We start from the raw sequence: 144,179 nt of genomic DNA, 5'->3' as shown, positions 1-144,179 counted from the left end.
CCACTTATGTATTTTCCTTTTGATGGTAAATTTATAAAAACAAGGTAAGAACTCCCCATACTCCAGAGTATTATCTCAGTTTGTTGAGGTTCTGCTTCCCGGCATATGTCGACAGTTTGGCTCAAATAAACTCACAAAAATTCTTTACAGGTTTCAATGGTTTTTACGTTAATAGTCTCTATCATATCGATGTTTCTCTCTCTCTCTCCCCACTCTCCCTCCCTTCCACTCTCTAAAAATCAATGGAAAAGATATCCTCTGGTGAGGATTAAAAAACAAACAAACAACTTTTAGACTTACCACAAAGTTGCAAAAATAATAGAGTTCCCATATATCTTTTACCCAGCTTCCTCTAATGTTAACATTTTACATACTATAGCATAATGATCAAATCCTGGGAATTAACACTGATACAATACTATAATATACTCTAAGCCCATATTCCAATATCATCCATTTTCTTTTCTTTGGTCCAGGATCCAATTCAGGATCCCACATTTTATTTAGCTGTCTTCTTCTCCTCCTCCTCCCCTAGCCCTTCCTCCTTCTCCTTCTTCTCTTCCCCTCCTCCTCTTCCTCCTCTTCCTCCTTCTCCACCCCTCCTCCTTCTCCTTCTACTTTGCTATTACTTTTTTCTTTTAATATGCCATGAGATATCTTGCTTGTATATTTTCCAAGTGCTTTTCCAGCCACATCTCCCAATCTTTCCAAAAGGTTTCATCAGTCTTTCCAATTCAATAAAAGATGCTGGATTACAGTTCTGCCCAATTTCTTTTTTTAAAAAAACAATATAATCCTAATGACTTTAATGGTCATACATTCTTATCTAATAAAGAAAAACATTTACAAATATCAGAAATCCACTTTGGATGGAAACATTCGCATTAATTTTGCACTGACTCAGCATTTTGTGGGTTTGAACTCACGACTTGACACATTTCTGCTGAGGGAAGGGAGGGAGGGAGGGAGGGTACATGCTGCATTTCTCCAGAGCCCCACAGTGCTCATTTCACAAAGGGATACGTCAAAACCAAGCATGCAATGCGAATTTAAAACTTTTACTGCAGTATCACAAGGAGGTAAATAGTAATTAGACACCTATCAATTTTTCCCCAAAACAATCCCCCCCAAAGAGTAAACAGGCAAATAACTCTGCCTATACTTATACAGCTTCTCAAATCACGTTAGAAGGGTCTCACATTCAATGACCAAGAGATTTAAAAATAGCAGTAATTACTTTCATTTTAAGAAAAGTTTCCCCTCTCCTCCTCCCGCAGAACAAGTATTCAACATGAAAGAGTGGGCTTTCTAAAGGGCATTAATTTTATACTGATTTGAAGCAGCAACAATAACCATCAGTGATTTGGCATTTCTGTTTATAGATGTTCCAATTTTTTTTTTTTCTTCAGTTGCATAAAGCCATTATCCAGGGTTGCTTTGAAATAGAGACTGAACAGCTGGTCGATGTTTCTCTCTCATCGATGTTTCTAACTCTCTATCCCTCTCCCTTCCTCTCTGTGAAAAATCAATAAAAAATATATTAAAAAAAAGAAAAAAGAAAAAAAGAAATAGAGACTGAAGATTCTAGGTAGCAAAGATTCTTCTTGAGACCAATGTTAAGTCAAAAAATATCAAATGTCTGGATCTAGTACACTAAAGAGAGCGAAACCTAGGAAGTCACCTACTGTTCTATACAAGAGATAAAGACCTGCAAAAGCTGATTTGTGGTTGTATAATATTTTACACGCTGTGAGGATGTGCAGCATATGCCAATCGAAGGCGGCATGCACTGTATTTCTCCCTGCCTTATATCCTAGATCCCTCCCTCCCCACCCCCAACAATCTACTACCTTATACCAAGTATTGTGGACATGAGCCTCTCATCCCAGACAATCCAGTGAACAAATTTAGTGTAACATGTTAGGTGGGCTTGATTGTTTTCTCAATTTAAGCCATGGGTTGTCAAAGAATTCACAGGGAAGAGTAACTGAGCAAAACATTTATTCACTTTCCAGGGGAGAAAAGGTGCCTCGAGGGCTAATGATCCTATCTCTGTGAGGGACTGAGGTTTTTTTGTTTTGTTTTAAATATTTTTAAAATTAATTTCAGAAAGGAAGGGAGAAGGAGAAATAGAAACATCAATGATGAGAGAGAATCATTGATTGGCTGCCTCCTGCACGCCCCCTATTGGGGATCATGGGTCCATGCTCAACCACTGAGCCATACCGGGGCCACGTTGGATTTATTTTTATTTGACATTGACATCTTATAGCATAAACAAGTAGATGGAATGGAAGGGGTTTTATGATAGTGGTATTATTCAATTATTTGAACTCTTTCTGAGGTACCTGCCAAAAATTACATAGTTATTAATCATCAAATGCTGGTTTTTAATGCAATTTTGACTGTCAACTTCTTTGAATCCTCCTTCAATTTTGTTGAAAGCAAAGAATTTAGAAACATCTAGCTTGCAAAGGATGTGTTTGTTACTCCATCATTTGAGGCATTCAGTTCCTTGATAGCTGTTTCCAAGTGTGTCCCTCCCCTGCCCAGGAGCCTTCCTGTCCCTCTAGCAATGCCCCATAGCACGTTCTGTCAGTGGGAGGAGAGTTGACTTAAAGGGGAGCTGGAAAGGTAAGACCTGTAAAGCATCTGAGAACCAGCATCATGCCTAGACTACAGCCAAGTTCTCCGGCAGATCTAGTTTAAGAAAAAGTCTATACAGCCCTGGCTGGTGTGGCTCAGTTGGTTGGGGTCGTCCCATGCATGGAAAGGCTGCCGGTTCAATTCCTGGTCAGGGCCCATGCCCAAGTTGTGGGCTCTATCCCTGGTAGGGGGCGTGCAGGAGGCAGCCTATCGATTTTTTGCTGTTACATCAATGTTTCTCCTTCTCCTTTCCTCTTTCTCTAAAAATCAATAAACATTTTTTTTAAGTCTACTGATATCCACACACAAAAGAGAGAGAGAGAGAGAGAGAGAGAGAGAGAGAGAGAGAGAGAGAGAGAGAGAGAAGAAAAAGCACACACAGAAGTTGAGGATCTGGAAGTTCATTTTCTTCAAACTAGTTGTCTCCTTTCTCTATCTTCACCAAAGCAGCCATTTTGCTCTTGCCTCCTGCTAGTGTTTACATAGCCCCCTGCTTCAGATGGACCAACAATATGAATCACGAAAAGGTGGGCAGACTTCACGCTCAGCTCAGGAATGGAGACAGGAGTACACCTTACCTTACAGAAAGAAGGTGAGGCATACCCGAGTCATAGCAAATGACAAAAAAGAAAAAAAGAACACACAGGGAAAAAAAACACTCCCTCAGTTTTCTTTTTTAAAAATAGCTATCATATTACTGGAGTGGAAAAAATAAGCCTAATTAAAAGTGAAGGAGGGCCAGCTGGTGTGGCTCAGCGTTTGAGGGTCGACCTATGAACCAGGAGGTCACGGTGGCTTCCCAGTTAAGGCGCATGCCTGGGTTTCAGGCTCAATCCCCAGTAGGGTGTGTGCAGGAGGCAGCTGATCATTGATGTTTCTATCCCTCTCTTCCTCTCTGAATCCAATAAAAATATATTAAAATAATAAGAAAAAATAAAATTCTTTAAAAAGTGAAGGGGGAAATCCCAGGACCTAGGCTTTCCTCTCAACCACCTTTCTAATTATTCATCCTTTGGCAAAAGCCAAAGGAGTCTCAGAAATGCTCCCTGGAATATGAAGGCAGCAGGGCACTGAGTATTACATGTTCTAGGATGTTAGGGAAACAGTCTTTCCCACAGCAAGTGTTGAATAGCAAAGAAGCAAAACTAGAAGATACTGACGAGGAAGATAATCAGGGTCTTGTGGAAATAAGCAAAGACTACCCACAGGAGAACAAGTAAAGGCGATGCTATTTCTTATGAACTCACCGTAGCAGGTCAGTCACCATCACGTGTGTTTGGGAAGAGTGGGAAAGCTTTAATAGTGGGAAAAAGGGAAGGGTTTTGGGTGTGCTCTGATTGGAGGATGTTGGTGTGGGGAAGCTTTAGTTTAGGTGGACTAACTGATAGGGGAGGGGCACATAATAGAAATAGAATCACAGCTGCTTTGTAACTATTGACATAGAAAAGAGATTTTTCTTACAGACCCTGGGAAACTGGAGGAGGTGTTGCAAAAAGAACAGGGCCTAAAGATAAGGCAGCCTTGAAGCCCAGATGAGCCTGTCACTCAAAAGAAACAAAATCTATCTTCTGGCTGGCCTGGCTCAGTGGTAGAGCACTGACCCATGAACCAAGATATCCCAGGTTTGATTCCTGGTCAGACACATTGCCCAGGTTTCGGGCTTGATTTCCTCCCGCACCACCCCCGCCCCCGCCCGCCATGTGGGACTTGATCCCCAGTGGGCGGGGGGGGGGGGGGGGGGGGGCATGCGATCGATGTGTCCCTCTCATCCATGTTTTTATCTCTTTATCCCTCTTCCCTCCCCTCCCTCTAAAATCAATAAGCGTATAGAAGATAATTTTACATTTTAAGCCCAGATCAAGGATAGAACCTATTTGAAGGCAGACAACATTCCAGGGCTAATCTTTGCAGCAACAATGATAGAAGGCAGACCCTGGGAACTCACTAGTTTTTAGGATTTTTTCCCATCCTCTAACCCTATATAAGCGCTGGCTTAAGATGAAATGTCAGAATGGTCTTTTCAGGGTACTAAACCTGTTGGTCTCTCAGATCACTGACCATCCTATATAATAAAGAGGTAATATGCAAATTGGCCATCATTCCAACACACAAGATGGCCACCCCCATGTGGACACAAGATGGCCATCACAAGATGGCCAGCAGGGGAGAGCAGTTGGGAGGGACCAGGCCTGCAAGGAAGGGCAGTTGGGGGGACCAGGCCTGCAAGGGAGGGCAGTTGGGGGCGATTGGGCCTGCGGGGGAGAGCAGTTGTGGGGGGGACCAGGTCTGCAAGGGAGGGCAGTTGGGGGGGACAAGGCTGGCAGAGGAGGGCAGTTGGGGGTGATCAGGCTGGCAGAGGAGGGCAGTTGGGGGTGACCAGGCTGGCAAGGGAGGGCAGTTAGAGGCAATCAGGCCGGCAGGGGAGCAGTTAGGTGTCAATCAGGCTGGCAGGGGAGTGGTTAGGGGGTGATCAGCCTGGTAGGCAGAAGCGGTTAGGGGCAATCAGGCAGGCAGGCAGGCAGGTGGTTGGGAGCCAGCAGTCCTGGATTGTGAGAGGGATGTCCCAGATTGGAGAGGGTGCAGGCTGGGCTAAGGGACGCACACCCCCGTGCACGAATTTTGTGCACCGGGCCTCTAGTCTGAATAATAAAAAGCACCACAAAGATTCAACCTCTTCTCTAGTTATTTGACTCTGATAGCGATGGGTAGTAGGACCCTTTCGTGTCTGGTTTATAGCTAGAAGGGGAATATCCTATGTGGCTGGTGAGGGGTACATATTTGTCCTTTTCTACTTGGTCTTAAGTTGGAGGTATGGGCAAAAATAAGGAAAGCTATCAGATATTAATCAAGTCCTAGACATTTGGAGCCAATTGTTACAGGGTTATTTGGCTTCCTGGAATGTTTGCTAGAGATAGCAATCTGACTTCCTACAAATATAACTCCTATAAACATGACATCCCGGCTGGTTGCTGCAGAATGTGGGTCAGAGTTCTATTTTTATGTGTAGTCTGGTTATTTTCAGCTTGTATACTTAATCTCTCAGTCTAGATACTCTAGCCATTTTTGATGTGACATCAAAGGATGACAGTAAAATTTTTTTCTGGTTCTTGAAGCTCACATGGAGTTGATGTAACAATCCAGCCCTCTGGTTCCAAAGTTGTAGAGAACAGAGAACATCGTCTACAAATACTTATGTAATAGGAATATTTTCCATATTAACAATGCTGTTTATTTATCATTTTCCCATCAATTAACTTTAAATTTTGTATTTACTCCCAGGATCTCTGTTTAAATAAAAAGTATAGATATGGCTTGAGGGATTATTTTGTTATTATTGTTTTTATTTGTCAGGAGCCAAGAGTCAATCACAAATTAATTCTAACATTATTTTAGTAAGCTAATGAAACAGAACCTCATGGAAACTTAGTCCTCACCATTGGCTTACTTCCTCATGCCTGAGGACAAAGCATTCTTCGCATAGCTGCCCTTCAACCGCCCCATCCTTTATCTTTAGTCAACACCCTTTACGACCTTAGCCAAATTATCTAAGTCCACATGATCCGCTCAGCCCCTATCCCTCCTAGACATCTCCCCTTCTAGAACTTCCTCATACCCCCTCCCCTGCCTGCAGCCCCCGCTGGCAAGCACTGATAGGTCCACAGTTCACTCCCCGCGCCCCACCTCCCACTCCCTGACTTGGATATAAGGCACCGCTGTAAGAATAAAAATTTGAGGCTTGATCAGAAACCCATTTGTCTTGCCTCCATTCTCCGCGTCCCTTGTTTGTCTCATTCTCTTAGGTCCGTCTCTGGTGTCTGCGTTGTTGCCCCGCGGGTCGGGGCATTTATTTGGGGAGGGATTTTTTTATTTTTGCTTTTTTTTGTTTGTTAATTTGGTAAATGTGAGTTTGTGCAAGTGGTATGTGTGTATATGCAGTGAAGAATAAATTAGAAAATATTCCCCTTGATTGTTCTCTTTTTTCCCTCCCAGATACTAAATTTACATTTGTTGTGTTTTTGAAGCATAGTAATCCCTCCTTTAGAAAACTGCTGTTTGAAACTGCTGTTTGAACTACTCTGTTATTCTTAGACAGTCTCTTATTCTGTAGGTCAACTCTGTTATTTTTAGACTGTAAAATAACTGTTTTTTGCTTGAATAGAAAAGCTAAACTTAATTGTCTGACCTTGCAAGCTAGCCATCTGATACACTGATATTGATGCCAGGTGCCTGTATAGATATGATACTCAAGGTTACAGGTGTCTATATAAATATGATATATACTCAAGGTTACAGGTGTTTGTTAGATATGATATGTACTCAAGGTTACAAATTGTCTGTAAAAATAACTTACACAAGGACCTAAAAAAGATATAAAAAGAGCCGAAACTGGTTTGGCTCAGTGGATAGAGTGTCGGCCTGCGGACTCAAGGGTCCCAGGTTCGATTCTGGTCAAGGGCATGTACCTTGGTTGCGGGCACATCCCCAGTAGGGGGTGTGCAAGAGGCAGCTGATTGATGTTTCTCTCTCATCAATGTTTCTGACTCTCTATCCCTCTCTCTTCCTCTCTGTAAAAAAATCAATAAAATATATTTTAAAGAAAAAGCTATAACAAGAGAATGCTTCCTCCTTTGGGTGTTCAGAATTTGACAGAGGTAATCTGCTCTGAACCTGCGCACAATAAAGATGACTCCTGACTAATTGGCTCATTAAAGCGTCTTATCCAGCTCGCTGATTTGCAATACAACATCTTTGCCTAACTATGCAGAGAATTATTGAAAAGTAAGTGTCTTGTGTTTTAAATATGAAGACATTCAAGAGTTGGGGTTTTTTTGCAACTTAATTTTATGTTTTTTCCCCCCAAATTCTTTATTGTTGAAAGTTTTACATATGTCTCCTTTTCCCCCATTGACCTCTCCCCACCTCCCCCACCCCCCATCCCCCGCCCAGCACATGCCCCGCCCCCCATGTGTCCATTAGTCATGCTCATATATATATATATAGATACAAGTCCTTTGGTTGATCTCTTACCCACTCTCCCCTGCCTTCCCTCTGAGGTTCAAAAGTTGGTTTTAATTTGCTATATTAACTTTTGTATTTGAAAAAACATTTTTCTTTAAGGTGTCATGCTACCAGCTTTAGTCCAGTTGTCTTTTATTTAGTTACCCAATCAGACATGGAAGAATTTCTTTCACTCTTTTTCTTCCTAGTTTTCTTTTCTTGAAAATAATTTTACCATTTTATATTTATTTATTTTAAATCCTCACCTGAGGATATTTTTCCATTGATTTTTAGAGAGAGTGGAAGGGAGAGGGAGAGACAGAGAGAAACATTGATGTGAGAGAGACACATTGATTGGTTGCCTCCCACATGCACCCCAACCAGTGATGGGAACATGCAACCAAGGTACGTGCCCTTGATCAGAATGTGCCCTTGATTGGAATCAAACCTGGGACCCTTCAGTCCGCAGGCCTATGCTCTATCCACTGAGCCAAATGAGGTAGGGCTCTTCCTACTTTTCAACCTATTCACTTCCCTCTTCCAATTGTTGTCAAACAGCTTGGTTACCCTTTGGTAATATGCTTCCTGTTCTCCCATCCAGGGAAGAGGTTAGCATAAAGAGCCAGTTAGCAAATATTTTGGGTTTAGAAGGCCATAAAGTCTCTGTTGCAACCACTCAGCTTTGCCCTTGTAGCATGAAAAAGCCATGGATAATATATGAATGAATGAGTGTGACAGCATCCCAATAAAACTTTATTTATGGACATTGAGATTGTCTTATAATTTCATGTGTCACAAACTATTAGTCCCTTTTTAATTTTCCAACTATTAAAAAATATAAAAACCATTATTAGCTATGGGTTGTACAAAAATAGGTTGTACAGATTTGGTTCACAGGCTATAGTTTGCTAATCACTGATACAGACTAAGAAAGAAATCGGGTAAGAAGAGTGCTGAGACCCCTATGTGCACGGATTGTTCACTCTTCCTGGGTGATTACTGAGACTATCTTCATTAATATAGCCTAACTCTTGGGTTGGAAAACCATAATATTTGCCTCAGGAAATTTTTTTCCAGAAAGGTAAGTTGAGAAATCAATAGATAACTTCTCTATTCATTTGAGGAAATTTTTTGCAAAGCAACGCTATCTAGGTAAACAATTTGGCCATCCAGGCCAAGAACTCTTCTATTAGGACAATAGATCACCTACCTTGACAGAAACTTACTTCTCAAGTAACCGTTTGTTTATCATGACTCACGTCCAGATCCTCATCTCACTGTGTCCACAAATCCTACGTCACAAAGTTTGCCCAATCCCAGTCAATTTCCTTTCTTGACAGATCCATCTAAGCCACTTAAACTCAGACTCCAATGCCCTATATCTCTCTCCATCTGACTTCAGTCTTCTGAAACATTACCAAAAAGTGGTATTCTTCCTTGCTGCAGTAAAATATAAATTAAAAAGATGATAAAGAAAGCTTTGCCAGATTAACAGGTGTCTCTAGATGTCTTTCGGAAGAGTTGACGGTTGACCCAAAAAACAACAGTTCTAGCCTCAGTTTCTGGTTTTGTATTTCCTTTACTGTTTTTTGGATTTCAAGATGGGCTAGCTTACATGCACTTTCTAAGTAAGTATATGTCAACCTTATCCTGTGTCTTAACTGTTCTTACTAGCATATACAAAGTTGTCTCTTTTTCAGCAAGGTAATCATTTTTAGTATCCTTTCTAAAAAGCAGCCTTTATAAAAATATGATTAACATATCATGTAGTTTACCTATTTACATTGTACAATTCAATAGTTTTTGGAATATTATATTATTCATTTTTTACAATGTAGTTAAAATATCCTATATCAGTGATGGTGAACCTATGACACGCGTGTCAGCACTGACACGCGTAGCCATTTCTGATGACACGCGGCCACTGAGGCGGCCGCATGCCGAGGATGAAACATTTGCTGCTCCTGAGGATGAAACATTTGCAAAATAATGTTTTTTCCTCAAAGTGACACACTACCCGAGTTATGCTCAGTTTTTTGGCGAAGTTTGACACACCAAGCTCAAAAGGTTGCCCATCACTATCCTATATAATAAAAAGGTAATATACAAATTGATTGGCACTCCAACACACAAGATGGCTGCCCCCATGTGGTCAAATATGGCTGCCCTCATGTGGACACAAGATGGCTGCCACAAGATGGTTGGCAGGGGAGGGCAGTTGGGAGGGACCAGGTCTGAAAGCGAGGGCAGTTGGGGGTGACTGGGCTGGCAGAGGAGGGCAGTTGGGGGCGACCAGGCCTGCAGGGGAGTGCAGTTGGGGGGGACCAGGCCTGCAGGGGAGGGCAGTTGGGGGGGACCAAGCCTGCAGGGGAGGGCAGTTGGGGGGAACCAGGCCTGCAAGGGATGGCAGTTGGGGGTGACCAGGCCAGCAGGGGAGGGCAGTTAGGGGCAATCAGGCCAGCAGGGGAGCAGTTAGGTGTCGATTAGGCTGGCAGGGGAGTGGTTAGGGGGTGATCAGGCTGGCAGGCAGAAGCACTTAGGGGCAATCAGGCAGGCAGGCAGGTGAGCGGTTGGGAGCCAGCAGGCCTAGATTGTGAGAGGGATGTCCCAGATTGGAGAGGGTGCAGGCTGGGCTGAGGGACACACCCTTTCCACCCGTGCACGAATTTCGTGCACCGGGCCTCTAGTATATAATATAAGCCCTAGCAGGTTTGGTTCAGTGGATAGACTGTCGGCCTGTGGACTGATGTGTCCTGGATTCAATTCTGGTCAAGGGCACATGCCCCGGTTGCGGGTTCGATCCCCAGTAGGGGGTGTACAAGAGGCAGCCAATCAATGATTCTCATCATTGATGTTTCTCTCTCTCCCTCTCCCTTCCTCACTGAAATCAATAATAAATATATATATATATATATATATATATATATATATATATATGTGTGTGTGTGTGTGTGTGTGTGTGTGTGTGTGTGTGTGTATATATATATATATGTAATAAAAGTGCCATTTTAACCATTTTTAAGTATACACTTCAGTGGCATTAATGGAAAATAATGGTATACCACCATTACCACTATCTACTTCCATAACTTCTTTATTACCTCAAACAGAAACTCTTTTTTTAAATATGATTTTTATTGATTTTTCAGAGAGTGGGGAAGGAAGAGAGAAAGAAAGAAAAAAAAAATCCATGTGAGAGAGAAACATCGATTGGTTGTCTCCCACATGCACCTGAGGGGATGGAATCCGAAACCTGGGTATGTGTCCTGACTGGAAATAAAATCTGTGACCTTTTGGTGCAAGGGAAGACATTCAACCAACTGAGCCACACACACCCGCCAGTACTCAAATAGAAACTCTTTCGTTTCTATGAATTTGTCCACTCTAGATATTTTATGTAAGTGGAATTATATAATATTTATCTTTTTGTGCCTGGCTTATTTCAATTAACATAATGTTTTCAGGGTTCATCCATGTTGTAGCATGTGTCAGAACTTCATTTCTTTTATGGCTGAATTTTATATATATACACACACCACATTTTGTTTCTCCATTTATCTGTTTTTCCACTTAGACTGTTTCCACATTTTGTCTCATGTGAATAATACTGCAATGAGTATTGGCTTGCAAATATCTGGTTTCAGTTCCTTTGGGTTTATGCTTATTTAAAAAAAAATTTTTTTTTAAATTTATTTCAGACCGGAAGGGAGAGGGAGAGAGAGATAGAAACATCAATGATGAGAGAAAATTATTGATTGGCTGCCTCCTGCAACCCAGCACGTGGTATTGACCATAATCAAACCCAGGACCCTTCAGTCCACAGGCTGACACTCTACCCACTAAGCCAAACCAGCCAGGGCTGGGTTTATGCTTATTAATGAAATTGTTGAGTCACAGGATAATTATATGTTTAGCTTTTTGAGGAACTGCCAAAATATTTTTTGTTTTGGCTGTACTATTTTATATGCCCATTAGCAATGTATAGCAATTTCTCCACATTTACACCAACACTTATTTTCCATTAGAAAACATTATAGCCCTCCTAGTAAGTGTGAAGTGATGAATGTAATTTTTAAAAATATGTCTTTTAAAATTGATTTTTAGAGAGAGAGGAAGGGAGAGAGAAACCAAGGTGTAAGGGCCGTGCTTGGGGTTGGAGGTGGAAGTAATAAGATCCAAGGGACAAGCCGTGTAGAGAGGCAGGGGAAGGGGAAAAAAATCTATGATTCTCAAGTGGTTGGAAATCAGCCATGTGCCAGGCATCTCTAAGTGCTGGGTAGTCAATAGTTTTTATAATATGCACTGTAGGTAGAGCTGGATACGTTTCATAGTGTGGATCATGTTGGATCTCCTCCTCTTCATATTCTACAATATGGTATCCAGGATAACATGGAATCTTTTTTTCCTCTGGGTGCTCATACAACTTCTAGGTTCACTATTGGGGTATCCTAAACCTGTTGTCACATTTCTAGTGAGTGGCTCCAAGTTGGTGAACTCTTTTTATTAAGATGTTTTCACTAAAGGGGTCGTTTATGCTTCCCAGTTCATCTGTGAGTTAACAAGATGATTTTAACATGCTTGGGGGTAGTTTTTAAGGACAGCACTTATAGTGAGAGGTGAATGGTGTGTCTCTTTCTCTAACACACTGATGGCTTTGTGCTTTGCAGTTAGCTTATCTAAAATACCTTGTAGAGACTAAGAAGAACCTATGATTTCAAGAAAAAGAGGCTTTCAGATTGGAATCACATTTTCTCCTCACAGAAATAGATTTTTAATAATTTTCACTTGAGAAAAGAACCAGGGCCTGCTAGTTAGGAATTTACTTGTTAAAAGAAAGTTAAATGCTTTACATCATTTGGGTCATAAAGGGTACTCTTTAACCAGTGATGCAGGGAATAAAAAGATAGGTGTTAGGTAGGACCCCAAATTAATTAATTAACATAAATATATATATTTGAATATATTTTTATTTTTATTTTTATTTTTTAAAGGTAAAACTATGGCAACAGTAGAAAGATCAGTGGTTTCCAGAGGTAGGCGGGGTTTGGGGGCAGGGGATGGAAGAGTAGGACAGGAAAGGAGACATGAGTAGGTGGAGTCCAGAGGATTTTAAAATATATTTTATTGATTTTTTTACAGAGAGGAAGAGAGAGGGACAGAGAGCTAGAAACATCGATGAGAGAGAAACATCGACCAGCTGCCTCTTGCACACCCCCTACCGGGGATGTGCCCGCAACCAATGTACATGCCCTTGACCGGAATCGAACCTGGGACCTTTCAGTCCGCAGACCGACGCTCTATCCACTGAGCCAAACCGGTTTTGGCTGAATATATTTTTATTGATTTCAGAGAGGAAGGGAGAGCGAGAAAGAGACAGAAACATCAACAATGAGAGAGAATCACTGATCAGCTGCCTCCTGCATGCCCCCAGTGGGGATCGAGCCCATAACCCAGGCATGTGCCCTGACTGGGAATCAAACTGTTACCTCTTGGTTCATCAGTCAACGCTCAAGCTGTGAGTTACACCAGCCGACCTTCAATATTTTCAAATGAATTTTAGAGAGAAAAAGAGAGAGACACACACACAATGTGAAAGAAAAACATTGACTGGTTGCCTGCGGCACACACCCTGACCAAATCTAACCTGAAACCTGGTATGTGCCCGACTAGGAACTGAAACTGCCACCTTTTGGTGCAAGAACAACGCTCCAACCAACTGAGCCACACCAGCCAGGGCTGAATTTTAACATTTTTAAACACTTACTTCAACATTGGTTTAGCTAAAAAGTATATTATGTCTGTGAATTGTAAAAACCACTGTGAAATTTAAAAAATATTATAGGCATTTTCACTTACATTTATAAAGCAGTAAGACCAACTTCTAAAGCTCTCCAAGCTTTCTGTATGCCAGAGATAATTTGAACTTTTCTCTTTAAACATCTGGAACATAAGAAAAGAGAATGTTTATTCCAAAACACTGGCTCAGTAAAACACTTCTTCCTATGCACGATTACCTTCCTTGGTCTCATTGGTAGACAGCCACATTTGTGAACAAATATAAACCCTTACGTTTTGCGCAGTATTACAAACCTTTATCTGACTACAAATGTATTGTTGAACTTGCATGTTGCTAAAATACTTTCAAGCTCACTTCAAAGAACTTCCCACATAAAGTGTTAAACTGTATTTATTGGGATTTTTTCTTAGTTGCAAATGACAGAAATCCAAGTCAAACTAGTTTAATTACAAGGGCAATGTATTGGTTTAGTACAAGCATGTCAAACTCAAAGGCTAACACAGGCCAAATAAACAAGGTTTAAGTTTATGTGGGCCGCAAAAAAACAAGAGCTTCAATTTTCATAGAAACTTAGGTTTATTTCTATAGAGACATGCTGAATACAAAGGGCTGAAATAAATGAGTAATTGTTAACATAAAATAATAGAACATTTTAATAAAAATTAATATTTTTTCTTGAACATTAACTTACCAGACACTGAATAACTACACAAATTAATAAGTGTAACGCAAATTAACCTATTTTTCTTGTTCTCCGAAAGCTAAATATTTCCTGTTGCACACACCAAACAAGTCAGTCAAAGACTAATGACAGGGCAATCGGCTGCTAAAATATTCGCTGCTAGTGTGCGTGGAGAGAAATGGTGCGCCTGCGCATAAGGTGCGTTAAGGGAAATGAATGCAACACAGTTATAGTAACCAGTCATTAGCGAATGTTGTAGTTCATTATTAATAACTAGGAGCCCGTTGCATGAAGTTTCGTGCAATCGACTTTTCCTTCACCTGGCTGCCGGCACCAGTTATCCACCAGCAGCAGTTTTCCTCTGGCCACCCGCCGATCAGAGCGCCTCCTGCCAGCACAATCGGCCACCCCGAGAGGAACTCCGATGGGGAGGCGCTCCGATCGGGCGGGTAGCCAGAGGAAAACTGCTGCTGGCGGAAAACTGGTGCCAGCAGCCACGCAATCGGCCACCCAGAGTTCCGCCACCAGCGTCTTCCGCAGCGCCCGCCTAAGCAGCGCTGACCGTTTAAGCTGGCGGGAGGAGCAGGGGGCGGGGACTCGTGAGTCCCCGCCCCCTGCTCCTCCCGCCAGCCAATCGGCCACCCTGAGTCCCGCCCCCCGCGCCTCCAGCCGGCCCAATCGTGGGCATAGCGGAGTGATGGTAATTTGCATATTACCATTTTATTAGGTATGATAATGTATAACAGGATATTGTAAAACTTAAGTTATGACATTTTTATTAAAACGTTTCTTACATACTGTTATATTAGCTGGGCTATAAAAACATTCGGGCCACGGGTTTGACTTGCTTGGTTTAGTACACTGGAAATTCCATTGGTAGATCTAGTTTCAGATACTTCGTAATCCAAGAACTCAACGAGTATTACTATTTGTAATTGCTCTTGCAAACATCCTTTCTATTTCTTTCTCTTTCCATGCCTCTGTTCTGCTTTTCTCTGTCAATAAGCAATGTTCTCTCTCACTACTGATGGGCTTCTTCATGGGGACAGATCTCCTATCATCTCAAATCATCCCAACTGTAGGAGACCAACGTCCATGCTAGCTCTGGTAGATATGTCGGATAGATATGTCTGCTATACAAAAATATTTGTTGATGTTTCTATATAATGTTGACTAGAAATTTTGTTTTGTTCAAGAATTATCCTTAGAAAAGTAACTATGAGGAAACAACAGTCAGAAACTAGATTCTCTTCACAGGGAGTTGTGGTAATGCCATTTCTTAAATGAAATCACAAATGTTGATTGAGTACCTGCTATGTTCTCTGAGGACATGTTTGTGAAAAAGTTACTTTAGAGAAAGAGAAAGGGAGAGGGAGAGAGAAAGAAACATTAATTGGTTGGCTCTTGTATGCACCCCTACCAGGTATCAAACCCGCAACCTGGGTATGTGCCCTGACCAGAATGGAACCCACTACCTTTTGATGCATGGAATGACACTCCAACCAACTGAGCCACACAAGCCAGGGCGAGAAATTATATTGTTTTTAAATCATAAGTTGATATTTCGTCAGTTCAAATTCACCATTATACTTTTCTCTTATTTTATTTTGGTATCTTACTTCTCTTACACTTTACTTTTATTTTTGTTCTAAAGGAAACAGATATTATTGCCCAGCAATTAAAAGTATTCAAACATGTATTTTCTACATAATTTATTGAGTTGATCAATATTAATTTTCATCATTTGCTTCAATTCATGTCGTCCAGATTGAGTCTTTGTTTACCTTCCAAAACAATGGATGCCACACCCCTGAGGCAATGGAGAATTTATAAACACTACAGCTAAGAACTTAAACATTCATCTGCAGCTACCTACGTGCTAGTGAAGCATAGTAATGATCCCTCCTTTGGGAATATTGCTGTTTGAAACTGCTGTTTTGAAGTTCTCTGCTATTTCTTGCTAGTCCCTTGTTCCATAACTCAACTCTGTTATTTTTAGATGGTCTCTTATTCTGTAAAAATAACTTTGCTTTTTAGCTTAAATAATAGAAAAGATAAACTTAACTGTCTGACCTTGCAAGCTAGCCATCTAAAGGGGCTTATGCACTGATACTGATAATATTCTCATGCCAGGTGTTTGTTAGATATGATATGTACTCAAGGTTACAAGTTGCCTGTATAGATATAACAGGTGTTTGTTATATATGATATATACTCAAGGTTACAAGCTGTCTGCAAAAATTACTTGCACAAAGACCTAGAAGGATATAAAAAGGGAATACTCCTTCCTTTGTTTGTTCAGAATTTGACAGAGATATTCTGCTCTGAACCTGCGAGAAATAAAGGTGATTCCTAACTAATTGTCTCATTAAGGCATCTCATATCTAGCTCGCTGATTTACGATAAAACACTAGAAAAGCCTGGCATCTGGTCCATAGGCGCTGCCAGGTTGCATGATCCGCATAGATCAGGAACCAGGTGGGGAATAAAGCTCTTAAACTTTACTCATAATGTATTCTCTTATATGCTTTATCCTATTGTGTGTGTGTGTGTGTGTGTGTGTGTGTGTGTGTGCATGTATAATCTTTAAAAGTCAATGTCATGAAGAACAAGTAAACAAAGATGGTGGGGTGGATGTTCTAGATTAAGTGACTAAAAAAGACCAGACAACACATGAACCTTGATTGGATTATGGTTAAGAGAGAAACAAAACAAAATAAAACAAAACAGCAATAAAAGGCTTTGAGGACACTTGAGGAAATTTGAAAATGGACTAGATCAGCAATTTTCAGCCAGTATGCCACAAGAATTTTTTTTTTTTTTTGAGATGCAAACACTTTATTAAGGGTCCCAAGATGAAACTCTCTCTCCTTCAGGAGACTGGGAAGTTGCTGTGCTGCATAGCCATGCAACACACGAGAGTAGCTGGTTTCATTCTGTAGCCTGACTTCTCGGTTCTTCAGGTAGTACACTAAGGGTCTCTTCACTGGGGGGAGTCTTTTCCTTTTGTGAAGGGAGTGATCCCAGCCAAACTGCGGGCCCTGAGCATCACTCCCAGTTCTCAGCGAGGCCGGCGCTTTCCGCTTCCTGCTAACTGCTTTCCGGGCCATAGTGGGCAGCGCCGCTGCGGCCCCGCAGCCACATGGGGCGGGGGAAGCGAGGGGTAGCCAGACGGCGGGTCATATACTGGGCCACCGGGGCCGTGCACTTAGTGTGCCCGGCCCGGAAAATGGCCCGGACCCAGGGCGTCAATAGAAAAAGGGGAGTCAGGCAGAAGGGAAGGAAAGAAGGAGAACAGAGGCTGGGAAAGGGAAAAGCACAAGAATTTTTAAAACATGCAATACTTGACTATTTAATTAGGGGCACTGCTCTCTTTTCCCTCAGACTGTCAAAAGAAGAAGAAGGAGAAGGAGAAGGAGGAGGAGGAGGAAGAGGAGGAGGAGGAGGAGGAGGAGGAGGAGGAGGAGGAGGAAGAGGAGGAGGAGGAGGAGGAGGAGGAGGAGGAGGAGGAGGAGGAGGAGAAAAAAAGGAAGGAAGGAAGGAAGGAAGGAAGGAAGGAAGGAAGGAAGGAAGGAAGGAAGGGAGGAAGAAAAATAGCCAACTTGCCCTAACTGGTTTGACTCAGTGGATAGAGCGTAAGCCTATGGACTGAAGGGTCCCAGGTTTGATTCCTGTCAAGGGCACATCCCCAGTAGGGGGTGTTCAGGAGGCAGCTGATCGATGTTTCTCTCTCATCGATGTTTCTAACTCTCTATACCTCTCCCTTCCTCTCTGTAAAAAAATCAATAAAAACATATTTTTTAAAAAAGAAAGAAAAACAGCCAACATGACAACCATTTAGTGTGAATGCCTTGTCTTGAATTATAAATATACTAGAGGCCCGGTGCATGAAATTCATGCACGGGGGGGAGGGGGGGTGGGGGGGGAGGGTCCCCTCAGCCCAGCCTGCACCCTCTCCAAACCAAGACCTCTTGGAGGATGTCTGATTGCCTGCTTGTTCAGTCGTTCGGTCATCCCTCACTAATATCCCTGCAGGCCTGGTCATTAGCAGCCATCTTGTGAGGGCATGACAGTCAATTCGCATATTACCTCTTTATTATATAGATGTATAATATAATAGAGTTGCATCTTATTGGCCACGTTGTATAATAAGATGTGTCTGATTGGTTAATTCTTGGTACCAAAAATCCTTAAATACAAGTGGAGGCTCCTAATTTTTAATTTTTTTTGATTCACAATTTTTATTTCTTGCAATTAACTTTTGTGTCTTCAAAGTCTATTTGTCTTTTAAAAAATTAATACTTCTTACTCATCATACAATCCACCCCTCGACCCCATGTAAAGCAAACCCAGGGAAGGAGAAATTTAGGGGGCAGTTGAAATAGGTACTCTAGGTTCGTGACAAAGGCTTCTCAGCCCACCATCTTATACAGATACAACAAAATGACAGCACCTAAAGTTCACCTGAATGAATCATCCCAAATTCCAACCCTAGGCGAGTGATGCAAATGAATGCCATGGAAGTAACAAAAGCTTAGTCATTGGCTTCCATTTCCTTTCCATGGTAGTTAACAGACTCTTCAAACTGTCTTACCTGGGAAAGTCAAACGTAAGCAACACGAGAGCAATGTTTTGACCCAGCCAAGAGTAATTTAAAATTAAACCAGAAATAATTTACCTGGGCCACAGAAATGAATTTATATTTTTCCTTAAGTCCCTAGTGTTAGGTCTGACCAAATAATTGAATCAACACCCCCTCCCCCTGGGAAGTTACCTTTAGACCACATAACTTTACAACCAACACTTCCTTTTGCTTAGACCACATTCCACTAGCTAAGACCATTATCTTTCCCCTCAGGACCTGCCCAGAGAATTATCTGCTCAGAAAATGCCTGCCTAGAGGCCTTTAAAATCTCTGACTCCCCATCTCTGGGTGCTGGCGCCATTTTGGAGCTCAGCCCATCTGGTTTTCCAGATGACCTAATAAATGTATAATTCTTTATCCCTTTTGGCCTTGTGCGTTCCTCCTTCAGCAACCCTAACACCCAGTACCTGCAGTAGCAAGTTCTAATAATGGGCTTCTAAAGGCACGCAGTTTTTCACACATCTACTTCAAAGAATTTCTTCCACTCAAACAGCACAATCAAGGATAAAATACTTTTGAGGCACAGGAAGAGCACAGGAACAAGTAAGTATATGCTGAGACTTTGTGTACAACCAAGATGGTACGCTTCATAGACTGTATAGAAGCAGTGAAAGCTGTTAAAGTGCGGCTTACAAAGGATAGTCTAATTATTACACACACAACTCAACTGCACTGCTAAATGTGCTTGTCTTTATTGTCTTTTTCCTTGCCCAGACCTATCTAGACAAAAAAACGACAGGACTGAAATTGACAACCCATTATGAAAATGATAAAGCTTTTTAATAATGGGTAGTTAAATTATTTAAAGTATACAATCAAACAGCTAGGGGTAAAGGGTCTCCAATAAGACTTCCTGGGGTAAGGGAGAGAGAAGACAGCAAGGGCGGGAAACTTGGGAATTTGGAAGACAAAGGGGACACATGACATCAAAGTGCAGGCTGAATAACATTTCTGAAAATATTGATAAGAGCAACAATAGCACCTGCACAGTGGGACTATGAGGAAGGAGAGAGACTGCCTGTAGGAAAACCAGAAGCAAATCTTCACATTAAAATGAGAAAAGTGCAGAACTTAACTATGTGTACGATGATAGTGTGCCCACTGTAGATATCAGACAGTTAAAAGCTGGTAAAAGGTAATGATTCTAAAAGAAAACAAAAACAGGATTGACCTTTTTTTCTACCTAGCCCAGACCGCATTCACTCTGTGCACTATAAAGAGTGAGGCGTTTTATCATGATCAAATGCTGCATCAAAATAGATGATTTTCCACTATAAAAGACATCTATGTTTTTATGGACAAGCTTCAGAAAGATGTCATTTTGGTTTTCAACACATACAGTTGAAACAGGAATTTTAGGGGGACCATAGGACAGGTTTAGGAAATTTTAGAAATGAAGGAGACCATGGGGGAAGCACAGGGCTGCAGAGCAGCAGAAAGTATATTTCCATAGAATAGGGAGGCTGAAAAGCTGCAACAGGTACATTTCCATAGAATGAGGGAGCTGGGAACAGCAAAAGGTCTATATTTACAAAATAAAGAGAAGGAAGCCCTTCATCCAGAAGGAGAAGAAGAAAGCCCAAAGGGAATAGGAAAACAATAAGGAAGGAGAGGGGGAGAACCTCACGTGTCCCATGGGAGGTTCAACCTTTGACCTCAGGAGTTACTATAGTAACCAGTCTAAGGGAATAGTGACCAATCAGAGGACATACTAAGGCAATAGGATCTGCAGCCTTTATAAACCATAGGGGAAAGGACCTCAGTGGGACTCTTTCCCCCTCCCCACGTGGGAGTCTGTACTTGTTCTTCAATAAATCTCCACCTTTGCTATACCACTTTCTGTCCGTGGATTCATTCTTTGATTCCGGCGGACAAAGAATCCAGTTTCCAGTCCAAAAATTCCGTTTCACAGTTATCAAAATTTGAAATAAAAATGCTGCCATGAAAGGGAACATATGTAATAATTTCAACAATAAAGATTAATAATAATAATAATAAAATGATGACACAAAAGTAAAAAAAAAAAAAAAAATGCTGCCATGGCTCAGACCGTGGCCTGCTAATCTGCAGGCACAACTCTTCTGGCTCACGGAGAGCCAGAGGCACGGGGAGCTTTTCCCTTCTGGCCCCTCAATCCAAACTCATAGGGCCTGTGTGGCACCTGATTTTTTAAAGTCACTTTGGGTCAAAAAGGGTAGGTTATTATTATTAAATTTTTTTGGTAAATCAATAAAAATTATACCTATTTTTTTGTCATGTTTTTGTCACTTAACCTTTTTTGGGGGCCTATTTTTTGTTAATATATCGGCAAAATATATTTTTGTGTTTGCCACAGAATTTTAGTAATTAGTTTGTGTGTCATGAGATTAAAAAGTCTGAAATTTGCTGGACTAGATATTAGGAGGTATAGAATTATAATTCATTTATTGGGTGGGATAACAGATTGTGTTTATGAGTAGACTCTTCTAAAAGATACCTGTAATTGCTGAGATTTTTAGAGGTGAAGTGTCATGGTATCTGAGACTTACTTTCTAATGGTTAGACTTTTTAAAAAAGCATACACACACACACACACACAAATACATTAAATGGAATAATTTACTTTTTAAGGGGAAATGGCTGGTTCCAAGTGTGGGGCAGGGAGACGTCAAATAAAAACAAAGCTAGACTTAGGGAGAGACTTAATTAGAAATAATGACTCTTGCAATAGGGAGACACTCTGATCTCAAGAATCTGCAAGCATTTAAATTTCAAACAGAAAAAAGGTTTATCTTAAAGGAAGGGAAACAGATGAGCAGAATCTGATAAAGGGGAAGCTGGATAAACAAAAGAAAGGATCAGTGGGAACATGACAGGAAAAGGGTCTGGTTCTTGTCAACCAATTCCCAGGAAAAGCTGATAAGAGGGCATGTTTCACTTTCTTGTATATGTGACTGCTGAGGTTTGGGGCCAAGCAGAGTTCAGGGGGCAGTAGGAAAAAAAGAAACCTGACTAAAGTTTGATCAAGACAAACCAAAGGGGAGAAAAATGGGTAATTGGGAACACTTGGTCAGAAAATATAAGGTGAGCTTAGAATGTCTTGATATGATCTCAAAATAGATTCCCTAGTTGTTGTTTTAAAAATATATATTTTTTTTATTGATTTCAGAGAAGGGAGAGGGAGATAGAAACATCAATGATAAGAGAGAATCATCAATCGGCCGCCTCCTGCACGCCCCCCAGCGGGGATCAAGCCTGCTACCTGGGCATGTGCCCTGAATGGGAATCAAACCGTGACCTCTTGGTTCACAGATCAACACTCAACCACTGAGCCATGCCAGCCGGTGTAGATTCCCTAGTTTTAAATGATGACTCCATCACTTGCAAAGTTTGTGAAAATGACACAAGCCCTGGCCAATTTTTTCTCAGTGGTTAGAGCGTCAGCCTGCGACCATGGGGTCCCAGGTTTGATTGCAGGTCAAGGGCGCGTACCTCAGTTGCAAGTTTCCCAGACCTGGTGGGGGTACATATGGAAGGCAATCAGTTGATGTGTCTTTCTCACATCAATGTTTCGCTCTCTCTCCCCATTTCCACTCTCTCTAGAAATTGAAAGATCAGACAGAGGCCAAAAACCAGGACTACAGGCTTTATTAGAGGAGAAGGACCTGCCGGGCTGTCTCGCGAGGGGAGAGCAGCAACCGGAGCAGAGGTGAACACACCTTTTGAGGGGAGGAACAGGAAGGGATGGGGCTTAGGGTACTCGGCGGGCGCTGATTGGTGGTTCAATGTATAGTCCATATAAGGTGCGTGGTTGGGTACTCAGGTATGTCCAGGCCGCAGGTGCAGGTTACGTCATAGTCTGCCCACCAGTTGGGGGAAGGGAGGATCTATCAGAAATCAATGGAAAAAATATCCTCCAGTAAGGATTAAAAAAAAAAAAAAAAACACACAACAAAAATTACACACAGGAACATTAAAACAAATATGACAACATTAATAGTGATTAAATCCAGGTCAAGGTCATATAGATATCCATTGTATTCTTTTAATTTTCCTGTGTGTTTAAAAGGTTTTTTGAAAAGTTGAGGATTAATAAAAAATGTATTAATAAAAAAGAAAATTGGGGGAAAATACACCTAAAAAAGCATATTTTGCAAGAAATTTCAAGTGCTTAGAAATAAATCTAACAAAAGGTGTACAAATTCTTTTTGGAAAAAATTATAAAAGCTTATTCAGATACATTAAAGAAAAACTAAAGAAGTAGAAACACCATTTTTTTTTTGGATAAGAGCCAATATCTCTAAAGTCTCCCAAGATTAACTTATGACTTAACCAACTGATTCTAAAATTATTATTGAAGAACAAAGGGTAAGTCACAATCCATTACTGTTTTTAAAAGTGTAGTATTAGCTATAGATTTTTAAATAATGGATCATGGAACATAAATGAAAGCTGAGAAAAAAGTCCCTTGCATATATAGAAACATGACTTATGATAGAATGGCACTACAGATCGGTAGATGGCTTTTGAGTCATTGTTGCTGAAACAAAAGAGTTCTAGGTAAATTAAAGCCCCAAATATGAAACACAAAATTATAAAACACTTGGAAGACAAAATATTTTAAGATTTCAAAGTAGGCAAATGCTATTTAAAAATGCATAAAAAAAACACTTGGCAAAAGTTTGACAAATTGAACAACTTCAAAATGAAGAACATCTATTTATCAAGAGACACCATAGAGTAAGTAAAAATAAAATCTGCAAATCATTAACTGAAAGGAGTAATATCCAGGACATATAAAGATTTACTGCAAAAATAAATAAATACATAAATAAGGTAGAGCATTTAAGAATCTGCCCCCCAGCATATGTCAATTTTACTCAAACTCACAAAAATTCTTTAAATAAATAAATAAATAAATAAATAAATAAATAAATAATGGGCAAAAGGTTTTAAAATAGGAACCATAGTAAATATACGAAAAAATGTTTAGTGTCATTGCAAATGAAAGAATAAAAATAAAAGACATGAGATAGCATTTCTTAGACACTGAATTTGCAAAAAAAAAAAAATAATAAAATTTGTTTTTCTTTTATTTTTTTATTTATTTTTTAAAATATATTTTATTGATTTTTTACAGAGAGGAAGGGAGAGAGATAGAGAGTCAGAAACATCGATGTGAGAGAAACATCAATCAGCTGCCTCCTGCACAGATGTGCCCGCAACCAAGGCACATGCCCCTGACCAGAATCGAACCTGGGACCCCTCAGTCCGCAGGCCGACGCTCTATCCACTGAGCCAAACCGGTTTCGGCTGTTTTTCTTTTAAAAAAATATCTAGTCCTAGCCAGTTTGACTCAATGGATAGAGTGTTGGCCCTTGAACTAAAGAGTCCTGGGTTTGATTCTGATCAAGGGCATAGACCTTGGTTGTGGGCTCCTCACCAGCCCAGGCCCTGGTCGGGTTCTTGATGTTTCTCTCACATCAGTGTTTCTCTCTGTCTTTCCCTCTCTCTGCCACTGTCTAAAATTCAATGGATGTTGCCCTAACCGGTTTGGCTCAGTGGATAGAGAATCGGCCTTCGGACTGAAGGGTCCCAGGTTTGATTCTGGTCAAGGGCATGTACCTTGGTTGTGGGCACATCCCCAGTAGGGAGTGTGCAGGAGGCAGCTGATTGATGTTTCTCTCTCATCGATGTTTCTAACTCTCTACACCTCTCTCTTCCTCTCTGTAAAAAATCAATAAAATATATTTTAAAAAAAATTCAATGGATGTTGTTTTTGACTGGCCTGTGTACCTCGTTTGGAGCTATCAGCAATCCACCACTTGTGGCTCCCTCTGCTGGGGCTGGGTGCCTTTGGAAAGAACCAAGATATGAACCAAGATCTGCTTTTCCTAGCCTCGGGCCCCAAATTTGACTAGGAAAATACTCAAAGCCTCTAGAGACCTGCCTCTACCTGCATTCTGATTGTATTCAGTCTTGATTAGCTTCAGGCTATCGACTACAGGGTGGGGCAAGAGGTTTTCCAACAGGGTGGGGCAATTGCTTCTGCCTGCAGGCTGATTGTTATTCTCAGTCTCTTAATGGGCCTCAGAAACTTCAGAGGGAGGGGTGAGGGGTTTTATAATAGGGTGGGGCAACTGCCTCCTCCCCAGGCAAAAACCACCTGGATAGCAAAGTTCTGTTTGAGAAAGATGATTTCCACAGCCCAAGGAATGACTTAACACAGGAAACCAGGGTGGCTGCCTTCCAAGGTCTTACCCCAGAGCCCTCAATTCTGGCTTCTGCTTACACAGCTCCAGACCATTCTGGCCTCCCTCTGCCAGAGCCGAGGGTGAGTGGCTGCACACAAAATTTTGGGTGTTGGCCCTTAAGAGGGTGTCTGCATTTCTAGTCTTCTCTCCCTGGCAGACAGCCATCCTGCTGTTTTTCACAGCCAAATGTTCTCTGGGCACCTTTCTGAGTTCTATGGGACCCTGGCCAGCCCTTTCGCACCTCTGCCCTTCCTACCAGTCTATGCAGTCTCCACTTTCCATCCTTGGTTATCAGGGTTCTCTCCAGCTAGTCTTCAGTTGATTATTCAGGATATTTTTTCTCTGTTTTAGTTGTAATTCCAGTTTGGTCCTGGGAGCCTGTCAGTTAAGCATCCACTTACAGCCACTTACTCAGCTGCCAATTTGGAATCTCAAGCCTGTTTTCACAAAAAGTTTTCAATCTGATAATAGCAAGTGTTGGTGAGGATGTGGAATAATGAGAACAAATTGCTTTAAAGGAACCAATATCTGAGTCTCAGCTTCCATTGTACTCTCATGAAACTGACCTGCCTGGGAATATGTCTATGATCGGTTAATATTCTGTCCACTCTTCTCCCAATATACAAAACAAGCCATACCTCTCACCCATCCCAAAATGTGTATGGTGTGTGAACTGTGGGGGTAGAGAGCTGTAAAAATGTTCTCTGAAACAAAACATAAAGAAACTATTGAGCCTTATTTTATTCAGATACCCAAATGAGCAACTTATACCTTGACTAATGAGATATTTATCTATTACTGCATAGAAAATTACCCCCCAAATTAGAAGCTTAACACAATAAACACATGCTACCCATGGTCCTCACTCATGGTGCAATGGGGCTTCATCACTAGATTGAACCATCAAGACATGTGCAGAGAATCTTGGCTTCAGAAGAGGCAAAAGCAGAAGTTTCCAGAAGGGATTTTGTTCCTCTGGTCACATAATCAAGTCATGTGATCTAATTGGTTAGGCTAGTCGAAAACCATCAGCAAAGAAACTAACTTTGGGGTTAACCAGGGGAGATTCAGATTTTAAACAGCACGTCATTTCCTTCCACTGCCCTTATATGGGCCAAGAGTCAAAAGCCTCCCCAAAGTTACATGTTAACCTATTGTCCCAATAAATGTCCTTTCCTTTAAGATCCCTTGGCACAAATTCAGCAAACTGAGAGGTTTTACACACATTAGGAAAACATCTAAACACATATGACCCAGCCTTACTTGGAGATCACTTGCTCATATAATAAGCACTTACGGGTGCTCTTACTGCTTATTATATAGTATTTGTTGAGAGAAAGAGGAAGAAGAAAAGGGAAGCAACATAAAAAGCAATCTTGTGAGCCCATTTCCCTTTCTGCTTCTACTATTTTCCTCTACTAAGCATTTTTACTTCCTCAACTACATTGTAGTTCCACTCTTAGCTGTTTGAACTTCCCTTTCCTAAAAGGGTCAGCGTAACCTTGATATCTGACCCAAAGTTAGCTTTCTAATATCTTTAGTCTCTGTTTCCCCCTTATGGAACTGATTGTATGCTCATTTTTCTTATTCCTGAATGCCTCAATACTGGGCTCCTACTGGGTCATCTCTCAGTTCATCCCAAGACAGAAGTTAACCTTCTTGCTCTAGGAGATGAATAGACTTGATATGTCATCCTGAATTAAAAATAAACACCTCATTATTAGCATGTAAGTTCAACTTACCACTCTTTTCCCTAAGCATATAGGTTAAAATTGCTTTGTAACCTTTGTTGTTCATGTGGTACTTTTCATGACTGGTTCCGTTCACTTCCTTATTATTTTCTTTACAGTCTTAGTTTTCTCAATAAATTTGTTCTCAATGCTTTGGGCATACTGAATTTTAGTGTATAAATCTTGTTTATAAATAAGATTTTTGAATGATAACTGTCTTTAAGATACCATCTGTGAAGTAAGTCAATCAGCAGATCTAGTTTTAAGATCTCACATCTCCAAGGCCATCTGAAACCATGACAGACCCTTGGCCAACCCACAGGAATGTGGTCCTGAGAATATTCTTTTTAAAAAATATATATATATTTTATTGATTTTTTTTTTACCAGAGGGGCTCAGATGAGATTTTATAAAACTGGACATGTATTTGTCCATAGATAGTCATTGAAGCCAAGGTTGTGGATAATTATGCCTAAGAAGGAAGCATGAAGGAAGAAAGCCAGCGTAAGCCTGAGTTGTGAGGAACATGGATCTAAAGACTCCCTGAAGGGGATAACCTGATGAAGGAGACTAAGAAGAAATGAGTATAGATGTAGACAGAAAACCAGGAGAGCATAATGTCACAGGATGCTGCTGAGAGATAAAGAAAATGAGGATAGAAAAGCAGCCACTGGCCAAGATGAAACTGTAATAAATCTATGGATTTTGGGTGATAGAAAAGAAACAAACAAATCAGGCACTGGATTTAAAGACCAGGAGGTCGTTGATAACTTTGGTAAGGATCAGGTTGAGGGAGAGGACAATGCCAGATTGCAGTGGTAGAGGAATGAATATGAGGTGACAGAGCGCGTAGATGACTGAGAAATCTATACTAATAAAAGGGTAATATGCTAATTAGACCTGGTCGACCATACATCTTCAGGTCATCCAGTCCAGCAGGGGAGGGCAGTTAGGGGCAATTAGGCCGGCAGGGGAGGGTGGTTAGGGGTGATCAGGCCAGCAGGCAGAGAGGTTAGGGGGGATCAGGCAGGCAGGTGAGCGGTTAGGAGCCAGCAGTCCCAGATTGCGAGAGGGATGTCTGACATCCCCCGAGGGGTCCCGGATTGGAGAGGGTGTAGGCTGGGCTGAGGACCCCCCCATGCATGAATTTCGTGCACCGGTCCTCTATATAGATATAAAAGGAGGAGCTATAGGCCACAGAGTAATCTCTCAAGAAACAGTTTTTGTTAGTGCTTTTTTTACAGTCATTTAATAAATTTTATGTTACTTGGGAATCTTCACTTAAGTATCAAATTTACTTGGTCAGTCCACATTTTTTTCCACATTAATTTTTTAAAAATATATTTTTATTGATTTCAGAGAGAGAGAGAGGTAGAGAGAGATAGAAACATCAATGATGAGAGAGAATCATTGATTAGCTGCCTCCTGCAGGCCCCCTACTGGGGATCGAGCCCGCAACCCAGGCATGTGCCCTTGACTGGAATCAAACCCAGGACCTTTCAGTCCCCAGGCTGACACTCTATCCACTGAGCAAAACCAGCTAGGTCTCACATAACTTTTTGATATTAATTTTATTTTAAAAAATATGCAATACATCCAAATGATTCCAAATTTCCATCCTGTCCCTCAACCCCCAGTTTTTTCCCCCAGAGGAACCTAAATTGTGAGTTAAGTTACCACATTTATTTATTTATTTTTAAATATATTTTTATTGATTTCAGAGAGGACAGGAGAGGGAGAGAGAGATAGAATCATCAATGATGAGAGAGAATCATTGATCAGCTGCCTCCTGCACACTCCCCACTGGGGATGGAGTCCAAAAACCAGGCATGTGCCCTGACCAGAAATTGAACCCTTGGTTCATAGGTCAATGCTCAACCACTGAGCCACACCAGGCAGCCTTTCCCTTCTCTTCCTTTCTCTCTCTCTAATCAATAAAAAAAGGAAAAATCTCTTAAAAAAAAAAAATAGCCCAGCTGGTGGTGCTAAACAGAAGAACCACAGGCCTATAATGGCACCACTCATGCTGAAAGCTCAGGATACCAAACCTAGATTTAATACTTGATCTAATTGCAGTTTCAACCTCTCCCAGAAACACAATCTCAGCCAATCAGTCTGGAATTTCCTGATAACACTAGTGAGGTAGTCTATCTGATAAGACCCTCAGCTTTCAGGGAAGGTATCTTTGCCTGAAATAACCCACTCTTAACTTCTTAGTCCAGGAATCGAACGGTGACCTCCTGATTCATAGGTTGACCCTAACCCACTCACTTAACTTCTTCCACCCTCTTCCCGCTTATAAAAACCTTCCACGTGTACAACTCTAGTTGTTGGATGGGATGCTGATGATTCATTAATTGCTTAATTAAAGCCAATTTGATCTTGAAGTTTACTCAGTTGAACTTTTTCTTAACAATGGTAAGTATTCAACTATATATATTATTGTGCTTTGTTTAACCAGAATGATATTGATGGACATTTGGTTTGTTAACAGTCCTTTGCTATTGAGAGAAGTTAGCTTGAAACGCAGGCAGATAGGGCAGGGGTCCAGCGGGAACAAAGGCAGGTGGAACACAGACAGGGTCAGGCAGGGCAGTTTGAGCAGCCTAATCACAGAAACCAACCATGCTGAAAAAAAGAAAATGTTTTTGGATACAGAGCGGGAGGCATGGGAAACCAAGGCAGGGCCTGCAGTTACAAGGTGTATGAACACAAAGAAACAGAGGAAGTTCAGGTCTGTGGCTGGGCAAGAACAACGAGGGAATCAATCAGGTGGTGACACAGATAGATATGGAGCAGGCCTGTAGCACATATATACTCCTAGGACAGTGGTCGGCAAACTCATTAGTCAACAGAGCCAAATATCAACAGTACAACGATTGAAATTTCTTTTGAGAGCCAAATTTTTTAAACTTAAACTTCTTCTAAAGCCACTTCTTCAAAATAGACTCGCCCAGGCCGTGGTATTTTGAGGAAGAGCCACACTCAAGGGGCTAAAGAGCCGCATGTGGCTTGCGAGCCGCAGTTTGCCGACCACGGGGGCATGAGCATGCCAAAATGGTAGGGATCCCCAGGGGTCTAGGTGAGGGCGCCAACATGTTCTGTAGGATAAGCTCCTGGAAGTAAAGTTGCCGTATGGGCCTAACATTGCTTGCTGCCAATCAAACAATATCCACCCCAACCCCTGCCCAATCCTTCTTCCTAATAGAGCCCTGAGTTGATGTGAAGTAACTTGTTTCCTTGTTGCTTTGCTGGCAGCCCATTCTTTGGGCCCCCTCCCCGCTGGGGAGTCTGAATCTGCTTGGAATAAACTTTCCACACTTTAGCTTAAATCTTCTGGTTCGAAGAGCTCATTCTTCGGTGTTGTGAGACACGACCCCGGGAAAGACCCCTCGGCTCACTGTTCCGGTCATCACTATTACACATCCCGAAGCAATGAATAACCCTGTGCCATCTCACAACTGTGTGTCTTAGGTCTGTCTCCCCAGAAGCAGATTCTGGTGGAGAGTCTTGTGCACGTGATTTATTAGGAGAACACTCTTGGGAGAAGCCTAGGGGAGTGAGGGAAGCAGGGAAGGAAAGGGAAGAAGTAAAGCAAGAGCGTAGTTTCAGATGAAGTCTGGATTCAGTCTGCTCCCGCAGGGATCTCTGAAGCATAAACAGCACGCAGAATCCATCTGCCCTTAGGCTGGGGACCTGAACATTGGTTACACGGCCCCAACCTACACCCATCCCTGGATAGTCACTGGCTATGGACTAATCTCTGGTGGGAAGGAAGGGAAGGGAGAGGTGGGTGTGGGGGATCAGCACATAATTCCAGGCACTTCTGGTTCAGGTGGCTCTAATCACCCAAGAGCCATCCTCTGGGGTCAGAGGTGAGAGCCATTCCCAGCAGCACCCACAACTGCTGGGGGCATGAGCACGCCAAAATGGTAGGGATCCCCAGGGGTCTAGGTGAGGGCGCCAACATGTTCTGTAGGATAAGCTCCTGGAAGTAAAGTTGCCGTATGGGCCTAACATTGCTTGCTGCCAATCAAACAATATCCACCCCAACCCCTGCCCAATCCTTCTTCCTAATAGAGCCCTGAGTTGATGTGAAGTAACTTGTTTCCTTAATTAAAAAAAATACTTTCCCATCCTCCCTGGCATCTGGCTGGTCATGTGACACATTTAGTGTAATAAGACAAAGCTAAAAGTTTCTGAGGATAGTGCCCCTTCCTGAATAAAAAGACAACATTTACTTTGCCCTCTTCCCCCTTCACTTCACATCCTTCTTTCTGCCAGGAGTATATGGGAACAGGGGTGTGTAGGTGCAGCCGCAGTCACCTTGTGGCCATGAGACAGGAAGCAGGAAAATGGAGTCCTGTGCACTGGAATGGGGAAAGTCAACACAGGTCATGAATTAAAATAGTGTCTTTGTGTACCCAGGCCTCAGTGTGGTAGTATTAGTAATAGTTCTTTTACAAGCTGACATTCATGTATATGGTAATTGACAAATGATGAATGTACTTTCACAAAATTGATCCTATTTCATTTTTTCAGTTCCTCCACCTGCATGTGATAAGCATTGTTACTCTTGTGGGGGGGGGGGGGGGGATCTCCCACAATATCAAGAGCACATAATTCATTAGCGGCTATTTTGAGTTAGTTTGCTTTCCTTCTAGCAACTAGCTAAGAGTCGCTATCCTAAATGTGTCTTTTAAATGTGAAGATATGGGACAAAAGTAATGTTCCATGGAGTATTTGGGGAAGAGGCCCATACTCCAAAATTAAAGTGACAGGGGACAGTGCCACAGAGCACCACAGGTCAAAGAGATGATGCAGTACATGGAAGGGAACAGTACAGCCAGGATGTCCACACGTCACCAAAGACAAATTTCACCCATTCTGAAAGTGTGCACCGTGGTCTGTGCGAAAACCAGTGCTCCCTGTAGTTCTGTGTTCCTGCAGAGCCCCAGCCTCCTGCGGCCTGGGCATTGATCGGCTGGGAAAATGAGGAAGTTTCCTTGTAGGCCCCCCAGGAACACCTGCTCCGATGGAGCCATTTACTAGCCCTTACGGGGCAATAAAACTTCTCTATCCTACCTGGAATCATTGCCTGACATTCCAGGACAGGGGGCTGCTCTCCTCCTCCCCAGGCAGAGCCCAGAGGGTTGAGAGGACTAGCTCCCTTTGTGTTTACAGGTCAAAAGAGGAGAAAGGCCTGGTTCTAATCCAAAGAGGATGTTTTTATCTTCTAGAGACTACTGAGATCATTTAGATTAAAAAAAATACCAGTGATTTAGCTTCCAAAAGGGAAGACTCCAAGCTTCCTTGCCTTCTGCTCCTAAGGAAGACTAGGGTACTTTACGGGCAAAGACTTTTCTTCCTCCTTCCGGGGAAAGAGGAGTGGTTATCCCTCCCTATATAAACTTCAGGTCCACATTTTAGGGTCCCTCTCCTACAGTGCGATCCCCCTTGCCTGTAGGCTTGCCCCCCTGATGGGCAAAGCAGCAATGTAACTGCCTGGTGTCTCCGCTGTGAGTAATGAAAGCTTTGGCCACTCATGCAGACCTGATGTTTTTGCAGCCTACCTACCAACCTACCTACCTACCTACCTACCAACCTACCTACCTATCTCCGTGCAAGTAGGGTAACATTTCAGACTCACCATAGTTTCTGACTCGACATAATCTTCCTTTAAGAAATTAGCAAATTACTCTTTTTATGATTCAACCAACCTTGAGTTTCTAATATTTATACAATATCATGTATGTATTTTCCTGCCTAAAAAGATGGAATCTAAACATGAGGAAACATTGAGAAAAATCCAAATTGACGGAAATTCTAGAGACGCAGAGAGAGGAAACATTGACGTGAGAGAGACACATCAATTGGTTGCCTCCTGCACTCCCCTGACCAAGGCCTGGGATGGAGTCTGCAACCAAGAGGGGTACGCTGTGGAGTGAGATAGGAAGGCTGAGAGACAAAGGCAACTTCCTGACTGCAGATCAAACCCTACAGCTGCTGTTGGGTGTCTGCAGAGGCCTTGAAGCCAGTCATGCCCAGGGTTATGCCCACAGGGACCTGAGGCCCACCAATACCCTGCTTGGAGATGGGGGGCAGCCGTTGTTAATGGGCTTGTGGAGGGCTCCTGCCAGGCTCGGGCCCTGCTGCCCCTAGGCTGAGTGCTGTGTGCCGTGATGTTTGGGGAAGGCCTTGTGGCATGGTGTTCCAGGAGGGTGACAGCGTGGCCCTGGCTGTACAGAACCAACTCCGCATCCCGCAAACCCCGGGCGCTCTTCAGCATGGCGGCAGCTGCTGGCCTCGGTGATGACTGACTGTGCACCCATGGCAGCACCCTCATATCCCTTTCCTCCTCAGTCAGTTGGAGGCACTGCACACCCCAGCTCCAGGCCAGCACACTGCCCAAATCTGAACAAACCAGTGGCCACGCTGAGGTGGCCTCTGTGCCTTGGAAAAAGGCCTTTATCCCTCACTGGAACCTCCGTCCTTTCTCTCCAGGCCTGCTCTCTCATAGCTGGGTGCAGGGGTGGGGCGACTCAGCTCAGTCTTCTCTCTCTGCTCTGTTCTCTTACCCCCAGAACAACCGGACAGGGAGCCTGAGTTGGGGTGGGTGGGGGATGTGAAAAGGGAAATAGAATCTGGTAAAGGATCTGAGCAAGACTGCCAAGTTTACATCATGGTCTGCTTCTAAATCTGCGGGCAGGAGAATCCTATATAATAAAAGGCTAATATGCAAATTGCCCCTCCACCAGGAGTTTGACCAGAGGGCGGGGCCAGCCGGCCAACAGCCCATGGCCCCTCCCCCTTCCCCATCCCCAAATGGCCCCCCTTACCCTGATTGGGGTGGGCCAGCTGGACCCCACCGGTGCATGAATTCATGCACCAGGCCTCTAGAGTATAAATAGAAGAATAAAGTGAAAGCAGCTTGGAAAAAGATTTCAAGCCTAGCCCTGGCCAGGTGGCTCAGTTGGTTGGAGCATCATCCCAACCCAAAAGGTTGTGGGTTCAATTTCCGGTCAGGGCACATACCTAGGTTGCAGTTTGATCCCAGGTTGGGACATGTACAGATCTCCCAATCGATGTTTCTCACATCAATGTTTCTCTCTGTCTCTCTCTCCTTTTCTCTCTCTCTCTCTTAAAATCAATAAAAGCCTATCCTCTGGTAAAAATTTAAAAAAAAGCTTTAAAGCCTATCTGAGCTTTTGCCAAGAACATAAAGATTCAAGGTAAGAAGGAATGATAATAGTATCAACAATAAAATAATATATTTAGAGTACTTTAAAGTTTCAAAAATGGCTTCCACATAACTTGTATGCATGCATATAAGCATAACCAATGGACACAGACACTAGTGGGGGAGGGGTGAAGGGGTGAGAATTGGGGGTGGCCAGGGAGAGGTCAATGGGGGAAAAAGGAGACATATATAATACTATATGTAATACTTTAAGCAATAAAGAATTTTATTTTATTTATTTTTTAAAAAATATATTTTATTGATTTTTTACAGAGAGGAAGGGAGAGGGAGAGTTAGAAACATCGATGAGAGAGAAACATCGATCAGCTGCCTCCTGCACACCCCCCACTGGGGATGTGCCCGCAACCAAGGTACATGCCCTTGACCGGAATCAAACCTGGGACCCTTGAGTCCACAGGCCAGCGCTCTATCCACTGAGCCAAACAGGTTAGGGCCAATAAAGAATTTTAAAAAATGGCTTCCACATACATTTTATGTGAGTCTCAATCAACCTTTAAGAAAACACCAGTATGTAATAATGGCAGAATTTTTTTTAGCTCTATTTTGTGAAGGAGACATTGAGACTCAGAGAATGTCTCTTGCTCAGTATAACAGAGCTACTAAATAGTAAAACAAGAATTCAAATCAAAGTCTTCCACTTCCAAGTACTCCAATATCTCCTACAGATTTTGAATGGGAAACCATGAAAGCCAGGCCTTGCCCACAGGGTTAGCCCTGTCTCTGTGCTGACAGAGGGGCCTGTTTATCTTGCCACCTTTGCCTAGACCCATGACCTGGTCAAGCTCCAGCTTGTCACCGTGGTCCAGCCGCCCCAACCTCATGAAACCCAAAATACAACAAATGAGAATAGAAAGTCATTAAAAACTCTTTGGTTAAAAAACAACAACAACAAAAAAACTTTCTTTAAGGCATATTTTGACATTTTTAACTTTGTACAAGGGTTTGCACATATGTTCTCCTAAAATGAATATAAGAGTAAAGGTCTGAGATAAATAATGGAAATGACCGAAAAGCTTACAAGTTATTACTACAATAAGAGGCATCCACCAGCAGAATACTTTATTATGCATGAGTCTCATGCCTATCATACATGGTTAAAAGGGGGTACCACTCTCTTGGACAACCTGAAGCAGAACTTCAGTTCTACCTGGTTATAACCTCAAAATTAGTTTTCCATTCATACTTCTTTTATATGATCCCATTTGGCAGTTACATCCACTGGCAGGAAGAAGTTCTCCTAGTTCTGTGATCAGGGTGTTCATTTGTCTTCACCGAGACTCTACTGTTCGTCATGCAAGCATGATTTTTGCTTTGAACACAATTTTGATTTATACATTCTCCAATTGCTCTTCATGCATGCATGGGTTTTTTAAATGCATCATTATTTTCCCTCTGCCTGGATAATTACCTTCTCACTGTTTGAGTATTTGTTCATTCTTTTATGCTAACACCCACACTGCTTTGTCCAGAAAAGCCTTATTGCCGGACAACTGGGATATATTAGCAAATAGCTCATCTATCATTCTGCTAATCACTTTAAAAGGTATGTTTAAAGAACAAGAACTAGTAAAAATGGCCAGACAAAATAGCTTCTCAGAAGAAGCAGAGTCCATCCTCCTGCCCAAAGCTAATCCTTACCGTATTATTTATCTATTTCTGCCGATAGGCTCAGCCTCAATCGATGCATAGGGCTTTGCTTCTTTATCTCGTACAAAGATATTAACCCCACTGCAAAGGTATTAATTACTTCAGCCTAATACACAATCTGCACATAATTTTCATTTTTTATTTTATTGATTTTTTATAGAGAGGAAGGGAGAGAGAGAGAGAGTCAGAAACATCGATGAGAGAGAAACATGGATCAGCTGCCTCCTGCACGCCCCCCACGGGGGGACGTGCCTGCAACCAACGCACGTGCCCCTGACGGGAATTGAACCCGGGACCCCCCAGTCTGCAGGCCGACGCTCTATCCACAGAGCCAAACCGGTTTCGGCCATTTTTATTTTTTTTAAGTATATATTTTTATTGATTTCAGAGAAGGAAGGAGAGGTAGAGAGAGATGGAAACATCAATAACGAGAGAGAATCATTGATCAGCTGCCTCCTGCATGCCCCCTACTAAGGACTGAGCTTGCAACCCGGGCATGTGCCCTTGACCAGAATCAAACCCGGGACCCTTCAGTCCACAGGCCGATGCTCTATCCGCTGAGCCAAACCAGCTAGGGCTGCACATCATTTTAAAAAATTGGCATCATAGTCTGGCCAGTGTGGCTCAGTGATTGAGTGTCAACCTATGAACCAGGAGGTCACGGTTAGATTCCCGGTCAGGGCACATGCATGGGTTTTGGGCTCGATTCCCCAGTGTGCAGGAGGCAGTTGATCTATTTCCCTCTCATCGATGTTTCTATCTCTCTCCCTTCTTCCTCTCTTTCTAAAAATCAATAAAAACATTTTTAAAAAATCAGCATTATAGCTTTGAAGATATCTTATGTCCATGGTTTTAATAAAATTAGCACATTGGGAATCAAGAAAGTAGAAATTTAGATTTTTTTACTACTCAACCTATTGATAGGGTTCAGAATATGCAACCCCAAATATGGAGCCTTGGCATATCAAATATTTTAAGCAAAGGAATGTGAAAAAACAGCAGAAGCAAGGTCATTCTGACCCTGTCGTTCTTGAAACCGGTCATAGAACCCTCACGTCAGAGGTGCCCTTTCTATACCCAGAGGCAGGCAGCATCTTTATCTCCAAAGACAAGGGGCACCAAGAGAAATCCAAACAAACAGCTCTTGCTGAGTGTCCCCGGATTACAATGACCTCGTATTCCTCAGCCTATCGTTTCTCTAATACTATCCACTCTTCACCAAACTTATCATCAAATACTCAGGTTTAACTGTTTCTTTGGGTCTCATGTCATGTAAAACTTATCCTCTCTAATAAAATGGTAATATGCAAATTAACCATCACTCTGCTACATAAGCCACGCCCACCAGCCAAGCCACGCCCACCAGCCAATCAGGGCGACTATGCAAATTAACCCCCATCCAAGATGGCTACAGCCACAGAGAGCAAGGTTACCCAGGTAACAGAGCAAGCCAAGCTTTCCCATAGCCGTTGCAGACCTAAGCCTCCACTCAAGCTACAAAGTTTCAATTATAGAAGGTAAACAAATTCAAACAAATGGCGGCAGAATGGAGCTTGAGAGAGCAGGCCAGGGTTGCCGGCGGCAACAGGGGAAGCAAAGCTTTCCACACACCCTGGCGGGGCTCACCCGCTTAAGGCTACAAAGTTTCAATTGTAGAAGGTGAATTAACTGCCACAAAAATGGCTGCCGCCCCGGAGGGAGCAGCAGGCTTGGCTCCGCTCCAGGCTACAAAGTTTCAATTGTAGAAGGAAAATAAATTCCAGATACCAGGCCTCTGCTTGGGTTGCCAGGGGGCGTGGCCGGCCTGCAAACCACCACAGACCCCTCGCTCAGGCCGCCCCACGCCCCAAGGGAACCCCCACCCTGATCCGGGACACCCTTCAGGGCAAACCAGCTGGCCCCCACCCGTGCACCAGGCCTCTATCCTATCTAATAAAAGTAATGTGCAGATTGATCATCACTGCAACACACAATATAGCTGCCCCCATGTGGTCAAAGATCCTGCCCCCATGTGGACACAAGATGGCCACTACAAGATGGCCAGCAGGGGAGGGCAGTTGGGAGGCACCCGGCCTGCAAGGGAGGGCAGTTGAGAGGGACCAGGCTTGCAAGGGAGGGCAGTTGGAGGTGATCAACCCTGCAGGAGAGGGCAGTTAGGGGTGACCAGGCTGGCAGAGGAGGGAAGTTGGGGGCAATCGGGCTGGCAGGGGAGCAGTTAAGCATCAACCAGGCTGGCAGCGGAGTGGTTAGGGGGTGATCAGGCTGGCAGGCAGAAGCGGTTAGGGGCAATCAGGAAGGCAGGCAGGCAAGCAGTTGGGAGCCAGCAGTCCTGGGTTGTGAAAGGGATGTCCGACTGCCCGTTTAGGCCCGATCCCACCAGGATTGGGCCTAAACGGGCAGTCAGACATCCCTGCAGGAGTCCCAGATTGGAGAGGGTGCAGGCTGGGCTGAGGGACAACCCCCCGCCGTGCACGAATTTCGTGCACCGGGCTTCTAGTCTATACTAATAAAAGGGTAATACGCTAATTAGACCGGGCAACCTTCCAGGAGACCTTCTGGACAAAGCCATGGTGGCAGGGCCGAGGCGAGGCAGTTAGGGGTGATCAGGCCAGGAGGGGAGGGCAGTTGGGGGTGATCAGGCTGGTGTGGGGGGGGAAGTTGGGGGCGAGCAGGCCGGCAGGAGGGTACTGGGGGTGAGCAGGCCTGTGTGGGAGCAGTTGGGGGCAAGCAGGCCAGCAGACAGAGTGGGTAGGGGTGATCAAGCAGGCAGGCAGGTGAGCGGTTAGGAGCCAGCAGTCCCGGATTGGGAGAAGGATGTCCGAGAGGTCCCAGATTGGAGAGGATGCAGGCTGGACTGAGGGACATGCCCCTCCCCCGGGCATGAATTTCGTGCACTAGTATGAAATAAATCTGTATGCTTTTCTCCTGCTAATTTGTCTCTGTGAGTTTCATTTTCAGACCCAGTCAGGGACCTTAAGAGGGCTGAGGGAACTTTTTCTTTTCCTACACTGCATAATTACTTGAGACTTAGCAGTTTAAATAATAAACACTTATTATCTCATGTCACTTCAGGTGGTGCGGAATCTGGGAGCAGCTTAGCTGAGTGTGTCTGGCTCAGAGTAGCTCATGCACTTACAGCCAAAATGCCAACAGGGCTGCCGTCATCTGAAGGCTCCCTGAGCTGGGGGATCTACTTCCAGGCTCACTCACCTGGTTGTCAGCAAGAAGCCTCAGTTTCCCACCACTCGTGCCTCTCCACAGGGCTGCTTACGAAATGGCGGTTGGCTTCCCCCAGAGTGAATGATAGGGTGGGGGGTGAGGAGGATGGTGGGTTGGGGAATGGGGGAGGAGGAAGCCAGCAAACCACCAAGATAAAAGCCATGGTGTCTTTGATATCCTCATCTCAAAAGCAACCACTTCTGCCACATTCAACCAGACACACAGACCATCCCAGGGACAACCTGGGAGGGGATGACATAAGTGTGTGTGTTATAGAAGTCCAGAGAAAAACCAAGTAATGCTTAGAGAAATGGAGTTACACAGCTTTATTGTGCCTGCGGACTCAAAATGTGGATGGGACTTCCGGACCTTTCGGAGGCTTTGCAAAAAGCCCCATGTGTGGGGATGCGGGTCATGAGACCATACCTAAGGGCCTGGTCTGGTGCCAGCACTGACAGCCCTGTCCGGGGTGTGTGTATTGTTTTATGATTTATGGCCTCTGTAACATGTGAGCAAACAGGCAACAAATCTTGCTAGCCCAGACTGCAGGAAAAGGGGCAATAGGTTATATTTTCCCATCTGCATTACATTGTTCCGCTTGAAGAAAGTTCCCTTAGAGGGAACCAGATATTATTCTGGTCAAGGGCACATACCTGGGTTTGGGCTTGATCCCTAGTAGGGGGGCATGCAGGAGGCAGCCAATCAATAGTTCTCTCTCATCATTGATGTTTCTATCTTTCTCTCCCTCTCCCTTCCTCTCTGAAATCAATAAAAATATATTTAAAAGAGAAAAAAAAAAAAAAAGAGTGTCAAAGCCCCACCAATTTCTCAATTGATAGATGTGTTGGCTCAATTTGAGGGGATCATTTACTTCTGAGAACTTCTAATTGGGAGAGGAAACTTTAAAAAAAAAAAAGTATTCTAAAAAACACACACACACACACCAAAAACCTTATCTCCAAAGAGTTTTATCCCTTCTCCCACTTCCATCAAGCAGCCTTTTGCTCCTACGCTTTGATTGCTTCCTCTTTACTAGCTCTTTCCTAACTTGGTTTAACTCAGACGCTTCACTTTTATACCTTCTTGGGGAAAAAGAAAAAAGACAACTCCTCCTACACTATAGGCTCAGCCCGAGTTACCACTCTATCTCCAGGGCCACTCTCCTGAAGAAGGTCACACACGCCTCCACTCCCACCCTTCTCCTTTCTTTGTCCCACAACAGTTTGACCTGCACCCCAACGTCGCCAATGTAATTGTGATCCCCAGGTCACTGTGACATTGGCAAGAGCTTTGTGGTTGAAAATTCCAATGTGTTTTCAGCCCTCAATCTCTATAGCACTCCAAGTACCTCTTTTCCCCTGGCCGGGGTGATACCATTCATCCCTGCCTTTTGTCTTAACCCCTTCATGACTGTTTCTCAGCCTCCATTGCCGAAATTCTTCCTTTACCTCTCTATAAATATTGGTATTCTTTACAATTCAACCCTCACCTGTCTTTTGTTATTCTAAACACGTCCACTTTGTAATTTCTTCTATATTAGTGGCGTTAGCTACCATCTGTATGCTGCTAACTGATAAATCCAAATTCCCAAATTAGTCCTCTTTCTTGACTTCCACATTATAACCAACTCCTTGCTTAAGAATGTGAAAGCACCCCAGCTGGTTTTGTTCAGTGGATAGGGCATCAGCCTGCAGACTGAATGGTCCCTGGTTTGATTCCGATCAAGGGCATATGCCTGGGTAGCGGGCTTGATCCCCAGTAGGGGGGGCATGCAGGAGGCAGCCAATCAATGATTCTCTCTCAGCATTGATGTTTCTATCTTTCTCTCCCTCTCCCTTCCTCTCTGAAATCAATAAAAATATATTTAAAAGAGGAAAAAAAAAAAAAGAGTGTCAAAGCCCCACCAGTTTCTCCCATCCAAGTACTAACCAGGCCCGACCCTGCTTAGCTTCCGAGATCAGACGAGATCGGGCGCGTTCAGGGTGGTATGGCCGTAGACCCCACCAGTTTCTCAATTGATAGATATGTTGGCTCAATTTGAGGGTATCATTTACTTCTGAGAACTAATTGGGAGAGGAAATTAAAAAAAAAAAAGTATTCTAAAAAAAAACCCCACATCTTATCTCCAAAGAGTTTTATCCATTTGGTACAACCCTTAGTGCAAAGGCATGATGGAATATGGACACAGCAAAAGTTTCCCTCCCTCCCCAGAGGAAGCCACCAATATGTCCACCAAATCATTATTTATCACTAGGGGCCCAGTGCACAAATTCGTTCATGAACCTTGAAAGGAACTGTGGTCCGTGAGACTGCAGTAGGCAAAGGGGTGAGTCTCAGCCCATTCTCTGCACCCCTGTCCAGCCCCTCCCACCATGACCCCTGGTCACCTGTTTGCCGGCAGCCCCGCTCCCACCACCACCACTCCCACATGCTGATGGTGCAAGCCCCGCCCTTACCCGCTGAAGGTGCGAAGCAATTGTGGCCAGTGCCCGAAGCGGGTGTGAGCAGCAGCTGCTGCCCTGATCGCCCCTCAGGAGCAGGGGGAGGTGGAGAAGCCCTCAGAGGTGATGGTGCTGAGTGATCGGGACCAGCACCAGGCACCAGAAGCGGGTGCGAGCAAGGGCCGGTGCTGGTAGCAGGTGCAAGCACCGGGCGGGACCGCAGTGTGTGGGAGCAAAGCATTTTCAGAGGCTGGCCCCGATGACAGCAACCAGTTGCCCCGCCTTGGTCTGGCACCCCCGCTCACCTGCTCCACCATCCCGCAGTGGCCAACACCCGCCATGGTCTGCGCATGCCCCCTGGTGGTCAGCGCACGTCATGGCGACCGATTGTTCGGTTGTTCTGGTTGTTCTGCTGTTCGGTCTATTTGCAAATTAGCCTTTTATTATATAGGATTTTTGTTTAACATAAAGAAGAGCAGGAGGCTCCCCCTAAAATTGGTTTATGCAGAGAATGATAATGCAGCTGCTTCATTATCAACTCCTAACTGCCACCTTCAGACACTATGTGATGGCTGCCCGAAGACTTGCCACATTCTGTCCTTCTAGACAAAAATGTTCTACTAAGAGCAATGTCTCCCTGAAACATTCAGGTTTCAGACCCAAACCTCTCCTGATCCACTGTCCTGAAACCAAGGTCTAGGAGTCACGCCCCACAGTACGCTGTTAGCATAGACACTGGTGCACATCCTGCAGCTGCTACTACCACGGCTATTCCTGCTGCCCCATGTTTCTACCCTGCAAATGTGCTGTGAGCAAGAGTTCGTCATGTTCAGAAGCATCGTAATGCCCCATCACAGGCCCCCAGGCAGCAGTCTGCTGTTTCTATACATAGAAGATCAGAAAGTTTTAACATTTCCATGTTGGTATGTGCCCTTCCTCAAGAGCAAAACCAGAGGTCTGGTCAACCTCACCAGAGTGTACTTTTTCCATTGATTGTTTTTTTAGAGAGAGTGGAAGGGGAGAGAGAGAGAGAGGGTGAGAGAGAGAGAGAGAAATATCAATGGGAGAGAGACACATCGATTGGCTGCCTCCTGCATATGCCCTGACTGGGGTGGGGGATCGAACCTGCAACCCAGGTACATGCCCCTGGCTGGGAATCAAACTGAGACCCTTTGGTGAACAAGCTGACACCCTAACCACTGAGCACACTGGCCAGGGCCATGAATGTTATTTTTGCCAGTGACATCTCTGGTACTGAGAGTGTGCATTCAGAACTTCTCCACCTGCTGCCTCTCCAGAGCCTCCATTCTAGGACTGATGAAATCTCCTTCATACTTCAGCTCATCTAGTCAGAGACTGCCCAGAGACTAGTCAGCAGTGTTACTGCTGTTCTCAGGTTTAAAACTGGCCAGGGACTACAAGAAGAAACTCATGCTTCATCCATGGGAGGTGGGGGTGGGGGTAATAGTACAAATAAAACAGAAGAGTAAAAATGGGAGAGAGCTGAGAATACTGGAACTAATGCTGGATGATAGGGGCCTCCTAACTAGGGAAGAGAGTGAGGCCAGGAGAACCAGGTGGTAAGATCTGAGGTGAGGACATTCCGGAGAATCTTCTGAGATGATGCCAGAAATTCCATGATGCAAACCAAGGGAGGGACATGTCCTGGGAAGCTGAGGTATGTCATGAAGGGTCACCAAAGAACCAGTAAAGTTCCAGTTGTGTTTTAGCTTCTGAAAGAGTCAAAAGCGCACTAATTATTTGGTTTATTGAGAACTTAAGCTGGAGGGAGACAGTTCATGGCCATAGCCATCTTCAAAATAAAAGCTGCTCCAGAGATTGTATGGGGTTGTGTTGAACAAAGGAAAAAAGAAAACTATATTGATTATGGCATTCACAATCTAAGCAGAGAATGGCTGAAGAATATCTTATGAACAAACTTATAGTTCTACCCATCCCCGTCCCCAAAAGAACTGTTTTATGACTCCAGGTAATCTGCTCAAACAACAGTGTTAACCAAAGCCTAGAGGCAAAAGGCTTTAGGTGCCTAAGACAGTTTCACTGCTAGAAAAAATTGAAAACAGGTGTCTTTATTTGCTTTGTATTAATAGGAAGAAAACGCAGCAGAGGAAATCTGCCACTTAATGAGAAGAGCGGAGCATAGTTACAATGAACCTTCCCGGAGAGGGAAGGAGGGCGGGGAGTGAGGTGGGGGGGAAGAAATAGGCGTGCCTATAAAAGGACAATGTGAAGGATCCTTGTGGGGATGGAAATAGTCTGCATTTGACTGCACCAATGCCAATATTCTGGTTGCAATGTTGTGCTAAAGTTTTGCAAGATGTTACCACTGCGGAAACTAGGTTCAGGCTATATGGGATTTCTGTATTATTTCTTGTAACTACAAGTGACTCTACAATTATCTCAACATAAAAAAGTTTCATTGAGTCCAGGCGTGGATCAGCATTGAGTGTCGACCCAGGAACCAAGAGGTCACCAGTTTGATTCCCAACAGGGCAGATATCCAGGTTGCAGGCTCAATTCCCACTAGGGGGCGTGCAAGAGGCAGCCGATGGATGATTCACTCTCATCATTGATGCTTCTATCTCTTTCTCCCTTTCCCTTCCTCTCTGAAATCAATTTTAAAAATATTTTTAAAAGTTTTATTGAAAGGAAAACACACACACACACACACACACACACACACACACAGAGAGAGAGAGAGAGAGAGAGAGAGAGAGAGAGAGAGAGAGAGAGAGAACTTTCTTAAGTTATAGAGAAGAACAGTTACATCCACCCCCCAATAGTTCGGCTAGTAGTGTTCTTCAACCCTAGCTGCAGAAAAAGCATTTGATAAGGTACAACATCCACTTATCCATTTACAATGAAAACACTCAAAACATGGGATAGAAGGAAAGTACTTTAACATAATACAGGCCATCTGTTACAAACCCTCAGCTGATATCATACTCAATGGTGAAAAACAGAAAGCTTTTTCTCTAAAATTAGGAACAAGACAAGGCTGCTCACTCTTACCACTCTTATTCAACATAGTTCTGGAACTCCTAGCCAGAGCAGTCAGGCAAGAGAAAAAAATAAAAAGGAATTCGAATTAGGAATGAAATAGATGACATGATTCTGTATATAGAAAATCCTAAAGACTCCATCCAAAACTATTAGAAACAATAACAAATATAGTGAAGTTGCAGGATACAAAGTCAATGCATAAAAATTCACTGCTTTCTTGTATACTAACAATGAAATTTCAGAAAAAGAAATGAAAAAAATTTCTTTTGCAATTGCAACCAAAAAAATAAAGTACCTAGGAATAAACTTAAAGGATGTAAGGACCTATACACTGAAAACTACCAAGTATTATTAAAAGACATTGAAAAGACAAAATGAAATGGAGAGATAGTCCGTGTTCATGGATTGGAAGAATCAAATTAGTTAAAATGGCCATATTCCCAAAGCAATATACATATTTAATGCAATCCACATAAAAATTTCAATGTCATTTTATTTTATTTTATTGATTTCAGAGAGGAAGGAAGAGGGATAGAGAGATGGAAACATCCATGATGAGAGAGAATCATGGATTGGCTACCTCCTGCAAGTCCCCCACTGGGGATCAAGCCCACAACCCGGGCATGTGCCCTTGACCGGAATTGAACCTGGGACCTTTCAGTTCGCAGGCTGACCCTCTATCCATTGAGCCAAACCGGCTAGGGCTCAATGTCATTTTTTAAAGAAGTAGAATAAAAAATCACCAGATTTGTATGGAACCACAAAAGATGCCAAATAGCCAAAGCAATCCTAGGGAGGGGACAAAGCTGGAGGGATCACACTTACCTGACTTCACATTATACGTCAGAGTGATCGAAACAGCATGATATTGACAGAAAAACAGGCACACAGACCAAAGGAACAGAATTGAGAGCCCAGAAATAAAATCGCATGAATAGGGGCAAATGATTTTTGACAAAGGAGTCAAAAACATATAATGGAGAAAAGAGAGCCTCTTCGCTAAATAGTGCTGGGAAAATTGGAAAGCCACGTGCAAAAGAATGAAACTGGATTACAGTTTGTTCTCATGTACAAAAATTAATTCCAAATGGATCAAAGACCTAAATATAAGATCTGAAGCAATAAATTATATAGAAGAAAACATAGGTACTAAACTTATGGACCCTCCTTATAGAGAATGTTTTTATGAATTTGACTCTAAAGCCAAGGAAAGTTAAGGCAAAAATAATTGAATGGGACTATATCAAACTAAAAAGCTTCTGCACAGCAAAAGAAACTTGACAACAAAACAAAAAGACAACCAACCAAATGTGAGATGATATTTGCAAACAAAAGCTCTGACAAAGGGTTAATAACCAAATCATATAACAAACTCATACAACTCCACACCAAACAAACAATAATCCAATTTAAAAATGGGAAGAGCCCTGACCGGTTTGGCTCAGTGGATAGAGCGTCAGCCTGTGGACTGAAAGGTCCCAGGTTCAATTCTGGTCAGGGGCATGTACCTTGGTTGTGGGCACATCCCCAGTGGGAGGTATGCAGGAGGCAGCTGATCAGTGTTTCTCTCTCGTCAATGTTTCTAACTCTCTATCCCTCTCCCTTCCTCTCTGTAAAAAATCAATAAAATATATTTTAAAAAAAACACACAATAAAAATGGGGAAGAAGACTTTCCCCAAGGAGACATACAAATGGCCAACAGATACACTGAGTGGCCAGATTATTATGATCTCTGAATGCATAATAATCTGGCCACTCAGTGTATATCCTATATAATAAAAGTCTAATATGCAAATTGTCCCCTCAACCAGGAGTTCGAGTAGCAGGCAGGCAGGCCAACCACCCATGTCCCCTCCCCCTGGCCAGGCTAGTCGGACCCCACCCATGCATGAATTCATGCACTGGGCCTCTAATATATATATATATATATACTGAGTGGCCAGATTATTATGTGTTCAGAGATCATAATAATCTGGCCACTCAGTGTATATGAAATGATGCTCAACTTCACTAGCTATTAGAAAAATGCAAATCAAAACTACAATGAACCCTAGCCAATTTTGCTCAGTGGATAGAGTGTTGGCCCATGAACTGAAGGGTCCCAGGTTCAATTCCAGTCAAGGGTACATACCTTTGTTGTGGGGCTCAATCCCCAGCCCCTGTCAGGGTGTGTGCAGGAGGCAGCCAATTGATATTTCTCTCTTTCTATTTCTCCCCCTTCCTTCTACTGTCTCTTAAAAATCCTCGGGTGAGGATTAACCAAAATAATCCTATATAATAAAACCCTAATATGAAAATTGACCAAACAGCAGAACAACTGGTTGCTATGATGAGCACTGACCACCAGGGGGATGACATTCAATGCAAGAGCTGTCCCCTGGTGGTCAGTGCACTCCCACAGGGGGAGCGCCGCTCAGCCAGAAGCTGGGCTCATGGCTGGTGAGGTGGGTGGTAAGGAGTGAGGGGTCCTGGACTATGAGAGCCCCAGACTGCAAAAGGGATGTCTGCATCCCCCGAGGGGTCCCAGACTGCGAAGGGGTGCAGGCCAGGCTGAGGGACTCCCCCACCCCGAGTGAATGAATTTTGTGCACTGGGCCTCTAGCAATAATAATAATAATAATAATAATAATCCTACCTAATAATAGACAAATATGCAAATTGATCATACCTTCGCTACACCCAAGCCATGCCCACCAACCAATCAGGACAAGTATGCAAACTACCCAGCCAAGATGGCGGCTAATTTGCATATCAAGACAGTGTAGAAAGAAGCCAAGAGCTGCAGAAGGGAGCAAAGCTGCGGAGAAGCAAGCAAGCCGGGGAGAGGAGAAGGGAGGAGTGGAGGCGGGGCCGGGGGAGAAGGAAGGAGAGCAGGTGGGGCAGGGTAGAGTGCAGCAGGAAACCCTATTGCAGGATTTTTCCTGCAACGGGAACGCTAGTAATAATAATAATAAAACTACGATGAGATACCACCTCACACGTGGTAGAATGGCTATCATCAAGAAAACAAGTAATAAAGTATTGGAGAGGCTGTGGAGAAAAGGAACCCTCATTCACTGCTGGTGGGAATGTAAACGAGTACAGCCCCTATGGAAAACAGTATGGAAGTTACTAAAAAATTTAAGAATATAGTTACCACATGATTCAGCAACCCCTCTTCTGGATACATACCTGAAAAATTTGAAAAGATTTCTTTGCAAAGACATATGCACCCTTATGTTCATTGCAGTATTATTCATGGTGGCCAAGACATTGAAACAACCAAAATATTCCTCAATAGGTGATTGGATAAAGAAGATGTGGTACACATATACAACTCAGCCATAAGAACAGATGAAATACTGACATTTGCAACAACACGGATGGAGGTTGAGAATATCAGGCTAAGTGAAACAAGTCAGACAGAAAAAGTCAAGAACCGTATGATTTCACTCATGAGGGATATAAAACTGAAAGCAACAGATGAACAAACCAGAAAAACAAGCAAAGACTCAGAGATAGACAATAGTATGGTGGTTACCAGAGGGAAGAAAGGTGGAGTCTAGTAAAGGGTAAAGGGGCATCTAATATCTGGTAATGGAAGAAGATTTGATTTTGGGTGGTAAACAAACAATGCAATATACAGATGATGTATCATAGAATTGTACACTTGAAACCTACACTGAGTGGCCAGATTATTATGATCTCTGAACACATAATAATCTGGCCACTCAGTGTATAGCCTATATAATAAAAGGCTAATATGCAAATTGTCCCCTCGACCAGGAATTCAACCAGCAGGCAGGCCAGCCAACCGCTCATGTCCCCTCCCCCTGGCCAGGCTGGCCGGACCCCACCCATGCACAAATTCATGCACTGGGCCTCTAATATAAATATACTGAGTGGCCAGATTATTATGATCTGCATTCAGAGATCATAATAATCTGGCCACTCAGTGTATATAATCCTATTAACAACTAGAGGCCCACTGCACAAAATTCGTGCACTTGGGGGGGGGTCCTTCAGCCCGGCTTGTGCCCTCTCGCAGTCCAGGAGCCCTCAGGAAATGTCCGATTGACAGCTTAGGCCCACTCCCCCTAGGGACTGTCTGCCCCCTGGTGGTCAGTGCATGTCATAGCAAGTGGTTGAGGGGCCTTAGCATATCATTAGCATATTACGCTTTGATTGGTTGAATGGCCGCTGACCAGACACTTAGCATATTAGGCTTTTATTATATAGGATGTCACCCAAATACATTTAATTTTTTAAAAAGGAAAGAAAAAAATAACATAAAACAAACTTTACTCTCTGGTTCAACTAATTCTCTGTCATTTCTTTGTCAGACATGTTCTGATTTTTAATTTTTTTCTGTACGAACTTTAGAAAATCCTTAGAATTGGGGCGGTTCTAAGGATTAGAAAGAATTTTATGATTTTAAGTCAGCCTATCATAGGTTAAATTTTGTCTTTCCATTTGTTCAAATTCTTTTGTTTCCCTTAGTAGTGAGTAAAGTTTTATTTATTTAGATTTTTACATTTCTTGCTAGATTATTGCCAGAAAATTTTCTTTCTTATTTCTATTGTAAATAGAATTTTTCAAGTCCTTGATGTTTGTATGTATGAAAGGAATGATTTCTCAATATTAACTTCATAACAATCTACCTGATTCTCTTGAGATCTATAAAATTTTGTGTTTTTCTCCTATATTTTCCAAGTACATAATAACATCTGCAAATAAATTATAAATTTATTATTCCCACAAATAATTTTTTCTTATTTTGAAAAGTTTATTAAATATAATGTTACATAGTAGGCTGAAAGCTTAGCAATAATTTTTGAGCTATAATTAAAATGTGATAAAATATGCTACACAATTTTAAAGTGTGTAAATTAGTGATTTTTAGTATAGTCACAAGATTATACAACCATCACCACTAACTCCAGAATATTTTTGTTACCCCAAAATAAAATCTCATAGCCATTAATGGTTATTTTCTATTCTTCTCTCCCCTTAACCTCTGGCAACCACCAGTCTACTTTCTATCTCTATGGATTTGCCTAGTCTGCATACTTCATATAAATGAGATCATACAATACATGACCTCTTGTGCATAGCTTCTTTCACTTAGCATAATGTTTTTGAGGTTCGTCCATGTTGTAGCATGTAGTGGAACTTCATTCCTTTCTATGGCAAAACAATACTCTGTTTTTATGTATTTACCATATTTTTTATCCATTCATCAGTTGGTGGACGTTTGGCTTGTTTCCATTTTGGGGCTATTTTGGACAATGCTGTTATGAACACTTGTGTACAAGATTATATGCGGTTATATATTTTTATTTGTCTAAGATATATACCTAGGAGAAGAATTGCTTGGTCAGCTTGGTCATATAATAACTGTAGGCTTAACTTTTTAAGAAATTGTCCAATTGTTTTCCACAGCCACTGAACCATTTTTTATTCCCGTCAGCAATGTATGAGGAATCCTATTTTTCCACATTCTTGCCAACACTTGTTATTGTCTTTTTAACCCTTTGCACTCACTTGCTTTTTTCTCGATTCCTTTATTCTACTCAGGATTTAATTTTTTAAATACCCCAGATTTTACAAAGTGCGGCAGTAGAATAAAAAACTAAAGTTTCTTTTCATACAAACTTATTTATTTGGATTTTTTTATATTTTTAATTATTGATACATTCAAAGAGTAATTTTAATCTCGACATCCGAGTGCAAAAGGTTAAAAGAGTATAATAGTTGTCCTGACCTGTTGGTTGAGTGTTGTCCCATGCACCAAAAGGTCGCTGGTTTGATTCCTGGTCAGGATACATGCCTGGGTTTTAGGCTGAAAGCTTAGCAATAATTTTTGAGCTATAATTAAAATGTGATAAAATATGCTACACAATTTTAAAGTGTGTAAATTAGTGATTTTTAGTATAGTCACAAGATTATACAACCATCACCACTAACTCCAGAATATTTTTGTTACCCCAAAATAAAATCTCATAGCCATTAATGGTTATTTACTATTCTTCTCTCCCCTTAACCTCTGGCAACCACCAGTCTACTTTCTATCTCTATGGATTTGCCTAGTCTGCATACTTCATATAAATGAGATCATACAATACATGACCTCTTGTGCATAGCTTCTTTCACTTAGCATAATGTTTTTGAGGTTCGTCCATGTTGTAGCATGTAGTGGAACTTCATTCCTTTCTATGGCAAAACAATACTCTGTTTTTATGTATTTAACATATTTTTTATCCATTCATCAGTTGGTGGACGTTTGGCTTGTTTCCATTTTGGGGCTATTTTGGACAATGCTGTTATGAACACTTGTGTACAAGATTATATGCGGTTATATATTTTTATTTGTCTAAGATATATACCTAGGAGACTAGGCAAATCCATAGAGATAGAAAGTAGACTGGTGGTTGCCAGAGGTTAAGGGGAGAGAAGAATAGAAAATAACCATTAATGGCTATGAGATTTTATTTTGGGGTAACAAAAATATTCTGGAGTTAGTGGTGATGGTTGTATAATCTTGTGACTATACTAAAAATCACTAATTTACACACTTTAAAATTATGTAGCATATTTTATCACATTTTAATTATAGCTCAAAAATTATGGCTGCATCCTGCATGCTCCTACTAAGGGAGCATGCAGGATGCAGCCAATCAATGTTTCTCATATAGATGTTTCTCTCTGACATTGATGTTTCTCTCTCTCTCTCTCTTTCTCTCTCTTCTCTTTCTAAAAATCACTAAAAAAAACCACACAATTATTATAGTCAACATTGTGGATATAAAGTGGTATCTTATTGTAGTTTTGATTTGCATTTCCCTAGTGATTAGTGGTGTTAGGCATCTTTCATGAACTCACTAGTCATTTATACACCTTCTGTGGAGAAATGTATATTCAAATTCTTTGTCCATTTTTTTTCAATTGGGTTGTATTTTATTGTTAAGCTGTTAGAATTCTTTATATATTCTAGATACAAATCCCTTATCAGATATATGACTTGCAAATGCTTTATCCCTTTTGCAACAAGTTGTTTGACTTACTGGTGGGTGTCCTTCAAAACACAAAAGTATTTAATTATAATGAAGTCTAATTTATCTATTGTTTTGTTGCTTGTATTTTTGGTGTTATATATAGAAACCATTACCTAATCCAAGGTCACAAAAAGTTACATCTATGTTTTCTTACAAGAGTTTTGTAATCTTAGTTCTTAGATTTAGGTCTAAACCCTTTAAAAAATGTTTTTATTTATTTTAGAGAAGGAGGGAGAGAGAGGGGAAAGGGGAAGAGGGAAACATCATTGTGAGAGAGATACATTGATTGGCTGCCTCCCATACGCACCCCAACCAGGGATTGAACCTGCAACCTGGGTATGTGCCCTGACCGGGAATCGAACCCACAACCTTTTGGTCTATGGAACGATGCTTCAACCAACTGAGCCACCTAGTCAAGACCACAGATAATCTTTTGATTAGTTTTATTTAATTTATTTCAATGGTGTTTTGGTTTTTACAGTATGAATCATCTACTACTTTTTTCAAATTTATTTTTAAGTATTTTATTATTTTTTATGCTATTGTAAATTAATTTCTTAATTTTATCTTTTGATTGTTATTGCTAGTATATAGAAATACAACTATTTTTATATACTGATCCTATATCTCTGCAACATTGCTGAACTCATATATTAGCCCAAATAGATTTTTGTGTGAAATCTTTAGGATTTTCTATATATAAGATTATGTCATCTACAAATAAAAATAGTTTTATTTCTTCCTTTCTAATCCTGATTTTTAAATTTTATTTTCTTGCCTAATTTCCCTGGCTAGAACCTCCAGTACAATGTTGAATACAGTGACAAAAGCAGGCATCCTTGTTTCCACTATTTTTTAACTTCTACTTTTTCCCCAAATTCTGAAAATATTTTCATTAGCTAGAAAAATTTTAGTGGTAATAGAAGGTAATAGTAACCTTCTTTTAGTTGGAATGCTTTTAATATTTTCCTATTGAACATAAGTTGGCCTGGAGGTTAAATAGATTTGTGTAATACATTCTTATTCTCTTATGAACATTTTTTTAATTCAAAAGTAGATGTTAAAAGTTTTCATCAACTTTTTTCAAAGTCCATAGAGTTGATCTTCTTTAGATCTATTCATAAAACAGATGTCCTAATATTTAATCCTTCTTATATACTGTATATGCAATAAACTCCATTTTGTCATGTTATTTTTAAAGATATTGCAGGATTCTTTTTCCTAGTATTTTATTTAGTATTGTTCTGTCAATATTTATAAGTGAGATTAGAGCCTTTGTCAGATTTATTGTCAACATCATTCTTGCTTCAGATAAAGAATTTGGAAGGTTTCTTTCTTTAAGTACTAAAATAGCTTAAATAGTTTGAAATTATCTGTTCTTTAAAGCTGCACATAAGCAGCTATGGAAAGTACCTGTTGCAAAAAAAAGGAAGTACCTGATGCTTTTTTTTGTGGGACAGTTCTCTGTACGTTCTTTTATGGTAAGTGATTTGTTTATACTTTCTGTTTCCTTTGAGATCAGTTTTAGTAAGTTATAGTTCTTTAAAAGTCCATTTTAAATGGAAAGCCACATGCAAACAAATGAAACTGGATTACAGTTTATCCCCATGTACAAAAATTAATTCAAAATAGATCAAAGACCAAACATAAGACCCAAAACTGTAAGTTACATAGAAAAAAATATAGGTACCAAACTTATGGACCTGGAGGGTGGGGATAGAGAACATTTTAAGGACTTGACCTCAAAGGCAAGGGAGGTAAAGGCAAAAATAAATGAATGGGACTATATCAAACTGAAGAGCTTCTGCATAGCAAAAGAAATGAACAACAAAACAAACAGGCAGCCAACCAGATGGGAGATGATATTTGCAAACAGTATCTTAGACAAAGGCAGCTTAATTTCCAAAATATATAAAGAACTTGTAAAACTTAACACCAAACAAACAATCCAATCAAAGAGTGGGCAGAAGACTTGAAAATACATCTCTCCCAAGAAGACATACAAACAGCCAATAGATATATGAAAAGATGTTCAACCTCACTGGCAATTAGAGAAATGCAAATTAAAACTACAATGAGATACCACCTTATACCTGTTAGAGTGGCCATTATCAACAAGACAAGCAATTAATAAGTGTTGGAGAGGTTGTAGAAAATAGGGAACCCTCATTCACTTGCTGGTGGGAATGTAGACTGGTATAACCACTATGGAAAGCAGTCTAGCTATTCTTCAAAAAAATTAATAGAGCAACCATATGACCCAACAACCCCACTCCTGGGTATAAACCCAAAAAACTCAAAATCATTTATATGCAAAGATATATGCACCCCTATGTTCATTGCAGCATTATTCATGATGGCCAAGACATGGAAACAGCCAAAGTGCCCTGCAATAGAGGACTGGATAAAGAAGATGTGGTACATATACACAATGGAATACTACTCAGCCATAAAAAGGATGAAATACCGTCATTTACAACAACATGGATCCATCTTGAGAACATTATGCTAGGTGAAATAAGTCAGACAGAAAAAGCTAAGAACCATACGATTTCTTTCATATGTAGGATATAAAACTGAAACTTATGACCACAAGCAGCAGTGTGGTGGTTGCCAGGTTGGGGGAAAAGGGAATTCTAATATGAGGTGACAGGAGGAGATTTGACTTTGGGTGGTGGACACAAGGTGATGTATACAGATTTTGTAACTTAGAGATCCACACATAAAACCTATATGTTGTTGTTGACCAATGTCACCCCAATAAAATTTAATTAAAGAAAAAATTCATTTTCTTTAGAATTTGCAAATGATTACATGAAGTGTATTTTTGCTTTTTTTCTTAATTAACTTAGCTAAACATTTATCTATTTACTAGAGGCCCAGTGCACAACATTCGTGCACTGGGGAGGGGTGTTCCTCAGCCTGGCCTGCACCCTCTTGCAGTCTGGGACCCCTCTGGGGATGTCCACCTGCCGGCTTAGGGAGCAGGCCTAAGCCGGCAGACAGACATCCCCCAAGGGGTCCTTATCACTGCCGCAGAGATGGGAGAGAGTCCCTCTAGCTGAGTGGTGCTCCCCCTGTAGAAGCGCACTGACCACCAGGGGGCAACTCCTGCATTGAGCGTCTGCCCCTGTGGTCAGTGTGCGTCATAGCATCCGGTTGTTCCACCGTTCGGTCGATGTGCATATTAGGGTTTTATTATATAGGATTTCCTAAGCAACCAGCTCTTGGATTATTTATTTCTACCATTTTTTGTTTTCTAATTAAGTAGTTTCTATTTTTATCTCTTTTTTGTATTAAATGTATTTTTATTGATTTCAGAGAGGAAGGGAGAGAGAGATAGAAACATAAATGATGAGAATCATTGATCAGCTACCACCTGCATGCCACCTACTGGGGATCAAGCACGCAACCTGGGCATGTGCTCTGACTGGGAATCGAACCATGACGCTCAACCACTGAGTCACACCAGCCAAGCCACCTTTATCTTTTTAACCTCTTGTCTCTGCTTTCTTATTTAGTTTGCTGATTTTTGTTTAACTTCCTTTAGGTGCTTACTTCATTTGTTTTCACTCCTTCTTATTAGTTAGTATTGTGGAAGTTTTCCAGATGGTTTGTGATTTATTCACCTCTGGATAAGACTTTCTTTGAAATATTTGTGGAGCCAGTTTCTAGACTATGTTTGTGTCACTATGACCTGGAATATAAGTAATTTATATCTGATTAAAAACCAAAATAATTTAAACAAGCACTGAAACCAGTGACAAGGCTGGTCAAACTTAGTGCATGACATAACTTTGATGTGGCAAAGGACAGATAGGCGCTGAACGTTTATACAGACTTTTTTGTACGGTAACTTGTTTGTTCCATCTCAGACCTAAACTGCACTCCATGTGCCTAACACCAGCTAAAATAGCCTGCCTTGACCTTACTGTTGTTGCAATATTTGACACAGTTCATTAAATTCAAGACGCCCCCCAGCAATTTTAGTATACCCTTCCTCTTTGTATAGCACCTGTCCCATGGTCTCTGCGTGTTAAAGTTATGCTTGCTCATTCCTTCTCAGAGATGTTTTCAGCTTAGGTCTTGAGTGTCTCCTTATTGCAATAGTCTCCCTTAATAAAGTCTTGCCTTGTTACTATCCAGACTTGCATTTTGCTTGACACCATGAGTTTGAAAGACACTTTGATTCCTAAAATGCCATTGATTTTAGATGATCATTTTGCTGCTAGCAATTTTTGCTTATTAAATATTATATTTATAAATGTAGCTATTTTTGGAATTTCCTAGTACAGTGGTCGGCAAACTGTGGCTCGCGAGCCACATGCGGCTCTTTGGCCCCTTGAGTGTGGCTCTTCCACAAAATACCATGGCCTGGGCGAGTCTATTTTGAAGAAGTGGCGTTAGCAGAAGTTTAAGTTTAAAAAGTTTGGCTCTCAAAAGAAATTTCAATCGTTGTACTGTTGATATTTGGCTCTGTTGACTAATGAGTTTGCCAACCACTGTCCTAATACAATCCCTAGCAATTCTGAATAAATCCAGGTCAATAAACCTGCTAACTAAAGGAAAAATGCTAACTTTACACTACTGTCTTCAAATCTTAAATCTCACTACATTCATGCACTTTTACTGTGTTTGGCCCTGACATAGTATTTAAATATAACATTTCCTCTCAACACTGCTTTAGCAGTGTCACATGGGATATGTAATGTTTTTATTATCATCCTTTTCTAAATAGTCTACAATTCTATTTGGATTTTTCTCTTGAGTAAGAGCTGTTTAACCCAAAGTATTTTATTTCCAAGTGGGTAGGGTCTTTTATTTCCCGTTTATACTTTTATTTTATTACATTGCTACTAGAGAAAGTTGTCTGGACTATTTATTTTATATTTTTTGAATGTATTGAGGCTTCCTTTTTTTTTTTTTTGAGGTTTCCTTTTTAATTGGGAATATAAAAAGGAGGTATATCTGTTTTCAGAATCACAGAGTTTGATATGCATCAATTAGCTCCATCTTATTATGTTAAGTCCACTATATTGTTCTTCATTTTTCTTTTTTTTTGGGGGGGGGTATACTTAGTCATGGACTAAGGGTGAATTAAACTACCCTGCCACTAATGTGTTTCTGTCTATTTCTTTTCTATATATGTATTTATTTTTATTTATTTCAGAGAGGAAAGGAGAAGGAGAGAAACATCAATGATGAGAGAGAATCATTGATCAGCTGTCCCCTGCACGCCCCCTACTGGGGATCAAGCCTGCAACCTGGGCATGTGCCCTGACCAGGAATCAAACAGTGACCTCCTGGTTTATAGGTTGACGCTCAACCACTGAGCCACTCTGGCTGGGGATTGAGCCTGCAACCCAAGGTACTTGCTTCTGACCAGAATCGAACCATGTATCCTTCAGTCCTTGGGCCAATGCTTTATCCTGAGTCCAACCAGCTAGGGCAGATCTTCTCATTTTAGTTTCCATATATTTTAACCTTTTTTTTTCTTCATATTTTCCATTTCCTTGTTTCTCTTTACTGCTGGATCAGTTCTTCAGATAGATCTTCTGGTTCTCACTTGAATTATCTAAGCTACTTAATCCCTTCACTGGGGTTTTCTGGGTTTCTGGGTTTTTTTTTGTGTGTGTTTTGTGTGTTGTTTTTTTTTTGCCAACAACAATTATATATTTTACTAGAGGCCCGGTGCACGAAATCCCAGATCAGGGCCGATCTGTAGGGTGACTGGCGGGGAGATCGGGGGTCCCCCCACTGGCACCTGCCTTGGCTGGCCTGGCGCTGCCCGCTCACCAGCCCCGCCCCCTGCCACCGCCAGTTGCCTCCCTCTGAGGGGCAACCAGTGGGGCGATTGGCCGCCCCTTCCCCCCCCCCCCCACTGGCACCTGCTTTGGCTGGCCTGGGGGGCAGGGGGCAGCTCCTGCATTGAACATTTGCTCCCTGGTGGTCAGTGCACATCATAGCGACCAGTCGTTCAGTTTGCATATTAGGCTTTTATTATATAGGATTTCTGATTTCCTTGGAATTGTTTCCATAATGCTTCTGTTCATTCATTTCCAAAGTGTTTCTAGTTGAACATTCACTTCATGCTTTATTTAAACACTAGAGGCCCGGTGTACTACATTCATGCACTGTAGGGGGAGGAGTGTCCTTCAGCCCAGCCTGTGCCCTCTTGCAGTTGGACATCCCCCTCGGGGTCCCTAGCACTGCCATGGAGGCGGGAGAAGCTCCCGCCTCTGCTGCTGAGCTCGCCAGCTGTGAGTCCAGCTTCTGGCTGAGCGGCGCTCCCCCTGTGGGAGTGCACTGACCACCAGGGGGCAACTCCTGCATTGAGTGTCTGCCCCCTGGTGGTCAGTGCACGTCATAGTGACCGGCCGTTCTGCCATTCGGTCGATTTGCATATTAGGGTTTTATTATATAGGATTTCACACATAGCTATTTTAAGTTACATGTATGTAATTATAATTCCAATACTTGAAATTGTTGGGGAATCTAAAGCTGTTGTTTCTTGTTTCTGCTGACTCTCACTCATGGTTATCTTCTTGTGTGTTTGGTAATCCTTATGAGTTCATTGCTTAACCATAATCTGTGGGAATCCTCTGAACCAAATTTGGAGAGCTTTCCTCCATATAAGGTCTGTTTCTATTTTTACCATAACCAAGACCATTTCCTCCTTGGTATTTTTAGCTTAGGGTATCCCATGTTCAGCTTGGCCACACAGCTGCTGTGCCAAGTTTTGCTACCCACAACAGTTGTGTTGCTATAGGAACACTTTCTCAGGCCAACACTGTATTTCCTGGCTTCCTGCCCATCTCAGTAGCTTCCTGTTAACTCTGGCTTTCTACTGTTTTCCAAGCCAGCAGAAATTTGGCTTATGACCAAAACTTTGTGTGTGAGTTTGACCTTGACTTCTCCCCAGCCAATGGAGATAGGACATTACAGGGATGTTCACAATGCAAACTCTCTGTGCTCCCTGACTGTCACAGGTGCAGACTGTTTTCTGCAAATACAACTTGTCCCTGTTGCTGCACTCTCTCTGCTTCTTGGAACTTTATGTAGTTCAAGGAAGCTCCCACAACCAGCCTGTGAATCTCATTCCTATCTTTGAAACAAAAGATTTAGGCTCGCCACAGATTAAGTTATACTTAACCTTGAAGGTATATGTTATGCTATTTAGCCCTATCCCTAACCCAAATTCAATCTAATGAGATATTCCTAAAATATGCACTCTTAACATCCTCCCCTATTCAACCCTTAGGCTTCTTTTGTAATTCAGAGATTTGTCTCATAGCTTTTTCTTCTCATTCTGCTTGTTACTTTTGGATGGTTACCCTTCCCGCCCCCCTCAAAAAAAAAAAAAAAGGGAAAAATGCTAACTTTACACTACTGTCTTTAAATCTTAAATCTCACTACATTCATGCACTTTTACTCTGTTTGGCCCTGGCTGATGTGGCTCAGTTGGTTGAGCATCTTCCCATGCATTGAAAGGTTGCTGGTTCAATTCCCAGTCAGGGCACATGAGTAGGTTGTGGGCTCAATCCTCAGTAGGGGATGTGCAGAAGGCAGTCAATCGATGTTTCAATCTCACATCGATATTTCTCTCTCTCTCTCTAAAAAAATATCTATTAAAATATTTTAAAAAAACAAAAACAAAAACAAAAACGGTGTTTGGCAGTTTGTCTCCCCTAACATTCAACTACCCGGTGCAACTCATCTTGGTTTAAAATATTTTCATAACACTCTAATTTTATGTGTGGTTTCCACTATGTGGTCTTATATCTCCAATGTTTAAAAAAATGTTATCAAGGACTTTGAAAGTGTTTTACTAAAGCAAAAGCATAATGATGAAATGGTAATATAAATATTAAAGTTCAGAATGTCAAATGTAAAAAATGAACAGGACTTCTATTTTTAGGTAAGTGAAGAGGCAAATGTGTTAATTTCATAGAAACAAGTGAAAAAGAAAAATATGAATAGAAGTAAATAGAATAGAATCTGAATAGAATTCTGAAAATTAGCATCCAGCTATTTTTTCTCATGGTATTATTTTCTAAGAAACTCTGTCAAGTTTTGGCATGAAGTCAAATATGTTTTCAACTCAACCTCTAACAAAACACTGTGACCTCTGGCAACTCAATTTCATTTTTCATTACAAAAATAAACAACATGGTACAAAATTAAGTAATTCTCTTTGCTTAAGTCAGAAAGAGGCCAAAACTTTAGATATTTTATTCAAAGTTGCACTCCTTATATGCTAAAACAGGTAGTTCTCACAATTGTCAAAAAGTTTGCAACATTCAGCTGCAAAGTTATTGAAAATATGCTCAGAGAGAAAGTAAAACGAGCTATTGGCAAAATTCCATTGTCAGCTTATTTGTCATTGTGTAATGTCAATGGAATTCAGTGTGAAAGAGGAATTCTTGTCCTATGCTAGCAAATAGTCTGTTTAGAGTTGGATGAAGCCACTAATCACTAATGTGCAGAACATGAATCAGTTCTTGGCATATATGTGGTATATGAAAGAGAAGTACTAGAGGAGTTTTTTCTGCTCATTCTCTATAATAAAAGGCTAATATGCAAATTGACCCAACAGTGGAATGACTGGTCGCTATGATGCGCACTGACCACCAGGGTCAGATGCTCAACACAGGAGCTGCCCCCTTGTGGTCAGTGTGCTCCCACAGGGGGAGTGCTGCTCAGCCAGAAGCCGGGACCATGGCTGGCAAGCACAGCAGCAGTAGCAGGAGCCTCTCCCGCCTCCGAGTCAGCGCTAAGGATGTCCAACTGACAGCTTAGGACATCCCCTGAGAGGACACAGGCCGGGCTGAGGGACCCCTTGAGTGGATGAATTTCACGCACCGGACCTCTAGTTACTAACGTATAATGCTACCGGAAAAAATATAGCTTTTAGATATTTACTGTTCTTTATTTTGTGAGCTATAACATAGACTGAAAAGGATATGCTGGATTCAATTCTGATGGTACCTCAGCTAACTACATGTAACAATAAAAGGTGCACATTAAAGCCAATTCATGCATTGCTTCATAAAAAAAGAATGAGTGGTCACCCGGCCAGTATGGCTCAGTGGTTGAGCTTGGACCCATGAACCAAGATGTCACCAGTTCGATTCCCAGTCAGGGCACATACACAGATTGCTGGCTCAATCCCCAGTAGGGGGTGCATAGGAGGCAGCCAATTGATGTTATTGTTAAAGCTTATATCCAATGGAAAATTACCAGTTTAAGTAGTAGACCAGATATCACATGTAAGAAGAATTATGTAAGTCACCAAAGAAGCCCTTCAGATGAAACAAGATTCCACCTACTAAGGACTGCAGGTTTGTTGGAGGCCGTACATGCTGAGTGACTTGAAACCTAGGAAAACTGTGCCTTCCTGGGAGAGAAATACCAACACAGACTATCACACCTGAAAATATAGGGTTTTTCTCTGACTTTTATTAGAAGTTCTGAAATCGAGTCCCATACCCTTTGTTAATAGATGAACTATGACTAAGGTCTGCTATGAGAATTCTCTACTGAATCTGACCCAATGACCCAATGACTTCAACAATTCTTGTGATTCATACCAAGTTTGTCTAGTCTCAAGGCATTTGCATTTACTGTTCTTTTTTTTTTTAACAGCTTTGGGATATCATTCATCTATTAAAAAATCTACCCATTAAAGTTTATAATTTATTAGATTTTTAGTATATTCAAAGAGTTGTGAAACCATCACAATTTCATTTCATTTATTTATTGATTTATTAAAATAATTTTTTATTGTTGACAGTATTACATATGTCTCCTTTTCCCCCCATTGACTTCCTCCAGCTCACCCCCACCTCCCACCCCAGGCCCTCACCACCCCATTATAGGTGGCCATGGATCATGCATATATACATACAAAGTTCTTGGTTGATTACTTCCCACCCACCCATCCTCCCCCGCCTTCCCTCTGAGATTCTGCACTCTGTTCCATGCTTCCACGTTTCTGGATCTGCTCCATTCATCAGTTTATTTTGTTACTTAGATTCCACATATGAGTGAGATCATGTGATAATTGACTTATCTCACTTCACATGATACTCTCCAGGTTCCTCCATGCTGTCTTAAAGGATAAGAGATTCTTCTTTTTTTATTGCTGCATAGTATTCTATGGTATAAATGTGCCACAGCTTTTTTATCCACTCATCTACTGATGGACACTTGGGCTGATTCCAGATCTTAGCTATTGTAAATTGTGCTGCTATGAACATAGAGATGCACACATTCTTTCTGATTGGTGTTTCAGGTTTCCTAGGATACATTCCTAGAAGTGGGATCACTGGGTCAAATGGCAATTCCATATTCAATTTTTTTAGGAAACTCCATACTGTTTTCCATAATGGCTGCACCAGTCTACATTCCCACCAGCAGTGTATTAGGGTTCCCTTTTCTCCACATCCTCACCAGCACTTGTCATTTGTTTATTTGTTGATAGTCACTCTGACAGGTGTGAGATGATACCTCATTGTCGTTTTAATTTGCATCTCTCTGATGATTAGTCACTGAGCATTTTTTCATATGTCTTGTGGACTCTTTGGAAAAGTGTCTATTTAGGTCCTTCACCCATTTTTTAATTGAATTGTTTGTCTTCCTTCTGTTAAGTTGCATGAGTTCCTTATATATCTTGGACATTAATTCTTTATCAGATGTATCATTGGCAAATATGTTCTCCCATACAGTGGGTTCCCTTTTCATTTTGTTGATGGTTTCTTTTGCTGTGAAGAAGCTTTTTATTTTAATTTAGTCCCACTTGGTTTTTTTTTAATCTTTTCTCCTTAGTTTCCTTTGCCCAAGGAAAACTATGTAACCATAGACGTATTGCTATGAGAGATGTCTGAGATTTTGTTGCCTATGTTTTTTTTCCTAGGATTTTTATGGTTTCACGACTTACATCTAAGTCCTTTATCCATTTTGAATTTTTTCTTGTGTATGGTGCAACTTGGTGGTCTAGTTTCATTTTTTTACATATATCTGTCCAATTTTACCAACAGCATTTATTGAAGAGACTGTCTTGACTTCATTGTATGCTCTTGCCTCCTTTGTCAAATATTAATTAAACGTAATGGCTTGGGACAATTTCTGGGTTCTCTGTTCTGTTCCATTGATCTATATGCCTGTTCTTGTGCCAGTACCCAGCTGTTTTGATTACGGTGGCTTTGTAGTATAACTTGAAATCTGGTATTGTGATTCCTCCAACTTTGTTCTTTTTTTCTCAAAATTGCTGCAGCTACTTGGTGCCTTTTTTTGGTTCCATATACATTTTTGGAGTATTTGTTCTAGATCTGTGAAATATACTGTTGGTATTTTAATAGGGATTGCATTGAATCTGTAGATTGCCATGGTGATATGGACATTTTAATGATGTTGATTCTACCAATCCATGAACATGGTATATTCTTCCACTTGTTTATATCTTCTATCTCTTTTTTCAACATCCTGAAGTTTTCCAAGTACAGGTTTTTTGCCTCCTTGGTTAAGTTTATTCCTAAGTATTTTAATTTTTTGTTGCAGTGGTACATGGGATTGCTTGTTTAGTTTCTCTTCCTGATAATTCATTATTGATGTATAAAAAAGCCATCAATTTTTGGGTGTTGATTTTATATCCTATTACATTGCCAAATTCATTTATTAAATCTAGTAGTTTTTTTGGTGGAGTCTTTAGGGTTTTCTATGTACAATATCATGTCATCTGTGAATAATGAATTTTACTTTCTCCTTTCCAATTTGGATGCCTTTTATTTCTTCTTGTCTGATCGCTGTGGCTAGAACTTTCAGTACTATGTTGAATAAGAGTGGTGAAAGCTGACATCCTGTCTTGTTCCTGTTCTTAGGGGAAATGCTTTTAGTTTTTGCCCATTGAGTATGATGTCCACTGTAGGTTTGTTATATATGGTCTTTACCATGTTGAGATATGCTCCCTGTATTCCCACTTTGCTGAGAGTTTTTACCAAAAATGGGTGTTGGATTTTGTCAAATGCTTTTTCTGCATCTATTGATATGATCATGTGATTTTTGTCTTTCAATTTGTTTATTTGATGTATCACGTTTATTGATTTGCAAATATTGTACCACCCTTGCATCCCTGGAATAAATCCCACTTGGTCATTCACCACAATTAGTTTTAAAACATTTTCATCACTCCCAAAAGAAACCCTGTTCCCATAAGCAATGCATTTGCTCTTCTTTATACCTGGAATGTGAATCTCCAGATTTTCTAAGACTGGCAATTACTTCTTGAAAAGACAAGTAAAACATGATCATTTCTAGGGTTGTCATTTTATTACCCCTTTTAATTATTCCATGACTCTCTGTGGATAGCAGTGTTTGTTGCTTATAGTCATTCCCTCTTGCCTCCTCTTCTAACAGAATCCTGATTTTGTTCAGGCATCCAGTAGTCAAGAGTGATAGGGAGGGTCAGGCCCATCCCCAATCCCATGGCATAAATCACAATTGATCTAAACAAAGATAATGTCTCATTTTCTCTGGCAGTGATTGGTTTAGTCATGGCATGTGCTATAATACTAAGGGAACTTACTGCTGGGGGGTTCTTCTAGACCAGTGGTCAGCAAACTCATTAGTCAACAGAGCCAAATATCAACAGTACAACGATTGAAATTTCTTTTGAGAGCCAAATTTTTTAAACTTAAACTTCTTCTAACGCCACTTCTTCAAAATAGAATCGCCCAGGCCATGGTATTTTGTGGGAGAGCCACACTCAAGGGGCCAAAGAGCCGCATGTGGCTCGCGAGCCACAGTTTGCCGACCATTGTGAATCTAGACAAAGATTTTTATGCACTTAAAAAGAAAGACATGAAAAAAAAAAAAAAAAACAGGTACATTTTCCCTGCTTCTAGTTACCTTAGTGCAAGGATGTATTGCCAGCAGTTGCCAACCTTTGGGACCTCACGGACCACCAGTGGTCCACGGACCACCGGTTGGTGACTGCTGGCTTAGACCCTTAAAGCTAGCTCACAAGCATTTGAGGAAAACTCAAGAGAATCACAGAGATGCTGGGCTGGAGTCATAATGTCACTGAGCCACTGAGTAACCAACCCAGAGGCGATCCTACTCTGACTTTTCATGTGAGATAAAAACCTTAACATTAAAGCTATTTTAAATTGGGGTGTCAGCCAAATCTATCGTACGTAATAATCTACTACATCGTCCTCTTTTATTTTCTTCTTAGTACTTAACATTCTCTGTAATACCTTGTTTGTTTATTGCTTGTCTCCATCAAGTGGAACATAAGCTCCTTGTGATTAAGGACCTTCTCTGGTTTGCGACTGTACCTGAAGCACCTCAGACAGTACCTGGTATCTTGTCAATAGCCAATAATTTTTAGTTGAAAATGAATGAATGAACAATGCCTTGCTTTCTCTCTTTTCCTTCACTTCCAATCCTTTAGTAAGTCTATTGGTTGAACCTTCAAAATATATCTACTCTAAGCATCTGTGGGGCTATCATCAGAGCATGTCCAGGTTGGAAGTGTTGTCTCACCTTCCTGTTCACCTGGTAAACTTCTCACTTCTCTTCCTGTTTTCATTGATTCCATTTTTATGTAGGTGCATGCAGGGCACTGGACTGTCCTCATGAATCCACAGTCTAGTGGAGGAGGTGAGAGAGGGATACTGATACAAATCATTACTGTGCAAGAAATTGGAATGCACAGGTGGGTATAATGGTTTGGGTAGATGGAGACCCGCAGTCTTTGCTCCAATTATGCAGCAGACGAGGCAAGAAACAAGTGTAACCAGACAATCAATGGGTCCATGCTGCCTGTCACTACTTGAGTCAATTAAGCAGATACAGGATTGAATCATATAAGGTGTTTATTCCAATACTGCCAGCAGTATGGGAGAGCAGCAGGTCATCCACAAAAATCTGCTCTGCCCCCCACCATAAGCCAGCTGCTTATATTGGATAGAAGACTAAGATTACATGGGGAAGTAGGCAAAAGGGTATGCCAAATGGGCAGCTGACAGGTCTGGAGATTTCCAAAGGCTTGTGGGTATGCAAAGGCTGGGGTTATTCAAAGGGCTGGCAATTCTGGTTTTTGCAACAAGGTTGTTAATCTTTCCCTGCTAATAGGCAGCTCCAGATGGGGAGGATGGGTTGCATTTCCAGGTGAGCTCTCAGGTCCCTTGTGCTTTCTTTAATCAGAACAAAACATTCATGGTTAACAGAGCATGATGAATATTTCTTACAGCTGGTCCCCAATATTCTATTTCTGCCCCTATCAGAAGGAGCCACTCCTCTATGATCTGTGCAGGGGTGGAGGTAGGGGTTAGAATCAGGGTGGGTATTGTAGGAGAGGCCAAGCAAACCCTTGCATCTGTTCTTCCCTTCAAGTGATGCTAAAAACAAAAATAGTTCCTCAGTCTAGAATGAGTACACATTGTCATACCTCTTCTCTCACGTATTTAGGTGGGAGGGACCAGCCAGCCCCAGCTGGCAGATAGAGAAATTGAGACTCAGCAAGGAGAAGCCATTTCCCCAGGCCACAAGCAGACCAAATACCTTTTTGCTCAGGAGCAGCTCACATTACAGCTTGCTGAGCACCAAGCCATCCTCCCTAGAACAGATGCTCAATAAGTAGGCATTGCTCACCCACCTTCCTTTCTGGGTTCCTCTGAGAGGCCCTTCTGTTAGAGATGGGGAAACTGAAAAATGACTTTCAAGGGATAACAGAGCAGACAGGTTGACCTGCCCCAGGACCTCTGATTCCAATCATAATAATGGACAATATTTGTGGAGCATTTCCTGTGCCGTGCCAAGGGTTCAGCGAGCCTGAGGGAGGGCTGGTGAAGGATGAAGAAAAAGACAGACAAGAGAATAAGCTGGGTCTAGGTGGATCTTCTGTGCCTGGCTGAGGCCACAGAACAGATCCAGACTGCAAAGCTGATGCTTTATTTATAGTCAGGGGTAAACAAGGTAATTTACAATGTTCTTGTAAGTTTCACTTGTTTTGGCAGCACTTGCTGCCCCTCCCACAGCCCATTAGCTACCCAGGAAAGATCTAGGGAGCAGTCACAAGATGAAGCTTAATTATGCTTAGAGGGCTGTGCCCTCCAAGCTGGGACTTGTTTGCGACTTTGCCAGCAGGTCAGTCCGAGGCTTAATCCTATAACCGCTCCCTACAATTTCCTATGTGCTAAATCCTGTTCCAAACCCTTTACACATAGTATCTTTTTCCATCTTCCAGCAATCCTATAAGTTTATATGCTACAAACCCACAATCCCTTGTCTGTATTTGGAAGCCCCAAAAGCTCTGAAAAAACCAATAGACTTTTCCTGTATTTTCTGCCCAAACTCTTTTGGCAGCAAAATTTGTCCTATATAGATGTGAAGCTATTTAAGTTATTTATAATTTTTAGAGTCTTTTATTTATAAATTTAAAAAATCAGAACATAGAGGCACGACTATCCATACCTTTATTAGTTTTCTATTGCCGTGTAACAGTATTACTACAAACTTAAACCATCATACATTTACTACCTCTAAGTTTCTGTTGGTCAGGAGCCCAAGCTGGGTTCCTCCCCTTAAGGTCTCACAAGCCTTCAACCAAGGTGTCAGCTGGGGCTGCTGTCCCATCTGGGTTCAAATGGGGAAGATCCACTTCTAAGCTCACTCATGCTATTGGCAGAATTCAGTTTCCTGTGGTTAGAACTGAGGGCCTCCCATTGCTTTTTGGTGTGTGTGTGTGTGATTTTTTTCCTGCCTATCAGCCAGAGGCTGCCTTTGGCTCTTAGAAGCTGCCCACATTTCTTGTTGTGTGGGGTCCCCTACTATGGCCATTTGCTTCCTCAATACCAGTAAGGGGGAAGGGGTAGAGAGACAGAGACTCCAAGAAGATGGGTACTACACGCTTATGTAACATAAGCACATAATCATGCCCATGTAATCACATACATCCTATTATCTTGGCTATATTCTTTCAGTTAGAGCAACTCACAGGTCCTTCTCACACCTGAAGGGACAAGACCACATAAAGAAGTGAACACCAGGGCCACCTTATGAGTCCATCTACCATAATATCTTCCAATGCAGGAATATTAATGTTTGATTATGTCCTAGACCAGTGATGGCGAACCTATGACACGCGTGTCAGCACTGACACGCGTAGCCATTTCTGATGACACGCGGCCGCATGCCGAGGATGAAACATGTGCTGCTCCTGAGGATGAAACATTTGTGACTAGAGTCTTGGAGTTAGTTTTTTCCTCAAAGTGACACACTACCCGAGTTATGCTCAGTTTTTTGGCGAAGTTTGACACACCAAGTTCAAAAGGTTGCCCATCACTGTCCTAGACTTTCATGGAGTTGTCTCATAATACCTGGCATTTGCACCATGATAGCTTTCAAAAATCCTGAAATTTTTAAATTCTGAGACATATCTGTCCTTGTGTTTGTTTGTTTATTTGTTTGTCTTTTTGTTAATCCTCACCAAAGGATATTTTTTCCATTGATATTTTTTTTTTTTTTTTTTTTTTAGAGAGAGTGAAAGGGAGGGGGAGAGATAGAGAGAGGGAAACATCGATGTGAGAGAGACTCATTGATTGGTTGCCTCCCTCACATGCTCTGACCAGGCTGGGGATTGAGCCTGCAACCGAGGTACTTGCCCTTGACTGGAATCGAACCCATGACCGTTTCGTCCGAGAGCCAACACTAACCACTGAACAACCTTTTAGGTCTGTCCTCATGGGTTTGGGATAAGGTACTGAGATAGGTTAGTAAGAAACTAGGAAATTTCCAGGCAAGTGGAATGAGGAATCAGACAAATGGTTAAACAAATGGCCGGAACAGCTGAGCAATTAACAGCCGGCTAATAAATCACAAGACTCTATCCTCCCTAACTGAAATGCCTAATTGCAGATGGTTTAAATCACCAGAGTCAGGGAGGTAGATAACGAAAACTTGTTAGATCCGGACCAATCCAAGATAAAGGCAAAACTGACCAGAGAACAACCCCAAAGCACATTATACCATCATTATAATGACAATGGACACCACAACAGAAGGGCCCCCACGCCAGGGGGATGACCGCCATAACACTTTGGAATGGGCCATTTTAGGAACAAGATCCTCTCCCGACTAGAAGGTGGGGTGAGAATTTGGTACCACAAAACTCAGCAACAATCTCCCCCCTCCCCCTTCACCACTTTGGAAACACTTAAAATCCCAAGAATCACTGACCACGTGTGCAACTCACTGGTGACTTGGCCCACGTTCACTCAGATGGAAACTTTTGCTTCTTTCACAGCAGCGCCTGCACCCTGGTGTCCTTTTCTCTACCCGAATAAAACATGCTTTTTCTCCGACTAATCCTCGAAATTTTTCCTGGAAAAGTCAAGAAACTGGAGGTCACCTGACACGAAAAAGGTCCTGGACCAGACTGTGCCCAGGCAGGGCCGGTAACAGTACTATATTACTATCCTCATTTTACAAGTGAAGAAATTGACTTACCAAGCAGTGATTCAGTCTACGGAAAACTCACCTCCACGTGTTTCTCCTCTACTCTCAACACTTCACTACTACACCATTTCACTCTGATACCAGTTGTCTGGGTCTTCCACACATCAAGCAATTCATTGATACCGGCTGGGTGTCCTACAATTTAAATTCTGACACTATCTACGTGGAGATATAGTGTCAGATCCACCTGGAGATAGTAGGTCAGTCTCACAAGTCCCCTCCCCACCCTGTCTCCACTTCAGATGCCAATCACAAGTCCAGGTTGGTACCTGTCTTCTGACCATCTGTCTATAAATTGGTGGTTCCCATGACACCCCCCCCCCCACCTTGAGTTAAATGAATTTGTTAGTGTGGCTCACAGGACTCAGAAAAACATTTTACTTATTAAATTACCAGTTTAGTATAAAAGAATATAATCCAGGAGCAGCCAGATGGAAGAAGTGCATAGGGCAAGTTTTGTGGGAAGTCTGTCTGGAAACACCATTCTCCCCAAATCTCTACGTGTTCACCAATCTAGAAGTCCACCAAGCCCTGTTCTTTGAGATTTTATGGAGGCTTCACTACATAGGCCGGATTGATGAAATCACTGGCCATTGGTGATAGACCTACATCCATCTCCTCTCCTCTACCCTCTCCTCCCCAGAGGGGAGGGGTGAGACTGAAAGTTCCAACTCTCTAATTATGTGCTTGGATTCTCCAGCAACTAGCCCCCATTCTTAGGAGTTTTCCAAAAGTCACCTCATTAACATAAACTCAGGTGTAGCTGAAAGGGGTTTGTTATGAATAAATAACAAGACAGTCCTTTAACCTTTATGCTCTGGAGCTATTTCAGGAACCAAGGACAAAAGACCAAATACAGTAACAAAAGACATTCCCATTGCTCTTAGGAAATTCTAAAGGTTTTAGGAGCTCTATGCCAGAAACAAGATGAAGACCAAATACATATGTATCACAAATAATACCATACTCACCTTAGGCAAAAATAAGGGGTTGACTTTCAGGTCAGAGCCCAAGCTCTTGGCCACATGCAGGCTCCATGGTTCTGAGGTTTAACAGTCTGTCATGCAGAGATTCCAAGTGCTATTGTAACCGGACAACCAAGGGGTCCAGGCTGCCTGTCACTACTTGAGCCAATTAAGCAGAGACAGGGTTGGATCATATCTGAGCATTTATTCCAATAATGCCAGCAGCATGGGAGAGCAACAGGTCATCCACAAAAATCTGCTCTGTACCCCACCATAAAACAGCTGCTTATATTGGTTAAAGGACAAAGATTACGTGGGGAAGTAGGAATCACAGGTATGGGAAAGTGGGCACGGGATAATCTTTACAGGTTACAAGTCATGCAGGCTGGGGTGGGGGGATGTCAAAGAGGGCATGCGCCCTGGGCCCAGATTACAGGTAATAGGGGCTGGGGTTGTTAAGAGCAGGTGCCTCCTGGATTAGATTGTTTCGGCCACTGAGGTTGAGGTTGTAAATCTTTCTATAATGATAGGCAGTTCTCGGGAAAGGAGGATGGACTGCATTCCGATGTTAGCGCCAATGTCCCAGGGCTTACAGCTCTCAACCAGGTTAGAATGTGCTTTCTCGAATCAGAACAGAAACATCATGGTTAACAGAGCATGGTTAATATTTCTTCTTTTTTTTTTTAAATATATTTTATTGATTTTTTACAGAGAGGAAGGGAGAAGGATAGAGAGTTAGAAACATCGATGAGAGAGAAACATCGATCAGCTGCCTCCTGCACACCCCCCACTGGGGATGTGCCCGCAACCAAGGTACATGCCCTTGACCGGAATCGAACCTGGGACCTTTCAGTCCGCAGGCCGACGCTCTATCCACTGAGCCAGACCGGCTTCGGCTGGTTAATATTTCTTATTGTTAGAATTAGTTTCTAATATTCTATTTTTGCTCCTAACACTATCACTGCCATGACAGCAGCCCAGGACTGAAGGCTGCAGAGCCCCAGACAAGGAGGTCCCGTAGATGCACCTGCTGCTTGCCACCAGCAGAGAGTCTTTTCCCGGAGGGCACCTTCCACCTGCTCAGGAGAGGGGCCGAGGATGCTAGGTGGGGGCTAAAGAGAGGTGTAGCTTTTGAGGGAAGCCACCACCAGGCTCAGCTCTGTTCAGTACACGCTGTGCATCACTCCTCACAGTCCCTCCATTCTTAACACTGCAGCCTGTGGACGAAAAGGGCCACATATTAAACCTGACAAGCTCAGGGAAGGCCTGCAAGGTGGCCTTACAAACTCAGAGACCCAAAGGAACCAGACAGATGCTTTAAAATTAAAACTTTAACTAAAAGCAGTTCATGGCAGGTAGTGAGTCCTAAGGCAGTATTTTTCCCTAACAAAAGTCAATCTTTACCGTAATTGAGCCTGTCTATTTTCTTTTTGCATCTATGATAACCTACCTTTGGAATGTCAAAGTAATTTCCTTTTTCTGGACCACTCAAAGCGCTGTCACCGCTCTGCAGAGACCACAAATCCCCTCATTGTTATTGTTATCATGTTAATTGTTGACTGTTAACTATACTGTATTCACCTGTGTAAAAGACATTTTACTTTTTATCCAATCCCAGAGGCTCCCCCCCGCCCCCCCGCCCCCGTCCCCTTTACCTCTCTAACCTACTTTTCATGTAACCCACTTACGGTTTCTCTCCCCCTTTAAAAAAAATTCTCAGAGAACATGTTTCTATTGACTTTTTAGAGAGAGAGAGGGAGGATATGAAAGAGAGAGAGAAACATCAATGTGAGAAAGAAACATCAGTTGGTTGCCTTCTGTACTCGTCGACTGGGGATCAAACCCACAATTTAGGTATGTGCCCTGACCAAGAATCAAACCAGCAACCTTTTGGTGTACGGGATGATGCTACAATGAACTGAGCCACTGGGCCAGGGCTACGTCTTCTCTCTCTCTCTCTCTCTCTTTTTTTTTTTTTTTTATTAATTTCAGAAAGGAGAAGGGAGAGGGAGAGAGGGATGAAAACATCAGTGATGAGAGAGAATCATTGACTGGCTGCCTCCTGCACACTCACTACCATGACTTCTTGGTTCATGGGTTGATGCTCAACCACTGAGCTACACCATCCTGGCTACGTCTTCTCTTTTGATTGTAATGCATAAAATAAGATTCAAAACAGCCATTCTCTGGAGCATTTCCTCAATCCGTTGAGTTTTTGCTTCCTGGCAATTGTTGTCAGTTTGGCTCAAATAAACTCACAAAAATTATCTACAGGTTTTAATGTTTCTTATATTGACAAGCCCAAGTGGTAACAACCTCCTTCTTTAAACTTTCAATGTTCTCCATTTCATTTTGAATAACATTCAAATTCAGTCCTTTGACAATTAAGGTTTTACCTGATCTGGCTTTTCTGATCCTATCTCCCACTACTCCAGCCTTCATTCAGCCATATGGACTTCCTTCGGTCTTTCAAACTTTACCAAGCACATTTAAAATAATATATTTCTGTTGATTTCAGAGAGGAATGGAGAGGGAGAGATAAATAGAAATATCTATATGAGAGTCATTGATCAGCTGCCTCCTGTAGGCTCCACACTGGGGATCGAGCCCACAAGTGGGGCATGTGCCCCATGACCAGGAATCGAACTGTGACCTCCTGGGTCATAGGACAGTGCTCAGTCACTGAGCCACACCCGCTGGGCTACCAAGCACATTTTTTGCTTCAGAATCTTTCTCTTCCTTCTGTCCCCAGGTCTCTGCATATCTGTTAAATGCTTCATATGTATTAAATTAATTAAGGAGGCCTTGCCCTAGCTGGCGTGGCTCAGTGGATAGAGGTTCAGCCTGTGGACTGAAGGGTCCCAGGTTTGATTCCGGGCAAGGGCACATGCCTGGGTTTCAGGCTTGATCCCCAGTAGGGGACGTGCAGGAGGCAGCCAATCAATGATTCTCTCTCATCATTGATGTTTCTATCTCTCTTTCCCTCTCCCTTCCTCTCTGAAATCAATAACGGTATATTAAAAAAGAAAAGAAAAGAAAAGAGAGAGAAAAAAGGAAGGAGGCCTTTAGACTGAGGTGGCTCTACTGTGTGGCTGCCTACAGAAGCAAACCAAAACCTAAGCCTGTAGGGCAAGCACCCACAAACCACCAATGAAGCTTCAAGGTATAGCCAATCAAATAATGTCCTTTCTTTGCTTCCACAGGTTCCCTATACTTCTCCTCTCCTCCCCCAACGTCCTGTCTGCAGAGTGCTCCTACTTCTGGTTTGGCGCTAGTGAGAAGGCTAAAAAGGGCTAATTCCAATTTAACCCTGATATTTGGGGGATAGTGATCTGAATCCATGCCAGCAAGCTCAGTGTACGTTCTTGATAACCTATAATTAAGTCACTGCCTCCTTCCCAGATACTGGTCTTGCAGAACCTGTTACTGTGAACAGCGCACTGCCCCGGAGGGAGGGTTGTTAACGCTGGCGACAGGCCAGACCATCAGATGTGGCCTGGAGACCCCCAACACCTGGGGGCCTTCTTGCAAGGCCCGAGAAAAGGACCGGAGGCATAATCCATGTTTGTGGGACAAAGACCACAGGGAGATGTAAAGGAAAGCCCCCAGGCATGTTTCTTCACTCAGATTTGGAAGGCTGTTCCCTGAGTCCACCGGTGTATTAAACAGTGCCCCTCCTTTTCTTTAAAGCGTCACTTGGTTTTTCTTTGGTCTTCGGCAGCACTAGATCCCACACAAGCAAAAGTATGGGTACACCTCGGAGATGTTGCAGGTTCAATTCCAGACTACTGCAGTAAAGCAAGTACCACAATAAAACGAGTTGTTATTGAAAGGTTCGGGGTTGGGCCGGGATCACAAAGAACGGACTCAAGGCTCAGTGTAATCAAAGTAATATTTACTCCAGGCACCTGGGTGCAGGCAGTCTGACTTGAGAAAGAGGCAGCGATGAATTGGGGAGGGAGCAGGCTTTTTATGCGCTCAGAGAGAGCTGCAGACGGGGCTTCAGCTTCACCCAGGTATCAGGACCGTGACCCCCATCGTAGTTTTATTTATTTATTTTTAAATATATTGATTTTTTACAGAGAGGAAGGGAGAGGGAGAGAGAGAGTCAGAAACATCGATGAGAGAGAAACATCGATCAGCTGCCTCCTGCACACCCCCTACTGGGATGTGCCCACAACCAAGGTACATGCCCTTGACCTGAATCGAACCTGGGACCTTTCAGTCCACAGGCCGACTCTCCAACCACTGAGCCAAATAGGTTAGGCCATCGTAGTTTTATGACCTTGCCCTTTGTCCTTCTGCTGGCGCCAGACGTCTTTTCCCGGGGGAGGGGGCTGTGCAGGGGTGATGGTCTTCAGGAGTTTCTGTAAAATAACCATTCAAGGGGAGCATGTTTGTGCAAGCTTAGGCTAAGACAGTGGTCGGCAGACTCATTAGTCAACAGAGCCAAATATCAACAGTACAACGATTGAAATTTCTTTTGAGAGCCAAATTTTTTAAACTTAAACTTCTTCTAACGCCACTTCTTCAAAATAGACTTGCCCAGGCCGTGGTATTTTGTGGAAGAGCCACACTCAAGGGGCCAAAGAGCCGCATGTGGCTCGAGAGCCTCAGTTTGCCGATCACGGGGCTGAGAGAACAAGCTTTCCCTTTGACATTTGTTAGATTTTGTAAGGCTCAAGCCTAAACCTTAACACCTGTAAAACACAATAAAGCAAAGCACAATAAAACAATCACACCTGTAACCCCGACCGCCTCTCTTCCCAATCCTGTCTTATTTATAGTCTTCCTCTTTACATAGCTTTGTTTGTATATTTGTTTTCTATCTCTCATGCTAAATGTAAACCCCAAGAGAATATGTTATTATTTGGCCTCAGGGTATTATTATTACTAATTTTCAAAATGTTTGTGATTTAACTACTTTATCTAAAAATCAGCGGTCTGTTTATGAATTGGAAATTTGCCCCTCTTGTCCTTTTCTATTCTGGGCTCTAACTGCATACAGGGGGACCCTTGACCTCTAACTTCTGGTTTGGGTTGAAACTCTGAGAGGCACCCGTAGGAGAGCAAAAGGAGGAGGGAGAAGGGGTGAGCATATTTGCTCCCCAGCTCCCTCCTGACGGGGTTGCCACAGACTATCTATGTCCTTTTACCGACCCAAAAGCCATAGCTCCTTTAAGTGGCCACTCTCTCCAGGGTTTGGTAACGACTCTCTCCCTACCCTTTTAGGCCCAGGAGAAGTAAGGGCTTCCTGCTATTGCTAGTCCCAGGTTATTGAACCACCCCTAACCCTCCTTTCCCTTCATTCTACCCACTCCTTCGTAAACAGCCTCTTTTTTTTAATATCTCCTTGTTTATCCTGTTTGAACTTGCCCAGTTTTCTCCTGCTTGGATCCTGAGTCAGACATTGTATGCCTCAAACTCCTGGAAATTTGAAAGGCGATGGTCTATGGTGAGGGGAACCAAAGTTTTGCCACCACGAGGCTGCCTTTTGGGGATATTGATTTTAAGCTGGTTATTCAGAAACACATTCAGAAAGAACCTTTGACCCTCCCACTTCTTGCCTAAGAAATTCAGAAAGACCTACTCCAGGCAGGGAAATCTTGGGAGGTTCTCCTTAGCTTGAATAGCCTAATTTGGATGAAGTACAGTACATAGGAGGGCTTCAGGCAGGGACTTGTTAGCTAGTTAGTTACCCCATGTGTTCCATTGTTTCTGGGTTGCCTAGCAAGAATTTGCCCTCCATGTGTGTTCTGTTCTTCCTCAGCTACTTGTAATGGCCCATTTTCACTTTTAAAATCCAATACCTTGTTCCTGCCCTCCCCCCCCCCCAACTTTCTCCTTTGTCCAAAAATGTCATTTATACCTTATATTGCCTCAGTGTCTTTAAAATGTTCATGTTTACGTGAATTCCCTATGCACATGTATTAACATTTCATTTTCTCCTGCTCATCTGTCTCTGTTAATTTGATTAGCCCAGCTAGAAGAATTTAGAAAATGGGAGGAAAAGTATTAATTTCTTTTAGCCCTCACAATAGCCTAGAACTAAATTAAACCAAAGGTTTAGCCAATGGAAAATTTTAACAATGCACAAAATTCCATTGTAAATGGACCACAGCTGTTTTACTACTCGGCTGTAAAAAAGAAAGAAATTTTATCCCTTGCAACAGCATGGACGGACCTGGAGAGCATTATGCTAAGTGAAATAAGCCAGTCAGAGAAAGACAAGTACCATATGATTTCACTCATATGAGGCATCTAATGAACAAAATGAACTAATAAGCAAAATAGAGACAGACTCATAGAGAACAGGCTGATAGTTGTGGGGGTGGGGCTGGGGAGAGGTGGAGGGATTGAGCACAAAAGAAAAAAAGAGAAAGAACTCATGGACACGGACAACAACATGGTGATTGCCTGGGGAAGGGGTTGCAGGGAGGTGGGGAAGGCTATAGTGGGGATACATTTTGATGGATGGCAAACTTGACTTTGGTTGGTGAACACACAATACAATTTACAGATAACATATTGTAGAATTTTGCACCTGAAACCTGTATAATTTTGTTAACCAGTGTCACCAATATAAATTTAATAAAAAGAAAAAAAAAACTTAGGGTAAGGTAAGTGGGGCTGGCATCAGTTTTAGAACAAGGAATTGGGAGGAGACATTGTCAGTTGGAGACAGGGAGAAATGGGCAGGGCTTGAAAAAATAAGAATAAATAAATTAAGTTAAAAAAATGCATAAGAATTCATGAGCATGGGCACTGTTGTTTCCAATTTAGAGTAAAACATAATACGAGATACAAAAACATTACATAAAAAGAGCATGTGTTATTTTCATGTTGGCGTGCGTTAAGGGCACTCGTACTTGGAAATAACCTGTACATAGTAGGTTATTGAGTAGAGGCTCATCTGGCTTACCTTTATGCTGTTTATCTTCAGCCCTCTTTAGAGTAATAACCTAAAGTTCAGGTTTGGTTTTTTAAAAATATATTTTTATTGATTTCAGAGAGGAAGGGAAAAGAAGAGACAAGTAGAAACATCAATGATGAAAGAGAATTATTTGCCAGCTGCATCCTGCATGCCCCCTACTGGGGATCAAGCCCACAACCCGGGCATGTGCCCTTGACCGGGATCGAACCTGGCACCCTTCAGTCCGAAGGCCAACGCTCTATCCACTGAGCCAAACCGACTAGGGTGAGACTTTCACTCTTAATAACCTTGCATTCCAAGATAAACCATGAATAACAGGAACTTCCTAAAAGCCTGACTAACAGGAAATTCTAAAAGCTTTGCTCCCAAGATAAGCCACAAAAAATAATAACATCCTGTTTTCCTTACCAAAAGACAGGAACATCTTGTTCTTACCCAATCTGAACTGTCAACTGCCATATCTGGGCTATAAATATCTGTCATATCATGTGATCTACAAATTCTTCTTATTCTATTTGATGAGCCACTACTTCTGATAATCTGGTTCCCTTTCACTTAGTAAAAACGTCTCCCTGCCGAAACCGGTTTGGCTCAGTGGATAGAACGTCGGCCTGCGGACTGAAGGGTCCCGGGTTCGATTCCGGTCAAGGGCATGTGCCTTGGTTGCGGGCGCATCCCCGGTGGGGGGTGTGTAGGAGGCAGCTGAACAATGTTTCTAGCTCTCTATCCCTCTCCCTTCCTCTCTGTAAAAAATCAATAAAATATATATATAAATGTCTCCAGGTATGCATATTATCACTGAATTTTATTTTGACGGAGAGTTCCTGAGCAGTCAGTAGCTGGACCTGACTTTCTTTGTGAAGTCCTGAGCTAGATGCACCAAGAGCCATCTTCATGGGTAGGCCATTTGTGTAGTTGCACAGGGCCCTGCCTTGTTCGTTTGTTTGTTTTTTATATGTTTTTATTGAATTTTAGAGAGGGAAGAAGAGAGAAGGATAGAGACAGAAACATCAATGAGAAACATCATCAACTGGCTGCCTCCTGCACACCCCCTACTGGGAATCCAGCCAAATGGGCACTTAACAGGTAAGCAGAGGGCTGGGGTCTTCAAAGGGCTTAGTGATATGCAAAAGGACTGGGGTCTTCAAAGGGCTGCCATTCTGGTTTCTGCAACAAGATTGTTCATCTTTTCATGATAATACAGTAGGTCCTCGAGTTACATCGGAGATCCGTTTCTAAGGCGCAACGTAACGCGATTTTCGCCATAAGTCGGAACCCACCTACGTCACTCACATGGAGCACACACACAGCAGTAATGAAGTGAAACAGTAAAAAAAAACAAAATTAAAAGAAAGATAGCAATTCCTGACCTTTACTTGTGGTAAATAAATAATAAAAAACATAAAGCACATATGTGCATACATCGAAATGACAGAACTTTTTAAAAAATAAATAAATGGAGATGGCGACGTAACCACAAAACAACGTACGTCAATGTAACCCGAGGACTGTCCGTAGGCAGCTCCAAATGGGGAGGATGGGCTGTATTTCCGGGTGAGCTCCCAGGTCCCCTGTGCTTTCTTTCATCAGAACACAATAATCACGGTTAACAGAGCATGATGAATATTTCTTACAATTAGCTGCTCCCCAATATTCTATTTCTGCCCCTATCATATTGTCTTTGGCTGCATTTGAGATAAAAGTTGAGTAGTTGTGACTAAGCCAGTATGACCTGCAAACTCTAAAATATTTACTATCTGTCCCTTTATAGAAAAAGTTTGCCAACCCCTGCTCTACACTTACCTCTCAGCATTCTCCATGTAGCCATCCCCAACTATCTGAAGTCCCTAACAGATCACCCTTTTCTCTTTGACCTGCTCAGCCCACCCCTCCATGGTTAGTCATAGAACTAACTCCATCTTAGCATTTAACTGTTACTCTGATTGTCCTTTTACTTGTCTGGTGCAAGTGTTCACTGCTGAATCCTCAGCCATCAGCACAACCCCTGCCCTCCTTCCGTGCTTCATAAACATGTTTTGATGAATGAGCAGCATCCTGAAGAGATGACAAGACTGGGTTCCAACTTTCAAGAGCTTATAAAGGGAGGAGCGTAATATAAACAATAAATTAACCTACAAGGAAGAATGAAAAGGCACTAAAAAGTAGCATGTACTCTGCAGCATATCCAAGGAGAGATCATTCCACCGGGGGGAAGGTGTTCCTTCTTTATGAGAAAAGAGTGAAGAAACAAAATGGAATCACCATGGTCAAGTTGCTAAATTTTAAAACCAAGTAGGCTGAGGTATGACAAAGCAATTCTGTTCTTGCTTTAACTAGCTTGGGAACTTAAAATTTTGTACTCTTCAGTTGTGCCTGGAGATAAATATATATATTGTTAATGACAGAATATCCAATCTAAGAAAAAGTTTATTTGAAGCAAATACGACAATTGCCGGGAAGCAAAATCTCAACAGATTGAGAAAACGCTCCAGAGAATAGCACTTTTGCAGCTTATTTTATACATTAGACTCAAAGGAAAAGCCATAAGGAAGGTTACAGGAAATTCATCTGTAGTACACTAGGGAGGCAGGAGAAAGCAAAGCGGGGGAAGTCTCTGAGATTGGATAAGAAGCAAAATGTACAGACACATACTTCTTTTACATTGGTTGGGTACAGGATGGTTAATAATGAACATGCACAGCTCATAGAGATGGTGAAATGGAATTTTTGGACTGGAACCCGGATTCTTTGTCCTTTGGAGTCGAAGAATGAATCCACGGACAGAGGGTAGTATAGAAAAGGTGGAGATTTATTGAAGAACAAGTACAGACTCCCATGTGGGGAGAGGGAAAAAGCCCCACAGAATGGACTCCCACGTGGGGAGGGGAAAGGGTCCCACTGACTTCCTGTTTCCATGGTTTATAAAGGCTACAGTTCCTTTGTCCTGACATCCCCTCTGATTGGTCATATTCCCTTTCCAATTGGTTACTATAGAGACTCCTGAGGCCCTCCTCCCTCATAGTCCTTCCATTCCTTCTGGGCTTTCTTCCTTCTTTATTTTGTAAATATAGACCTCACTTGGCTACTTCCAGTTCCCTTGTCTTATGGAAATGTAACTGCGCCTGGCTTCCTTGTTTTATGGAAATGTACCTTCTCCCGATCTGTAGCCCTATATTTTTTCCATGGACCCCAATTCCAAAAATTCCCTAAGCCTGCCTATACTCCCCTAAAATTCCTGTGTCAATGGTAGGCAGGGGAATCAGATAACCATGAGGGGTTCTGTGGTCTCAGGCTCTGGTGCCCGGGGTGGTGCCTACAAAGGGGTCTGGAAAAACAAACTACTCTGACATTTCAAAGGTATGTTATCTTAGATGCACAAAGACAACAGACAGTTCCAAAGGTAAAGACTGACCTTTGTCAAGGAAGCTACAGGCCTACGCTGTGACTACCCACCATGACCCGCTTTTCGTAAGGAATGTTTAAGTTCAGACCACCCTGTGCCGCTGGCTACCTTCAGTCTCTGGGTTTGTGAGGCCCGCAGGCCTCCCCTGAGCTTGTCTACGTTCAAACCCTCTGAAGAACAGGAAAGAATGTTTAGTCTCAGATCACCTGACATCTGGCTGATTACCATCCTGAACTAAATCCAAATGCTGAGAATGCAGCACTGATTTTTCTCAGGAATGTGACTTTTTATTATAAAAACTCTCAGCTTAAGATTGAAATAACTTGGCACAGTGACTGGTGGTTACTAGACTTAGTGTGGTGATCACATCATAAGGTACATAAACGTCCAATCACTATCGTATGCCAACTATACTTTAAATAGTAATAATAATAATAATAAAAGACACCTCTTAGCTTCTCTTCTTCACAACACTATGGGTAGTGCCTAGTTTTGCTTCTGACCGGAATATCCTAAGATCCTTTAATCATTACTTGTCATTTATTTCCAATCAAAGCCTCAGGACTGTGCTGGGTGTGTTCTGGGCTGCAAACATTGCACAGCTCCTCCGCTGCCTGGAGGCAGGATGCCTTGGGACGGAGGGAGGTGGAGCAGGTCACCGAACAATGGGTCGGTTGGAGTTTGGAGGGAGGTGGTGGTTCACGCTCCGGCCGAGCGTGCCCAGGCGTTGCACCTGTGCCCTGAGTTCCTTGGAAACGGCTAAATAGCTTTTGTAGCCTTTGGGTTGTCATTGTAACTGTCGTAACTCCCTCTTGTGGTTTCCAAGTATAAATTTGCTGTAACACCTGTGGTCTGCACTGCAGTTCGGCCTTTACCGCGGTGAAGCGCTGCAACTGTAGTCGCTGGCCAGCTTAATGAAGACTCATAAATTTTGCTCTCTGTCTCTGGTGGTCGTCTCTTGCGGGTCGCCCCATAACAGGTGGACATTTAGAATCCTTTATATTAATATAAAACCTCTACCTCCGTGATGAAATTCTTACGGAGCTTTTTTGGTGGTTGTTAGCATGTAATGCTCTCATCTGTAAAATAAGTCTCAATAATTCCAACTTCACAGGATTCATAACCATGGTTAATTATTGGAGGCACAGAGCGCAGTGCGCACATCACAGAAAGTGCTCAGTAAACCGCAGTTATCCCCGATCCTCTAAAATGCTCCGTTTAACGGTAATGGAGCCCGTCTCCAAAGAGCTCCCCAGACTCTGCACCGCTCAATGTACGTCGCAGCATCCCATGCATCGCAGTAGTCAGCGCAGCAACCGCTCAGCGACGCGCGGCTAGAGGTGCACCGCGCTGGGCTGCGCGTGGGACTGCAACTCCCGGGGAAACCGCCAGGAGCTGGAGCCTGCGAGGTGGAAGAACTACAACTCCCATGGTACTTCACGCGAGCTTAGGGCTAGTCTATATTTTATCGCCCCAGCCCCTGCCGCAAAACTCTCAAAGACTCCGCCCCAAGGGTTCTCCTCGCCTAGCCCGTCCCGAGTGTGGTCCCGTCCCAGGCTGCGGAAGACGCCGTGTGACGTCACGAGGTCCTACGTTTGTGTGGGGAGCAGGAGTTGAAGGACGGTCTCTGGCTGGATTCGGGTGGCCCTGGGACCGCGGAAGAGGCTCTCGAGGGACCGCCGCGATGCTCCACCCGGAGCCGGTCAGTCAGCTCCTGGATCTGTGAGTCCACTCGGTCCCCGCCTCTCCCTCGCCCCGGCCCAGCACCTCCCCCGCCCGGCCCGGTTCTGCGCTGCTCTCCCTCCCTCCCGCCCCCTTCCCACCACCGGACCCACTGGTGTCGAGGCCCCGCTGGTGTTTCTCCACTGGGTTCCTGATTTGTCGCCTCCTCGTCGGTGGCAGTTGTGCCCAGCGGGCCGCTGCCCGGGACGTCCCCCGATGGGCGTCCGAGTTCTCCGTCAGTCTTGACCGCTCGGCGCCCGGGTTCCCGGCAGGGGCCTGTTTGGGTCGGGGCTGGGAGCACTGGTGGAACCAAACACTGGCCGGGGCTGCCCGTCCCCAGCTGCGTGGCCGGGGGCGAGTGACAGGCTCTCTCTGCGCCGAGGTCTTCATCTGCAGAATTCTGTAACAGTGCCTGTCTCACGGGATTGTAGTGAGCAATAAATGGAACGCGTGCAAAGGCCTTCGGAGGACGCCGAGTGTCCAGAGACATCTCAGAGAGCTTTACTTGATAGGAGTATTTTATTTCGGAGGCCTGTGGTTAGGGAACCGGACACGAAGGAGGCCTGGTGCCCGTCGCTACCAGAGTCAACTAGGTAGAGACGAGGTTGAATCTTGGTGGTGCTTTTTATTACTCAGGTGGCCAGCGATCTGAGAGAGTGACAGGTGCAATGTGACAGGTGCAATACCCCTAAACGACCGCTCTGACGGTTCATTTCAAGCCAGCGCTTATATACGGATAGAGGGTGGGGGTGTGGGGGGCGGGTTGGGGGGGGAGAGATTAAAACTAGTGAGTCCCCAGGGTGTGCTTCCTATCATTGTCGCTGCAAAGATTAGCCCCGGAACGCTGTCTGCCTTCAGATAGGTTCTATCCTCGATCTGCGCTTAAAATGTATCTTCTTTTCCGTGAGGAGCTCATCTGGGCTTCAAGGCTGCCTTATCTTTAGGCCCTGTTCTCCTTCTTGTAACAGGTCTAGTTTCCCAGGGTCTGTAAGAAAAATGTCTTTTCTGTGTGAATAGCTGTAAAACAGATGTCTTTTTCTGTGTGAATAGCTGTTCTATTTCTATTAAATGCACCTCCCCTATCCGTTAGGGTGGCTTATAAAGTGAGAGTGATTGGTTAAAAGTGATTATCTTATGCGATTTTAGGAAGACCATTTAAGTTGATTATCAAAGGCATTTATTAGAAATAGAGGCCCCCATGCACGAAATTTTTGCAAGAGTAGGCTTTTCTTCTCCAGCTGCCGGTACCAGCTTCCCTCCAGGACCTGGGCTTCCCTCTGGCCCCAGCTTTGTCAGGAAGGACATCTGGAATGATGTCCGGTCTAATGAGCATATTACCCTTTTATTATTATAAGTAGATAATCTATTGAATTTCACTTGGTTCATGAAATAAACTAGAGTAAGTTTTGCTTGTGTGGACTAACTGGTTTGCTCTGCTTGAGGGATTTTCAAAAAAATCTATTTTATTTTATTTTAAAAAAATCCCTCCTTTTGGTCATTCAGCAAGCTAAGAGTGTCAACCAGTATAGTGTTACTCTTGCTACCACTGTTGATGTAGGCATTGGGATGGATGGTCATACAATTATTGTGTTCCCTACAGTTGCTAAGTCATCTGGACATGGCTGGTGGGATCATTGAATTCTTCAAGTTGTCTAATCCTGATAGATAACATTGGCTGGAATCGAACCTGGGACCCTTCAGTCCACAGGCCGATGCTCTATCCACTGAGCCAAACCAGCCAGGGCTGAGCTTGAATCTTTAGATGGTGGAATAAGGGTGGCAGTTTTAATCTGATGGATTTTCCTGGCTTGCAGTTTGAATGTCCTTGATGATATCATTAGGTGTTCTGGTGACCTTTCTGAGTGGCCCACAGAGAAGTAGGTATGAATATTGTCTTCATGATCTGTTGTGGTCTCAGCTCTGCCATTATCGTGTGAAAGCAGCTATAGACAAAACATACATGACTGGACATGGCTGTGTTCCAAGAGAACTTTATTTACAAACGCAGGCAACAGGCCAGATTTGGCTGATGGCCATAGTTTTCCTACCCCTGGTCTAAGGTAAGGGTAACAGCTTTCATTCACACATTGCCCTGATCAGCCCATACTGCAGCCTCTCTGCCAAAGTTCTGATTCAGCTGGACAGCTACTGACACCCACTGAACACCACAGCTTTCAGCTGAGCGGAACCATCCCAGAACTAGGCCCAGACACTTAGGGAAACTTCTGTGAGCCAAGGGTCCCATTGAGCTAATGGCTTTGCTTCAGGTGGTCTGAGTGGCACATAAAGTATTGCCCAAAGCTGTCACTTTTCCACAAAGAAACAAAGATCCCTCTAGAGCCAGGCCAAATGTGATTTTTTTTTTAAATTATAGTTGACATACATCATATTTGTCTCAGGTGTACAACACAGTGACTCGACACCTGTGTAACTTACAAAGTGACCACCGTGATAAATCTAGTAACCATCTGTCACTGTACAAAGTTATTACTATAGCATTGACTGTGTTCTCTATCCCTGTACATTATATCACTGTGACTTATCTATACTAATAAAAGGATAATATGCTAATTAGACCAGGAGACCTTCCAGACTTCCTTCTGGACAAAGCCGTGGTGGCAGAGCCAAGGAAGAGGTGGTTACGGGTGACCAGGCCAGGAGGGGGGTAGGGAGAGCAGTTGGCGGTGATCAGGTCGATGCGGGGGGAGTTGGGGGCAAGCAGGCCGGTGGGGGGGGCCAGTTGGGGGTGAGCAGGCTGGCAGGGAGGTCTGTTGGGGGCGAGCAGGCTGGCAGGCAGAGTGGTTAGGGGAGATCAGGCAGGTAGGCAGGTGAGCTGTTAGGAGCCAGCGGTCCCAGATTGTGAGAGGGATGTCCAACTGCCAGTTTAGGCCTGATCTCTGAGGGGATCCCGAGGCGTCTCAGATTGGAGAAGGTGCAGGCCTTCTCTCTCCGCCCCCCCCCCTGCCCCGCCCCAATGCATGAATTTCATGCACTGGGCCACTAGTTTATTTTATAACTAGAAGTTTGTACCTCTCAATCCCTTTCACCGTTTTTTTCCTTCTCTTCTGGTAACTATCAGTTCTCTATATCTCTGAGTCTGTTTCTGTTTTATTTTATTTATTCACTTTTTGTTTTATAAATTCCACTTATAAGTGAAATAATATAGTTTCTGTACTTCTCTGTCTGACTTATTTCACTTAGCATAATACCCTCTAGGTCCATCCATGTTGTTGCATCGCTGAGTAATATCTTTATCCATTTATCTGTCAATGGACACCTAGGTTACTTTCAGATCTTAGCTATTGTAAATAATGCTGCAATGAACATAGGGGGCATATATCTTTTCAAAATAATGTTACTGTTTCTTTGTATAAATACCCTGAAGTGAAATTGCTGGGTTATATAGTAGTTTTATTTTTCATTTTTTAAGGACCCTCCATACTGCTTTCCATAGTGGCTGTACCAGTTTATCAATTTGAATATACCATTTCCATATGGTCAGCAAGGCCTTTGGGTCCTTCTCTTAGAACTTATAACTTTAACTTATAAGTGTCCAAGTTGATCCATTCCAAAATAAGAATATCAGACCATACAGTCAGTCACAAGGTCTCATGCTCAGGCATTCAGTTTCAACACGAGCTTATGAGCAGATTAATAGCTGCTTTAAAAAAAAAAAAGAGTATGTGGTGGTAGCTGCTCAGGCAGGTAGTAATGTTGTACAGGTATGCCTCACTATTGTGTTTCATAATTTTTACACATCAAAAGTTTGTGATAACCCTGGGTCAAGCAAGTCTATTGGTGCCATTTTTCCAATAGCATTTCCTCACTTGGTATTTCTGTGTCACATTTGGTTCATTCTCCCAATATTACAAACTTTATTATTATTATTATTATTATTATTATTATTATTATTATTATGGTGATCTGTGATCAGTGATATTTGATGTTACTATTGTAATTGTTTTGGGGCCCTGCAAACCACATCCATATAAGAAGGCAAATTTAATTGATAAATGTGTGTGGTCTGACTGCTCCACTGACTGGCTATTTCCCCGTTTCTTTCCCTTTCCTCGGGCCTTCCTGTTTCTTGATATCCAACAGTATTGACATTAGGCCAGTTAATAACCCTACAATGGCCTCTAAGTATTGAAGTAAAAGGAAGAGTCACAGGTTTCTTTAAGTGAAAAACTAGAAATGATTAAACTTAGTGAGAAAAGCATGTCAAAAGCCAGGATAGGTTAAAAGATAGGTCTTTGCTCCAAACAACCAAGTTATGAATCCAAAGGAAAAGTTCTTGAATAAAATGTAAAGTGCTACTCCAGTGAATATATGAATGATAAGAGATGAAACAGCCTTATTGATGATATGAAGAAAGTTTTAGTGGTCTGGATAGAAGATCAAACTAGCCACCACATTCACCTATGCCAAAGCCATTAATCCAGAGCAAGGCTCTAACTCTCTTCAATTCTATGAAGGCTGAGAGGTGAGAAATCTGCAGAAGAAAAGTTTGAAGCTAGCAGAGGTTGGTTCAGGAGGTTTCAGGAAAGAAACCAAATTCATAACAGAAAAATGCGAGGTAAAGCAGCAAGTGCTTATGTAGAAGCTACAACAAGTTATCCAGAAGATCTAGCTAAGATAATTAATGAAGGTGGCTACACTAAACAACAGGTTTTCAATGTAGACAAAACATCCTTCTATTGGAAGAAGGTGCCACCTAGAACTTTCATAGCTGCAGAGTAGAAGGCAATGCCTGGCTTCAAAACTTCAAAGGCTAGGCTGACTCTCTTACTAGGGGCTAATGCAACTGGTGATTCCAAGTTGAAGCCAGTGCTCATTTACCATTCCAAAAATCCTAGGGTCCTTAAGGATTATGCTCAGTTTACTCTGCCTGTGCTCTATAACTAGAACAAGAAAGCCTGGATGACAGCATATCTGTTTACACTAGTGTTTACTGAATATTTTAAGCCCTCTATTGAGACCTATTGCTCAGAAAAAAATATTCCTTTTAATATATTGCTGCTCACTGACAATGTACCTGGTCACCCAAAAGCTCTGATGGAGATGTACATCAGATTAATATTTTAAACCCTGCTAACACAACATCCATTCTGCAGCCCATGGGTCAGTAGTAATTCTGACTCTCAAGTCTTATTATTTAAGGAATGCATTTTGTAAGGCTATAGCTGCCATGGATAGTGATGGTAGATTAGAGTGATGAATCTGGGCAAATTAAATTGAAAACCTTCTGGAAATGATTCACCATTCTAGATGTCATTCATGATTCATGGGAAGAAGTAAAAATAACAACATTAACAGGCATTTGGAATAAGTTGATGGATGACTTCAAGGGGTTCAAGACTTCAGTGGAGGAAGTCACTGCAGATGGGGTGGAAATAGCAAGAGAACTAGAATTTTAAGTGGAGCCTGAATACGTGACTGAATTGCTGCAATCTCATTAAAAAACTTCAGCAGATGAGGAGTTACTTCTTTTATGGATGAGCAAAGGAAGTGGTTTCTTGAGATGGAATTGAGTTCTGGTGAAGATTTTTTTGACAACAAAGGACTCAGAATATTACATAAACTTAGTTAAAGCAGCAGCAGGGTTTGAAAGGATTGACTCCAATTTGTTTTTCCACTCCAATTTTAAAAAGTTTTACAGTGGATAAAATGCTATTAAATGGCCCTGGCCGGTGTGGCTCAGTTGGTTGGGTGTTGCCCCATGCACCAAGACGTTGCTGGTTCAATTCTTGGTAAATTCTTTTTTTTTTTTTTTTTTTTTTAATACTCACCCAAGGAAATTTTTCCATTGATTTTTAGAGAGAATGGAAGGGAATGGGGAGAGACAGAGAGGAGCATCGATGTGAGAGAGACACATTGATTGGTTGCCTCCTGCATAGGCCCAACCAGGACTGGGGCTTGAGTCAGCAACCGAGGTATGTGCCCTTGACCAGAATCAAACCTAGGACCCATTAGTTCATGGGCCGATGCTCTATCCACTGAGCCAAACCGGCTAAGGCATAAAACTATACTTGATGCTTTAAAGAATTTCTTAAGATATTGAATAAAATAAGGTATAGAAAAGTGAGTATAGAATGCTGACATTTTAGGAAACTATGATCCTCCTCTCACCCTTTAAGTGTATGTGTGAGTATGTGCATGTCTGTACAAGCACAGAGAAAAATATGAAAGAATGTACACTAATTTAGCATGAAGAATTAAACTAGTGAAAGAGGGAAGGGTAAGAGGGAAAGACAGAGGCTACCCAAAGAGGAAAAGAAAAAAATAGATTGCACTAAAAAAAAATTCAAGTGAATGACCACATTTATTCATGAATGTAACATTATGTATATGTGGGGGTATTTGTAGGCAGAAATTAAGTAAGATTTATATTTATTTGTTTAAAGTATGGGTTCCTCATATAGTTGGAATTTCACATGGGTCTTGGTGGTTGCCTGCTCTGATAACTCTAAGCATATACAATTCTGGCACTATGTTTGTTTTCTATATAATTTGTACTATTTGTGGAATCTCTGTGGTTATAGTTTCTCTAATGATTTCATTATCTGCATAATTTTTAAGAAAAATAGTGAAAACAAGCTTGATGGATTAACAGATAAAACTTTTCAATTAGTAGGCCCTAGTTTAATGCTTACTTAGAAATATGGGACTGAAATCTTGTGTCTTAGGAATTAGAGAGACTGACTTAGAAAAAACACTATTTTTGGCCATTTTGAACACATTTTAGTAAATGAGGTGTGCAAGAGAAAAAGTTAAAAATCACAGCAGTTAAAAATCACTTTTCTAAGATGAAGAAAAACTTGTCCATCACTGAGCACAGACTAAGCTTTGGAATCTTATGAAGCTTAAGCTGTAAATATTAGTATAAGATATACATTCTCTTCAACAGTGTTGTAATAGCTATGTATGGTGCCAAGGGAATACTGGAAATATTGGGGGGAACACTTTGTAAAGTATATAATTATCTAACCACTTTGCTATACATTTGAAATCAATACAAAATAATGTTAAATGTAAACTGTAATTGAAAAATAAAATTTTTAAATGTACTCTCTTTATGAAAGGACTAAGTGCTAATAAACAGCATTAAATAAATATTAAGACTCAGTACTGGTACAGTATAATTTACTATATCACATTTGTATTTCAGATGCCTTTGGTGCTTCACGAAGAATATTTCCAGATATATCACAGACATTAAGCCTTTGCCTCCCAACATAAAAGATAGATTGATTAGAATGATGAGCCTGCAGGGACAGATAACAGATTCAAATATAAGTGAGGTAAGAGTATATACAACTATAAAGCAAGCATATTATATTTTACTGTTTGGATATGGTTTCAGATTTCTGGAGCAATGGTATATAGTAGAATTAATAATACTTTTAAGGTATAATAAAGCATCAGGGTTCTTTTTTTCCTCCAGAAAACCAGAATGTTCATGTGTAATAGTTCTAAAAAATCTCTCCTACCATTTTCAGTTACTTCCCTTGTCTTCATAGTACCAGCACCTTGATCTCCATGTTTTTTAAACTTTTTGATCAATTATACCATAATGAAGCTGGAAAGAGTAAAACATTAAATGCAGGGTAAATAAATAAGTGGTAAAAAAAAAAAAAAGATCCACACTAAGAAATATGTTACATCGTGACTCTAGTACACAAACCACACTTACCTGTGACAGTACAGCAGGCCCTCCAATAACATCATTTTGTTATAATCTTGATGAGATGCCATAGGAACTTAACTCTTGTTTATATCAGTTAGCCTATAAAATTGATTTCAGTGTATGTCATTTGGCTTAAAGTCACAGGACCTATCAATACTGTGTGCATTATACTTGGATATTCTCTATCTTATTCTGTTATCTCTTATCTCCTTTAAAAATGTTGACCACAGCCTACTAAATTGATTTTATCCATTCATGGATAACAACCAGCAGTTAAAGGTCACTCTTCTAAACTCTTCTCATTTCTCTTCTGGATACCTCACTCCTACTCATTTATACTTACTCCTCTCTCTACAACTAAGCTAACATCGGCTATTCTTTAAGGTAGTAAATATAGTAAGGGTCTACAACCTGAATTACAATTCTAGCATTGCCACTCTTTCTGACATTGAGTCTCAGGTGTGTGTGTGGCGGGGCAGGGGGGTGTCTTTTTAAGAGAACTTCACTTTGCCCAGCCGGCATGGCTCAGTGGTTGAGCATCAGCCTATGAACCAGGTTGTGGGCTTGATCCCCGGTGTGGGGCCTGCAGGAGGCAGCCAATCAATGATTCTCTCTCATCATTGATGTTTCTATCTCTCTCTCCCTCGCTCTTCCTCTCCGAAATCAATAAAAATATATTTAAACAAAAAAGAGAACTTTATTATTATTTTAATTAGGGAAGAAAAGAGAAAAAGGAAAAGAAAGAAGGCAGATAAGAATCAAAACAGGAAAGATACTGGGGGAAAAAAAAGTTCCCCTCCCCTACTTTCCTTCCCCAGGACAGTTTTCCGAAGTCCCTTATGTGTTTGTGTATGTGTGTGTGTGTGCGTGCGCGGGGGCGGGGGGGGGGGGCGGTTAGGAGGTGGGGGGCAGTAAGTGAGAATTTCTGGGGTTGTAACCATCATCACTGTGTACAGAGACTAGAACTACAGTAGTCCCCCCTATCTGTGGGGGATACATTCCAAGATTCCCAATGGATGCCTGAAACTGTGGATAGTACTGAACCTTATATATACCATGTTTTGCCATATATGTATATACCTTTTCACATAAAGGGAGCACTTTATGGCTTCGGTTTGGCATATCTGATTGGCCAGCTACACTATTCTTGGGTTTGGGGCCATTATTAAGTAAAATAAGGGTTACTTGAACACAAGCACTGCAACACCATGGCAGTCATTTTGATCACTGAGGTAGCTACCAAGTAACTAACGGGCAGGTAGTGTATATGCCCAAGTGTGGATACGCTCGACAAAGGGATGATTCACATCCCAGGCAGGATGGAGTAGGACAGTGCAGGGTTTCATCATGCTACTTAGGACGGCGCACAACTTAAAACTTACGAATTCTTTATTTCTGGAATTTTCCACTTAATATTTTTGGACCATGGAAGACCACGGGTACCTGCAACTATGGCAAGTGAAACCGCAGATAATGGGGCACTACTGTACAAATTGATATCTTTACCACACATTCTCCCCCCAGCCTGTGATCAAAAGGAAGCAAACTCTGATGTTAGCACTCCAGCATACGACTGGGACTTCACATTGTAACTGTGCTTCAGTGTGTCTTAGTATTTCTTCTGCATCAACCTGATGTACTTTTAATGCTTTATTTTCTTTGTGTTAGCTTGCATTTGAACAAAGACATTTCCGTGTTGTAGTCTACTTGACTCTATGGAGGTAGAATAACATCAAGTTCTTACCATTGATGGTTTTGTGGGATATATAATTTATGTGTGGCTCTCAGATGCAACTTTATGACTCTGCAGAAAACTGGTGAGATTCCTCTCTTCCCCACCATCCCCATTTTGTTCTATTCCTTTCATCTATATTTCACTGACATATTTTTATGGCAATCTTTAATATTTAGTTAAACTTAATTTCACCTGAATAAAAATGGGCTAATGGGATGAATGAGAGAGAAAAAACAAAAGTATGATTTTCCTTGGTGCTCTCCACTATTCCCCATCCTTGCAAGAGTCCTGCTCATGAAACTAGATCTAACTTTTGTTGCAAAGTTGCACACATCTTTGGATAGCTCTTTTTGAAATAGTTTCTGAATCTTTTTATAGTCCCTGGAGGGAGAAGGTCTTTGTTAACATGGCACTGTGAAAGAAAAACAGCAAAATGGGGTTAATATTGTCAAGAGAGCAATCTAAAATGGAGCCAGAGGCTTCCGGGAAGCTGAACTAACACAACCCCTCCATATGAAGTTGAACTTTTGAAGTGGGCTAAACCACAAATGGCTACATCCTGCTACAGTTTCTGGAACTGGCTCTGTATCACTGAACTCCCTATTAAGAAATAAAATTTTCATTTAAGGAAAGACATCAGCAATCAATTATGCATAGCACAGTATAAGTTCGCTTGCCAATACCAGTCACAGCTCTTTCAAAACAATTTGTGTAATCCCTTTGAAGTCCCCCTTTTTCAGTGTTTATAAACTCTCTCTCTTTCCCCCTTGGAACACAATTGGGGTTCTACCCAAATCTGTGTGTCCAGAATTGCAATTTCTAAAGGCTCCAAGTAAAGTTTGTTTGCTTTGCAGTTCTTGGTCAAAATTAATTGACATTACATGTTGTCAAAAACTGGGATTCAGAGTGACTTACCTCTCCTTCCAGTGCCTGCATGGATTTGAGTAAGGTACCAAAAAGAGCCCACTGCACCCTGTCGTCTTCCCAGTGGTCCCGGATCATTGTGGCAAGTCCTCCTGGATCAGAATCTCCCACCTTGGTTGAGGTTCAGGCTCTATTTGGGCCTCCTCTCTTACGGGCTCCCCCCCCCCCCCCCCGACCCCATGGGACATAAAGTGCCTATCTAGTAAGGGCTTATTTTTTGAAAAAAATGGGAAGTTCATGTGCTGAATTACCCACCTTCTGGAACTTGTGCTGAAGCTGTGTATGAAATTACAGGCCCTCCGCATCTTGCAAAGTTCTGTCTTGCTGGACCATCATTACCTGGGATAATTTACAGTTAAACTGGCCAAGTTGGGGCACTTTTTAAATCCCTAATTTAGTCTATCTGCACGGTAAATTGGGAAAGGCTCCAAAACTACGCACCCTTATAGGACAGCAATTTTCAACAAGTGCGCCACAAGAATTTTTAAAACATGCAGTACCTGACTAATCAGGGGCTGTTACCACTTTTGCCTTAGATTATCAAATAAAAAGATGACAACAGTCAATACAACAATAGCTGTTGGGTATGAATGAATCAAAATTATACCTATTATTTTAGTCAGATTGGCAAAAAATATATATTTTGGTGTGCTGCAGAATTTTAGTAATTAGTTTAAATGTGCTATGAGATGAAAAAGGTTGAAAATTGCTATTATAGGAAGTATATTGTAATTGGCATTTTGAGACCTCCAAACATACAAGTGATTCAAAAATTGCTTCTCTTCAAAACACAAATTCTAAATCAACAATGCAAATTCTGAGTTATCTCAGAGGTTTACTAAACTTAGAGAAACTTCTAAATGTTCTTCTGATGTCTCATCTACACTGTGTTCCTTTGCTGCCTGCCTTTCCTTTCCCTCTTTATCCTTCACTCGCTGATCTCCCTTTTCATAATGATGAAACTGAGTCTCCATTAGATGCGCCCCCTGCTCCTACCACCCCATTTAAAGTTAAGCCATTGGATGGGTTGGCCCAGGATGACAGACCCTTATTTCTTATATCCCATGGACTAAAGCTGAGCTCCATACCATTATTAAAATTTTTTCTTATCCCAAAGAAAACCCCATTGGGTTTGTTAGAGAATTTCTGCTTACTATCCAAACATATGAGCCAGGGTTCTGTGACCTATGCCAGCTTATCCACATGCTAGTAGGAGAAGGACATGCTAGAGAATGGATAAACAAGGTGGATGAAAAGACTCTATGAACAACTTCTCCCATCTAGGATAAGAGGCCATGCATGAAGTCTCAAAGCTGGCTAAACAACTTCATGAAAAGATACCGATGCTTTTCCTCGAGTTGCTGATTGAAAGAAAAATTTTAAATATGTTAAAAAACACGATGAAATTGTTTTTTATTGCTATGATAAATTTGAAAAAGTTTTACGCAATGCTCCAGCATAGATGAAGCCAATGAAGATACCTCAGTGCTTTTATATTCATCTTTTGTTTGTTTTTTAATTTTTATTTTGGAGAGGGAGAGAGAAACATCGATAGAAACATCGATGATGAGAGAGAATCATTAATCTGCTGCCTCCTGCACACCCCACACGGGACCGAGCCCGCAACCTGGGCATGTGCCCTGACCAGGAATCGAACCCGTGACCTCCGGGTTCATAGGTTGATGCTCAACCACTGAGCCATGCCGACCAGGCAAAAGTGGTTTTTAATTATTGCAAAAAGCCTAGTTATTGGAAAAAAGATTGTTTGGAGCTCAAAAGGCCTATAGCCCATAGAATTTGTGAATCCCCCTCAGGGATTCAATCAAAGTTTTCTTAGCAGTAGTGCTGCTCTAATGATCAAAAAAGGGTTTTCCCCATGCTCTTAACTGATTCCTTAGGAAAAATTGACCTATTGGGAATGAAGAAACTAGGGCCGTGATGGATATGGGAGCGACCTTATCAGTTTTTAACCCTACTAGCCTCCATTTCTCTTTCTTGGAGTACCGAAACCATGCAAATGGTGGAAGTTTCCAGTCGATCTATGACTGTCTCCCAATTCCCTCCAATTCTTTTTCAAGTTGGACCTTTTCAAGGAACTCATCAGTTTCCTTTAGTTTCTTCTGCCCCTATTCATCTCCTAGGACAAGATTTTCTTGAAGCTCATAAAGCCCATATTTTCTTCTTTCAAAAGGGGGAAATATTCTTACATCTTAAGCTTCTAACTAATGACTTTCAAGAGGACTTGTCTATGGACTCATCCATAACTATGCCAGTTTTTTCAGTCACCTTAATTGACCCAAACCCTCTTTTAGATTCCATTCCAAATGAACTTTGATCAAGAAATGCCACTGACATCAGTTGCATTGGTCAATTTCAAAATGGACTAACAGGATAATAAAAACTCAAAATGACACCCTGGCCGGGGCACTCAGTTGATTAGGGCATTGTCCCAATATGCCAAGGTTGGGGTTTGATCTCCAGTCAGGACACATACAAGAATCAACCAATGAGCCCTAGCTGGTTTGGCTCAGTGGATACAGTGTCCGCCTGCGGACTGAAGGGTCCCAGGTTCGGTTTCACTCAAGGGCACATGCCTAGGTTGTGGGCTCCATCCCCAGTGTGGGATGTGCAGGTGTCAGCTGATCAGTGATTCTCTCTCATCATGGATATTTCTCTCTCTCCCTTCCTCTCTGAAATCAGTAAAAATATATTTTAAAAAACACACAAAAGAATCACTGTTTAAAAAAAAGTATCAACCAATGAATAAAGGGAATAATAAATTGGTATTTCTCTCTAAAAGATCAATAAAATAAAATTTAAAAACCTCAAAATGGCAAAACTTATAGAGACTTTTAATATTCCTTGGCATAGCGCTCTCCCTTGATATTGCTCAACCTAAGGTCTACTCCCTTCGGCAAACATAGACTGTCTCATTTTGAAATTATTATTGGCAGACCCATCAAATTAGGTCAATGAATGTATGCACCAGCCAAAAGGAGACCTGCTCTACTGTAGGAACTTATAGGGGCTCTTAAGAATAACAACTCATAGAGCAAAATGTTCATAGTGTGCTCCCAGGAGAAGATCTACAACATCATTATCTCCAACTCAGGGATTATGTCTGTTGGAAATGCCATCTCCATAAAGATGCCCTTCACACCCAATGGAAAGTAGCATATGAGGTTAGTAATGCAGCACAATTTTTACTAATTCTTGTGATGCTGAACTTAAGAGTATTGACTCATGGATTCATGTTTCTCATTTAAAAAGGACATCCACACCTTAGTGGTCCTCTCAGCCTATTGGAGATCTTAAGCTGAAAATTCTTAAATAATCCAAAACCACAACTAGAATTTTCATTCTAGATTGAAACAGATGTAGATAGCTCTCCTAAGACCCTGGACCAGGCCTTGAAAGCTTACAAAATCTAACTGGATATATGTATTATTTAACCTTCCTGTAGCCAAATCTATCTGTAAGGTCTTCCCTACCTATAAGGGAATACCCATACATACAATCTGGACTTATAACTTATCTAACTATTTTGAAAATATAAATGGTTCAGGCAGAATACTGGGTTTGTCCCTTTAAAAATGTATAACTTCAGTCTTTTGCATGATTCAGATGACCATGAGTTCACACCTTGATGAGGCTTAAGTGAATACAATGTTACTTCTTACAATGTCTCTCTAATATGGGGAAATTCAGGAAATAACACCACTCAAACCTGGAAATCATATATTCTCTCACTCTTGGGGTCAAGATAAAAAAAATCTGGTATTTGGTGGAAAATAACTAGGAACAACCAAATCCATGAGAATCTTTCAATTCTGACACAAATATGTAGAAAACTCAGTTGCTCTTTTAATTATTCTTATGTATTATGACTTTAATGTCTTCTGCATTAATGACTATTATGATTATCCAACATACAAAGGATATGCAGTCCCTGTCTCAGAAATAGAACTTAATTCTCCCCTCAGATCTGGGTTGAAGGGCCTACTTACATGCTCTCACTTGAGGGCACTGGATGTTTCTTATGTGTGACCCAATATATGTCACCTTGCCAATCCAATGGTGAAGTGGATATGATATTGTTATGTTAGTACCTGATGCTGTCACCAGGAAGATGCTCTCTTCATTTTTCTGCCATTATCCCCAGTCTAGGCTCTTTTGTCTATAAACTTTGACCAAAACAAACCAAATAGAACTGGGATTTGGGGTCTTCTCTCCCCCTGAAACCCCATAATAGATAAGTGAGGCTTTGGGCATTCCTGTGCTAGAGCTTTTTCCCCTTAGTTTGGAGTAGCTGAGTTAGAAGCCTATCAGAAACTTTTATATTTTTGTAGCACAATGTAGAACACTACTGTTATTGCCCTTGAAAAACAACAAGAAATGATTGACAGTCTGGCAGAGGTAGTACTACAAAACCAGGGCCCTATATGTCTTAGCCACCACACAAGGTGGTACTTGTGGGCTATTTGGAGAAGGTGAAGTGATACAACAGCTTGAGGTTCTGAAAAAATATGTAAAATCCTCAAATAGGCAGAACATTACCCTATAAACTGAGATTAGACAGACTTATCTAGCTGGCCTGCAGGAATAGGAGCCTGGATTTGTTCTATATTTCAGGCCTTGACCATATTAGTTTTTGTGATTATACTGTTCACTACCTTAATTAGGTGTCTTTTTGGGTGCCTTGAACAATGACTAACAGCCACTACCAGAATAATAGTAGCCCAATGCCCAGAGATGTTACAACGAATAAACACTGACCAAGACCACCTCTACAAAGAACTTTTAATCTGAAGAATATGTGACTTAGCTCAGTTTCCAGTTTAGCCTCCTTGTTGCTCAAATGTGGCCATAAACTCTCCTATTGTACACTCAGGAAACTACTTTTTCTGCTACATGGGACATGACATACCGGGAATGAGCCTTCCTGGTAGACGGGATCCATGTTGCTTTTTCAGTGATGGACCAGGGATGCTTCCTAATGATTGATCATTGATACTTTATAAGGAAAAATCTCGATCTAAAGGGGGAACTGTGAAAGAAAAACAGCAAAATGGAGTTGATATTGTCAAGAGAGCCATCTAAAGGTCTCCAGGAAGCTGGCTAACACCCCCCACACACACGTGAAAAGGAACTTTTGAACTGGGCTGAACCACAAATGGAACTGGCTCTGCATCACTGAACTCTCTATTAAGAAATAAAATTTTCACCTAGCAATAGACAAGGCAACAATCATGTATATGGTAGATGGCATAGTGTAGGTCTGCTTAACAGCACCAATCACAACTCTATTAAAACAACTGTGTCAGCCCTTTGGCAGTGACACTCTTTCTGTCTTCATAAACTCTCTCTTTTCCCCTCAGAACACAGTTGAATTTCTACCCTAATTTGTAGTACCAGAATTGCAATTCCTAAGGACCCCAAATAAAACTTTTTTGCTTTGCAGTTCTTGGTCAAATCACTAAAGTTAGAAACCAAGAAGAAAAAGATCTATGTATTTGATTACATCAAAATATGATCTTCTTTATTACAAAAAGGAAAAAAAAAGCAAAGTCACATAACTAGGAAAAATATGTGCAATATGTATGAAATTCTATTATTTTTTTTAACATAAAGAATTCCCACAAACCAATAAGAAAAATCAAAACAAATACTAAAATAGAAGAATCATAAAATACTCAAAGGAAAGAAATATAAATCACTAATAGCAAGTAAAAGGATATTTAAACTCATTAGAAATAAAAGTCACAGTTTGTCTTTCAGTTTGGCAGAAACTTAAAATAGTAATACCCAGTGTTGGCAATAGTGTGGGGAACTGTCACTTTTATCTTCTGCTGATGAGAGTGGAAATGATAAAAGCCTTTTAGGAGGACAGTTTAGCACTATCAAAAGTCCTAAAATTTTGCTTACCATTGACGCAACAATTTTACTTCTGGTAAATCTGAGATATAATTAATATATAATGTCGTGTAAATTTAAAGTGTGAAACACGTGCTGATTTGATACACTTATTTATTGCAAAATGAGTTCCACAATAGGGTTAGTTAGTATCTCCATCACCTCACATAATTAACATTTGCCTCTGGTATTAATCTCAAGGAAGTAATAATTAGGAAAGCATACGAGTATGCTCATCATAACCTAAAAAGTCAATAGTTATATACAGCACTAGAGGCCCAGTGCACGAAATTCGTGCACAGGAAGGGGGGGGGGTCCCCTCAGCTCGGCCTACGCTCTCTCCAATCTGGGACCCCTCAGGACCTCTGGCTCCTAACCGCTCACCTGCCTGCCGGCCTGATCCCCCTAATTGCTCTCCCCTGCTGGTCCCTGCCTGCCTGATGGCCTCTAACCTCCTCTGCCTTGGCCCCACCAACATGGCTTTGTCCGGAAGGACATCCGCAAGGTCATCCGGAAGATGTTCAGTCTAATTAGCATATTACCCTTTTATTAGTATAGATGCCACACTTTGTCCTAAAAATGCAGGTTGTTCCCAGGTTTTCCTATCATGGAAGGGGAGCCCGCAGTAGCATCCTGGGTTCTGACCAGGGCTTATGCACTTGTGCTTTATCTCAGCAGATGCAATTCCTAGAAGAAGACTCTTGAATGTACCTTGAACATTTCTGTCGAATTTGCCAAATCATCCTCCAAAAATGTTGAACCACTTTAAACTCCCACCAGCAACCATGCGTGTGCCCTCCGTCCCACTTTGATGCCAATATCATTGATTTCTCCCTAGAAGCTTCCCTCCCATCAGCCGGGACTGCTTGGTACTTGAACCAACCTCATTGTTCAGCTGGGGACCTGAGTTCCCGAGATAGAATTATGGAGGAGGAAAAATAGTTTTCCTCTACCTTTCTGAGTTCTTGGTGGGGGCCCTTGTAATGAACGACAGATCACCAAGAGAAAAACAAAAGTTCATTAACATGTGTACCTCGTGTATATGTGGGAGATCCCAGGGAAAAATAAGTAACTCCTCAAGGTGGCTTAGAATGCAGATTTAAATACCTTCTTCCTAGGGAAAGGGGACGGGAGATGTAGGCCTCTTAGAGGAGAGTAAATGATTTTTTGGAAAGATGAAGGGGCGGGGGGAATAGTTTGTAACAAAGTTTGGGTGTGATGTCAACTTCTACTCTCCTGTCCTGTGACAGGAGTCAGTCTTCCCTTCCTGATGACACTTCTGTCAAGGGGACCTATGACATTTAAGCTCCTTTAGGGGGGTCTGATTTTAGGCAGATCAGGAGACTTCAGTGAAATCCTCTGCATGCATTTACTGTTTTTCAAGCATCTGCAGCTCAAGATCATCAATATAACAACACAGCATATGCTGGGGTGGCATGTTCTCTGACCTTCATTATAAATCCAACAAAAGCTTGTTTCCTCTCTTAGATGATTTGCCAAGGTAGCGTTATTCCCTGGAGATGGTATTCTGACCAGACCTTCCTGTGAGTGGTCATAACATACCCTGTAGAAAGGTGTGGGCCACATCACTAAATAAACCAGGGTCAGTTTTCTCATCTTGTGGAAAGGGAGATAAAGTTATGATAGTTTATCTCCCTTTCCACAGGTTTCTTGCAGGTTTGTGTCTCTGATCTGGCCCCCAGCAGCCCCAGCACCGCCGTGGCAGGGCTTGGGGCTGCTGGGTGCTGGAACTCCCTGTGTGTTTTTGTCTCAGATCCAGCCCCCAGCAGCCCCAGCACTGCAGTGGCGGGCCTTGGGGCTGCTGGGTGCTGGGCCTGCGGGTTTGTGTCTCCGATCCGGCCCCCAGCAGCCCCAGCATCACCTGGCCGCTATGGGCATCACCATCTTTGTTGGGTTAATTTGCATACTCTTGATTGGCTGGTAGCCTAGCGGAGTGACGGTCAATTTGCATGTTTCTCCTTTATTAGTGTAGATATATAAACAAAGTAATTTTATTGCTTCCTAAATCAGCCTAAATGTTCAACTTAGCATTTTGCCATATAAGATGCATTTAATGAGCTATGGAATAGTATGCAACCATAATTATTTTTGTAAAAAGTGCTCATAAGTATATATGATCTGATCTCATTTTTCCTCAAAGCCTTTTTTTTTTACTCAAAAAACATGAAAACTACTCTTATGTTTTTCTTCGGGTATTGGTCCAGTGGGTAACTTTAGTGGTAGTGGTTAGAAACATGGTCTTTGGAGTTAGGAAGAACTGGTTTCCAAACCTAGCTCTGCTCCTTTTGTGGTTGTGGAGTTTGTGTTGCTGTTTAAGCTCTGGATGCCTCAATTCCCTCGTTAATAAAAGGGCAGTGACCAGTCTCTCAAGGGTGTATGTATATGTGCGTGTGTGAGAGAGAGAACAAGAGACGGAATATTAAGTGACAATGTATACAGCACACTTAGTACCCTTCCTGGTAAGAGTCCAATAAATAGAAATACTTATTCTTATCATTTGTATAATTTTTCTAAATTGTCTGAATGTTTCACAATAATAACACATTACTTTTATATTCAGAAAAGTAAAGCCATTTCTATTTTGGAAAAAAGTAAAGAAAAATATTTCTGGAGAGAGAGCTCAGAATGCTTTGAAATGAATCTGCTATTTGTTGCCCTCACGTGAATATTCAGTAATACTGGGTATGTTTGTACTAGGTCCCAAAAATAAGAATGAAGGAGGTAAATGTTCCAGACAAGCAGTATTAGTACTCTATAAGTATTTGGTATATGAGAGACGCATAGCTAGAATGTCTAATAACAGGCCGGAACTACTGGAAGAGAATAAGCATCTCCACCAAGCGGATTCTGCTTCTCAGGTCTAGTGGGACTTTGTACCCACCCCTGTATTCTCAGCAGTACTTTTTGTTCCTATGAAGACATTAGAAGCACTAGAAGGTGCGCCTCCAGTGGGAACTAGGCTTGTTGTTGTTGTTTTTTCCTGCTTTATGTATCTATCTTCACACAGACATGGTCTATATTCCTTGCTGTATTTTCCATCCTCCAGTTGTCTGTTATGACCCAAAACACTGAATATGGAATAGACGTTTATATTTGTAGGAAAAATTTGTTTTTCAAAATCATGTATTTGTTCCAGATTTTACATCCTGAAGTCCAGACTCTAGATCTACAGAGCTGTGATATTTCAGATATTGCTCTGCTGCACCTGGGTAACTGCAGAAAACTGAAGAAATTAAATTTAAATTCCTCAAAAGAAAACAGAGTTTCTATAACTACAGAAGGTATGTTTATTAACATTGAATGAATTGGCAGATTAATATTCACCATCTGGTATAATTTAGGAACAAAAAAAGGGGGAAATATGTCAAAAGAAAGTATGAATATGTCAAAGAAATAGAAACTATGTTTACCAACAAAAATATTCAAACTAAGATAAAGAATCCAAATTAGAATTCTTGCTTATAAGCAGTGCTGAAAGATAAGAAACACACTGGGCAAATCACTATTAAAATAAACATGGGTGGATACCTCTATATTTTAAATATTTTGCCTGATACAGTGGAAGAAGAAATGACCAGTTCATACTTTGTTAAGGCTTTTTGGATGCAATATTACAACAGAAAATTAAGTTATCATCAGTTTAAACTTACCAGGCAACTCTCCTATTAGTCTGTACAATGCATAGCTTTTAACTATAGCCAGACAACTGCATTTTTCAGTGTCATTATTACATGAATTAGTGGATTTTTTAGAGAGATGAATTAGTGGATTTTTATAATTTTTTTCAAAATAGGATTTTTTACCTTTTCCTTTCCTATAAGAAAAAGGGACTTGGGTAAGTTTCTGGAAAATTTTGTGGGTTGATTATTTTGTTGACTATATTTTGCAATCATCTCAGTTAGCAAGTTAGGATTATCAAAATATTGCAAAGAAGCGTAAGTTTTTAAATGTTTATACAAATTATGACTCATTAAAAAGAACTTTTATTCTGTACAATGATGAATAAAAGAAAAGTTCTTTCTTAAGATATGAAAACAATAAAAATGACCTATACATACATTTACCATCTTCTATTTTGTGTATTTAGCCCATAAAGTTATCTTTTCACAGTGGAATGAAGGGCCCAGGATCCTGAAGTACTCTTTTATTTATGTGGCACATTATCATGTACCAGTCTCCAGTGGGCATTTGCATCAGTTTAATTAGTAAGATTGGTCCATGCTAACAGAGAAGGAGCGTGGTGGTAGAAAAGGGCAGAGTCAAAGAGGGGAGAGGGAATGCATAGACAGGTATGATTCTTAAGGATAAGCATGGAAACATTACTTAAGACATTGGGCAATTTAACTTTGATTTTTCTTCAGAGGCCACAAGAAAATTGACTTTATTACTTTAAAACTTTTGTTTTAACAAAAAGGAGAATCATGTACTATTTAATTACTTAATATGGTTCTGAATGGCTTGGATATATCCTAAAAGCTGACCATTAATGGCAGATATTCTGAAGAATATACTACAGGCTGTGTAGAGAATTCCTGAAACAGTCCAAAGACTTTTAAATAATGGCAGCGTCACTGATAAATAAGTATATCCTCACAGATGAACTATTTTGAAAGGGCTGTCATACAAGTAAATATATCAGTACTAGTGATCAGTTAAATGAAAATCAGTCATATTTCTCATCTATATACATTTATAGCTCATTGATACATAATTGTGTTTTCCTCAGGAATAAAAGCTGTGGCTTCATCTTGTGCATACCTGCATGAAGCTTCTTTGAAAAGATGCTGCAGTCTCACTGATGAAGGAGTCCTTGCTCTTGCGCGCAATTGCCGGCTGCTAAAGGTCATTGACTTAGGTGGCTGCTTAGGTATTACTGATGTGTCCTTACATGCACTAGGAGAAAACTGCTTTTTTCTGCAGTCTGTCGATTTTTCAGCTACGCAGGTAAATGAAATATACACTTGAAATATAGAGGTTGCATGTGTTTTCCCATTGTATTTTCAGTGACTCATTAGAAGAACATAATAACTTTTATTGAAATTGTTGACTACTTCATGCTTTGGTGGTTAAATAATTGCAGTATAATTTGGCACATTCTGCTCAGTTATTTTAAGTAAGGGTGGAGGGTATATGTAGCTAAAACACATATTTGCTGAATGGGAGGCAATAAAGTTATATCTAAAAGATTAACAATTTTTAGAAAATTTTACTTTGTCCCATTTATGTGCTGTGTTGCTTTTTCCCTTTGCTTAGGTATCTGACAATGGTGTGGTTGCGCTTGTTAGTGGACCTTGTGCCAAGAAATTAGAGGTAACGTGAAAATATCTATAAAGATGATGCTAATAAACTTCTTATATCCTCAGAAATTATTTTTTAAACCTAGCAGACAACCATTATCAATTAGGTATTTCCATAAATTTTTGGGGTCTCCAACTCTTTCTTCCCCGAGTAAAGAAAAATTGGTAAAGTAGGAGATAAAGTGTATTTTAAAATAAAACCCTATTGCCCTGGCCAGTGTGGTTCATTTGGTTAGGCGTTGTCCCGTGCACCAAAAGGTTGCTGGTTCGATTCCCAGTCAGGGAGCATGCCCAGGTTGTGGGTTGAATCTCTAGTAGGGGACATGCAGGAGGCAGCCGCCAATGCATATTACGCTCTCACATTGATGTTTCTATCTCCCTCCCTCTCCCTTCCTCTCTAAAAAATCTTAAAAAAAAACAACAACAAACACCCATTTTACTTCTAATGAAACATCTTATTTTCCAGAAGTTTTAGCTTCTAATATATTTAAGGATAGTCTTATTTTAGATGAAGACTGAAAATTTATCAATATAAACTAATAGTCTTTAGAATTTTCATACCAGGACTACTTATTCTCTTGCCTTCATATTTTTCTGGATCTTTGAAGGGATCCATAAAGGACACCACTATGGCATAAAATTATTTTTAGCTGAAGATTTTTGAGAACCAACCAATGCAAAAAAAAGAAAAAAGAAAAGCTTTGAACTACCACCCTCCTCCCATCTGCCTGAAAGCAGAGCTTCTAAAAGGATTCACTTACCATCAAACCCCCTTCAAGGAAGGCTTCCCATACTGCTGAGGTCGCTCCTATCACTGGAGAAGTCAGATGAGAAATTGCATAAACAAAAATTGTCACAAGACTATCATACTTCTTGTTTTTCTCGAAGTGTCCTTTCTCCCCCCACCCCTGCCCTTCCCTTATTAAGATGGTATATAAACTCTAAATTCTAGCCTTTTCTTTCTTTTTTTTTTTTTAGCCACTTTGTCTGTAAATATGAGCATGCATCTGAATAAACTTTGTCTTTTTTCTCTCTTGCTAATCTGTGTTTTGTCAGTTTAATTTTCAGGCCTCCAAAAATAGAATGTGTAACAGGAACAAAGAAAAGGTTTCCCCTCCCCAGTAACCACATTGTACAGCCATTTAAAAAGATCTTGGATTAGTGTTCAGTCTTTGGATTCAATAACCTGTTTCTAAATATATTTAGAAGCCTTTTGTCCTAGGATTTGGGGTTCTTCTTTCCCAGTTTATAGTTTTTTTAAGTTTTTATTTTTAATTTTTATTGATTTTAGAGAGGAAGGGAGAGGAAGATAGAAACATCAATGATGAGAGAGAATCATGGATCAGATGCCTCCTGCAAGCTCCCTACTGGGGATTAAGCCTGCAACCCAGGCAAGTGCCCTGTCCAGGAATCGAACTGTGACCTCCTGGTTCATAGGTCAATGCTCAACCACTGAAGCACACTGGCTGGGTGCCTTCAGCTCCTTAAAAAAATTCTGTTATATCTAAATTTCCTCCCTCATTTATTCCTGCTTTCTTCCTTCAGAGGTAACCAGTATTCTGAAGATCCCTGTGTATCTTTCCTTGTATATTTGGGTACTTTATCTTTCTCTCTCTGTAATATTGTTTTAAAATTTTACATGGTAGTTTCATAATGTATGTGCTCTTTTTTTAAAAAAAAATATTTTATTGATTTTTCACAGAGAGGAAGAGAGAGGGATAGAGAGTTAGAAACATCGATGATAGAGAAACATCGATCAGCTGCCTCTTGCACAACCCCTACTGGGGATGTGCCCGCAACCAAGGTACATGCCCTTGACCGGAATCGAACCTGGGACCCTTGAGTCCGCAGGCCGACGCTCTATCCACTGAGCCAAACCAGTTTTGGCTGTATGTGCTCTTTTAACAGTTTGCTTTTGTATTCAAATTTATTTTTAAAGTTTTCATGTTTTATTGAGTTATAAGTTACATGCAATAAAATTCACCCATTTTAAGTATACAGTTTGATGAATTTTGGTAATTGTTATACATCCCTGTAACCATAATTAAGATTATAATATTTTTGCCCTAGCTGGTTTGGCTCAGTGGATAGAGCGTCATCCTGTGGACTGAAGGGTCCCAGGTTTGATTCTGGTCAGGGGCATGCTCAGGTTGTGGGCCCAATCAGCAGTAGGGGGCATGCAGGAGGCAGCTGATGAATGATTCTCTCTCAGCATTGATGTTTCTGTCTCTCTCTCCTTCTCCCTTCCTCTCTGAAAGCAATCCTATATAATAAAAGCCTAATATGCTAAGTGTCCAGTCAACCAGTCAGCTGTTCAACCAAAGTGTAATATGCTAATGATATGCTAAGGCCGCTCAAATGCTCACTATGACATGCACTGACCACCAGGGGGCAGACAGTCGACTGGTCGACCAGTTGCTATGACGTGCATTGGCCACCAGGGGGTAGACACTCTAACCAGTAGGTTAGCTTGCTGCTGGGGTCCAGCCAACCAGGACTGAGCAAGAAGGGCCAGACACGCTCTGGAGCCCTCCGGCGGTCCCTCCCTGGCTGGCCAACTTCCCGTGTCCCTCCCAAGCCCCTATCGTGCACCAGTGGGGTCCCTTGGCCTGGCCTGCACCTTGTCACAATCTGGGACCCCTCGGGGGATATCAGAGAGCCGGTTTTGGCCCAATCTGGCAGGCCAGGCAGAGGGACCCTGCTGATGCACGAATTCATGCACTGGGCCCTCTAGTAAAAATATATTTTAAAAAAAGATTAGAACATTTGCATCACCCTGTAGTCAGCCCCCTGCCATAGCCCTTCCCCCAAACAACCACTGATTTACTTTGTCATTATAGTTTTACCTTTTCTAGAATTTTATATAAATGTAATCAAGAAGTATATAGTCTTTTAGGTTTTTTACTCTCTTCTTTTGCTTCTTTCACTTAGCATAATGATTTTGAGATTCACCCATGTTATTGATTGCATTAATATTTCATTCCTTTTATTTTTTTGCTAAGTAGTATTCTGTGTCTGGATAAGACACAATTTGTTTTTACATTGACCATTTGGTGGACATTTGGTTTGTTTCAATTAGCACTATTATAAATACTGCTGTGGACATTTGCATACAAGTCTTTTTTAAAAAAAAATAAATCTTTATTGTTCAGATTATTACAGGTGTTCCTCTTTTTCCCCCCATAGCTCCCCTCCAACCAGTTCCCACCCCACCCTCTACCTTCTACCCTTACCCCCCCCCCACTGTCCTCATCCATAGGTGTACGGTTTTTGTCCAGTCTCTTCCCGCACCCCCCACATCCCTTTCCCCCCGAGAATTATCAGTCCACTTCCTTTCTATGCCCCTGATTCTATTATATTCACCAGGTTATTCTGTTCATCAGATTTTTTATTCCCTTGATTTTTAGATTCACTTGTTGATAGATATGTATTTGTTGTGCATAATTTTTATCTTTACCTTTTTCTTCTTCTTCTTCTTATAGAATACCTTTTTCATATCCTCGAGGGTCTCACTAAATTTATCGGTGGTTTCTAGAAAATTCTTGAAAAACCTTATAACCGTGGTTTTGAACTCTATATCCTCCATTTCTTTAATCTGTGACCTGTTTCTTTGTCTCCGCATTTTGGCTGCTTCCCTGTGTTGATAGAGTGGCTTTGTGTGCTAGGTGTCCTATAGGGTCCAGTGGCTCAGCCTCCCAAGTTACCTGAGGTGGACACTCTTGGTGCACCCTTTTGTGGGCTGTGTGCACAGTCTTGTTGTAGTTAAGGCTTGATTGTTGTTGGTATCACTGGGAGGAATTGACCTCCAGGCCAATTGGCTATGAGGATCAGCTGTATCTACGATGGGAGAACTTCTATGCTGGAGACACCCTGATGAGGCAAGACTTGCTTCAGTGGGGCTTTGGTGCTCACTGAGTCTGCCCCGTGAGTGTGTCCCTTATGGATCTGAGGAATTATAATCTGGATGGTCCCACTCTGACCCCTGGGTACACTGGCTCTTGGATCTCCAAGGAGGTGCTAATTTAGCCTCTGCCTGAGGCCACCCAGCAGGAGCTACGGAGAGATCTGCAGATTCCTCTTCTTTGTTTGGGTTTTGGAGGTGCCCAGATGAGGCCCAGCTGTGAAGCAATGCAAGCTGCTGTGGGGCCTTGGGCCTTCTTTTGGATGTTCTGGGTCTCTCTGACTCAGCTGCAGTTTGTTAGGTAATTTTAGATTTCAAAGACCAGGCCATTCATATGCAAAAACCTCTGCGCATAGCTTGGGTGGGGCGGGGTCTCAGGGCGGAGCAAACAGCAATGGCTTCCCATCAGCCCTGCCCTAAGAGGACCCCGGGTCTCAGTGTCCCTCGGTAATTTGCTGCAAGCACCTCTGAGAGAAAGCCACCCTCGAGTTCCACCCGATGCCAGACAGTCCAGTTTCTCCTTATATGAGTCTGGGTCCCCAGAATCTCGCCCAGAACTGGAGTTTAGAGCTTGCGTCTCCCTCTTGATTGAGAAAGACAGCCACATACTCAGTTGCCAGCCCTATCTGCACGTGCACACCTCCATACCTCTGCACTTTACTTCCGCACCTCCTCTGAGTCTCAGTGTGCTTTTCTCGTTCCTTCTAGTTGTAGAATTTCCACTCAGCCAGCCCTCCTGTAGTTCTGGATGATGTCCGTTTTGTCTTTTAGTTGTAGTTTTGAAGTGGTTGTGCGAGGCAGCAATTTCAGGTGTTTACCTATGCCGCCATCTTGGTTTCTCCTCCTGCATACAAGTCTTTATGTAGACAAATTCTTTTTCTTGGGTAAACACCTGGGAATGGAACTATTGGGTTATATAGTACACACTTGGTTAGCTTTGTAAGATACTACCATACTGTTTTCCATACTGTTTTCCAAAGAGTCTGAACTAACATTATGTTTGATATGTATGTCTGTTAATACAAGTAGATATTTTTATCTTATCCTACCTAATAAAAGGGTAATATGCAAATTGACCACACCTTTGCTACACCTAAGCCACGCCCACCAGCCAATCAGGGCGAGTATGCAAATAAACCCAACCAAGATGGCTACAGCCAGAGAGCAAGGTTTCCCAGGCAACGGAGGAAGCCAAGCTTTCCGCCTGCCCTTGCTAGGCCTAAGCCTCCACTCAAGCTACAAAATTTCAATTATAGAAGGTAAACAGAAATGGCGGCAGCCACAGAGCTGGAGAGAGCAGGCCAGGGTTGCCCCCGGCAACGGAGAAAGCAAAGCTTTCCGCACACCCTGGCCAGGCCCAGGCCTCCACTTAAGGCTACAAAGTTTCAATTATAAAACGTGAATTAACCCCAACAGAAATGGCTGCCGGCCACGGAGCAAGCAGGAGGCTTGGCTCCACTCCAGGCTACAAAGTTTCAATTGTAGAAGGTAAATAAATTTCAGATACCAGGGCCTCCTCTTGGGTCGCCAGGGGGCGTGGCTGGCCTGCAAACCACCACAGGCCCCTTGCTCAGGCCGCCCCACACCCCAAGGGAACCCCACCCTGATCCGGGACACCCTTCAGGGCAAACCAGCTGGCCCCCACCCTGCACCAGGCCTCTGTCCTATCTAATAAAAGAGTAATATGCAGATTGACCATCACTCCAACACACAATATGGATGCCCCCATGTGGTCAAAGATCCTGCCCCCATGTGGACACAAGATGGCCACCACAAGATGGCCAGCAGGGGAGGGCAGTTGGGAGGCACCAGGCCTGCAAGGGAGGGCAGTTGAGAGGGACCCAGGCCTGCAAGGGAGGGAAGTTGGAGGCGATCAACCCTGCAGGGGAGGGCAGTCAGGGATGACCAGGCTGGCAGAGGAGGGAAGTTGGGGGCAAACAGGCTGGCAGGGGAGCAGTTAGGCATCAATCAGGCTGGCAGCGGAGTGGTTAGGGGGTGATCAGGCTGGCAGGCAGAATTGGTTAGGGGCAATCAGGAAGGCAGGCAGGCGAGTAGTTGGGAGCCAGCAGTCCTGGATTGTGAGAGGGATGTCCGACTGCCTGTTTAGGCCCGATCCCACTGGGCAACGGACATCCCTCGAGGGGTCCCAGAATGGAGAGGGTACAGGCTGGGCTGAGGGACACCCCCCCCTCTCTGTGCACGAATTTCGTGCAATGGGCCTCTAGTTCTATTATATTAATGAACCACTATTTATTTACCCAGTCACCACTTCTTGACCGTTATAAATAATATTTCAATGGGCATATTTATAAATTGTTTCCTTGTACACATGTACAAGAGTTTCTCTCTATGAAATGAACAACAGCAGTTGGAATTGCTGGGTTCTAGGGTATACTCATCTTTAGCTTTGATAGATATTGCCAAATAGCTTTATAAAATGGTTGGGCATTTAACTTATAAAGCTGCTATACCTTACAAGTTACTGCAGACTTACATTGGTTCTTTCTATAAGACTTTTTCTTACAAGTAGACATTTGGTTCTTTTTGTATCAGATTATGTCCCAAGCTTTTTCATACTGTTATTATAAACCTATTTTTTTCTTCTGATTACCCTTCATTTTTAAATAGGAAATTCATATGGGACATTGTGTGAATCTGACTGATGAGTCTGTAGAAGCTGTCCTTACTCGCTGTCCTCAGATACATATATTACTGTTCCATGGATGCCCCCTGATAACAGGTTAGTATGATAGACTGCGTGGGCTCAAATCCTGCTTTCATCTTTTAATAACTGTGTGACCTGGAGTAAATGATTTTACCCATTCCGTTATTCCGTGTCCTCATCTGTAACATGGGTATAATGACAGTACCTACCTCAAAAACTTGGTCACGATGATTATCTGACAACACTTTACATGGTGCCTAATATAAGGGCTCAGTAAATGTTAGTCATGGTGGTGGTGGTGGTGATAAGTGTTAATGTTAATTGTGATGAGGATGAGAATGGTGGTAGTGGCCATGATACTAAACAATGCTTTAGACAATAAAAGAATTTATAATATCACATTTATCAAATATGCTAAATGACCTGTTATCTATACTCTCATCAGGCTGTAGCCATTGAGGTTCAGAATAATTTGTAATGTGATACTTCACTGAAGAAGAACAAAGTAGTCACAACCCATTTGGCCGGTATAAGAGCCATGATACCACCACGCTTCTGAAAACGCAGCACCTCACCTCTTTTGTATTATCCAGACCCATGCTACCCTTCCCTCTGCCATCACCATACTGTTGTCTGTGTCTATGTGTTATATATATATATGTTCTTTGGCTAATCCCTTCACCTTTCATTCATCTCGTCCTGCCCCTTCTGACAGCTGTCAGTCTGTTTCATGTATCCATGCGTTTCTATTTTGTTTGTCAGTTTATTTTGTTCATTAGATTCTATATAGGAGTGAGATCATGAGATACTTGTCTTTCTTTGACTGACTTATTTCACTTAGCAAAATACTCTCCAGGTCCCTCCTTACTGTCTCAAATGGTAAGAGATCCTTCTTTTTTACAGCTGCATAGTACTCCATTGTGTAAATGTACCACAGCTTTTTATTCACTGTGGGCACCTGGGTTGTTTACAGATCTTGGCTATTGTAAATAACGCTGCTATGAACATTGAGGTACATATATTCTTTCAAATTGGTGTTTTGTGATTCTTAGGATATATTCCCAGAAATGGGATCGCTGGGTCAAAAGGCAGTTCTATTTTTAATTTTTTGAGGAAAGTCCATACTGTTTTCCGCAGTGGCTGCACTAGGGTCCCCTTTTCTCCATATCCTCACCATCACTATTGTTTGTTGAGTTATAGGTGGTTGCCATTCTGGCAGGTGTGATATCTCATTATGGCTTTAATTTGCTTCTCTCTGATGATTGTGACATTGAGCATTTTTTTTCATATGTCTATTGGCCATCTGTCCTCTTTGGAGGTGTTTATTCAGGTCCTTTGCCCATTTTTTAATTTGGTTGTTTGTCTTCATGGTGTTGAGTATATAAGGTCTTTATATAATTTGGAAATTAACCCCTTATTAGATGTATTATTGGCAAATACATTCTCCCATACAGTGTGTTCCCTTTTCATTTTATTGATCGTTTCTTTTGCTGTGCAGAAGCTTTTTAGTTTGATGTAATCTCATTTATTTACTTTTTCCTTTGTTTTCTTTGCCCTAGGAGACATATTGGCAAAAATATTACTATGAGAGATGTGTAAGATTTCACTGCCTATGTTTTCTGCTAGGGTTTTTATGGTTTCTTATTTTTTAAATCTTTAATCCATTTTGAGTTTATTCTTGTGTATGGTGTGAGTTGGTGGACTAATTTCATTTTTTTGCAGGTACCTGTCCAATTTTTCCAGCACCATTTATTGAAGAGACTGTCTTGACCCCATTGTATGCTCTTGCCTCCTTTGTCAAACATTAATTGACCGTATAGGCATTGGTTGATTTCTGGGCTCCCTGTTCTGTCCCATTGATCCATATGCCTGTTCTTATGCCAGTACCAGGCTGCTTTGATTGCAATGGCCTTGTAGTATTGCTTGATATCTAGTATTGTGATACTTCTAACTTTGTTCTTCTTCTAAGGAAAAAGATATAAATATAAATTTTTAGAATATTTGTTCTAGATATGTGAAATACACCATTGGTATTTTAATAGGAATTGCATTGAACTATTGATTGCTTTGGGTAGTAGGGATGGTAACCGATTCCAACATTTACCTCCTGAATTACTGTTATATCAATGAGCTAAAGAGGGCCTTTATATATTGGCCCCATATTGTTTACTTCTTCATAGCTGGCTGCTACTTTTAGCTCAAAAGGCCTCTGGCACCAAACTCAAATTTTTACTCATCCAATTGTTTCAAATATTACCTAAATAAGTAGATTTAAATGTATTCATCTAGAGCTGCCTGCTTTGCATACCCTGAAAAACTGTACTCAACATTTACCACTTATAGATAAGATAAAACCCAGGGCCTCAAGTCACTCTTTTTTTGTTGTTCATCCTCACCTGAGGATATTTTTTTAAATTTGATTTAAAATATATATATATATTTTTTTAATTTGATTTTAAAAAATATATATATTTTTTTATTGATTTCAGAGAGGATGGGAGAGGGAGAGATAGGAAGAAACATCAATGATGAGAGAAAATCATTGATCAGCTGCCCCCTGCATATCCCACACTGGGGATTGAGACCTCAACCCGGGCATGTGCCCTTGACCGGAATCAAACCAATCAAACCCGGGACCTTTCAGTCTGCAGGTCAATGCTCTATCTACTGAGCCAAACCGGCTAGGGCTTCCATTGATTTTTTAGGAAGAATGAGAGAGAGAGATAGAGAAAGATCAGTGTGAGAGAGTCACAGATTGTTTGCTTCCTGCATGCTTCCCAACCAGGGGCATGCCCTTGACCAGGAATAGAACCTGGGACCCTTCGGTGGGCGGGCTGGTACTCTCACCACTGAGCACGTCATCCAGGGCCCTAAGCCACTTTTGATCTTGGGGCTCTCTAACTCCAGGACTCCTTATCTGCTGCTCAGTGACATCATGACACATAAACCTCTCCTCAGGCCTATGGGAATTCCCTTACCCTACTCTCCTACTCCCTTTTTGAGTAGTGTCCTCCCACATGCATATATGCACACACCTCTTTGAAGGGTCTCATGTTGTGAGGGACTTCCTTTGCATGCAACTCTATCAACGTGTGGCTCAAATAAAGCTTATAGTGTCCTACTGCCACCTTGTGGTCATGTATTTTTCCTTGCTTTATTCCCAAATTCCTTGAATTCACTAACTACAGATGACATGGCATGGTGTTCTAGAAGGCACCAGAGGTATAGCATAATACAAAAAATGTTTATATGTCAAAAAAAGTTTGCAAAATGCAACACACCACTATAATAAATATTAATTTATCAAAGGTTCTGGAAAATATAGCTAAGAAACATTTTTTTTATCCAAGCATTTCTTAAAATTCTCTTACCACAGAATACTATGTATATTATTTTTCTGATTGCTGACTTCATAGAATAGAAAAATGAAATACTGAAATGGTATCTGCCCATTGTTTTTAATAATAGTGCCAAGACAAAAACTAAAATCTCAAGATGTAGTGAAATGAGCCCCTCTCCCATATCCTGCCATCTCTCCAGACATTGAATAATTTATCTTTTATGTACCTCAACTTTCCCTTATGTGTAACTGTCAAGTCATACAATTAAGGACTCTGATAAAAATGCAAGAGTTTATACACAGCCCTAGCTGGTTTGGCTCAGTGAATAGAGCATTGGCCTGCGGACTGGTTCGATTCCAGTCAAGGGCATATGCCTGGTTGTGGGCTCGATCCCCAGTAGGGGGTGTGCAGGAGGCAGCCAATCAATGATTCTCTCTCATCATTGATGTTTCTGTCTCTCTCTCTTCCTTCCTCTCTCTCTAAAAATCAATAAAAATATTTTTTTAAAAAAAGAGTTTATACACAATGATTTTTAAAAAATCCTTACCTGAGGATATTTTTCCATTGATTTTCAGAGAGAGTGGAAGAGAGAGAGAAAGACAGAGAGAAACATCAATTGGTTGCCTCTGGTATGCGCCTGGGCCAGGGTCCAAGCCCGGGCTGGGGAGGAGTCTGCAACCAAGGTACATGCTCTTGACAGGAATCGAACCAGGGAGCCTTTGGTCCACAGGCCAGTCCTCTAACCACTGAGCCAAACCGGCTAAGGTCACAATGATTTTTATTGATAAAGTTATTAAAGAGAAAAAGCTGAAGTTTTTCAACCACCCAGATCATCTGTCCTCTTCCTCCTTTCCCATCACCACTGCTACATGTATATTTTTGCTACCATCATTGAATAAAAATAGATAGGGAACAGAGCCTTGGCTAGGTGGCTCAGTTAGTTGGAGTGTCGTTCAGTACATTCAGGCAAATATAATCACCATATATTTAATTTTTACTTTTTTTCTCTAAAGAAGATAAATACTTTTTTCCCCCTGAAAAATGTTTTTTCTTCTTTCATGACATGTTATATAACATGTCTGCCCCCCCCCTTTTTAGATTTATTCCCAAGTATTATTTTCTCTGATATTTTTATCATGTTTCCTCTTATATATATTCATGTGATTGCTCACATATGATATTTAAGACAATACAATTTATATTCTATAAAAAGAATATATATATACACACATATGTTTGTACAGTTCTAATATTAAGTTATCCTCACAGCAACTTGATCCCCATATTGGCAGTGCCCACTGTAGTTAGCAATCAGATTACCTGAATTAACAGGCTTATCTTCTCTATTATATTTGTAAATATTTATAAAATTTCCTAACCTTACTGTCAGACTATATGAGAACTCCATGTTATAAATTAGATCTTGAAACTGTTAGAAGCATTCTTGATTTTATTTCTGCCAGAGACAAAAAACTAAGCTGCTATTTTAAAATATTGTAAATCAGGAAAATAATTTTTAAACTTATTAAGTTTTAATTTAATTATATCTGCAATGATTATCACCAAGTGCAACTCATATACTTTTGTTAATCTCCTACAGTGTACATGAATTTCAATTTCTCTTAACTATTTAAACATATTTCACAATATTCATAGGCACTTAGGTTTAGATTTTAGAAGGGCAATAAAGCAATTAGACAGTACCAGTGTCTTTATGTTTACAGTGAAACTGAGAAAATCCAACAGGAAATCTGCTTTAAATTGGAATTGTAGTGATATCTGAGGAATTGTTTCAGCATGGTTACTTTACAAGCAAGTTCCATAGATTCCTAGATGATAACATTGTCAAGATTTAACACAAGGAGCCAAAACAAAAGTATTTTAAGACCCAAGTAGTTTGCTTCCCTTTCTCTGTTACCTCATCCTTATTTATTCATTCACTAGAGGCCCAGTGCATGAAATTCATGCATGGTGGGGTATCCCTCAGCCCAGCCTGCACCCTCTCCAATCGGACATCCCTTTCACAATCCCGGACTGCTGGCTCCCAAATGCTCGCCTGCCTGCCTTCCTGATTGCCCCTAACCAATTCTGCCTGCCAGCCTGATCACCACCTAACCACTCCCCTGCCAGCCTGATTGATGCCTAACTGCTCCCCTGCCAGCCTGATTGCCCCTAACTGACCTCCCCTGCTGGCCTGGTCACCCCTAACTGCCCTCCTCTGCAGGCCTGGTCACCCCTAACTGCCCTCCCCTGCAGGCCTGGTCACCCCTAACTGCCCTCCCCTGCAGGCCTGGTCCCCCCCAACTGCCCTCCCCTGCAGGCTTGATCGTCCCCAACTGCCCTCCCTTGCAGGCCTGGTCCCTCCCAACTGCCCTTTCCTACAGGCCTGGTCACCCCTAACTGCCCTCCCCTGCAGGCCTGGTCACCGCTAACTGCCCTCCCCTGCAGACCTGGTCACCCCCAGCTTTCCTCCTCTGCAGGCCTGGTCACCCCTAACTGCCCTCCCCTGCAGGCTTGATCATCCCCAACTGCCCTCCCTTGCAGACCTGGTCCCTCCCAACTGCCCTCCCCTGCTGGCCTGATCGCCCACAACTGCCCTCCCTTGCAGGCCTGATCCCTCTCAACTGCCCTCCCTTGCAGGCTGGGTGCCTCCCAACTGCCCTCTCCTGCTGGCCATCTTGTGTCCACATGGGGGCAGGATCTTTGACCACTTGGGGGCAGCCATCTTTGTGTTGGAGTGATGGTTAATTTGCATATTACTCTTTTATTAGATAGGATTATTAATCCAACACAACAGAACTTCTTTATGAAGCATTAGAACTCTAATCATTATTTGTAAAAATGTGCCCAGCCTCACTTTTTCCACTGCGTATTCTACAAACATGTCTAAATTACATTTTCCTTGATCATTTGAAAAAGTTAGCTTATTTACCGTATTTTCTGGCATATAAGACTACTTTTTAACCCAGGAAAATCTTCTCAAAAGTCGGGGGTCGTCTTATACGCCCGGTGTCATCTTATAGGATGGGTATATCCCAAACTCTATATTTTAACTGGAAAAGTTGGGGGTTGTCTTATACGCCCAGTCGTCTTATACGCCGGAAAATACGGTAATTTATATTTCCCTTGGTTTCTTTCTCTTGGTGCTTCAAAAGCCCTTGCCATGAATCTCTTTCAAAAAGTGGTCTCCAGCCCAGCCAGTGTGGTTCAGTGGTTGAACATCAACCTATGAACAAGGAGGTCATGGTTGGATTCCTGGTCAGGGCACATGCCTAGACTGTGGACTCGATCCCCAGTGGGGGGTGTCTAAAGCAGCTGATCATTGATTCTCTCTCATCATTGATGTTTCTATCTCTCTCTCCCGCTCCCTTCCTCTCTGAATTCAATAAAAAGTATATCTTTTTTAAAAAAGTGGTCTCCATCTATGTTAGTCATAGATTTTTAGAGAGATGGTAAAAGGTTCCTTATAAGTCATGTAAACAATTCTCTTGTTTTAAACATAAAGGAACGGAGCCCTGGCTGAGTGGCTCAGTTGGTTGGAGTGTCGTCCAGTACACCGGAAAGGTTGCAGGTACCATTCCCCATCAGGGCACATACATAGGTTTCAGGGTCAATCACCGATCAGGGCGCATACGGGTGGCAACCAATTGATGTTTCTCTCTCACATCAATGTTTATATCGCTATCCCTTCCTCTCTCTCTAAAAATCAATAAAAACATATCCTTGGGTGAGAATTACAAAAAAAAATAATGGAACTGGAAGTCAAAACCTAAGTCACCTGATCCACAATCTCTAATTCTTTCCCCAATAAAGCAGTTTCCTAAACCCTACAGTAATCTTCCTATAGTATAATAAACTAACAAGACATTGAATATTCCTACTAGTCAAACTCACAGTCCTAAATACTCTATTTTTTCATGGAGAAAAGCTGTCTGAGGAGAGTGAGTAATGTAATACTGCCATCTAGCATCAAAAAATTTTAATTACATAAAATTTCATCATATGCTTACTATTGGAGGGACAGTATCTTCCTATTTATGTTCAATAATAAATTCCTACAGAAGAGTGACATAGAGTCAAAAGGCAAATATTTACATACAATATTTGATAAGATATTCATAACTAATAAAAATGCCAAAATACGTAATCCTAGAAACACCAGCTAAAATAAAATTCTTCTTTTCCAAGTTTATTCTTTTTCAAAATTGTATTGGTTCTTCTGGGTCCGTTGAATTCCCATATAAATATTAGGATCATCTTGTCAATTTTTTTTAAGGGAGAATTTTGGTGAGATTGCACTGAATCTGTAGACTTGCATCTTAATATTAAGTCTTCTGATACATGAACATGGATGTCTTTCCATTTATTTAAATCTAATTTTTTCAACAATGTTTTCTAATTTTTAGAGTATAAGTTTTGCACTTTTCAAATTTATTTCTAAATATTTTTTCTTTTTTGATAATATAAATGGAATTATTTTCATTACATTCTTGTATTGTTCATTTCTGGTGTGTAGAAACACATTTGAATTTTATATATTGATCTTCTACCCTGCAACCTTGCTGACCTCATTTATTACTTCTAATCTTGTAGAGGATTCCTTAGGACATTTTATACCCAATATTACATAATCTAAAAATATAGTTTCACTTCTTCCTTTCCAACATAAATGCCTTTAGTTCCTTTTCCCCCCCCCCCCCCCCCTAATTTCCATGGCTGGAACCTCCAGTCCAATGTTGAATAGAAGCAGCAAGAGCAGACATCCTTGTCTTGTTCCTCTTTTCAGGGGAAAGACATTGAGTGTTTCACCATTAAGTATGATATTAGCTGTGGGTTTTCCATAAGGGCCCTTTATCACGTTGAGGAAGTTCCCTTCTATTCCTAGATTGTTGAATGGTTTTATCATGAGTATTGGATTTTTCAAATGCTTTTTCTATGTCTATTGAGATGATTATGTGAGTTTTGTCCTTTATTCTATAGATATGCTATGTGTCATAGGTAGAATAATGCCACTACCCAGAGATGTCCATGTTCTAATGCCCAGAACCTATATGTATGTTATGTTATATAAGGTTGCAGATGGAATGGAATTTAAAAGTTGTTTATCAAGCCGAAGCCGGTTTGGCTCAGTGGATAGAGCGTCAGCCTGCAGACTGGAGGGTCCCAGGTTCGATTCCGGTCAAGGACATGTGCCTTGGTTGCAGGCGCATCCCCAGTGGGGCGTGTGCAGGAGGCAGCTGATCGATGTTTCTCTCTCATCGATGTTTCTGGCTCTCTATCCCTCTCCCTTCCTCTCTATAAAAAATCAATAAAATATATTTTTAAAAAAAGTTGTTTATCAGGCCCGGCTGGTGTGGCTCAGTGGTTGAGCATTGACCTATGAACCAAGAGGCCACGGTTCAATTGCCAGTCAGGGCATATGCCTCAGTTGCAGGCTCGATCCCCAGTGTGGGATGTGCAGAAGGCAGCTGATCAATGATTCTCTCTCATTATTGATGTTTCTCTCTTTCCCTCTCTTTCTCCCTTCCTCTCTAAAATCAATAAAAATATATTTCAAAAAAAATAAATAAAAGTTGTTTATCAGTTGACCTTAAAATAGAGAAATTATCCCTGACTATCCAGTTGGGCCCAATATAATCAAAAGTCATTACAAGTACAGGAGGGAGGCAAAAATAGGGAATCATCGAGATGAGAGCTGTCCAATGCTGTTCACTTTAAATATGGGAGAATGCAAGGAATGTGGTGGCCTCTACAAGCAGGAAAGTCAAGGAGGTGGGTTTGTCCCTAGAGCCTCCAAAAAGAAATGCTGACCTGCTAAAACCTGATCTTAGCCCAGTGAGACCCATTTTGGAATTCTGATCTCTAAAACTGCAATAATAAATTTGTGGTGTTTTAAGCCATTAAGGTTGAGGTAACTTATTACAACAGCAATAGGAAATTAATGCAGTGTATTATATGAATCAATTTTCAGATGTTAAATCAGTCTTGTATAGCTGAGATCAGTCCCAATAGATGATGGCATATAATCCTTTTTATATGTTGTTAGATTTGGTTTGCTCGTGTTTTGTTGAGGACTCTTGAGTACGCATTTATAAAAGGGGTGTGTGTGTGTGTGTGTGTGTGTGTGTGTGTGTATGTGTGTGTGTGTATGTGTGTGTGTATGTGTGTGATATCTTTGTCTGGCTTTGGTGTCAAGGTAATACTGGCCTCATAGAATGAGTTGGTAAGTGATATTTCCTCTTCTATTAGTATAGCCACTCTATCTTCATTATCGTTGTATGCACGATATATCTGTCCATCCATTTACTGTCAACCAATTAGAAACCTGTCTTTAATATAGATTTCCTATATAATAAATGTCAAGTTATCCTGTTCCAGTAACTGTTCCGTCCCCTAACCTTTTACCTGTTGTCTTTCTTTAATCCTGTTCACTCCTTTGTAAATAGTTGCTTCATTAAACCCTGTTCAAACACCCCACTTTAGTGCATCATCTATTTCCTGCCCAGAGCTTAAGAAAGACTATACACAGGTTAATGGTAAAATTACACCATTATTCTTTGGTTGGTGAAATTACAGAGAAAACAATATATGCCTGATTTTTAAAAGTATTACTATGATATGTGCACTGCAGCTAATAATTGTGAGGGTTACCATTAATTTTTTTTAAATTTAATAAATCTTTATTGTTCAGATTATTACAATTGTTTCTCCTTCCCCCCCCCCCCCATATCTCCCCTCCACCCGGTTCCCACCCCCCCTCTGCCCTTATCTCCCCCCCCCCCCCCGTCCTCATCCATAGGTATATGATTTTGTCCAGTCTCTTCCTGTACCCTCGACACAGACAACCCTTTCCCCCTGAGAATTATCAATCCACTCCGATTCTATGCCCCTGATTCTATTATGTTCACCAGTTTATTCTGTTCTTCAGATTTTTAATTCACTTGACTTTTAGATTCACTTGTTGATAGGTATGTATTTGTTGTTCATAATTTTTATCTTTACTTTTTTCTTCTTTTTCTTCTTTTTAAATAATACCTTTCAGCTTTTCATATAATACTGGTTTGGTGGTGATGAACTCCTTTAGCTTTTTCTTATCTTTGAAGCTCTTTATCTGTCCTTCAATTCTGAATGATAACTTTGCTGGGTAGTCTTGGTTGTAGGTTCTTGCTATTCATCACTTTGAATATTTCTTGCCACTCCCGTCTGGCCTGCATAGTTTCTGTTGAGAAATCAGCTGATAATCGTTTGGGTGCTCCCTTGTAAGTAACTAACTGTTTTTCTCTTGCTGCTTGTAAGATTCTCTCTTTGTCTTTTGCTCTTGGAATTTTAATTATGATGTGTCTTGGTGTGGTCCTCTTTGGATTCCTTTTGTTTGGGGTTCTGTGTGCTTCCTGGACTTGTAAGTCTATTTCTTTCACCAGGTGGAGGAAGTTTTCAGTCATTATTTCTTCAAATAGGTTTTCAGCGTCTTGCTCTCTCTCTTCTTCTGGCACCCCCATAATTCTGATGTTGGTACGCTTGAAGTTGTCCCAAAGGCTTCTTACACTATCTTCTACTTTCTGAATTCTCTTCTCTTCTTGTTTTTCTGGTGGCGTGTCCTTTTCCTCTTTGTATTCCAAATCTTTGACTTGATTCTTGCGTTCCTCTAGTTTGCTGTTGGGTCTCTGTATAATATTTTTTATTTCAGTCAGTGTATGTTTCATTTCTAGTTGGTCCTTTTTCATATCCTCGAGGGTCTCATTAAATTTATCGGTCTTTTCCATGAAATTCTTGAAAAACCTTATAACCGTGGTTTTGAACTCTATGTCCATTCGCTTGTTCTCCATTTCTTTCGTTTGGGATCTGTTTCCTTGCCTCCTCATTTTTGCTGCTTCCCTTAGTTGGTTAGGGTAGCTTTGTGTACTAGGTGTCCTATTGGTTTAACGGCTCAGCCTCCCAGTTACCTGAGGTGGATGCTCTTGGTGCACCCCTTAGTGGACTGTGTATACAGCCTTGTTGCAGTTAAGTCTTGATTGTTGTTGGTGTCACTGGGAGGAATTGACCTCCAGGCCAATTGGCTGTGAGGACCTGTTGTGTCTATAAAGGATGAATTGCTGTGCTGGAGACACATTTATGGGGCGGGACTTGTTCCAGTAGGGCTTTGGTGCTCACTGAATGTGTCTGCCTCTTGAATGTGTCCCTTATGAGAGTGGTTGAAATCTGGTGTCGTTTCACACAGACCACTAGATGTCCTAGTTTCTGGATCTCCAATGGGGTGCAGGTCAGCTACTGTCTGAGGCCCCCCAGCAGGAGCTACAGCAAGAACTAGTTTTCTCCTCTTTGCTTGAGTGGTTTTGGAGCAGTCTGACTGGAGCTTCAGTTGATTTGGTTAAGCTGCCACAAGGCAGGCCATTTATATGCAAAAGCCGCTGTGTGGAGCCTGGGCGGGTTTGAAGAATGTGCGGGGCGGGGTCTCAGAGCGGGGTGGGGTCTCAGGGCGTCACTAGGCTAGGGTGTGGCTAACTGGCGATGGCTGCCATCAGCCGTCTCTGCCTTTCCGTGTTTCCCAGTCCCCGCGTCCCACGCTCCAGTGCAGTAAACAATGATTGCTGGGCGCACCTCTGCAAGAAAGTCACTCTCACTTTCCGACCTGATGGCCGAGAGTCCAGCTTCTCCACGTAGGTGTCTGGGTCCCCCGCGTGTCCCCAGAAACTGGGTTTCAGAGTGATTGGGAGCTTGTCTCCCTTCGGTTTGAAAAAAAGCCGTGTGCCCCGTTGCCCGCCACCAGCCCGCTACGCACGCCTCCGTACCTCAGCTTTTCTACGTTTGTTCTCCTTTCTTTTTCCTTCTTAGTTGTAAATCTACCATTCAGACAGCTTTCCCATGGTTCTGGGTGGTAGACGTTTTGTCTTTTAGTTGTATTTTTGAAATTGTTGTGCGTGGCGGCAGTTTAGTTGTTTAACTTTGCCACCATCTTGGTTCCTCCCCCACCATTAATTAAATGTATTGTTAATTGTAGATTTTCCTTATATATCATCTTATTTAATCCTTTAAATAACCCTATTGTTACAGAAGACCGAAAAAAAACCAAGCCACGCTTAGAGAAAGGGAGTTATATTTTATTAAGTGCAGGGCCAGAGAAAAATGTGTCTTTCAAATTCTGGGCCCCCTCACATGGAGGAAACCTTTTCTATTTATACTTTTCCTAGCTCTTTTGTCTCCCAAATTTGGAATGAGACTTCCGGGCCTTCTAGGAAAGAAGGCCTACGTACTGGGAAGGGGCCCTGAGACCATATCTCAAGGCCTGGCCTGGTGTCAGCACTGACAACTCTGGGGCATAGTCCACGGCCTCTCTGGAATGGGAGTAGTCTTATTTTCCTTATTATTTAAGCAAGCAAGCATTTACAGAAGCCAAAATAGCAGGGTTAAAATTTCAAACAGCAGTTTTTATATAAGATGGATGCTTCACTATGAGATATAATAATTATCATCATCCTCAGTTTATACATAAAGACACATGAAATATCTCTGATTACTGTGAATTAATGTATTGTCAATGTTTTCTTTTGTAGATCATTCACGAGAAGTCTTGGAGCAATTAGTAGGCCCAAACAAATTAAAGCAAGTAACATGGACTGCTTATTGATTCTTATCCAAGTTATGCTCTTCATACTGTCAGGAAATGATGGTCTTGGAGATTGGCTTTCCAACATGTAATATGGTTTGTGACTTACCAGACTCTTAAATGCTTTAATAGTGCTATTATTCTGTGTTGTTTAATAAGTCATTGTCTTAGAATTTTAATCCTAGCATGCCCCTCTGATAGATTTGGGGGTAGGGGAGAGAGCACTGTGTTTGTTTCTTAAATAACAAAGATTTTAAATTACCTGTTTTCCCTGGAGATTTCCTTTTCCTACCTAAATATTTGAGCTGTTGTAAAAGAAATGTACCAATGTAGGTAAATTTTAAGTAAAGGTATTTCTAAAAGTATAACTACCTTTCTAGCTATTTTCTGGCTCCTGCCTTCCTGAAGTATTTAAATGCCCATTGGCCAAAAGCTAAGCTGAGGCCCTTGCCCAGTCACTTATTTCATTGATTTTTATGGCTGTTTTCTCTGAAAATAGTTCCCAGACCCAATTCCAACATGGGGTGGGGAGATAGAATCAGATTCTATTCTGTTCTGGAGGTAGAAACAGATTCTACAGGTTAAGGGTCCAGTCCTACAAGACTGCCCTCCTGTCCCTGCCCACCCAACACACTTCAGACACCAGTTGCAAGTCCAGGTTGTTACTTGTGTGTCTGATCAACTGGCTACAAATTGGAGGTACCAAGGATCTCTTCCTTGAGTTAGATTAGTTTCCTAGAAGGACCACAGAACTCAGGAAAACCTGTTTACTCACTAAATTACCAGTTTGTTATGAAGAATATTAAAGGATAAGAATCAACATCCTGATGAAGAGATACACAGAGAGGTCACAAAAAAAGGAGCCTTCTCTCCTCACAGAGCTCAGGCCCAGAGTGGTGGCAGGTGGGAGGCTTCTGGAAGCTCACCACACCCCCTCCTTGTGGGTTTTCATGGAGGCCTCATTACGTAGGCAGGGTTGATTTAGTCACTGGCCATTTGTGATTGATTCAACCTTTAGTCCCTCTCACCTCCCCAGAAATAGGGGTGGGACTGAAAATTTCAATGTTGTATTCATGGTTGGTTCGGGACAACCAGCCCCCATTCTTAGGTGTTTTTCAAAAGTCACCTTAATTAACATCACATGAATAACAAGACACCCTTTCACCTTTATGGCTCTGGGTTCAGGAACTGAGGACAGGAGACCAAATTTCTAATAAAAGATGTTCCATTGCTCTTATAGTTTAGGAAATTCCAAAAGTTGGGGAGCTGTGAGCCAGGAACTATGGATGAAGACCAAATACATTGGAAAAATATATTTTGGTCATCTGAATGAATAAATATATATATTTATTTATAAGATATATATATTACTTATAAGAGATATGTAGGTATCTCCTATAAATCATGATATTACATTTCCCAAATATGTGCTCTCCAGTTATGAATTTTCCTCCTTAAAACTGCATTCAGGAATATGTAAGAATGAGTAAATACAAGCCATCATTATAGAGGTTGTATCTTGAAGCTCTCTTGGTTTCACATTATAACATAAACAGTATAGGTCTTACTTTTCAAAAGAAAAGTAGTACTCTTCTATAATCACAAAATTCTCTGAAGTATGCTATGCTTACCTACCCCAAATTCAGCATATTCCTTGTGCCGTGAGCCTCTCAGTGGTACTTCTTAAAGATTTCCTACTTTAACTCTGATGAGTAAAAAACAAGGAAAGTAACATCAAAATTACAACTAAACTACAGAACAACCATCATTCAGAACTGCCTAAAAACTGCGCACAGACTTACCCAGACTCACTCCCTCTGAGCTCCAGCACTGGGGCAGCAGCTCGAAAGGCACCAGAGACATAAGGGGGGTCTGGTATCAGGGTGGGAACTTGGGGGGACAGCTTTCTCCCAGACCAAAGTGCTGGCAGAGGCCCTTGTTCCTTGTTCCTTTGATGAACCCTCCCCCAACAGAACCGGCACCATATCTGAGTTTTCTGTGTGTGTGCCCCGCCACCCCCCCCCCCCCCCCCGCAACCCCGGTTATTCCCTGCAGACCTGCCCCACCCAAATTTCAGGCTCACCCAAGCTGTTTCCAGTGCCTTTTCCATAGGAATGGCCTGTCTTGGTTCATGCTTCAGATTTTCCTAAAATCTCTCAAACAAGCAGCATCTGGCCTCAATGAGTTTCATACCTCTTTTTAAATGGCCTCAGGCCTGATACTAGCAGCAGCTGGCCTTGGTTCACAGGTTGGCCTCACATGGGTAACTCCAAGCCCAGCACAAGTAACTGCCATCTGCAGATCACTTTGTAGCTTATGCCAGGCGGCCCCAGGCAGAACACAGGACTGGCCTTGGACTGTACCTCCCTGGAGGCCCCAGAGCCAGCATACAGCTTCAAACCACGTCAAAGCACCACCACACAACCATCTCCACAATGACACACTCAAGGGATGGACTTAGCAGGCACCAGAGCCTCCTGAAGCAAGTCTTGCTCTGTGGGGTAGTCCCCTGCATAGCTGATCCTCCACAGTGTTCAGTGGTCTGTATTTGCAGCCAGACATTGCAGCTGATGAGCTTGGAGTGTATTTCCCTCCCACTTATGTGCCAATAGCACTCAAGGCTCAAGTTCAAGAGGAAGGTACACATGGGGGAGGGGGTGCACCTCAAGCGCCCAGATTGGGTGATTGGGGAGTCTGCGCCACTGGATCCTACAGAACACCTACTGCACACGTCTACTCTATCAAGCCCATGAGGGGTAGCAACTGTCCCTAATACATAGAAACCAACACAGGGAGGCTGCCAAAATGAAGAGACAAAAACAAACAAACATGTCCCAAATGAAAAAAGAACAAAACTCCAAAAAATAACTAAACAAGATGGAGACAAGCAATCTACTAGATGCAGAGTTCAAGTCACTGGTTATAAGGATGCTCAATGAACGTAGGGGAAGAGTAGATGAACTTAGTGAGAACTTCAACAAAGAGATAGGAAACATAAAAATGGAGCTAGAAACATAAAGAACCAGGCTATATTTTATACTTGACATGTAACATATACAGTAGTGTGTACCACAGTTTTTAATTAGAGAATACAAAATACAGTACATATAATTAGTACAAAACTAGAAGATCCAAAAGTAAAAACTAGGTCTTCTTCCCACCCTAGTCTACCAGCTATCTCGTACCCTCTCAGAAGGCAACCATTTTTACCAGTTTCTTATTTATCTTTCCAGGGATAGTCTAAATATATACTGCAAGCAAATATGTATTCTATACACATACATACATATGTAAGTATTGTCAAACAAACTCAAAAAGAGTCTGGAGGCTTTGCTAGAAAAAAAATGACAAATATTTATTCAAGGGTCCTTGAGTTTGCACACTGGAAACACAGCTAGGCAAAAACCCCGAATTATATCCTGAAGAAAAAAAGTTAAGAGTTCTTATAGTAAAAATCACATCCTTGAGAATGATGAGCCCTGCATTCTTAGCTCTGGGATTGGTCTAGGACGGTTATTAGCCAGATGTCAGTGGTCTGGATGCTGGATGCCAGGGTGTCTAGAGGATGGGCACCAGGAGGTCTGGCCATATCCTGAGTCCTTAGGGGGTAGGCAGAGGGTTATCCAAAGGTAAAGAAATGTCCAGGCATTAATATAGGATGGGAAATTCAAAAGTTTAAGTTCCTAGGCTAGTTAAGACAAGAAAAATAATTGTTTCCTTATGCCTCACCTTCATACTGTTAAAGTGACTCCATTTTGTATTTTCCCTATCTTCATTGTTTTTTTAAATCACTTAAAAATTTTTCCCCAAATTTTATTTTATTTATTGGATATTTTTCCATTGATTTTTTTTTTTTTTTAAGAGAGGGTGGAAGGGACAGGAAGAGACACAGAGAGAGAAGCATTGCATTGATTGGTTGCCCTGGAATGGGATTGAACCCAGGACTGGTGCTCTAACCACTGAGCAAGACTGGCAAGGGCCCTATCTTCATTCTTTTTCTCAATATATACATACATCTTTTTTGCATAGTGGTATTCTTTTTAAAATATATATATTTTATTGATTTTTTACAGAGAAGACGGGAGAGGGATAGAGAGTTAGAAACATCGATGAGAGAGAAACATCAGCTGCCTCCTGCACACCTAATACTGGGGATGTGCCCGCAACCAAGGTACATGCCCTTGACCAGAATTAAACCTGGGAACCTTCAGTCCACAGGCCGATGCTCTATCCATTGAGCCAAACCGGTTAGGGCTGCATAGTAGTATTCTATACACATTCTCCTTCACATTGTTCCGCTCTTATATCATAGTGGTTTTTTTAAATATACAAGATTCTAAAAACCTGGGACATGTAGTGGTGGCATAACCAATTTCTAACTAACCTTAGTAAACCATAAAGAGTCATAGGGTGTCTGTACAGAATATGTTGGAAATTCTAAAATCTTTATTTTTATTTTTATTTTTTTAAAATATATTTTATTGATTTTTTACAGAGAGGAAGAGAGAGGGATAGAGAGTTAGAAACATCGATGAGAGAGAAACATCGATCAGCTGCCTCTTGCACACCCCCTACTGGGGATGTGCCCGCAACCAAGGTACATGCCCTTGACCGGAATCGAACCTGGGACCCTTGAGTCCACAGGCCGACGCTCTATCCACTGAGCCAAACCGGTTTCGGCTAAAATCTTTATTTTTATCCCTGATTGTCCATTAAGACCCTATTATGTATAAATACTATAGTCTTCTATATTTTATATTTTTGTTTAATTCAACACATCACATAGTTGTTCTCAACTACAGAAACCGACTCAGCTACAATATCTAATTCTCTCCAGAATTTACTTGTTGCTACCATTGGGCACTGCCTTCTATAATTATAATCCTAGTAGAGGCCCAGCGCACAAAGTCGTGCGAGACCTAGACCCAGCGTGCCGTAGGACCCAGCGTCAAGTCCTGCCAGTGCCACGGTACCCACCTCCTGGTGACCGGTCTTTGATCGTTACGGCATTACAACCACTGGGTTTTTATTATGTAGATAGCAGTAAAACTAGAAAAAAAATTACAGATAAAGAATTGTATATTTGGCATAATACAGAACTAGTTACATGACAAAAGTCTAAATCTTCATATTTTGAAAACAAGATTTGTCATTTCACAGGAACTGCATTCTTCAAACTGGAGAGTCTTCGAGGGTTGAACCCAAACATAGGTCTATCCATACTTGGAAGCATTTTGACAGTTCAAGGCTGGAAATCCCACACTGCGCTTGTTGTCAGTCCATTGTTTTCCTGCCTGGTGGGTTCTGGAAGTGAATATTCTACCACTTTGTGCAGCTGATGCTGAATGCTGTGTCCTCTGAACTGGGGCCGGCCAGGGTCACCAATCAGTACTTGAGTTTTGTGAGTCCAAAAGCAATCCTTCAGCCATTGATGAAGACTATCTGCAAGGTCTTCATCATAAAACATATCTCCAAGCACAACAAGGTCCCACTTATCTTGTTCCAAATCCAAAATATTTTTGGTTAAAATGGGAAAAGGTTTCAGTTGGTTCAATTCACAATTTAGTGTGATAGCCATTCCTGCAACTTTAGAAAAGAAAATGATGAATTGGTAATATACTAGACTGTTTAAATTCCCTATTGATTAACTTAGTTTATAGTATCTCTTAACAATGTTTTCTCCCTTTAAAAAAGTCTTTTTAAATACATTTTTATCTAAAAATTTAAATACAGCCGAAACCGGTTTGGCTCAGTGGATAGAGCGTCGGTCTGCGGACTGAAAGGTCCCAGGTTCGATTCCGGTCAAGGGCATGTACATTGGTTGCGGGCACATCCCCAGTAGGGGGTGTGCAGGAGGCAGCTGTTCGATGTTTCTCTCTCATCGATGTTTCTAGCTCTCTATCCCTCTCTCTTCCTCTCTGTAAAAAATCAATAAAATATATTTTAAAAAAAAAATAAGAGATAAAAATTTAAATACATTTTTAGAAAGAGAGGAAGGGAAAAGGAGAGAAAAAGAGAAACATTGATGTGAGAGTGAAACATCAATTGGCTGCCTCCTGCACGCCCCCACCAGGGATTGAGCCTGCAACCCAGGCATGTGCCCTGACCAAGAATCAAACCAGCAACCTTTTGGTACACAGGATGACCCAACCAACTGAGCCACACTGGCCAGGGCAAAGTTGTGTGTGTGTGTTTTAATTGATTTAGAGAGAGGAAAGGAGAAAGAGAGAAAGAGAGAGAGAGAGAGAGAGAGAGAGAGAGACGGAGAGAGAGAGAAACATCTATCAGTTGCCTCCTGCATGCACCCTGACCAGGGATCAAAGCTGCAACCTGGGTATGTGCCCTGACTGGGAATCAAACAGGCCACCCTTCAGTATACAGGATGAAACTCCAACCAACTGAGCTATACCGGCCAGGTTTCCTTTTTTTGTTGAAAGATGTTTTTAGGTAAGAAAGCCTAAAGTTTATGCCAATGTAAGCTATTTATTGTGATTTTCAAATATATGAATGGATATCCTGAATACAAAACAAACAAAAATACATCTGGAAATATTGGAGTTTAAGGGACATTTGTTGATCTCAATAACCACAAAATCTGGTTTGTTACAGGAGACAGGGAGGAAACAAGCCTTGGGCTTGAGCAAGATGGCAAGTTAAAACTGAGCCCCCTGTATAAAATAAGGATCCTCAAGGACTAGATCCTCAGTGAAAGACTAGAAGAAAATCAGATAAAATTAAAACTTATCTGTCTAGTATAGGCTATCATATTGAGGCATCATAGATATTTATCCTGGAAGGGAAAAAACAGGATGAGCTTTACAGATTTTTAAATATGAAATCCTTACTAGGGTCTATGTCGTTGGCCAAGATCCTCGATGCCCCACTCATCTTAGCAGCGATAGCCGTAGCTCCACATCCACTCCCGAGATCCAACACAGATTTTCCTCTGACAACATCAGGATTATCCAAAAGATACCTAAGTTAGAAAAAATGGGGAAAGCATGGGAGAAATTCAGTAGAGCTGTTCAAAAAGAAAATAATCTCCTTGGGTCCAATGAACAAAGAAATAATAGAACTTAGCAGAAGAATTTGGTCTGATCTTGGCAAGTTTGGCCTGACCAGAGTGAGACAAAATGTCCATCTTAAGAGCTGGACAAAGGTGGCAGAGAGAGGACCTAGTCATTTGATTACTCTTCAGCATGTGTGAAGAACAGTACCACACAGTTACTAATCAGGTGCTTCAAGTCAACTGTTTAAAAGTTTTGAACACTTACTGTGATCCAGAAATGATCAAGAACTAAGAATCCAGACTGACAAAATACTACTATAATCAGGACTCAGTACACTAGAGCCAAAATCCACCATCTCCTTTTGATTGTTCATCAGCGTGGTTTTACCTACTGCTTATAATGACCATCAAAGTCCAGTTCAACCAAAGAATTTGGACCAGGGCTAAGTGGTTACCAAACAATTGAAGATGAGTGGGAAACACTGAAATAATGAATTTCAATGGACACTTGATCTTAGTATTAGAATAATGAAGAATAGCAGGGACTATGGCAAAGTAGAGGTGTGCATGCCATGTCTAAAGGGACAGCTGCTACCCATCTTCAGGTAATTGTTGCCACACAGAAATCCCATGTTATCAGAGATGATTCCTGTTTTTCAAATGGATGCATATTTTTACATGAAATCTCTCAGGTTTTAAATGTTAGCAACCGATGCATGGCAGCTTCCACTTTGGGAAGGTGAAAACACGGGTCATTTTGATTGAAGGTGGTTTCAATACACCCACAAAGGAAATAGAATCACAAGATTTATTACTTCCAGATCCCAGAAGCAAGGAGGTACAATGAGCTGAGGGGAGGGCAGTCTTCTGTTCCAGGTCACAAGCTGGAGATAGAGAGGGCGATACATAGGTGAATTGGGCAGAGGTCACTAACTTTTCAAGGACTTAACCCTAAGTGGTTATTCTAAAAGGTTACCTGGGAAAAGCAAATCGGGAACTTATAGCAGGCATCCTAAACTCAGATCCTTATAAAAATGCCCAGATTCAGTGTAAGCAGGGTTATCACACTGTAAAACACCCAGGCAGCAACTCTCTTCTCATCACAATAAGTAAAAGTGAAACAAAATACATCTGTGCGTCACCAGTTTGTGTTCTCTGATTCACAGTCTCTTAAGGATTTGATTGTATATTTGGAGTTGATAAACCATAACTTTAATAGAAAACAGTCACTTATAATGCCAGTACTTTTTAAATATGATGTGAGCAGTAAAGCTTGGAAATATGGCAACACAACAATCAGAAAATTGAAACTGTTTGATACCACCTGGAAAGCTTTCCATCCTCAGTATTCTCCCAAAAGCTCTATGTTTGCATTTTGCTTTTCATTTAAGACTACATATAGCATTAACTCTGTTGGGCCATACCATTCATGTGAAAGAGAAGTCCTTATCCTTTTTGTTTTCCAGCTCTGTAACCTCAAGGTATAAACAGATGAAAACATTTACCAATCCAAGAGCAAAGGCTAGATGGAAAGCTGAAAGTTCTAGTCTGTTTCAGCGGCTATGTTTTAATAAAAAGCACAGTGTGAATGTGAGCAAATTTCCTAAAGAGCTCTGCAGTGTGGAGAGGTGGAAGGAGGGGCCTTACAATGCAGATTCAAGTCGTGAGTTCACCTGAGATGTCAATAAACCCCTAGCGAAGAGGGAGTCCTTGAGCAGCCCATTCACTCACGTCTCCTTTCCTTAGGACACTGAAGAGGCAGTGATGGAGGGTGTGAGGCTTCAGGAGCAGCACTGACAGGGCTAGTCTGGGAGAGGGGCCTTAGGTTCTATCTGGGACCCCTGCACTGGCCATACATTGAACCATGAACCTGAGAACAGTGTAAGGTCTGGATATTTATAGCTCCTCTGGTCTTGACGGCTGACCTAGGACTTCTCTTGGGAAAAGAACTGTATTTGGGGAAATACCTTGATAAGCTTGGAGTAGAAGGTAAAACTATGTAACAAAGCAACCGAAAAAAAAAAAAAAAAAAAAGCTTAACCTGCTCGAAATTAAGAAAAGAATGTGGGTTTTTCTCTGTGTGTGGTGGGGGGGGGGGGGGGGGGGGAGGGGGAAATGCAGAGTTGAAATGGCTGAAAAGAGAAAGGACTGTTGCAAACTTCAAGGTTCCCGTTTCAGTTAGGGCAGTACCTGGACAGGGCTTGGCCTCCTGGCCAGTAGATCGCCCAGTAAGGATCGCTGTGGGGCCACAGGTCAGCTCTTTCCCACCAAAACTTGCATCTGGGGGTCAAAAGCCGCAACCGGATTTCAGGGGTGAGGCTGCCACTGCTGGTGACTTCAGTGTTCTCCTCCAAGAAGGCTTTCATCTCAGGGTCCAGAAAGTTCCCATTCCCTCTCCAGGGACAGTGGCCCCAGGGAAGCAAGGACAGACCGCTGCTTCTCACGGCCTTCCGAAAGACACCACAGTGGTTCACGGGAAACAGTGCCAGTGTCCTCCAACCTGGGCTCAAAGCCATCCGTCCTTTTCCAAACCACAGGTCTGTCACCGCCGCTGACAAGAGCTGCTCCTCAGGGGCAAAGTATAAGGATCTGGCTGCCAACTTGATCCCAACTGGAATCTCTAGATTTCTAAAAACAGAAATAATACTGAAAATTCCAAGGCTCACCGACACTTCCGTATCTTATTATATAATAAGAAAATATTACCAGTGTAGGCTCTGTAAGCTCTGTAGCAGATGATCCACAAGTACAAGTTCATTTTATTTTATTTTTTTAATGTATTGATTTTTAGAGAGAGGAAGGGAGAGAGAGCAAGAGAGAAACTGATTTGTTGTTCTACTTATTTATGCATTCGTTGGTTGATTCTTACATGCTTTGACGGGATGGAACCTGCAGCCTTGGCATATGGGGCAACACTCTAACCCACTGGGCAGTACAAGTTCATTTTATTTATTTATTTTTTAAAAATATATTTTATTGGTTTTTTTACAGAGAGGAAGGGAGAGGGATAGAGAGTTAGAAACATCGATGAGAGCGAAACATTGATCAGCCGCCTCCTGCACACCCCCTACTGGGGATGTGCCCACAACCAAGGTACATGCCCCTGACCGGAATCAAACCCGGGACCCTTCAGTCCGCAGGCCGACGCTCTATCCACTGAGCCAAACCAGTCAGGGCTACAAGTTCATTTTAGATGAAAGCATTGGTACATCAATTTAGGAAAATCCAATCTTTTAAAAGCATGCCTTTTCGCAACGAAATCCTTTTTAGTAATTTCAAATGACAAATGTACAAGCATTTGATTTTGAGAGAAATCTTCAGGAACAATGCCTGTTACATAAAATAAGATATACCTTTAAAGTTCTTTCATACATAACCTAGCCAGTTTAGCCCAGTGGACAGAGCATTAGCCTGTGGACCAAAGGGTCCTGGGATCGATTCCAGTCAAGGGCACGTACCTTGGTTGCAGGCTCCTCCCTGGCCTACCCCTGGTCGGGGCTCATGCAAGAGTCAACCAATCCATGTGTTTCTCTCACATCGATATTTCTCTGTCTTTCCCTCTCTCTTCCACTCTCTCTAAAAATCAGTGGAAAAATATCCTTGAGTGAGGATTTAAAAATAAATAAATAAAGTGTAATTTAAAAAAAAAATACCCTAGCTGCTTTGGCTCAGTGGATAGAGTGTCAGCCTGTGGACTGAAGGGTCCCTGGTTCAATTCAGGTCAAGGGCACATGCCTGGGTTACAGGCTCGATCCCCAGTAGGGGGAGTATGCGGAAGGCAGCCAATCAATGATTCTCTCTCATCATTGATGTCTCTCTCTCTCTCTCTCTCTCTCTCTCTCTCCCTTCCTCTCTGAAATCAATAAAAATATATTTTAAAAAATAATAAAGTTCTTTCATACATTTAGTCACCTTTAAGCAGGCATTGTGCTTGGCAACTCTGAACAAAATAAAAGTCTAAGAAGCTTACATTCTAGGTGGGATAAGCCTAATGAACAGGCAAACACAGTCTTGCCTTTATGAAGTCTAGCCAAGAGTTATGGAGGCTAATGAAGCATAATTTTCTGTAGGCAGAGGTATACAAATTATACTGACCACACTCTATTTCAATAATGATTTTTATAGCATAAAACATCTATGTAAACAGATTCAGGTCTTTTTCTCTAAAAAAAAACAAACACAAAATAAAAACATTAAGGATTTCATTGTAATAAAAGAATATCAACTCCCAAATCTCTTTGTATACATATATGATGATTCATCGTTACCAAGCCTGGGTTGAAAAGACTTGTTCCAAAAGAAAACCACCTTGAAAAGAAAAAGTAGGAATGAGAAAGGGCAGTTTTATTTTTTTCAACTATTTCATTAAAAATTTATTTTTAGAGCTCATGAGTAAATTCCAAAATAGCAATACAGAAAATTTTAATATTTCTTTCTACTCAACATTCTACCTTTGTTTTGCTTTCTATAAATATACTAGATTAAAACAACAATACTCTTACCCCTAAGTTCAATGCTGAGTACTTTCAATTATCTATTTTGAGCACATAATAACGCAGAGACAATTTTCTTGAACATGTTATTTCCAGTCAGAGCTTAGCCATTACTTTAGCTTCACATTATTCTGTCACAAATGATAACCAAATGGCCTAAGTAGCTAAAATCATAAAGCTATTTTAAGCCAAGTCAATGGTATGTATAAAGTTAATATAAAATAACAATTATACTGGTTCACATTTGTTTTGCACCTACTAGAAATGTGCCAAAATACTAAGATTTATTAAAGAATGAGGTCCTTGGGCAAAGGGGGAAGAGGAGTCATATAATAAAAAATTATTAGAAAAACATAATAGGTAAAAAGAAATCTGCCTACAATTTAACCACATCAAGAAGGAAAAGGGAGTACATAATTAGGGTTGATGTCATTCAGGAAAATACTTTTACCATTCCACCACAAACCTGTTCATGGCAAGAGCTCAGCATCAGACTCTCCACTCTATTATTCTCCCACTAATTTTCTTTACATGGAACATAAACCTACATTTATGATAACAGAACACTACACTGCTATTTAATCTGATAGCAAACAATAGGAAAACGATGAATAAGTTAGGGCTGGACTGACTTTTGGCTATCTCAATACCCCTGAAAAGTAGGGGCAAAAATGAGTCATTAAGAAACAGTATTCAAAGAAGCACTGTATTATGTAATGTGATTTATAAAACAGGTAAAATTCTCTTTCAATGGAAAAAGCCGTATTTGAAAATGAGGAATGTTTTGATCCTGAATTTTTACCAAAATGGTACCCCAAGCCACGTACGTTGGAACAAATTACAAACTCACACTTACTTGCATCACCTCAGTTTAATAATCCAATAAATGACAAAAAAGACAAACAATGAAAACAGTACCATATAGCACATCAGCTTTGTTTGGCTCCCTCTGGATAAAATCTTCAGTTTTTCCATAGTTCTACCTAGAAATCCAGTTGTAGAATCAAATTGTGAATCCATTTCAGCTAATAACTTATTTTGAGTTTTAACTTCCTCGCCTATCTCAATGGTAAGATCTCTTATAACCTTTACTTGGCGTCTCATCCGTTCAGTGTGTTTATTTTCTTCTTCACGGGCACTATATCCGCTATTAGCATGGCCATAGTTCCCATAGTTGCCAGAAGGTACACCTTCCCCCAGGCCTGCGCGACTCATCCTGGCAGAAGACAGAGGGGAAAGGCGGGCGGAGGGGAGGCAGGAAGGGGCCAGGGGTCACCGGACCTCGTCTTCGGGACCAGGGCCCGGCGAATCGCCAACTTCTTCCCCTGCAGCGCCGCGACAGAAAGAGCAGTTTTAAAACACAAATTATACACGTAGTTGTTTGGGACCTCTGCTCTGTTTTGCAAAAATGTTTTAAATAGTCTTATAGTCACCCAAGTCAGCGATTTTCAACTGGTGTACCTCAAGAATTTTTAAAGCATGCAGCACCTGACCTCTTTTCCTTAGAGTGTCAAATTTAAAAAATGACAACAGCCAACACAAAAATAGCAGTCTGGTGTGAATGAATCAAAATGATACCTATTTTTTTTTGTCAGATTGGCAAAATATATATATTTTTTGTTGTGCCTAAGACTTGTAGTCATTAGCTTCTATGTGCCAGGAGATGAAGAAGGTCGCCGACCTAAGTATTTGGGGCAGGGCCGCAGCTCCAATGCCTCCCAGGAGCCTGGCTGGCGCTGCAGGAGGGGTGCAGGCGGAGTGTGGGAGAACCGAGGGGCTGTGGCCAAGTGGAGGTGGCTTCCCAACACTGGCCCACAGGGGGCAGCCCAGGGCTGCCAGGCAGCAAGCCTTGCCAGCCAGGTCTTCCCAGTTCTCAAAATAACCCAGAGATTGGTGCACGAGCTCCCCCTGTTAAACGTTTGCGATGAATTAGGACAGCGGACCACCAGTGGGGCTACACTTGCGAGGGGGGAGTTAGCACTAGGGGTATCCGGGGAGGCGCTCGCGGCCTGAGGTCCCATTGGACTCATCCTGTTCGGAAGGACTGGGTTAGCCCTTGAACGGCACCAGCCCAAGGTTTAGAGAGAGCAAAGGGGAGGCGGTTTGGGCTTGGACACCTGCCCCGCCCACCCCAGCACCCGTCAGAGAGGAACACGTGCTTTTGTGTGGACGCCACTTACAGCGCGTGTACTACCTGACCCGGAGATCCGACGCGTTCTCCAGGGTGAGTTCCGAACGTGTGTGTGACCACGGGTGTCCCTCCAGGGAGGACAGCGCAGGCTTCCCTTCCGCCTCACCTGGCTTTGCTAGCTGCGCCCTGGGACGCTAGCGCGCAGGGCACGTCTGTCACTCGCCGTGGCGCGTCCTCTCCGGCACTTTTCCCAGCTGCGCGCCGGCCCCGCCGCGGCGACCCGGGTGTGGGCCCGCCCTCCTTCCCAGCGGCGCTTCCGCTCCCCGGCCCTGCGCTTTCTTAAAGGGGCAGGCGGGGCGAAGCCAGAGGGCGCCCTGACCTCGCGCGGGAAGTAAGGGAACGCCAAGTTCTGATTTCGAAAGTATTCGTTACGAAGCCTTTTAGGACACTGTGTGCCAATCACACCTCTAGGCGCCGGACAGAGTGGCTTAGCAAAATAGAGGATGCACCCTTGATGATGCTTACATTGAACTGCGATTAAACCATAATGGTAACGTTAATAAATGTACGATCTCAATCTGTTTGCAATGTGAATCTGTCAAGTTCTGGATCCAGATGTCCCTTTCCCAACTGGGCTCAGGTATCCCACTGGCCCCTGAATTCAACACATTCCAAAATTAACTCACCATCTCACCTGATAACAAGTAAAACTTGCTTCGTGCCAGCCAAAGGGGGGAAATTTGTCCCAAACCAAGAACTAGGCAACCAAGTTTCTGCTTCGTACTTGGTAGTTTCAGAAATGAACTGGCAGCCACCTGTCGCTTGGGTTCTCTGTTTCTGCCTCTAGATGGGGTCTCCTGGTGGTCAGCGCACGTCATAGCAAGCGGTCAAACTCCTGGCAGAACTCCCCGTCAAGGGGACAATTTGCATATTAGGCTTTTATTATATAGGATTCTCTTGCAAGCAATAAACCGTAATACATATTCAAGATCAATCTGCCTAAGAATTGTTTTTAACCAGCTTGTGTTCTATCCCAGTAAATGGCAGGAACATTGAGTTATTGCCCAAGAAACCAGAGAGAGGAGGCAGGTCTAACATTTCAACAAAACAGTATTTCCAATAAAAGTTTTGGTGCTCATCACTGAAGATGAATTTAATAATGTGAAGACACCTTATCTAAAACTTGGAACTAGACTAAAAAGATTGCTAGATATCCTTCCCCCTCCTTTCTAGTTTTTTCATTGATTCACTGTCTATCTCCCCTCCTCCCCCCCCCCCCCCCCTCACCCTCCGCCCCACTCTGTGCCATTGTCTTATTTCCTCCTTATGAGAGCTTGCCTGAATTCCTGTATCTGGTCTCCCTCTTCAATCCTGCCTTCCTAACACATGCTTTTTTTTTTTTTTTTAATATATATTTTATTGATTTTTTTTTTTTACAGAGAGGAATGGAGAGGGAGAGGAATAGAGAGTTAGAAACATCAATGAGAAACATCGATCAGCTGCCTCCTTCACACTCCCCATGGGGGATGTCCCCGCAACCAAGGTACATGCCCTTGACTGGAATCGAACCCGGTACCCTTCAGTCCACAGGCCAACGCTCTATCCACTGAGCCAAACTGGCCAGGGCTCTAACACATGCTTTATACTGAAGCTCAAATGTTGTGTGTGTGTTTCTGAATTTACATTTTTACAGTTCAAAAAGGACCTTACATTCCTATAGTCCCAAATAAGCCGTGAAAAAGACACCTGGGATTCTGTTGTTAGGTGTTGGTGAATTGCTGTTTTTTAACTGAAATAAAATTTTAATTGCTTTTATCAAAATTGACCTAAATGCAAGGAAGCAGACTTATTACCTGATAATTTGAGCTATCTTCTGACCTTGTGATTGTGGGGGTCCAAGAGGAATCACCCCAAGATATCCCTCTGTGGTACGCATATTGTTTTGAGCTAAAGGCAACTTAGCCACAGGCTCAAGAGAAACTTCTTAATTGCCGAGCTGAGGTTTGCCCCTCTGTTGACTAATGAGTTTGCTGATCACTGGGATAGGGGCTTAATCACAAGGAACAACAACAGCCTTTAATTATTGGAATCGAGAGTCTAGGTCAGTGGTCGGCAAACTCATTAGTCAACAGAGTGGCAAACCACGGCTCGTGAGCCGCAGGTGGCTCGCAAGCCGCAGTTTGCCGACCACTGGCCTAGAAGAATTTGAATTAGGGGCCTTGCCCATAAGAGATTATCAGAGATAACTTCCTTTGACTTATCTATAGGACAGGCAAACTATTTACTGAAGGCCTGCTGTTCTTATCCTCCTGCAACGACCTTTTGAAGTCCCCGAGGCCCCTTACCTCATCCCTAGTTCAGGATGTCATGTATTCACGTTTCCTTTCTATGACTGAACCTCTCATGCATGTGGGGTTTCTGATTCTGTTATGTATGCGTGGTTCCTATTCTTTTTTTGTTTGTTTGTTAATCCTCACCAGAGGATATTTTTCCATCGATTTTTAGAGAGAGTGGAAGGGAGGGGGAGAGACAGAGAGAGAGAGAAACATCGATGTAGATGTGAGAGAGACACATTGATTGGTTGCCTCCCGCACACACTCTGACCAGGGCCGGGGATCCAGCCTGCAGCCGAGAAACATGCCCTTGACCAGAATCAAACCCAGGTCCCTTCAGTTCTCAGGCCAATACTCTATCCACTGAGCAAACCGGCTAGGGCCATTCTTATGCGTATATTAAATTTGGTTATTTTCTTTTGCTAAACTGTCTCACATCTATTTGATGATTAAACCAGCTGAAAGGACCTTGAGGGTAGAGCCGTGGTCAGCAAACTGCGGCTCTCGAGCCACATGCAGCTCTTTGGCCCCTTGAGTGTGGCTCTTCCACAAAATACCACAGCCTGGGCGAGTCTATTTTGAAGAAGTGGCATTAGAAGAAGTTTAAGTTTAAAAAATTTGAATCTCAAAAGAAATTTCAATCGTTGTAGTGTTGATATTTGGCTCTGTTGACCAATGAGTTTGCTGACCACTGGGGTAGAGGAAAGCTTGTTCCCTTCCCCACATGATTTTTGCCTTTAAACATCAGCCTATATTTTTGTTCAGAGAGCCAGTTCTCTGATAACTGATCTCTCTTGCAAGTGAAAGTAAAAAGAAGTTTATTTCATACTCAACTTTTTCTTTAAAGTTTTTTTTTGCAGGAGGGGACAAGTTATTCAATTATACTTATTAGCCTTATGACCTCAAGAACATTATTAAACCTTCCTACTTTGGCATAAGAATTACTTTGAACTGAAGACATTTAAGTTCCTGAAATCCCTTATCTGCCTAAAACAGGGCCTCCCAAAAGAATTCGGTTGTCGTAACCCTTCTGTCCAGGAGCAACTCTTATCTTGTTGACTTGAAAAGTAGGTACCACACCCAACCAGACATCTTCACAGCACTATCTCCCATCTATTCTCCTAAGGAAGAACTTATCATTTTCTCCATTTATCTTTCCAAAAAGTCATTCCCATAAATGCCTTTTCTCTTCTTCCCCATTACCTACTATGTTAGGTATAAAAGCCAAATTCTAACTACCCCTTTGAATTACTCATCATTAAATTCTTCTGTATGTATGTGTGTTGCATGTGAAAATTCTGGTTTTCCCTCATAAATCTGTCTTTTGTCAGTTTAATCCACATGTCCCAGACACTGAACATAAGAGGGTAGAGGAAACTTTTTCCTCCCCCTACACTAAAAATCAATTTTCTTGTTTGTAAAATAGTGATGATGATGATGATAATGTATTGGAGAATTTAATGAGACCAAAGTAAACCGCCTAGCACGGTTCCTGGCATACAGTACATGCTTGATAAGTGCACTATTACTGTGATTATCATGATTGGAATTATGGAGATAATGTTGGTTAAGGAGCAAGACTGGAGGCTGAAGATCAGGTTTTCAACTAAGAGGATCAGATTTGAGTTTTGGAAAAATATTTTAAGCTGCAGGTAGCAAATGGTTTAGAGAGAGGCAGGAATGAAGACAGGGAGACCATCAGTTCAAGGATATTGTGGTAATCCAAGCAAGGAACAATGAGGATCAGAACTGTTACCGGGAAACCCCTGGGTGGGCTCAGGCTGCTTGTTGCAATGTCCACTAACGGAGGCAGGGTTGGATCATATAAGGCGAGCCAACCAAGAAGATAGGGAGCTTACAAACATCCAAACTTATCTTACAGCAGGTGCAGGGGACAGGCTTATATAGGAAAAATGGACTGGGTTGAGGTTGGGAACAGAATATGATTACATGCGATTACATGGAGGTCAGCAGAATTCAACCTATGTTCTTGGTTGTCAGGCGATAAGATGATGTCGGCTCCTGGTGGGGTTGGCCTGATCATGTGTAATGGTTCTGCTTGCTTGCTGGGTACAGTAGACATTGTCTGAAGCGGAATCACCTCCTCAATCACTTTGTTGCAGGTGTACCAGCCTGAGAAAGGAAACTTAGAAAAGAAAAACTTAACCCTCTGTTCCCATATAAGAAACTTAACCCTCAACCCTCTGTTTCCATACATATATGTACTTTAGGATTTCAAAATATGATTATTTTTCAGATTAATCCAGGTGCTCTATCTATCAGATTGTAAGTCCCCCTCTATTAGAATGAAGGCAATTGCAGTCCAGATGGAAAGAACTGGACACATCTATAAATGATGCAGCAGAAGCTACCGGCAGGCATTGGAGACTAATTAAATATGCTTGCTTAACTGCAATGATAGACAACCTACGGGCAAGATGTCAGTTTTCCTTTTTCAACTTTACCTGCCTGTGCTCTTAACCGCCATGCTGTCTGATTATGTTCTCCCTTGCTTAAAATCCTCCCTAGCTCTCCAGGCCTTCAATATCAGAGCCAAATTCCTAATTGCAGTTTCCCAGGCTCTCAGTGATCATTGCCTACTTACCCATCTTGCCTTGTTTCAAAACCCTCCTCTCTCCCCTACAATTTATTTATTTATTTATTTATTTATTTATTTATTTATTTTGCACAGGACCTGTTCTGTCACTCAGGCCTTGCTTAAGACAGACAGTTGCCACCACCTCGCATACACACCCCTCCTCACTGCCCCTGACCGCCTTCTTGTCCTTCAGGACACAGCTCAGGCTTCAGGTCCTCTGCAAAGCCTTCTCCAACCCACACAATGACCTTGACATTTTCTTAGCGTCCTATGGGTGTCTTCAACAGGGATATCAGGCAGAACTGTCATTGCCTGCCTCCTGGACTGGCTTAGAGACAGACCATCTCATTCCTCTTGTATCTTCTGACTTCGTTGGGCACTCAATGAATTATGTTAAATGAAAGAAAAAGCACATAAATGAATAAATGGACAAATATCACATATCAGTGTCTCATTTAAAAACTTTAACAGCTTTATTGAGGGTATAATTGACATACAATGAACTTCACAAATTTAAAGTGTACAATTTAATGTTTAAAAAAAAACATTATTGAAGAGGGACTGGGACCAAGGCCAGTCTGCCCTGGGACTGACAGTCTGGAACATGTAAACCATTTGCTCCTAAGTGTCCTTGGTTAGGGATGATAAAGCCTTGTTATTTATTAGCCGGCTGCAAATTGCTCAAATTGTCTGGCCTTGTCTAATTATTTTGTCTCAGTTTCCCTTATTCCACTTGTCAAGGAATTTCCCTCGTTTCTCACTGCCCTGCCTCCTTAGTAGGCATGAAGCTGTGTCTCATTCTCATCATGGTTTTAGTAGGCATTTCCCCAATGACTAACAACATTTGGGCATTTTTCCATGGGCTCTTTTGCCATCCATCCATCTTTTATTTGAGTTGTGTCTCATTTTAAATCCAAATTGTTGCATTATTTTTCTGATCTTACATAATTCAGGTACTTTAAAAAAGTAAGAGCTTTGTTTTTCCAAAGTGCTGGGAGAAAAATAAAAAACACTAATGGAATTATCTGGAATGATGAAAAAAAATGTCCTTACCACTTTTGGAGAATATTATTTATAAATATAATATAATTTATAAATGGTTATAAATATAAATCCTAAATAAAATTGCTAATATATTTCTGGTAATAGTGCCACTTCAGTTCTCAAATCAGCATTGAGAGGCAAACAATGGATAAATTGTACCCAAGCAAGGGTGACTTGCCCCTGCAACCCCAGAATGTGTTTGCCCTCAGATTTATTTTTATTAAAAATAAATATATATATTTATTGACTTCAGAGAGGAAGATAGAAACATCAATGATGAGAGAGAATCATGGATCAGATGCCTCCTGCAAGCCCCCTACTGGGGATTAAGCCTGCAACCCAGGCAAGTGCCCTGACCAGGAATTGAACTGTGACCTCCTGGTTCATAGGTCGATGCTCTACCACTGAGCCACACCAGTGGGGCTGTCCTCAGACTTTTGAATTAAGTTTGAAGTTTTTCGTTTTCTAGAGCTGCAGCTTCCTTCTAGCTTTTTCTCTCCATCAAACTGCCCTTGCAACAAATCTGTAGCGCCATGTCTGAGTGAATTATGTCTGAGTGAATTTGTAGGTTTCCTATTTTTGATTTCTTATCTGCTATTTACAGCTGAGTTCCTCTAGTTAGTCACTAGGCAAGGTCTCCAAGTCAGGCCTGAAAATCCTGGTTTCTGGCCCCTTAAGACCAGTTTGCTATAAAAGCCATTGAGCTCCCACTAAGCATTAAAATCTTCCACAAACTAAAGCTATACTGCCATCTAGTGATAATTTAGCTTACTATTGTCCAGGTGTGTCTGTAAAATGGTTAAAAAAAAAGAAAGAAAAAAGTGAAACTGCGAAATAGACTTAGTTATGTGTAAAGAGCAAAGACTTACCCACAGTGTTACCACGCACTCGCATGCTTGTTTTTGTTTGTTTGTTTGTTTTAACTTCTTTTGTTTGTTTGTTAATCCTCATCCGAGGATATTTTCTCCATGGATTTTCAGAGAGTGGGAGGGAGAGAGAGAGAAAAAAAATAGATGTGAGAGAAACACATCAATTTGCTGCCTCCCACCCAATCCCTGACTGGGGCAAGGATCGAACCTGCAACCCAGGTACGTGCCCTTGACCGGAATCGAACCTGGGACCTTTCAGTCTGTGGGCTGACGCTCTAGCCACTGAGCCAAACTGGCTAGGTCCTGGCCTGCTTGTTTGTTTGTTTTTTGTTTTTTTTTTAAAAATTATATATATTTAAAGTTACTATTTACATTCAATATTATTTTGTATTGGTTTCAGGTGTACAGTGGATGCTTGTTTTTAAATATGGTGTAAATACTTATCACTGATAATAGTTAAAGCCTAATGTTTAAGAAAGATTTGGTATCATTCGTGACATATTCTGTCAGTCTCTGTCTCCTCTTTCTCTCTACCTTCACCATTTTTCCAGAATCTGCCCACTGCTCACCACCTGCACCGCTTCCCTCCAATACAAGACCACCTTAGCCTGGATCATTGCAATAATCTCCTAACTGACCTCTCGATTTCTACCCCTGCTCACCTGTGGTCTATTCTCAGCAGAAAGCCAGAGGGATCCTTTTAAAGGGAAG

At 41.8% G+C, this 144,179-nt stretch overlaps 3 protein-coding genes across 9 annotated transcripts; 1 reads left to right on the top strand and 2 right to left on the bottom strand.

Annotated features, from left to right (window-relative positions):
- Positions 1-81,761: 81,761 nt before the first annotated feature.
- AMN1 (antagonist of mitotic exit network 1 homolog) lies at positions 81,762-123,355 on the top strand. 2 transcript variants are annotated; one of them, XM_079774044.1, is made up of 7 exons: positions 81,762-81,902; positions 89,071-89,203; positions 101,319-101,463; positions 102,909-103,126; positions 103,436-103,492; positions 110,009-110,120; positions 122,938-123,355. In XM_079774044.1, exons 1-7 carry the CDS (start codon positions 81,865-81,867, stop codon positions 123,009-123,011), a joined length of 777 nt encoding a protein of 258 aa, XP_079630170.1. In that variant the 5' UTR covers positions 81,762-81,864; the 3' UTR covers positions 123,012-123,355. The 2 variants fall into 2 exon arrangements, with proteins under 2 accessions (XP_079630170.1, XP_079630171.1); XM_079774045.1 differs by having other exon boundaries at positions 81,818-81,882.
- Positions 123,356-128,051: 4,696 nt separating this feature from the next.
- ETFBKMT (electron transfer flavoprotein subunit beta lysine methyltransferase) lies at positions 128,052-136,807 on the bottom strand. 3 transcript variants are annotated; one of them, XM_079774042.1, is made up of 4 exons: positions 136,687-136,807; positions 132,190-132,627; positions 129,836-129,966; positions 128,052-128,576 (listed from the first exon to the last, which is right to left on the bottom strand). In XM_079774042.1, exons 2-4 carry the CDS (start codon positions 132,513-132,515, stop codon positions 128,233-128,235), a joined length of 801 nt encoding a protein of 266 aa, XP_079630168.1. In that variant the 5' UTR covers positions 132,516-132,627; positions 136,687-136,807; the 3' UTR covers positions 128,052-128,232. The 3 variants fall into 3 exon arrangements, with proteins under 3 accessions (XP_079630168.1, XP_079630169.1, XP_079630167.1); XM_079774043.1 differs by having other exon boundaries at positions 136,692-136,783; XM_079774041.1 differs by having other exon boundaries at positions 136,673-136,715.
- On the bottom strand, positions 132,574-136,786 carry LOC307101255 (BET1 homolog). 4 transcript variants are annotated; one of them, XM_079774049.1, is made up of 2 exons: positions 135,349-136,650; positions 132,574-132,627 (listed from the first exon to the last, which is right to left on the bottom strand). In XM_079774049.1, exon 1 carries the CDS (start codon positions 135,705-135,707, stop codon positions 135,354-135,356), a length of 354 nt encoding a protein of 117 aa, XP_079630175.1. In that variant the 5' UTR covers positions 135,708-136,650; the 3' UTR covers positions 132,574-132,627; positions 135,349-135,353. The 4 variants fall into 4 exon arrangements, with proteins under 4 accessions (XP_079630175.1, XP_079630172.1, XP_079630173.1 ...); XM_079774046.1 differs by lacking the exon at positions 132,574-132,627 and adding an exon at positions 136,687-136,786 and having other exon boundaries at positions 135,348-135,817; XM_079774047.1 differs by lacking the exon at positions 132,574-132,627 and adding an exon at positions 136,692-136,783 and having other exon boundaries at positions 135,348-135,817.
- Positions 136,808-144,179: the final 7,372 nt, after the last annotated feature.

This window comes from Cnephaeus nilssonii (genome assembly GCF_951640355.1).
Source record: "Cnephaeus nilssonii genome assembly, chromosome: 6".
Taxonomy (NCBI): domain Eukaryota; kingdom Metazoa; phylum Chordata; class Mammalia; order Chiroptera; family Vespertilionidae; genus Cnephaeus; species Cnephaeus nilssonii.
This window is presented reverse-complemented; position numbering and strand designations above follow the sequence as displayed.

Coding starts and splice junctions, on each gene's coding strand:
- ETFBKMT (XM_079774042.1), bottom strand. CDS start 132,515: ATGGCTTTGAGCCCAGGTTGGAGGACACTGGCACTGTTTCCCGTGAAC. Junction 129,967..132,189: donor GGAGGCCAAGCCCTGTCCAG/GTACTGCCCTAA, acceptor TTTCTAACTTAG/GTATCTTTTGGATAATCCTG. Junction 128,577..129,835: donor GGCCAACGACATAGACCCTA/GTAAGGATTTCA, acceptor TCTTTTCTAAAG/TTGCAGGAATGGCTATCACA.
- LOC307101255 (XM_079774046.1), bottom strand. CDS start 135,707: ATGAGTCGCGCAGGCCTGGGGGAAGGTGTACCTTCTGGCAACTATGGG.
- AMN1 (XM_079774044.1), top strand. CDS start 81,865: ATGCTCCACCCGGAGCCGGTCAGTCAGCTCCTGGATCT. Junction 101,464..102,908: donor AGTTTCTATAACTACAGAAG/GTATGTTTATTA, acceptor TGTTTTCCTCAG/GAATAAAAGCTGTGGCTTCA. Junction 110,121..122,937: donor TGGATGCCCCCTGATAACAG/GTTAGTATGATA, acceptor TTTCTTTTGTAG/ATCATTCACGAGAAGTCTTG.